Source organism: Psittacula echo, assembly GCF_963264785.1.
Source record: "Psittacula echo genome assembly, chromosome: 21".
Lineage (NCBI taxonomy): Eukaryota > Metazoa > Chordata > Aves > Psittaciformes > Psittacidae > Psittacula > Psittacula echo.
The window spans coordinates 1,417,498-1,554,434 of record NC_137757.1 but is presented as its reverse complement, the minus strand read 5'-3'; the positions used below and the strand labels follow the sequence as shown (position 1 = coordinate 1,554,434).

The 136,937-nt window shown below is 53.9% G+C and overlaps 6 protein-coding genes across 21 annotated transcripts; 5 read left to right on the top strand and 1 right to left on the bottom strand.

Moving 5' to 3' along the window:
* Nucleotides 1-5,950: 5,950 nt before the first annotated feature.
* Nucleotides 5,951-10,550, bottom strand: FGR (FGR proto-oncogene, Src family tyrosine kinase). The gene is made up of 11 exons (XM_080632347.1): nt 10,496-10,550; nt 9,903-10,339; nt 9,561-9,659; nt 9,381-9,484; nt 9,161-9,310; nt 8,603-8,767; nt 7,567-7,746; nt 7,359-7,435; nt 7,135-7,288; nt 6,309-6,440; nt 5,951-6,214 (listed from the first exon to the last, which is right to left on the bottom strand). Exons 2-11 carry the CDS (start codon nt 10,325-10,327, stop codon nt 6,006-6,008), a joined length of 1,695 nt encoding a protein of 564 aa, XP_080488473.1. The 5' UTR covers nt 10,328-10,339; nt 10,496-10,550; the 3' UTR covers nt 5,951-6,005.
* A 4,283-nt stretch (nt 10,551-14,833) lies between these two features.
* On the top strand, nt 14,834-19,678 carry LOC308228782 (digestive cysteine proteinase 2-like; the record flags this gene model as incomplete). The annotated part of the gene is made up of 11 exons (XM_080632345.1): nt 14,834-14,885; nt 15,198-15,257; nt 15,438-15,530; nt 15,640-15,812; nt 16,447-16,690; nt 17,096-17,291; nt 17,392-17,585; nt 18,309-18,400; nt 18,486-18,647; nt 19,128-19,317; nt 19,491-19,678. 11 exons carry the CDS (start codon nt 14,834-14,836, stop codon nt 19,676-19,678), a joined length of 1,644 nt encoding a protein of 547 aa, XP_080488471.1.
* Nucleotides 19,679-21,031: 1,353 nt separating this feature from the next.
* On the top strand, nt 21,032-24,625 carry LOC308228781 (digestive cysteine proteinase 1-like; the record flags this gene model as incomplete). The annotated part of the gene is made up of 11 exons (XM_080632344.1): nt 21,032-21,071; nt 21,396-21,455; nt 21,631-21,723; nt 21,849-22,021; nt 22,239-22,479; nt 23,007-23,208; nt 23,348-23,541; nt 23,647-23,738; nt 23,824-23,985; nt 24,139-24,328; nt 24,438-24,625. The coding sequence occupies 11 exons, from the start codon at nt 21,032-21,034 to the stop codon at nt 24,623-24,625; spliced, it is 1,635 nt and encodes a 544-aa protein (XP_080488470.1).
* A 1,069-nt stretch (nt 24,626-25,694) lies between these two features.
* On the top strand, nt 25,695-38,257 carry FAM76A (family with sequence similarity 76 member A). 4 transcript variants are annotated; one of them, XM_080632626.1, is made up of 10 exons: nt 25,695-25,793; nt 26,673-26,737; nt 27,454-27,508; nt 28,035-28,187; nt 28,780-28,937; nt 29,431-29,517; nt 30,134-30,265; nt 33,370-33,505; nt 33,737-33,838; nt 36,443-38,257. In XM_080632626.1, exons 1-10 carry the CDS (start codon nt 25,713-25,715, stop codon nt 36,482-36,484), a joined length of 1,011 nt encoding a protein of 336 aa, XP_080488752.1. In that variant the 5' UTR covers nt 25,695-25,712; the 3' UTR covers nt 36,485-38,257. The 4 variants fall into 4 exon arrangements, with proteins under 4 accessions (XP_080488752.1, XP_080488751.1, XP_080488753.1 ...); XM_080632625.1 differs by having other exon boundaries at nt 35,598-38,257; XM_080632627.1 differs by having other exon boundaries at nt 34,846-38,257.
* Nucleotides 38,258-40,353: 2,096 nt separating this feature from the next.
* SESN2 (sestrin 2) lies at nt 40,354-48,133 on the top strand. 2 transcript variants are annotated; one of them, XM_080632623.1, is made up of 10 exons: nt 40,354-41,042; nt 43,640-43,705; nt 44,298-44,495; nt 44,835-45,017; nt 45,239-45,448; nt 45,704-45,854; nt 46,003-46,118; nt 46,617-46,807; nt 46,972-47,116; nt 47,196-48,133. In XM_080632623.1, exons 1-10 carry the CDS (start codon nt 40,887-40,889, stop codon nt 47,280-47,282), a joined length of 1,503 nt encoding a protein of 500 aa, XP_080488749.1. In that variant the 5' UTR covers nt 40,354-40,886; the 3' UTR covers nt 47,283-48,133. The 2 variants fall into 2 exon arrangements, with proteins under 2 accessions (XP_080488749.1, XP_080488750.1); XM_080632624.1 differs by lacking the exon at nt 40,354-41,042 and adding an exon at nt 41,691-42,032.
* On the top strand, nt 47,723-107,691 carry PHACTR4 (phosphatase and actin regulator 4). Of its 12 annotated transcripts, XM_080632611.1 has the most exons (20): nt 47,741-47,856; nt 59,582-59,719; nt 65,594-65,640; nt 67,424-67,494; nt 88,172-88,348; nt 88,778-88,858; nt 90,446-90,601; nt 90,730-91,068; nt 94,007-94,592; nt 95,176-95,399; nt 95,805-95,955; nt 96,568-96,623; nt 97,477-97,538; nt 98,291-98,428; nt 99,095-99,171; nt 99,703-101,067; nt 102,005-102,047; nt 102,642-102,684; nt 103,066-103,105; nt 103,750-104,217. In XM_080632611.1, exons 5-16 carry the CDS (start codon nt 88,207-88,209, stop codon nt 99,716-99,718), a joined length of 2,028 nt encoding a protein of 675 aa, XP_080488737.1. In that variant the 5' UTR covers nt 47,741-47,856; nt 59,582-59,719; nt 65,594-65,640; nt 67,424-67,494; nt 88,172-88,206; the 3' UTR covers nt 99,719-101,067; nt 102,005-102,047; nt 102,642-102,684; nt 103,066-103,105; nt 103,750-104,217. The 12 variants fall into 12 exon arrangements, with proteins under 12 accessions (XP_080488746.1, XP_080488747.1, XP_080488736.1 ...); XM_080632620.1 differs by lacking the exons at nt 59,582-59,719; nt 67,424-67,494 and adding an exon at nt 106,538-107,691 and having other exon boundaries at nt 47,723-47,856; nt 103,750-103,812; XM_080632621.1 differs by lacking the exons at nt 59,582-59,719; nt 67,424-67,494 and having other exon boundaries at nt 47,723-47,856; nt 103,750-103,812; nt 104,037-104,217.
* Nucleotides 107,692-136,937: the final 29,246 nt, after the last annotated feature.

Sequence of the window (136,937 nt, the reverse complement as noted above, 5' to 3'; positions counted from 1 at the left end):
CCCCCCTCCCTTCGCCAGCCCGCTGCTCCCCGGGGCCAGGCTGCCGAGGGAAAGGGGGGGTTGCGGGATGCTGAGCCCCGGGGGGGTCCCCGATGTCCCCCGGGAAGCCCGTTGTTGACAGGCTCCAGCGCCGGCCCTGCCTTCTAGCGGACGAGCCGGCTCTGACAGCTGTCACTCACCGCTCGCAGCCCGGGGGGGGTGGCAAAAAGGGGGGGGTCGGCGGCTGAACTCGTGGAGACCGCAGCTCCCCCCCCCCGCCCGCCCCTCCCCGCCCCAAGTACCATTAAACTCCTGCAATTTGGCACCAACTCGTCGCGCAACTTCGGCGGAGGGGACGGCGAGGGGGGGGGAACCACACAGGGACACGCCACCTCCTCCTCCCTCTCCCCCCTCCCCAACCCCCCCCCCAGCTCTTCCCGAAGGGGGTATCCCATGCGTCCTCCCACCCCATTCCCGCCTCCCAGCCCCACACACAAAGGCGGGGGGTCCCCCGGTACTCACCCGCCGGCTGCTGCGCTCCAAGCCCCTCGGAGCCCGCCCGCCTGGGGAGGCTCCTGCCGTCCGGCGGGGCTGCCTCTTGGCCGGCCGCGGGGGTCCCGGAGCCTTCGGCACCGCTCGCCACCTTCAACGAGAGCATTTCCAGCGCCTCCTGCTCACATTCTCCCCAGGCAACTCCGCTCCTGCCAGCCCACCCCCTCCTCCGTCCCCTGCCTGCTCTTTCCTCTCCTCTCTCGTCCTTCCCTCTCTCCCCCCCCCTCCACCCCTCTATTTTATGATTTTTCCGGCTTTTCTCTCCCCTCTAACGCTCATCTGGGGATTTTTTTTTTCATGGGTTTTATTTTTTCCTCCTCTTCCCCCCCCCCCTTCGCCTCTCACACACACAAAAGGCAGCGGAGCGGGAGGCGGAGGGGAACCGACCTCCCCTCTGCGCCTCCGCCGCTCGCCGCCTGCGGAAAGCAAAGAAAGACACAGCGCAGCAGAGCCCTGGCTTGCCGCTGCCTCCCCCCTTCCTCCTCCTCCTCCTCCTCTTCCCTCCTCCTCCTCCTCCTCCTCCTCCACCTCCTCCCTCGCTCTTGCCTTCTGCCGCTCCCGGCTTTGTGGGGGCTGGGATAAAAGGGGGGGAGCGCAGCCGGCGGCGCGGCGCGCCCAGCCCCTCGCTCCTCTCCGTTGCGCGGCGGGGACCGCGGCTCCGCTTCGCTCCGCTGTCAGCGGCACGGCCAGCATCCGGCACCCCGGGGAGCCGTGCAGCACCGCCGGGGCATGCCGGGCCTTGTAGTCCTTTCTTTCCCTTCCTTCCCCCCCCCCCCTCCTTTTTTTTCCCCTCCTTCTTTTCCTCTTCCCCCCCTCCGCCTTCTTTCTCCTCCCCGCCGCTGCGAAGCGCGCAGGGAGGGGCGCAAGCGGGCGCGCAACCGTTGCGCGCTGCTTGGGGAGGGGGATACTTTAAGGGGGGGGTAACCGGAGGTGGTTTGCCGCCCCCCCCGCCCCGGGATGCCCCCCCCTCCCGTGATCCCAATGGGATGCGCGGGGCATTGCTGCCCTCTCCCGGGCACTGCGCACCCCCTCCCTAAGGATATGGGATTTGGGGACACCACAGCCTGTGCATCCCTGCTTTGGCACAAACCGGGGTGCGCATCATCACTTCAGCACCCTCTTCGTCTCAGCACCCTACAGAGCACCCCCTGGTTTATTTTTCCCTACTTTTAATGAATTTCTTCTCTAGCTCTTGGGCCTGGAAGCATCCCCACTGCTCACTAATACCCTGCTCCTCCACATCCTTTGGGATCCCCTCTTATCCAGGTCTTCCGGGAGGCCAAGTAGTGACCAAACCCCCCTGAGACAGAGCAGGGAGCTGCCCTCCGAGCACCCTGAGCACCCCATGGCTCCCCCGAGCATCTCCCCACCACCTTGCCTCCGAGCCTCCGCTGCTGTTAATGTTCCCAGAGCCGGGTAGATCCAATATAATTAAAGTAGATAATACCAGTGATGTTTGTTATGACATTGTGTTTTTGTGAGTGACGAGTGAAGGGTTAACTCCAGGGAATTGGGAATATTGCTTGGCTGCTAATAACACGTGAGTCATCGATGAAAGAACACATGGGTGCAGGGAGAGACACAGCACCTGGTTCTACAGCAGCCCCTTCGCCTGCGTGGGGCAGGTCAGGGTTTGATGCCTGTTTCTGGATCAACAGGCAGAAAGGAGTGAATCCAGACACCCCCAGTTTCACACTGGGATGAACTGGGGTCAAGCAGGGTGGTGTCTTCCAGCACAGACCTATTGAAAAGCCATGAGCTCCATCCCATCCCGTGCACCCTGCAGGGATTAGCAGGGATGGATTGGGAACCAGTTGGATCCCACACACCCCAGATAAGGATGGGGATCAGTCTGCATCACTCGGGAAGCAGAGCAGAGAGGAGGCCTGGGCTGCAGCCCGGTCAGCAGAGGAATCTGCACACGCAGACAGGATGGCTGCAATTGCTGGTGGCTGAGTGAGCAACTTTGCTCCCTTGTCCCCTTGCCCTGAATGTCAGCTTTGAATTTTCCTGCTATTTTTAGGGATGGTTCAAAACACCCGAGGAGGATCCCTCCCTTCTCGCCTTGCAGGGCTCTGCACCCAAGGGGTGTTGCAAGGCTGAGTGTAGCTGTGGGAGAGCGGGACAGAGGGACAGAGAGAGAAAGAGGTCGTGTGAAACCCTTTCCACAGCAAGCAGAATGGGTTAGAATGTAAAAGATTCATTCATTTAATCCAAAGCATTAAAAGGTCATGTATTAATCAAAGAGATGCTTAAAACTGTCAAAGTCCTTTGTCAGGTTTGAAGTGCATCTCTATAGTTATCATAAAATATATATATCAGTCTGGCATGGAGCCCTCGGCAGGGCTGGGAGCAGGGATGAGGAGCAAAGGCAGGCTCTTTGCAGTGGTGTCCTTGTGGAGGGGGACCCCTCCTCCAGCCCTGCTGGGCTCCCATGAGTGCCCAGCACCCCTAAGCTGAGCTGTGTGCATTGGGGGTCACTCCATTTATCCCCAGGACTGGGTTTGTCCCCTCGCAGGCTCAGCTGCAGGAGGTGTTTTGGTGTTGGGGGGCAGATGGGGAGATGGGGATGGGAAGGGGGTTCGGTTTCATGGGGGTGATGGGTTTGGGAATGGATTCTCCCCTCAGCCCTGGTTCTCAATGGGCACAGGGGGTTTGGGGACGTGGTAGGGAGCACTGGGATGGGTGAACCGTGCCCAATGCCACCCGACTCACAACGCGGCGGGTGCTCAGCCTCGTGGGGGTCTCTTAACGGTGGGTGACGGAGGGTGGCCCCCAGGGCCACCCGGGTCACCCGGGCAGCCCGTCCCCTCTCCCAGCCAAGTGCTGTGTCAGCAGCGCTGGCGTGGACTTACGCTACCATCTAGTGGCTGCTTTGCCGAGCCGGGGCCACCGCTGTCCCCTGCTCGCAGCACCGTGGCCCCGCACGCTGCGGGCTCCAAGCTCAATCCCCTCCATCCCAAAGCGGCAAGGACCCGCTCCTCAGCACCCTTCCCAGGATCAGACCTGCCTGGGATGCTCGGCTTGGCTTGGGTGAGCGGTGGTGGTCAGCAGCCTGCAAGCCACCAGCACCCTGGGGTGGGAGCAGGGGGTTTGGGGGCAGTGGGGTGCAGCAGGGGAGAGCTGGGGTGCACAGGGACAGTGGAGCTAGGGGGACAATGAAAGGTGAGTGATGCTCCGATGGGATGCAGGAGTTTGGGAAGAGTGCGGTCCACAGGCCCCCACTTGGGTTTGGGGTGATCCTGCCCCTCTGGGATCGGTGGAGCATTGGGACCAGATGGGGTTTGCCTTGGTAAATGTAAAGGGACTCATCCATCCCTGAATTCCTGCCCTGTGCTGCCCCGGAGCAGAGGCAAAACCATCCCAAACTTCATCCCAGTGGAATCATTTTGGAGCAGCCCCCAGCAGCACCATGCCTGCTGTGCCTCCTCCCCATCCATGTGTGTTTGCATGGTGACCCCACCATCAGCCAAGAACCTCTCATCCCCAAACCCTGCTGCTTCCTGGATGCTGCTGGGCCTGGTGCATGGCTCTTCCCAAAGATCAGCTGTTTATCCATGGAAAAAGGCATCCCCTCCCAGCGACTGGTGCTGAGCTGCTGGATGACTGTAGATAGACCCCTCTCTGCCTCAGTTTCCCCTTTGGAGACACAATCCCTGCAGGCCTGGACCAGCAATCCTAAGCCTGGTCAAGCCAAATCCCCCATTTTTGGCCACTTTCCACTGTTGTTTGGCCATTCCTGCCGCAGGGATGTGGCTCTGATCCACAACCCAGGAGCTTCATGGGCTCTACCAGGCCCTGGAGAGTGTGGGCTGAATGGGACAGGGACAGGCCCTGTTTTGGGTGGGGATGGCCCCTTTTTGGTCCCATTGAGGGACCAAATGTCCCTCAATGACTGTGTGCCAGCACCGGCCATCTGCAGTGGTCTCACACCTGCGCCCACCACGCACTTGGCACTGAGTGGGCATCCTGGCTCCAGAACCCCCCTGCTCCTCCATCCCGCATGGATGGAGGCTTGGCAGAGCAGCCAGCCGGAGTGGAACCACATGGACAGGGATTGGCACCATGGAGGGGGGGGGCCTGGGGAGGAACAGGGTGGGACTTGATGCCACATCCTTGTGCTGGATCCATCCCTGGGCTGCAGCAGGGGAGGTGATGCTGAGCTGCTTTGCCTCCTCTCCAGGAGATGCTGCAGCCAGGGCTCGGCTCTGCATCCTCTGGGATGCTGCAGGGACCACGCAGCTGGGAGGGGAAGGGGCCAGAGTCCCACTGTCTGGATGCTGAGTTTTGCCCCCTCGCCCCAGCACCACAGGGTGCTCCCTTCAAGCACCCAACCCAAGCACCTTTGAGGGGGGCCCAGACTCTTTCCCCACCTCCCCATTGCTCCTGGCTGGAGGAACCCCCTCCCCGTGGGTGCTGAGGGGTGCTGTGCCCCCCTCAGACACTGTCGCTCCATCCCAGGTCCATGCAGCCCAAGCATTAACATCAAATCAATGCCCCCCTCCCTGCAGAGCCTGTTTGCATCCCGCTGTGAAACCCTTTAACCCAAACCCACCCTGCGTGGGGCAGCCCCTCTCCCAAAGTGGGGGCAGAAGGACCCAGGCTCCCCCCCCACGTGTTAGAAAGGTTTTATTTCTCTCTATTTACAGACTGCATTTATAAAACCATCAACAATGAAGACCTCCCCCTTCCCTCATCCCCCCCCTTGGCATAGCCCTGCCCTGTGGGTCCAGGGGGGTGCTGGCCATGGGGCCAAGCCAGGGCATCCCCCTCCCCATCACATTCACATTGCACCCCAAATCCCCCCGTCAGCCCCTGATAATGCCTTGCCACAGGGGTTGGAGCCAATCTGCAGCCAGAACCCCCTGCAGAGCACCATGGGGCAGACCCCATCCCGTACCCCCCCTCCTGCCCCCACACAGGGCAATGGGAAACAGCCCCAGGGGCAGATCTGAGCCCCCAGCCTCAACCCCTGGGATCCCAAGGCTCCTTGTGTCCCGTCCCCCCCCAGTGCAAGCAGAGGTTTATGGCTTTGAGGAGAGGAGATTAAAGGAGGGGGGAGGGACACAAGGGGATCCCCCAAATCCAGGGGTCCCTGAGGTGAGGGGTCTGAAATCCTATAAATTAAAGATGATATAATGGGGGGGTTGAGGTGACTTTCTGCAGGTCAGAGACAGGATTTGGGGGGGCTGAACCCCCCCAGCTGCTGGGGAAGAAGAGATGGAGCCCCCCAACCCCAAGGCCTCTGCTGCTATAACAGGAGTGTCCAGGGGCCGGGGGGGGTTCCCTAAAGCACTCCCCAGGTTCAGAGCTGGCTGTGAAGGCAACAAGGGGTGCGGGGCCGGAATCCTTGTGCAAAGCCCCGTGTCCTCCATGGGGCACCGCGAGCACCTCCCGGTGGGTGAGCTTTGGGGGGGTCACAGGCAAAGGGAGCAATACCCCCCCCACCCCAAGGCCACCCCAAAGCCGGGGGGTCACTGGTTGTCCCCTGGCTGGTACTGGGGCTCGGTGGCGGTGAAGTAGTCCTCAAGGAAGGACTGGAGGTACTCGAAGGTGGGACGCTCCTCGGGCTCCCGCTTCCAGCACTGCACCATCACCTCGTGCAGGGATGGGGGGCAGCTCCCGGGGCACTGCATGCGGTACCCCCGCTCCACCTGCTCCAGCACCTCCCGGTTGTTCATCCCTACGGGATAGGAACACCCATTGGCACCCGCAGGGGTTTGGATAGGGAGGCACAGGGAAGCCTTGCTGGTCCTGCTGCCCCAGGGGGGCCATACCTGGGTAGGGCACCCGGCCTTTGGTCACCAGCTCTGTCAGGAGGATACCAAAGGACCAGACATCCGACTTGATGGTGAACTTCCCAAAGAGAGCAGCCTCTGGAGCAGTCCATTTGATGGGGAACTTGGCACCTGCAAGGGGAGGGAGGTGAGCTGGGGCAGCCCTCTGCACCCGGGGTACCCCACATTGGGGCAGTCAGCACTGGGGACCATCCCATACTGAGGGCGTTCTGCAGCCAAGACACCTTGCAATGGGAGGATGCTGCCTGAGACACCATGCACTGGGGCACCCAGCACCCAAGGCATCCTGCATCTGGGATACCCATCATCTGGGGCACCCATCCCCTGGGACACCCATAGAATCCCAGACTGGTTTGTATTGGAAGGGACCTTAAAGCTCCTCCAGCTCCAACCCCTGCCACGGGCAGGGACCCCTTCCACTGGAGCAGCTTGCTCCAAGCCCCTGTGTCCAACCTGGCCTTGAACACTGCCAGGGATGGGGCAGCCACAGCTTCTCTGGGCACCCTGGGCCAGCGCCTCAGCACCCTCACAGGGAAGAGCTTCTGCCTAAGAGCTCATCTCAGTCTCCCCTCTGGCAGGTTCAAGCCATTCCCCTTGGCCTGTCCCTCCATCCCTTGTCTAAAGCCCCTCTCCAGCTTTCTTGTCAGCCCTTTAAGCCTTTTTAGTCTGCTTCCCCATCACCTGTGGTACCCATCACCCAGGACACCCATCACTGGTGGTGACCAGCTCCAGCCCCATGTCGGGATGGAGCACGGGGGGCACAGGGCAGTGGTTCCAGCAGCACTGTGGCACCACAGCAGCTCACCCTGGCGCGCTGTGTACTCGTTGTCCTCAATGAGGCGAGCGAGGCCGAAGTCAGCGATCTTGCACACCAGGTTGTCTCCCACCAGGATGTTGGCAGCACGAAGATCCCGATGGATGTAGTTCATCCGCTCAATGTAAGCCATGCCCGCAGCGATCTGCGGAGGGGGACACAGTGAGGATGTACCCCATGGGGGCACCCCCACCTCCTTCCAGCACCCTCAGTACCTGGGCAGCCATATCCACCAGTTGGGGCAGCTTCAGGTAGCGGCCATCCCCATCCTTCAGGAAGTCCAGCAAGCTGCCTGCAAGCAGAGGGTCCTGTTCAAAGCATCCAAGAACCACCTGTGCCCATCCAAGGGTGCAAACCTCCCACCCTAGGCCCTGCTCCCTGCCCAGCAGTGCCCATGCAGGGTGAGGCTTGCCCCCTGCTCACCCTGGCTCATGAACTCGGTGACGATGTAGATGGGCTCCTCCGACACCACGGCATAGAGCTGCACCAGCTTGTCGTGCCGCAGGCGCTTCATGATCTGAGCCTCCTCCAGGAAGGCCTCTGGGGACATGGTGCCGGGCTTCAACGTCTTCACCGCCACCTTCGTGGTGCCATTCCATGTCCCTGCACCAGGGATCACAGCATCACCACCAGCACAGGGGCAGCCAGCCCTGGCAGGGCTGGGATGGATGGATGGATGGATGGACGGATGCATGGATGGATGGATGGATGGATGCATGGATGGGTGCATGCTGGCATGGATAAATGGGTGGAGGGAGGGATGTGTGCATGGAGGAGCAAGGAAATCAGGGCAGGGCAAGGAAGGGGCCTGACACCACCATACCCCACCCAGGCCAAGAGCCTTCCTCATTCCATTTCATGGGGACAAGAGACCCGTGAGCTCCTCATACCAACCTTACCCCATTCCCTGTCCCTCCATGGGGAGCCTATGCCTGGTACCCCGTAATGCTGCTGCCTCCCACCCCGGCCGGCTGGGCCAGCCTTACCCATCCACACGTCTCCAAAGCATCCCATGCCGAGTTTCTTGTCCAGGCTGATGGATTCCCGCACTATTTCCCAGGCGTCCTTAGCTAATCCCAGGGTCTGGGGCTTCAGAGTGGGGCACACGCAGGTGAGCAGATGGCACAACCCATCGTTACACTCTGCAGGGCGGAGGGATGCAGGGAAGGGAGGAAAGAGGGAGGGAATGTGATGGGATGAACACAGCATGCATGCCGAGCGGAGCGAGCACAGGGCACTGTGGGAAGAGGATGACAAAGAGGGGTCCCCCCGGCCTGGATTTGTGCTCCCATTTGAAATGGGGAGGCTGCTTGCCCATGATGGGGCATCCTCATTGTGACCCTAGAGCAGGACATGGGACACACTGATGCTGCTTTCCCTTGGGGTGGATGCCAGGCCTGGGGTGCCCCTTTGTCACCCCATCACCACCACTTGCCCCCGCTTGCCCACCGGGCCCTACCCATCCACACTTCCCCGAACTGCCCATTGCCCAGCTTCTTGAGGAGCTGGAGGGACTCGCGGGGGATCTCCCACACGTCCTTGGTCTTAACAGACAGGTCGGCCAGCCTGGGGGTCCCTTTGTGGCACGGCACGGCCAGGCGGCAGCACAGCCCGGCCGCCCGCTCTGTGGCACCGGGGCAAGGGGACACGCATCACCCAACAGCATCTCGCCCCCAACCCTAAGCCCGGGCATCACTTGCATGGTCCAGGCACCCCTTAACATCACACACATCAATGGGATAGGGAGATGTTAGCAGGTGCAATGATGTGCACCCTCTCATTTGAACCCCAAAACCCCCCATCCAGACCCAGGGGCTATTTACCTCGGAGCTGCCTGTTCCGAGGACGTGGAAGAGAGGGGACACTCAGGGTGTTCCCTAATGCCACCCCTTCTTCTCCAGTTCAACCCAGTTCAACCCAGCTGGCTGCCTCTTGCCGGTGGGTCTCTTGGGCTTCTCCTACCCCATGCCATCATCCCTCCATGTCTTTCCCCCCCTGGAATGCCATCCCACCGTACCTATATAGTGCTGGACCAGCTGCTGGACAGTGTCAAACTGGGCACGGGTGGTGATGTAGTAGCCCCCGTTGTCAAGTTTCCGGATCTTATAGTGCTTCACGTGGTCTCCTTTGGCCTCATCCCAGTCCCGGATGGAGAGGGAATAGGCACCTAGGTGTGGGCACGGCTCAGGGAGGGATGTGGGGTGCACTCCCCGATGTCCCCATCCCTGTCCCCATACCTTTGGTTGTCTCACTCTCCCGGATGAGGAAAGTGCCCCTGCAGTTGCCGTGACACAGGAGCTGCCGCTCCGCATCCTTGCGCCCGATCTTCCCGAAGTACCACCTGCAACGGGCCCGGGCTCAGCACCCCATGGGCACCCCGTGCCCTCCCTCCATCCCTGGCCCCCCCACCTACTCACTCTTCTGCCTGGATCGAGTCCACCGGGGCCACGTAGTTGCTGGGGATGTAGCCGGTGGCACCTGAGCTCAGCGACCTGGCCTCCCACCAGTCACCTTCCCTGTGGAAAAAGGAACAGGGGGTGATAGAAGGGACAGGGTTGGACCTGGCTGTCCTGCACACAACACCCCCAGATCCTGCTCTGCCCCACCGTGGGGCCCTTGTCTCTGCTGAGACCACACAACTCGTGACACACATGGCTCTGGCTCTCATAGGTACTCAGCGACAGAGCTGAGTCTGGGGCTGCAGGGGTGCCCATGGCATAGGGACACTGGGGGTGGCAGGAGGGTGCAGGGGGGCTCACGTGTTGTTGATGATGTGGAATTTCTCCCCTTTCTGGAAGGTCAGGTCATCCTCCGTCCTGGCCTCATAGTCATAGAGGGCAATGAAGAGCGTCACACCTCCCCCTGCAGCACACGGAGGGGACCACAGTGACCCCCACGCACCCCCCCATCCCCTCGAGGGTGCACCAGGACCCCCCCACTGACCTGAGATGCCCCCGCTCCGCATCTGCAGCGTGTTGGAGGTGAAGCCCCCCGGCCCCAGCAAGGATGGAGCTGCAGGGACCACGGCACCATGGAAGTTGTTGAAGTCAGGGATGCAGGTGAAGATGGCACCCGGCTGCGTGGGGTCGGGGTCATACTGGGACACAGGGGGCTGGGAGGCACCCAGCTCGCCCCCTGCTTGCCCTTTGCTGGTGCCCTTCTCTTTGCAGTGCACACAGCCCATCCTGGGCACGACCTGCGGGACGGAGGGGCCATGAGCCCTGCCAACACGGCACACACGCATGCACATGTATGTGCAAGCACCCCGGGCACAGCCAGCAGCAGGGACCAGGCTGGGAAGAGGCCCCCCCTGGCACCCATGGGTGCTCCTGTCTGTGGTGCCCCCACTCACTGCAACAGCTCCTCAGGTCACTTCAGCTGCTCCATTGTTACCTTGGGGATGGGAACAGGCTCCTGTGGACAGAGAGGAGGGCACGGGCTAAAGCAGCTCTCCATGGGCTGCAACACCCCTTGATGGCCTGAAACACCCCGGGGTGGGCTCTGACACCCCTTCATGGGCTAAACTGTCCCATCCACGGGCTGCAACACCTCTGTATGGTCTGCAACAGCCCTGTATGAGCTAAAGCAGCCCTGTATGGGCTGCAATAGCCCTGTATGAGCTAAAGAATCCCTGTATGGGCTGCAATAGCCCTGTATGAGCTAAAGCAGCCCTGTATGGGTTGCAATAGCCCTGTATGAGCTAAAGGAGCCCTATATGGGCTGCAATAGCCCTGTATGAGCTAAAGAATCCCTGTATGGGCTGCAATAGCCCTGTATGAGCTAAAGCAGCCCTGTATGGGCTGCAATAGCCCTGTATGAGCTAAAGGAGCCCTGTATGGGCTGCAATAGCCCTGTATGAGCTAAAGAATCCCTGTATGGGCTGCAATAGCCCTGTATGAGCTAAAGCAGCCCTGTATGGGCTGCAATAGCCCTGTATGAGCTAAAGAATCCCTGTATGGGCTGCAATAGCCCTGTATGAGCTAAAGCAGCCCTGTATGGGCTGCAATAGCCCTGTATGAGCTAAAGCAGCCCTGTATGGCCTGCAATAGCCCTGTATGAGCTAAAACAGCCTTGTATGGGCTGCAATAGCCCTGTATGAGCTAAAGCAGCCTTGTATGGGCTGCAATAGCCCTGTATGAGCTAAAGGAGCCCTATATGGGCTGCAATAGCCCTGTATGAGCTAAAGAATCCCTGTATGGGCTGCAATAGCCCTGTATGAGCTAAAGCAGCCCTGTATGGGCTGCAATAGCCCTGTATGAGCTAAAGCAGCCCTGTATGGGCTGCAATAGCCCTGTATGAGCTAAAGCAGCCCTGTATGGCCTGCAATAGCCCTGTATGAGCTAAAACAGCCTTGTATGGGCTGCAATAGCCCTGTATGAGCTAAAGCAGCCCTGTATGGCCTGCAATAGCCCTGTATGAGCTAAAGCAGCCTTGTATGGGCTGCAATAGCCCTGTGCAGGGTGAAACCACATCCTCAAGCAGGTTTTCCTCCTGCCGTGTCCTCAACAACCCCATCACCGCCCCCCAAGGGGAGATGCATCCCTTCAAGGGTGGGAAGGAGCCCTCGCAGTGTCCCTGTCCCCATTCCCTTTGCTCTGTCTCCATCAGGACACCCCAGCTCCAGCTCCAGAGCACAGGAGATGGAGCCTTTGGGCTGGATGAGCCGTTTCCCCCATCACTTGGTTTCACTTTCCTCTCTCGCAGCTCTCCCACCTTTGCTTTCAACACCCGCAGTGTGGCAACACCGCAGCCATTGCCCAACCCGAGCGGCTCGGCTGGTTCAGGTTCTAGTTTTGCTGACCATAAGTGGCTATTTCAGCTGACAAACAGGCCCAGCGCTCCCAAACCCCATCCCCTCCGGTGGGAATCACCCGCCCTGTTGCTGACATCGGGAGGAGCATCCTCCAGGCAGGCACAAGGCTGACATCCCCGAGCACCACGGGGTTTAGCTGCTGCTTTTGCCATGCTCTTGCAGGATTCCCCTTCCATGGGTACCCATAAAACTGCTTCCTGATCCTCCCAACAGGGCAGTGGCACCAAACCTGTCCCCTCGTGTCATCCTTAGGGAGGGGACGCAGCTGGACCCATACCCAATGGCCTTGGCTTTCCAGGAAGGAGCTGCTTGGAAATGGGAGCAGATGGCAACCGGCTCCACCGGCACCGGTCCCAGCCAAGCTGCCAGCTGAGCCCCAGCCAACTCATCACCCCTGCCACTGCCACCACCCCACCGGGCATGGCTGGGGCCTGTCCGTCTGTCCATCTGCTCCATGGACCCCCCCTCCATGGGATATGGGGCAGTTCAGCCCCATCCCCAGCTCCAAGCTCAGTGTCCACCCAGTGCCACCCACCCCATGGGGATCACCCCATTCCCTGCCTCCCTTCCCCTTTGGGGAATAATGGTGATGGAGGGGAACATGGAATCATCCCACACCCAGTGCTATGGGGACAAGGCAGGGTGCAGGTGGGTACCCCAGCACTCAAGGGTGCCAACAGCTCCCCAGAAAGCATTTGGGTGACAGAGGAACCCACCCAGCACCTACCCAGCAGGAGGAGGAAGCAGCAGGAGCACAGTTGGGAGAGGAGAAGGAGGAGGAGGAAGAGGATGGTGCATGGGGATAACCATAAGAGGATCCCCTGAGAGTGGGTTTCCCACCGGAGCATCCCACCCTAGCTGGGTGGAATGGATAGGAGGCACCATGGGCAGCGTGCTGGTGTTCCAGTGCTGTTCCTGGCCGCTCTCCAGCAGTGATGCCCACAGGGACACCCCTTCCCTTGCCTGCACATGAGCAGGACAGGGCTCAAAGGGGGCTTCTGGCCCCCAAAACCAGCTCTGACCTGCAAGAAGGGGCTCCCCCCCCGCCTCGCCCCGGCCTCCCAGCCCCATCGCTGGCTGGGAAAGCAGGATTTCCGCTGGAAGAAGAGCAATTCCCGGATCCAAGGGGCTGCAGGGGCGGAGGGAGGGCTCCAAATACAATGTCCCGGGAGGAGCGGGGTGGGGAGGGAATTGTGCAGGGCAGGAAGCGGCGAGTTCCTGTCCCTCCTTGGGAAGCACCAAAGGACCAGGGACAAGCAGAGCAGTGGGGAGCGGGGGGAGCACCAACTCTGGCCATGGCCTGACACCCCTGTAGCTACCCCAGCATCCCACCATGGGCACCCACTGGGCTGCCACAACACAGGCATCATGGGGGCTGGGGAGAGCAGAGGGGTGTCCCCCCATCACCCCCAGCACCCTGGGGTTCTGTGACCCCCTCCCAGGTCCAGCACAGGCAAAAGGCACCATCCGTCCCTCCACAGCTTCCCCATTGCCACCCATTAGTGCCGGCAGAGTGAGCGCCTGCCCCACGCAATGTCCCCCCTCTGACCTGCTGCACCCCAGAATGGAGGTTGGGGGTCCGCTGTTCCCCGCCCCCCCCCCCCCCCCTCCAGTCTCACTGCAGCAGCCGGTGTTGCCCAGAGGGGAGCAGTAAGAGCAGGACCCATAGCATCCCTCAAGGCACAGTGAGGCTCCGTCCCCATGGCTCAGTGCCCCATCCCACTCCAGACCCACAGCTGCCCCACACATGGCGGGGGCACACACAGCAAAGGGATTGAGAGACACCCCCCCACTGCATCGCCCCACACATCCCACGTACCGCCAGCCCTGCTGCTCCGGCTCGCATGGACCCCTGCTCCCGCGCTGCTCCGGATGGGACCTCAGGCTGGGGAACCACCGCAGCACCCCGAACCCCGGCGATGTGGGGTGCCGGGGGGGTGTCGAGGCGGTGTGGGTGCTGTGGGGAGCGCGGCGAGGTCCGTGTGCGTGCGTTTCCCCTGTCTCTTCGGCAGCTCTCGCAGCAGAGCAAAGAGCTTCCCCTCCCCTCGCCACCCCTTCCTCCCAGCGCTCCCAGCACCGGTTCTCGGTACCAGCGCCAGCCGGGATCCAGCTCTGTGGGATCCATCCCTGCTGCCAGCGATGCGCCAGGCTGGGGGCTGCCTGCACCCACCGGGAGGCAGAGCGTGGCATCACCCCCCGGCACCCCCCGAGGGTGGCAAAGGGACAGCAGGTTGCAAACAGGGGCCACGTCCCAGAGGGGTGAAGGCAGGGGATTGTGGCCACATTCCAGCCTGGAGCTGGCTGCAGCCCCCATGTCCCTGCAGCTCCAGGCTGGATTGCAGGTGCATGGATGAGGGTCCTTCCCCACCTTGCCAGAGCCTTCCTCTGCCCCCTCCTCCTCCTCCTCCTCTCCTGTGGTCAGCCCTTGCAGGCTGACCTCTTTCCTGTGTGAAGGTGAGCCTGGCCAAGGTGTTTCCTGTTCTCATGCTGGGGCCAGGATGGGGACCTGATCCACACTGCCCTTCCCATCCCCACACTGATCCTGGAATCACAGCTCCTCTTCATCCCAACCTTGGGACTTGCTGAGGTGGGGTTCAGACCCCGCTGGGTATGGAGCCAGCCTTGCCACAGTGTCCCTGTGTAGGGGCCAAGGCACAGCAGGGGCATGGGCTGCTCAGGCTTCCTGCCCCACGGGGGCATCACCCCTGGTGATGCTCAGCCCTGCCTGCACCCCGGGGTGCCCCACACCCCACACGGAGCCGGTTCATCCCCTCCTCCAGGGAGGGCCTCAGCGTCTGCATTGGCTCCTGCCTGATTTCACCATCACCAGCTCTTGCTTAAAGGGAAGAGGTGGTGCTGGGAGCCCGGGCGGCGAGGATGGGTGCTCCCCACTGGGTCATAGCCTGTGCGCTCTGCGCCATCACCCGGGGTGAGTCTGTCCCATTGGGACACCCAGAGGTGGGAGCTGGGGTGGTTGCTGCATCCATCACTGCTCCTCCTGCAGCTGGTAGTGGATGTGGGTGCCCAGACCCAGGGTGTGCTGAGCACCCATGGGAGAGGCTGGGTGACAACAGTGGGGCAGCGGGGGCTGCCTGTATCAGGTTGGATGGGGCTTGGAGCAAGCTGCTCTAGTGGAAGGTGTCGCTGCCAATGGCAGGGGGTTGGAACTGGTTCACCCCATCCCAGCTTAGCCTTGGTGGGGCTCAGCCCCACTGAGCCCTGCCCCTCTTCTGCCTTTCAGGACAGGACTCTGGGCTCTCCCGCTCACCCCCTCACTTTGGCTCCATCTACCATGTCCGAGGTAATGCAACCCTGCAGCATCCCTTTGCCGGGAGGAGCAGAGGATGCTCAGCACCCGACAGGACCAGGCTGTCCTAACCCAGGAGCCATGGGGACAGCAGCTTGGTTGTTTGTGGGGCTGCGTTCTCTGATGAAGGGTGAAGGGTGGGATGTTGGGGTGCTGAGGCCATGTCACTCACAGGTGTCATTAACCTGCCCTATGCTGAGATCGAGGAGCCCTTCGAAGCCTGGTACAATCTGACGGGGAACAAGAGCCGCATCCAGTATTATGGGGGTAATTAGGAAGCGGGAATCCGTCTGCTCCAGGCTGTGCCCACCCTGCCCCATCCCGGTCCAAAGGGGCAGGAGCACCGTGCCTCAGTTTCCCCATCCCATCGGCACAGGGCAGGTGATAACATACCAGCTGGCAGCGGTGAAGCCCTATGGGATGCGGTACAAGATCACCCCAGAGACCACCGAGAAGGAGGTGAACACCAAGAAATGCTTCCAGCTGCCCGGCTCCAAGGAGGACGTGGTCAAGGCTCAGAGCGTCTTCCCCACCATGGATGGCTTCAAGGTGAGTGATGTCGGAGCCTAGATCCGACTCATTGCCTGGAGCATCCTCATGTTCTGGGCTGGGGTTCAGGGCAGCTGGGGCTGCTCCTCTCCATCGCAGGGACAGGCCAGGACATGTGCCTGTGCCCCAGGGCGCAGGGAGGGTCACTTCCCACCTGGATTGGGGCTGGACTCCCGCCTCCTTTCCCAACACCATGTTGGGACGTGCCGCAGCCCACATGGATGCCAGCGTTTCGGGATGGTTTGGGCAAGTCCCTGCACGGCAGCGGCTCAGCTCCCACTGTGTCCCCACAGGGAAAGAGCTTGGAAACACACAGGAAAACCCTTTAGGAGAGGGCGTGCAGCCAGGGACACCCCTCTGTGTGTGCACATACAGCACCGTGCACAACGGGGTGTCCCCAAGGCACTGCTGAGCTGGATAATGATGGAATCCCAGCCTGGTTTGGGTTGGAAGGGACCCTTGTCCCTTTGTCCTGTCCCTACATCCCTTGTCCAAAGCCCCTCTCCAGGTTTCCAGCACTGGAGCTGCCTTGCCCTGCTTCCCATCCCATGCATGGCTGTTTGCTAATGGCCCTGTAGCTGCTGGATCCAAGAGCCTGGCAAGGGCACATGAACTGATGCTGTCCCCCCGCCAGTTCCTGCGGGAGGAGTACTACCGGGGCCGGTACTGCGCCGTGTGGCAGAACATCACCCATTGGGCACAGAAGAAGAACGTCTACACACTGTGGGTGACCAACTCCAGCTGTGGGGTGGCCCCTGTCCACTACGAGATGCGGGGCTACAACAGCCTGCTGGGCTCCCACTATGACAAGTACGAGATCGCCTACACCGACTTTGACAACAGCTTCCCACCATCCATCTTTGACCTCCCCATCAACGGTGAGCCAGGGATGGACCCCACCATCGTGTCCATAGGGTGTCCATCGTGTCCATAGGGTGTCCATTGTGTCCATAGGGTGTTCATCGTGTCCATAGGGTGTCCATCGTGTCCATAGGGTGTCCATCATGTCCATAGGGTGTCCATTGTGTCCATAGGGTATCCATCATGTCCATAGGGTGTCCATTGTGTCCATAGGGTGTCCACTGTGTCCACAGGGTGTTCATCGTGTCCATAAGGTGTCCATTGTGTCCATAGGGTGTCCATTGTGTCCATAGGGTGTTCATCATGTCCATAGGGTATCCATCGTGTCCATAGGGTGTTCACTGTGTCCATAGGGTGTCCATTGTGTCCATAGGGTGTCCATCATGTCCATATGCTCATGGCATCCTCTCCTTGCCTTCCAGAGACGAAGAAGTGCGGGGTCCTGCCGGGGAGCGCAGCGGAGCACCGTGTGCTGGCCAACCCCATGGAAGACCTGGTGGGACAGCACCAACCCTGGGCCCATGAGGTCTTCCACCACTACCGCAGGCAGCATGGCCGGCGGTACGGCTCCGTGCGGGAGCTGGAGCACAGGCAGAGCATCTTTGTGCACAACATGAGGTATGGGAGGATGGAGGCAGAGAAGCCCTCGGGGTCTGGGTTAGGGCTGTGCTGGGTGATGGTGCCGGTGCCAGCTGATGCCGTCCCTGCCGCGGGGCAGGTTCGTGCACTCCAGGAACCGCGCCGCGCTCTCCTACACGCTGGCCCTGAACCACTTGGCCGACCGCACGCCCCAGGAGCTGGCTGCACTGCGGGGCCGCCGCCGCAGCCGGGCCCCCAACACCGGGCAGCGCTTCCCCACCGAGCTCTACACCGGCCTCATCCTGCCCGAGAGCCTCGACTGGCGCATGTACGGTAGGTGCGGTGCTGGGGTCGTGGTGGCAGCGCCCTGAGGGCCATCGCGCTCCCCATCGCCATGCTGTGGGGTTGCGTTATCCCTTGGGATCCACGGCTCCCTGTGGCTCTGCTCAGCACCTGGAAGATGGAAGCAGGGGAGGAGCTCTTCCCTATGAGGGGCACTGGGATGGGTTGAATGGAGAAGCTGTGGCTGCCCCATCCCTGGCAGTGTTCAAGGCCAGGTTGGACACAGGGGCTTGGAGCAAGCTGCTCCAGTGGAAGGGATCCCTGCCTGTGGCAGGGGTTGGAGCTGGAGGAGCTTTAAGGTCCTTTCCCACCCACACCTGTCTGGTGTCCTATGGTTAGCTGATAAAGGCAGCTCAGTTGGCACTTAGTCCTCATCCAGCCTGGTGTCCCAGACAGATATGTCATCTGAAGCCACATCTGGCTTCACATAGAATCACAGCATTCCAGACTGGTGCTCCAAGCCCTGTTCAAACGGGCCTTGAAAAGTGCCACAGATGGGGCAGTCACAGCTTCTCCATTCAGCCCATTCCAGTGTCCCACCACCCTCACAGGGATGAACTTCCTCATATCCAACCTGCACTTCCCCTGTTCCAGTTTAGATCCATCCCATCTGGGAGTACACCAAGTCCTCACCTCCTGCCTCAGTTTCCCTTCCACTTATCCCCATTCCCTGGTGTCCCCCCAGCCTCTCACCCCCCAACCCACTGTCCCCAGGCGCTGTGACCCCCGTGAAGGACCAGGCCGTCTGCGGGTCCTGCTGGAGCTTTGCCACCACGGGTGCGATGGAGGGTGCCCTATTCCTCAAGGTGGGAGCGGGGCCGCACTCCATGGGGATGGCCGAGGCGCCGGGGGGGTGCCTGTCCCCATGCCTGCAGCGTGTCCCCTCCGCAGACCGGAGTGCTGACCCCCCTGTCCCAGCAAGTCCTCATCGACTGCTCCTGGGGCTTCGGGAACTACGCCTGTGACGGGGGTGAGGAGTGGAGAGCCTACGAGTGGATCAAGAAACACGGCGGCATCGCCAGCACCGAGTCCTACGGCACCTACAAGGGCCAGGTGAGGGGTTCCCCAGGTCTTTGGGGTGCTTTAAAGCCATGGTGGGGTTGATCAGGATGGGTCAGAGGTGCTGAATGGGCTCCGGAGGTGGGGATGTCTCCTTGTCCCCAGGCTCCCTGCAGAACCAAGCACAGTCCAAAGCCAACCCCCAGGCTCAGTTTCATCACTGCACACCTCGATTTCTCCTCTTGCAAAACAAGGGACAAGGCTCCTCCACCCATGGGTGGTGCTGTGGGTCCCTGCGTACCCCGGGGTGCAGGGATGGAGCAGGGATGGAGCAGGGCTCCCTGGAGACATGGAGGTGGCTGCAGGACACATGCAACAGCCCCCAAGCTTTGGGTGCAGAGCCAGCTCCCATCCCCATCACAGAGGGAGGGTGGCACAGAGGGGTCAGAGCCAGGATGCTGCCCCCCATCACTCCATGCACCCTGCTCCTGGGGGCTCCTGATGACACCGTATCCCCCTCCCTGGGTACCACAGAATGGTTTGTGCCACTACAACCAGTCTGAGATGCTGGGCAAGATCACGGGCTACGTCAATGTCACCTCGGGCAACATCACAGCAGTGAAAGCTGCCATCTACAAGCACGGCCCTGTGGCCGTCAGCATCGATGCCTCGCACAAGACCTTCTCCTTCTACTCCAACGGCATCTACTATGAGCCCAAGTGTGGTGAGTCAGGGGGGATCCAGGGCACAGAAGTCCCCAAGGAGATGCCAGGATACCCCAGTTCCAGCTTGGGTTAAGAGGGGACCAGCCCCACATCCCTCCCCTGTGCTGCAGCGATGCCCACAGGACAGGATGCTCTCCACATCCACCATCCCCTCCTGTGTTGTCCCCTGCAGCGAACAAGCCAGGAGAGCTGGACCACGCTGTGCTGGCCGTGGGCTACGGGGTCCTGCAGGGAGAGACCTACTGGCTCATCAAGAACTCCTGGTCCACCTACTGGGGCAACGATGGCTACATCCTCATGGCCATGAAAGACAACAACTGCGGTGTGGCCACCGAAGCCACCTACCCCATCCTGGCCTGAGCCACCCTTTGGGCTGCAGGGAGAGCCCTCGGCGATGCTCCTGGCACCCATCCCTGGATGAGCATCCCTGGATCACCCATCCCTGGATCAGCATCTCTCACTCAGCACTTGGGTGTGAGCCCATCACGCAGCAGGAAGCTGTGGAACATGGTGGGACAGGGCCATGGGGTGCTGGACAAGGGGACCCTGCTGTGGACTTGGAAATAAAGCCCCTGGAATAACAGTGGTTTGCTTCTACAGGAGAGGTTCCACTGCTGCAGACACAGCTCCGTGCCCTTTGCAGAGCCATTCCCAGACAGCCCAGGCGAGGGGAGCGGCTTTTCCAGCCCTATCTCCCGAGGTGGAGCACAAACAAGCCCAGGGATTTCTGCTGAGCTGAGACATTCCTGGCGTGGGATGTTGGGAAGGGGGGAAGGCATCAGCCTCTGCCCCACTGCCTGTTGTGGCTACGGGTGGGGATGTGGCGCCGGCAGCGTCTGATGCCACAGGAACAGGACAAAGGGAATGGCTTTAACCTGCCCGAGGGGAGATGGGGATGGGATCTTAGGAAGGAATTCTTCCCTATGAGAGCGGTGGGACACTGGGATGGGTTGAACGGAGACGCTGCGGCTGCCCCATCCCTGGCAGCACATGCAGCCAGTCTAAACTGAGCCCTTATCAGCTCTGCTTTGGGCTGCGGCTGCTGCTGTCACCTTGGGCTGGTGGCCAGCGGGATGCACACAGGCAGGAGGGGTGAAGGCCACTCTGCTCATGGCTCTCCTCCCCGGGTCTGTTCTTCCATGCAGCTCCTGTCATTTCATGTCCATCTTTCTCCTTTTCCCAGTTAAAACCCCTAACTGCAATCCTAATTCGCCCTGATGGTGTGTCCGGAAGGATGCAGGGATGCACACAGCCCCCATCTCCCCATGGCTGCCCACAGCTACACCAGGGGACATGTCCCAGAGAGCAAGGAGCACCCAGAGAGGCTCTGGGGTGCCAGGCAGGGTCTCCCTGCACCTCACTACCCCTGGGTGCTGCAGCACCCTGCATGCAGCCATGCCTGGATGCCAAGTGCCCAGAGTGGGTGGGAGAACAGGGAACCCCCAGCACCCAGCCCTCAGTCCATGGGGCACCCACCTTTACCCTGCACAGAGCCCCACAGGGGTCTGGGTGCCCCCACCCCAAGTCCCATGAGACCCTGGCATGGGTGGGAAAGGCATGGGTGCCCATGGGGGGGGCACACACCTAAAGCCACACCTCCCCCTTGGTCTAGCCCCAGCCAAGGCTTTGCCCATTGGTTTCCTGCAGCTCCCTGCCCACCCAGCAGTGGTATTTAAGGCACCCATGCATGCAGCACGGGCTGGGGGGTGCAGAATGGGGTGGCTGCTGGTGCTGGGTGCTGCCATGCTCCTGGGTGAGCACCCACCTTGGGGGGGTCAGGGTGATGCCCCTTAGCCTGGGCACCGAGGGGTCCCTGTCTCCATGCCCACAGCAGTGCAGGGGCACTGGGTACGCTTGTCCTCCTCCTGCCCCATGGTGTGCGGGGGGGCTCTGGGATGCACCGAACTGCACCATAGGGAGAGCAGGGATGGGGGGCTCTGGGTCAGCAGGGGTGGGGGGTCTGCTCTCTGCCCTGCCACCAGCACAGGGGACAGGGAGCCAGGGAGCAGACTCTGCTGTAAGAGGGGTTAATGAGCAGCATAAAGGGCTTTGGGGCATGGATTTCTTCTTCTTCCAGGAGCAGAGAGCAAAGCTCCCCTGGAGACCCCCACGTTTGGGGACATCTACCACGTCACAGGTACCGCTTGGGGAAGGGGCACCCCAATAGGAGCAGGGGGTCTGCACCTTCACCCATTGGTGATGCTCTGGGGCCATGACAGGCTCCATCCTTACCCAGTGCTCCCCTCCCAGCCGAGGGCTCAGGGCAGGGGAACAGGGGATGCCTCTGGGTCTCAGCCCCTCTATCCGCACAGGAGTCATCAGCCTGCCCTATGCGGAGATCAGGGAGCCCTTCGAAGCCTGGTACAACCTCACTGGGGGGAAGAGCCGCATCGAGTACTATGGTGGTGGGTGCAGAAAGGGGTCCATTCATCCCCTTGACCCTTCACCATCCGCCCTAGGAGCTTTGGGTGCCTCCTGGGAGCCAGGAGGTGGGGTTTTGGCTTGGCTTTGGCACTGTCCCTGTCCCCAGGCCAAGTGGTCACCTACCAGTTGGGCTCCATCGAGCCCTTTGGTGCCAGCTTCAAGGTGACTCCTGAGACCACAGAGACGGAGGTGAACGTCCGCAAGTGCTTCCGCATCAACGGCACCGATGGGGACCTCATCACCCCGCAGAGCGTCTTCCCCAGCCTGGAGAACTTCAAGGTGAGCCCTGGGCATGGCCCTCCGGGATGCGGGATGGGGCAGAGTGGGTGCAGGGTGTCTGGTGACTACCTCCCTCTGAGGGCAGGTAAATACAGGGTACCTGTAGGGTTGGATGGGCCCATGGGTGATGATGGAGGTAAAAGGGATGCAGATGGGGTGCCCCCATGGGGCACGATGCTGGTGTGGTCCTGGTCCCTAACTCGTGTGCTGTGCGCAGCGGGTGCGGGACGAGCGGTGGCAGGGGCAGCCCTGTGCTGTGTGGCAGAACATCTCCTACTGGGGCCACAAGAAGAATGTCTACACGCTGCGGGTGGGCAGCTCTGCCCATGGCCCCGTGCCCCTGCACTATGAGGTGCGGGGCTACAACAGCCTCCTGGGGTCTCACTACGACAAGTACGAGATTGACTACTCCTCCTTCAGCCACTGCTTCCCCCCCAGCGTCTTCCAGCTCCCCGAGGGTGAGTGTCCTCATCCACTGGCAAACACAGCACCTTTATCACTTGTCTTCATGCAAGAGCTTCATCATTTGGGTGAATTACAGTTTGGTCAGGATAAAGCAGAGAGAAATGGGATTAATTGGGTAGCTGGGGTGATGTGGGTGCTTTCCTAGCATGGTGCTGGGTGAGATGGATCTGGAAAAGGGTGTGGATGCAGAGCTGCATCCCTATAGAATCATAGAATCCCAGCCTGGTTTGGGTTGGAAGGGACCTTAAAGCTCATGGTCCCATGGGCAGGGACACCTTCCTCTTAGCCCAGGTTGCTCCAAGCCCCATCCAGCCTGGCCAGCTCCATGTCCTCATGCTGGAGAAACCAGAACTGCACCCAGTGTTCCAAGTGAGGCCTCATGAGAGGGCAGAGAGGCAAAAGCAGAGTAGAGCGGCATATGGGATGGGCAGCCCCACTGGATTTGGGGTGCCCATGCTGTGCCCTCTGGCTGGGGGACCCCACTCAGAGGGGGGGCTCATGAGCTGTGTCCTCATGGCAGGGGTGCAATGCAAGCAGTGGCCTGCAGCCGGCCCCGAGCACCGCATCATGGCCAACCCCATGCAGGAGTTCATGGGGCGCCCACAGGAGATGGACCACATCCACCACCGCCTCTTCCACCGCTACAAGGAGCGCTTCAGCAAGAGCTACAGCAGCGAGGAGGAGCACGAGCACCGCAAGCGCGCCTTCATCCACAACATGCGGTACGGGCTGACGGGGAGCCGGGCTCGGGGACGGGATGCTCCTTCCCTCCTGCAGCATCCCAGCGGATGGAGGGGTGGGAAGCCCTCGCGCTGGGTGATGGTGCCGGTGCCAGCTGATGCCGTCCCTGCCGCGGGGCAGGTTCGTGCACTCCAGGAACCGCGCCGCGCTCTCCTACACGCTGGCCCTGAACCACTTGGCCGACCGCACGCCCCAGGAGCTGGCTGCACTGCGGGGCCGCCGCCGCAGCCGGGCCCCCAACACCGGGCAGCGCTTCCCCACCGAGCTCTACACCGGCCTCATCCTGCCCGAGAGCCTCGACTGGCGGCTCTATGGTGAGGAGGGTGCTGGTGCCATGAGGGTGCATGGGTACAGCCCAGCTCTGCGCACCGGGGTTTGCACGGGGACAGCATCATCATCCCCTGCTCAATGTGTCCCAGGCGCTGTGACCCCCGTGAAGGACCAGGCCGTCTGCGGGTCCTGCTGGAGCTTTGCCACCACGGGTGCGATGGAGGGTGCCCTATTCCTCAAGGTGGGAGCGGGGCCGCACTCCATGGGGATGGCCGAGGCGCCGGGGGGGTGCCTGTCCCCATGCCTGCAGCGTGTCCCCTCCGCAGACCGGAGTGCTGACCCCCCTGTCCCAGCAAGTCCTCATCGACTGCTCCTGGGGCTTCGGGAACTACGCCTGTGACGGGGGTGAGGAGTGGAGAGCCTACGAGTGGATCAAGAAACACGGCGGCATCGCCAGCACCGAGTCCTATGGGCCCTACCTGGGGCAGGTGAGGGTGGCAGGGTGCAGTGCCACCCCCTTCCCAATCCTTCCCCCCCAGAGCATCCCTTTGGCAGCAGCTGGAGGCTCCACTTTGGTTTATGGGTGCTGCCCCCCTTACCTGCTGAGGAACCCCAGTGCCACCCCAGCCTCCTCCCCATAGAACGGCTACTGCCACTGCAACCAGTCGGAGCTGGTGGCCCAACTCGCCGGGTACGTCACCGTGGAGCCGGGCAGCGCCACGGCTCTGAAGGCTGCGCTGGTCAAGCATGGCCCCGTGGCTGTCAACATCGATGCCTCGCACAAGTCCTTCGCCTTCTATGCCAATGGGGTCTATGAGGAGCTCCGCTGTGGTGAGCCCCATGTCCATGTCCCACTCCAGGCAGAGGATATGGGATCAGGAATGAGCTCCAGCTCCAAGGAATGGGGAATGAGGTGGCTCCATTGTCTTCTCCTGGCCAGGCAATGAGACGATGGCGCTGGACCACGCTGTGCTGGCCGTGGGCTATGGGGTCCTTCATGGCAAGAGCTACTGGCTCATCAAGAACTCCTGGTCCACCTACTGGGGCAATGATGGCTACATCCTCATGGCCATGAAGGACAACAACTGCGGTGTGGCCACTGCTGCCTCCTTCCCCATCCTGGCTTGATGGGACACACATGTCCTGTCCCCTCCGTGTCCCTGAGGGCAGCTCCAGATGGATGGGGGCTGGCAGAGGGATGGGGGAGGCAGCTGTGGGGCAGAGGGATTAGCTCAGAGGATGCTCCCAGCCCTCTGGAAGAGGTAATTTACCATTATAGCAATAAAAGCCTATAGAAGTGATCCTGTCTGTCATGCTGGGGAGTTCTGCCAGCCCCTGCCATGACTGCCTCCTGCACCCCTCTGTGTGATGAGTTTCACCCAGTGCTCAGCCTGGGCTCACCCCTTGGGTTACATGTGGCCAAACCCCACAGGTTTCAGTGCTGGCACCCCCCTTCCCAGCAGCAGGAATAAGTCCGAATCATTCCATAGACAGTCTGGGTTGGAAGGGACCTTAAAGCTCCTCTTGTTTCCTTCCCCTTGTTGCACACCCTGCTGCAGTGCCTGCTGCACTGATGGCTTTAACCGTTCTCAGCAGGGCGGCTGACTCCAGTGCAGTGTCTGGGAGGGGAACGCTCGCCCTGCAGGAATAATGGCCTTTATTCTGGGGGACTCTTGACTGCAGCCAATGAAACGCGCTTTGACACGCAGGGAAGCGGGACTTGGAGGCTCCCTTTGGAGAAGCGATGCTGAGCACGCAGGGGGGAGCTGCAGGCTTCGCACCCGCAGGGGAGCTCGGAGGATTCAGCGCCTGCCTTCGCCATGGCCTCTCCCCCGTGCCCGGCCCCTTCCCGACGCTCGGCTCGGCCCGGTTTACCCCAAGCCAACCCCCACTTCCGGGTCCCCTCCCGCAAAGCCTTGTGGGACATCCCCCCTCCCCGACGCTCGCGTCACGCGGAGGATGTCGGGGGCGTGGCCTCTGTGCGTCACCGCGTGACGTCAGCGCCGCCTCTACCCCCACCGCCCGCGGAGGGAAGAGGGCGAGGGAGGGAGGAAGAAGGGAACGAGAAATCGCTCCGCCCACTCCTGAGCCGCAACCAATCAGAAGTGGCGTCGGCGTGAGTGACGAGGGAGTTGGCCAATAGGAGCGGTCGGGGGGCGGTGCTCGGCGGGCGGGGCGGGCTGCGCCGTGCCGCGCCTGTCAGCGGGGCGGCGGGATGGCGGCGCTGTACGCCTGCACCAAGTGCCACCAGCGCTTCCCGTTCGAGGCGCTCAGCCAGGGCCAGCAGCTCTGCAAGGTCCGGGGGGGCCGGGGCGAGGGGGCCGGGCGGGCTGAGGTGGGGCAGCGCCGTTTTGGGGCTGTTTGTGAGGGAGGGGAGGCGGGAGGGAGTTAAAGGGGTTTGGGGGGGTTATAGAGGGACGGGCTCTGCTTATGGCGGGGATCATAGGGGGCTGGGGTGGCTCTTTGGGGCCTCAGGGTACGTGGTGGGCATAGGGGAGGCGTTGAGGGGCTGGAGGCATGGGGGGAGCTGGGGGTGTGCAATAATGAGAGACCGTTTGTTTGCCAGGCGGTGCTGCGGGCACTGAGGCGTGTTTGGGGGTGCTGAGGGCATCGAGGGGTGTTTGGGGGTGCTGCAGAGGGATTTATGGGGCCACTGGGGGGGAATTGGGAGGGAGGTGGGTGATGCTCATGGGGGAAGGCGTGGGGGCAGCTGAAGGTCTGTTTGGGAGGGAGGATTGGAGCATTGACAGGGCGAGAGGCTTGGAGCATTGGGGGATCCAGGGATGTTTGGAAGGAACTGGGGATGTTTAGGGGAGATCTTGTGGTATGTTGAAGGAGAGGGGTGAGCTTAGGGACGCACTGGGTTGGGAAGAGCAGAGGTGTGGGGAAGTGTGGCAGGACTCTCTGTTCCTGCCCCGGGATGTGAGGCCAGTGGGCGCTGGGCACCGATAAGCCCTAGTTATGATCCTCCCTTTACCTGTGACACGCGTGGCTCCTGCCACCCTCCCTCTGCTCTCAGCCCTTGTCAGCAGTGTGACTGTACAGGGGTACAAGTACAAGTACACTTGTCCTGTGTGATGGATGGGTGTGCATGGGGTCAGCAGGTGACCTGGGATGTGGGGAGATGGTGTGGGAGGGAAGCGCTGCATCTCACCCAGTGCTGCTGTTCTTGCAGGAATGCCGGATTGCACATCCCATTGTCAAATGCACTTACTGCAGGACTGAATTCCAGCAGGAAAGGTAAATGCCCTCTGAAGTCAGGGAGCCCATTACTTTAGAGAGCAGGCACACCAGAATGATTCCACCCTTTCAATGACTGAGCCTTAACCTCTAGGTTGTTGCTGTGGATGACTTGGCCTTCTTCAAAGGTCTTCTAGGCAAGTCTGTGGTGTCTTTAGATGTGCACTTTTTGCTTGGTTTGGTTTTTGGTCAGTGCTTAGATGTGTCTTGCAATGAAGGGGCTGGGTGCCCCTTCCCACCAGCTTCCCTCTGACCTGACTTCTGGTACCCAAAACTCATTTCCTAATGTGTTTCCTTTAGCTTGTGCAAGTTACAGAGGAAGAATTGGTAACCCCAGTTGTGTGAGATGTTCTTTCCTCTGTGTTTTGGACAAAAACACCTCTGCCCTGCCCTGCCTTAACCTCCTCATCCTGTCACGAGTGTTGAATCACGCCTGCTGCCAATCAGCCAGTGCTCAGGCTCCTGGATTTGGGAAGACCTGGTGGCATCTGGGGATGCCTTAACTGCCAGCTACCTTTTGTAATAGCACTTTCGGGCAAATTATCCTCAACCAGATGGGGATAAGAAACACACTTTGATATCTGAGTCCCTAGTGAAGATGAATACAGTCTCGCCACTAGAGGCTGAGCATAGGGGAGACTGGGATCCTAAACCATGGAGGTTTAATGTTCTTTGGGGAAGTGTTAATAGAATGATCTGTCCTTCTTTTTTAATAGCAAAACCAACACAATATGCAAGAAGTGTGCTCAGAATGTGAAGCTCTACGGCACAGTAAGTGAGCAGCAGCCTGTGTTCCTTTCATCTTCCTCGTCTCTATCCTGCTGGCTCCCAGAGCAGTTTATAGGCTGCTCTGTTGTAATAGCACGACTGATCAATAACATGCAAGTCCCTCAAGGGTGAAGCTTTTACCTTTTCTCTCCTTTCAGCACAGAAAAGAGCAGCTCTGCATCATTTGAGGCCAGGAAATGAACTACTGGGTAGCCGATAGAAATGAGAGCGTGCTTACACAAACTGAGATTGCTGCAGGAAGCAGTGCCAAATCTTTCTTTTGTGCTTGTCTGGAATCTAAAAAAGAGATTTGGATTGTTTTGTAGATTTTCCAGTTATCTTATTGCACTTGATAAATGGTCTGGGTGCTAAATACACTTAGCTGGAGACCAGGGGTCCAACTGCGTTATGTCTTGGATTGGAACAAGGAAATACAAGCTTGGAAGTGATGGGGAGAAGTGGAAAGAGCAATGTATTGGTGTAATTAGAAGGCACTGCTATATTTGCTCTCTGTTCTTGTTTCTTAAAGCCCAAACCCTGCCAGTACTGCAACATCATAGCAGCATTTATTGGAAACAAGTGCCAGCGATGCACAAACTCAGAGAAGAAGTATGGCCCTCCACACTCCTGTGAGCAGTGCAAGCAGCAGTGTGCCTTTGACAGGAAGGATGACAGGAAAAAGGTCAGTATCTCTGTAAAAGGAGGCCAAAAAGAGTTGATCACAGTGGTTGTCTGTCCACCCCCTTCAGTATTTAGGACATAGCCTGAAAGAGCTGGAAGTGTCATGCTTCTGCCAGGAAACACATTCCATGCTTCTGCCACCCTTTGCTTCAACAACACAAGTGCTCCTTAGGAGGCTTGAAGCCTTGTTCCTGCAGGTTGTAACCATCTTTTGGTCCTTTGGGATAATGCACTGATAATCCCTGTCCTCAGGCTGAGACCCTTGCTGTTTTGGTGAGCACCCTGGCACATACTGTTCCTTGGCATTGCTTTGAAATCCCACTTGAATTAGCCTGTCCTGGTGAATGGGTGCCGTTAGATGGGCTGTAAGCAAAGCCTGGCAGAGGCTGTAGTTAGGATGGAGAAGCTTCTTTTGAGGAGCCCTGTCTGCATTGCACCAGCCATGCCAGATGCACTGCTAACCCTTTCCAGGCACTTCTTGAGTCACTGCTTGTTCATATGTGATCTGAAGCCTGAAGTTGCTTCTTGCCTTCACCCTGTTTGGTTTGTGGGCTGAAAACAAGACCCCAAATTGCCCCACTCTCACGTTGCAGGTGGATGGGAAGCTGCTGTGCTGGTTGTGCACGCTGTCCTACAAACGGGTCCTACAGAAGACCAAAGAGCAGTGCAAACACCTTAGCAGCTCCTCCCGAGCAAGCCTGCAGGAGAAGGAACAGTACAGCAGGCTCAGCAGTGGCAGCCACTACAACAGGTAACCTGCATGTACAGGGTGAGCAAACGGGGAGCCTGGCTGCTCCATGCTCCTTAGGTGCACCTCCTAAAGGAACTGGGAGAAGCACCCACCTTCAGTGATGGGTTTTGGGCTGTTGTTCAGGAGACTCTGGCTAAGTGAGGCTTGGCTAGTTTGCAAAGCCCACTGTGCTGGAGTAGACTTGTAGGCCACCAGTGCTTCAACTTCCTGAACTTGTACATAATTCCCGCTCAACTGCGTTTGTGGAATTCCATGATTTGAAATGGAGATTGGGAGCAGCAGTTCTTCACCTACCTACTGCTCTGACTGACGCACTGGTGCCTGCTTATTTTTAGTCTCCAGCTAGTCTTCAAGGAATGCATTTTTTACCATTCTTGTGCTAGAGAATACTGGTTTAATGGGCTTAAAGTGGGTGGGAATATTTATCTGCTTCTCTTTCTTCTACTGCAAGTCATTCAGGTTCTGACATCCCATTTCCTCATTTCTTTTCCAGCCAGAAAACCTTATCCACCTCTTCTATTCAGAATGAAATCCCAAAGAAGAAAGCCAAGTTTGATGCCATATCTGCCAATGGTGACAGGTGAGCCTGGAACATGGGGAAATTGGGGATGGGCTATCTTGTTTGTGGGGTTTTATATGAGACAGAGTCCTGTGTGAATAGCAGGAAGCTTTCATGCTTGAGTTTTGGGACATCGAGGGGCTGCATTAGCAGCTCTCCAGAACCTGGCAGCCCAGTGTTCCTTGCCATTTAGACATAGGTTTGAAGAGGAAATTAATACCTAGTGCCTGGACCTGCTAAAATAGAACCTGCTCCTTGGCTGAGCTCCCTGGAGCCAGATCAGCTCCAGCCTCTCCCCGCAGTTAGAGAGAGAGGGGGGCTCTTGGCTACGCCGTTGACTTGAGCTCTGCAGCCTTTGTGCTTTTGGGGCTATCAGCCTGGTCTGCAGGGAGGCTGCCTTGGAGGAGAGGATGGAGACTTCACCTCCTGTATCCCTCCTCTTCTCCCAAGCAAGAAGCTTGGCTGGAAAGCATCAGATCCCATCCTGATGTCAGTTTGTGCTGGATTGATGCTGGCTGCGTGTGCAGCTGAATGGGAGATAGCAGAAACAGGAAGATTGAGATGGATTTTGATTGATTTTTTTTTATGGTCTTGTACATGCAGATTTTCATTCCTGCCTTTCCTCTCTGCTTCTCAGCGTTCCTTCCTCTCCCGAGATGCTTTGTCCCCCTATCCAGAGTGCCCCGTCCACGCTGGCGCCGTGGGCTGCTTCCCAACAGAGTCTCGGTGCCCACCATTGTCCTGTTTCTCAAGGCACTGACATCCTGAAGTGAGAGCACGAGTTGTTTTCTCCCCTCTTGCCCTCCCTCCTTCCCTGGGAACTGCCTTATCCATGGAAACCGTCCCTCTTGATGGATCTCTGTCCCAACAGCAGTGATTTGGGAGCACAGAGCATAGGCTCATTAGTGCCAAAGGGTCTGTTAGAGCCACTGGTAATGAATGAATCACTACCTGCCTTGAATGTCTTCTCTTTGAGATCCCAGATTGCATCTGTCCTATAGATACCACTGACAAGGTGTTGTTCATGTTTGAAATGCTCCAATGAGAAGTAGAACTCATCTGAATTCAGTGCTGGTGGAGCCAGAGTAGAGACTGGAGCTAAGTCCCTGGTAGAACTCACACAGCCCATTAGTATTGCAGCAGCTGTTCCCCCTTGAGAGGCTCCTGCTTGCCTTCTGAGGCTGTAGGACAGCACCAGGTATTGCTATCTGCTCACTAAAGCCTGGGCTAACAACTCATTGTAGTAGCCCATTTGTGTAATACTCTACTGCAAATAGCCAAGGTCCCCTGCTCTGGCATCAGTTGCTCAGTCATTCATTTGCAAACCAGGAGCCTGTCTGAGAGGAATCAAACGCCTTCCTTTGCTCTTGTTGTGAGCCTGGCTCCTGCCAAGACTCTGCTCCTTGCCACACACTCTGTTTGATGACTCCCAGTAACAAACTGTGGGTAATTTTAGCAACTACTGAAGAGCTCCAGCAATGTGCTGTAGGAAAGGCAAGCTGCAGCTGCCTCAAATAGACCCAGGGCTCTGCTTCTGGAGTGCAATAAGAATGGTGGTTCATTAAGTGGCGTTTTGGAGTTGCTGGGTAGGGGGTTGTGAGTTTGAGACCCCCCAAAACTCTTCTTGCCCCATTATGTAGAAGATTGTCCTCTCCAGAGTCAGCCTGTGTGTGGAGTTAGGGTCTGCTGCAGCACAGTGTAGCCTGGAGTGGGGTGAAACACAACCAGCAGCTCTTCCCTGCTGAGATCAGCTGTACAGCACATTTTGGCTCCAGCCAAATTTCCAGTGCACGTTGGACAGGGCTTGGAGCAAGCTGCTCTGATGGAAGGTGTCGCTGCTGTGGCAGGGGGTTGGAACTGGATGAACTTTAAGGTCCCTTCCAACCCAAACCATTCCATGATGGAACAGTCATTTGATTCCTTTTCTGGTCAATAGAGAGGCAGGTGTCTTTGGAATTGCTCCAGTTTTCCCTCTGCCTCCACTGGAAGCAACAGTAGCTCATCCATGTGCTTCAGAGACATGCACTTTATCCTGCTCAGACATGGAGAGCAGTGGCCCCCTGACCTATTCCAAGGGGCTGTGCTCACATATGTGACAGGAGGGGATGCTGCCTGGGCACTCTGAGCCCACTGTCACCCACTCGTGGGTGCAGACCCTGGGGGCAGGCACCAGCTCTGCCTGCAGCTCCTGAGTGCTGGTGACCCTCCTGTCCCTTCTCCCCGCTGGGTGGCAGGGCTGGGTCTCCCCTTCCTTGCTCCACAGGGAGCTTGGCAACAGGAGCTGCCAAGGAGGGAGCTTTTCCTGCTGGAGCTGCTCAGGGAAATGTAAGCATCTCCTGGCACTCTTTGTCAGCCCAGGACACGCAGGAGGGAAGCTTGCTTGGGTGTCAGCAAGAGGGAATCAGTGAGAAAGCTTTCTCCCTGTGGAGGCTGGGGTTTTAATCTATCCTTTCTTTCTCTCCTCCTCAGCATATTTGCACTGAGTGGGAAATGAAAGCTACTGTTAGTAACAGGCTTGCACACAGGAAGGTGCTGGAGCACCCACCATCGTTGTGCACAGCCTGCACTTGGGAAACTCGGGAATAGTTTTGAAATGGAAGGATTCCCTGCACGTATGAACCTCTTGTGCACTTGAGAGCTGCCCAGGATGAGCAACACAGTGATGGACCCAGAGACCTGCCATATCTCTCAGCATCTGTGATGCTGTCCCTGCTTAGCTTCCCCCTGTAGCTCCCCAGCACAGAGGTGGAAAGAGCCTTTCCTTCTGCCCCATCCTTACTGATGAGTCCAATCAATGTGCTTCTAATCAGAGAATGCATGATTTTCAGACATGATGAGCAGCCAGTCCCCTCTGCCTTGGTGGCCACGTCTTGACGGAGGCAGTGATTGAGGTGCAAACCATGCCTTCCCCAGCCCACTGCAGCTTTAGAGCTGAATGCGGGCTTTAGGACGTGTTGACTTACCCTGGAGGCTTTAAAAAGAGCCGGCCTTCAGGTAACCCTGGCTCTTGATCTTTATAGCAGATCTTTATATTATCTACATAGGCCTGATAAGGGCCAGACTTGAAGTCATCTTCTAGGCAAAGCTTTGTTCTTTTATTGCTGTTCCAGTTTAATTCAGTAGTTTCAGGTGTGTGTGCCTGGGAGGGTGCTGCCCTTTTAACACACCAAGAGATAAAAACCAGCTTTACCATGACAGCAGTCAGGAGCAGACAGCAGGCAAAGATCAGGTGAGCTCTTTGCGCCTGTGGCTGCAGCTTATCATATCTTATGATGTGAAATAGTGCACACTGCAAGGCTCTGTGTGGCTTCCCAGGTCACTGGCTGCCTTGCAGGGGGATGTAGGGATTACCAGAGCAGGGGAGTGACTCATGTCCAGGTAACTTTTCAGCTGGTTGCTTAGGGTTAGAGTGCCTGATAGTGAGTAAGTGCAGCTATTTCTCTTCCTGGAGAGAGCCTTTCCTGCTCTGAACTCAGTGAGGTTTTGCTGTACATCCAAGAGCAAAGAGAGTTCCTCAGTGTTTGCATGAAGGTTCATTAGCTTCATTCCTGTCCTCAACTCTTTGGTTTGAATAAAGATCTGGACTGTTGGAAGGGTTGCTGCAGACACTGGTTGATGGTGACCCATAGCAGTGCTGTGTCCCTGCTGATTGTGCAACAACACAAATCGATATAGCACATGAAATCCCTGTTCCTTGTGTTCCTGTGGCATCCAGAGCAGGGATACAGATACCACCTGCGTTCAAGGAGCGGTTGGAGGACACAATGTGTCATGAAATGATTCCTTTTCTCCTTCAGTGCCACCTTGGGGGGGTTCCCTGCCTTGGTGAAGAAAAGGGGTTGTGATGGGAGTCTCTCCCTGTTCTTGCTGCAGTTTTTCCCCAGACCTCGCCCTGGACTCTCCTGGCACTGACCACTTTGTTATCATTGCCCAGCTGAAGGAGGAAGTGGCTACTCTAAAGAAGATGCTGCACCAGAAAGACCAGATGATTTTGGAGAAGGAGAAGAAGGTACAGCCCTTGGCTTGCTTCCCCCACATGTCAGATGCTGACATCTTCACACAGATCACACTCCAATGGAGTCTGGCTTTATCTTGGGAATGAACAAGAGAGTTTCTGGCTGCACTCCCCCAGCATGTTCCTGAGCTCATCCAGTCTCACACAGCTTCTGCAGGGTGCATAGGGGTTGAAGGCATTAATCTCTTCTTCCAGCTCACTTGCTCCTGACTGGTTTCTTTGCAGATCACCGAGCTGAAAGCTGATCTGCAGTACCAGGAGTCACAGATGAGGGCAAAGATGAACCAGATGGAGAAGACACACAAGGAGGTCATGGAGCAGTTACAGGTGACAGCTCTTTTGTTCTCATTTGCTGAGCTTTGCTGGACCCAGGAGTGACTGAGAACAGTCACTTGTGAGCTGCTGCACACACAGCTCTGTTAATGCTCCTCAGCCCTGTCCCCTCTGTCCTGCCAGTTCTGTAGCAGGCTGCAGTGCATTGTAACCCCTATTTATATTCACCTTGCTGCTCTCTGCTCTTACTCTATTGTAAAGTTGAGGGGAACCATCAAACTCATTTTAGCTACTGCCAAAATCAGGTTTGAACCTGTTTCTCCAGACTGTAGAACCTTTGTCTGCCCCCCTCTTAATGTGATTTATGAGACCAGTAACCAGAGAGAATAAAAGCTCAAGAAACAACTGGCAATTCCTTTAGCATTGCATCTCTGGAGTCCAAATCAAGCAGGTTTGAGGGAACAGGGAGAGCAGGATTCCTGTCATGGCCGTGGAATCAGTAGGCAGACAGCATGAATACCCTGTGAGCCACCAAAGAGATCAGGTCAAAGGGGAGCTGGTTACAGGGAAGAAATCAGACATAGAAATGAACTTTGCACCCTTTAATTGCTCTAGGGGATGGAATGATCTCAAGCCCTAGCAATGAGAAATAGGAGGGGCTAAGACCAAAGGCTTATATTGCCCCGCAGCAAACAACCCCTCCTCCAGCAGCACACACCCAACTCAATGATCAGAGTGGAAGACAGGTTCTGTCTGTGTGTGTGTAATGTGCAGAGGGCTGGATGTGCTTCGCATCTTTGTGAGAACTGGTGGGTTGTGTTTGAGGGGCTGACAGAGCCACTGATCCATGCTCTTAGTGATCCTGCACTGCCTGTGTCAGCCCTGAGCTCTCTCCCTCCTGTTTGGGTGTCCAAACACTCCAGTTTGGAATAGACACTTTGCCATTAGCACAAACCTCCACTTTTTGCTTGCCTTGGCCAGGAGGTCAAGGGCTAAGAGGGAGATGAGCCCTCCTTGCAGTGCTTTCCTGCCTGGAAAACATTCTCTCTGCTGTGTTCCAGTGTTTTCCTTCAGCTGGTGTTGACTGAGGCTCTGGAAACTTCACTGATGCCAAATAAAAGTTCACATCCTCTCGGTGTACTGAAGGTGCCTTGAAGTGTTCCTATGATTCACTGTTAGAACATGCTCTTGCTTTGTCTTTTTCTTTCCATGGGGGGAAGCAGGAGTTACTGGTATGCTTCCAGTCTGCAGGAGACAAAAGAAGATGCTTTACTGCGTGCAGCACTGGAGCAGATGGTTTAATTCCTCTTTACATAGTCATTCATTCACTGGGAACTAACACAGAGAACCTGTATCTGTCTTCACACAGGTTTTATCCCTTACCTTACAGCTGGAGCATGGTTTATCATAGGCTAGAAGGTGATTTAATTCCTAGAATAGAGGAGAGCGAGCTCCAAAGTCTGGTAAAAGGGGCTGGAGAGCCTTGTTTGCAAGTTGATCTGAGTTTTAATTAAATGCAAACCAGAGTAAGTTCCTACACAGTGGTGCTCTCATGGGTTTGGAAAGCTGGTAGGGATGCAGGGCTACCACTTCTTGCTTACAGCAGTGGGACATGAGGGGAAAAGGGTGGAAGAGCCTCTTCTAGGTGCTTAGAGATGAGATGCCAGACTTGAGCTCGTGCTGTGGTGCCACAGAGCCACATTCACCTCCTTTTTCATGTGCCTCCTTGAAGCCAGCAGCTTGTGGCCAGCCAGTTCTAGGAGCCCAAGAACTAATGATGATCCATTAAATCCCCATTTTCACTGTGTTCCAGGCCAAGAACAGAGAACTCCTGAAGCAAGCAGCTGCCCTATCGAAGGGCAAAAAGCCTGAGAAGTCGGGAGCAATAACCTCCCCTTAGAACCAAACCCCCAATGTGGGAGCTTTCCCCAGCATTAGCCAAGGACTCTGGGAGACCTGCCTGATCGCTGGAAGCCAAAACCTCAGTGTGGTCACTCTCCCCCTGCTGTGGACTCGATGGAAACGCCTGGTGTGTGTGTGTTGCCTTTTGACAGCATCCTGAGCATGGCTGGTCCCCATCCATCTCTGTTGAATACCAGCCTAGTACCACGGTGGTCCATGGGGAGAGGTCCCAGCCATCCTAAATATCTCTTTCAGTTCCTACCACTGCCAACCCTTTCTATTAGCAAAGAGGAACCTGCTGCATTAGAGACTTTGCTTGGTTCCCAACCTGCTGCTGTGAGGCAATAGCCGTGGCCAGTCGGGAGCTGCGTGTGGTGGGAGCTTGGTTTCCCTTCAACTCTTCCCTTTTCAAAAGGAAGCTGATAACTTACCAGCCCAACAGACGTTACTGGAACATTGTGCCGCTGCTGAGAATGCTTGATCCAACTTTTTTGGAAGATGCTCCCGAAATGGGGGCTTTGTATTTCTCTTGGAAGGGGGTTTTGGGTTTGTTTCTGGGATTTTTCTTCTTTTCTATGGAAAACCCAAACTGCCTGGGGTTGTGTTTTCTTGTTTTCTTCCAATAGATTTCAGGTTGGAAGCCAGAGTGTAAGGATACAGACACCCCCTTCCTCCTGGTTACTTGGTGACCTGTGGGGCTTTGACTTCTGCAGCTTGGTGTGATCAAGCATCTTTCACTTTGTTTCTTTACACCAGGCGCATCCAAGGCTTGGCTGTTCCCTCTGCTCCATGGGTTGAGCTCCCCAGAGCTCCCTTCCAGCTGCAGAAGCAGGGCTTGGATTAGGAAACTGCTTCCTCAGGGAGTGTTCCGTGGGGCTCTCCAGGGCTATTCCTCCCTGCTGAGCTAAAGCCAGCAGAATCAAAGGGCTATGAAAGCTCCCTGGAACAGGGACGTACTTCTTGGAAGCAGCCCAGAGACCACAGACCTCTCTGAGGTGAGCACTCCCCATGCTCTGCCTCTTGGGGTGCAGCTCCCAGAGGGCAGGACTGCTCCTCAGCATCCCAGCACCAGTCAGAGCATGAGGAGCCATGTGTGAGGCCGGATGCAGGGAAGAGGAGTGGGAGATGGAACCATGGTCTGGTGCTGAAAGGTGGATGGAGAGAGGAGAAACCTTTCTGATGCAGGGCTTTTCTGAAGCTCTTCACTCAAGCTTGTGATGATTGGGTTTTCCCTATTAAAGATGATTTTACTCAAGGCACTTTTTGGGTTGATGTTGGCTCCCAGCATGGAAGGAGCATGCTGGAGCATCCAATCCAATGCCATGGGCTTGGTTTTGGTTGTATGGGTTTATTTTGAGGTGAAAACAGGAAGACAAAACTGAAGCTGTTGCCCTTTGCCAGCAGGGAAATATCACCCCAGATTTTCTACTTCACACCTTCTTAGGATATGAGGTGCATTGGTGGGGCTTTTTTAACTGGGGGCTTTGCTTTTTCACCTCCCTCAGGGTAAAAGAAGAGGGAGAAAGGCCCTGTTGTATATACGATAGGGGTTTTTTAACTGTGCTGAATGGATCATGCACTCGAGTAGCTGATGATTTGTAGTCAGAACATCGTTCCTTTGTATGTTTGTACTAATGGCGATTTTCAACGGGATGCTTTGATTTGTACAAAACTCTTTGGCGACTGTAAAAGTGTTTTCAAAAAGCCTCATCTGTGTCTCAGACTTCCTCTTTACCTGCAGGAAAACCAAAGCACCTTCCCCTGCCCACAGCTGCTTTAGCTCCTGGTGGTTGGAGCACCCATAGTGTTGCTTTGGGGTCTGGTTGTGTTTGGGCCTGAGATGCTGGGTTTCTGTTGTTTGCTGCTTTCATTTCCCTCTTTAAATCCTCCTGATGAAGGCTGTTGCTAGGCTTCTTGTTACTTGGTTACATCCAGCTTCCCAGGACTCATCCAGCTGCATCCCACGGGATCTGGGCTGTATTTTCTTCCCCAAGAATGAAGGCAGAGCACAGAAACAAGAAGCCAGGAGGTGAAGAGGGGATGCGGAGGAGGCGAGTGAACACCATGTGATGTCTTCGCCTTATCCCAGCCCCAACTCTGGAGGAAAACCAGGGTTTTGGGGTTTGTTTCTTAATGCTTATCATTTCCCAACAGAAATCTGGGAGCGAAAACCTCCTGGAGAGTTCAGTTTGGGAATGTTCCTGTCCTATGGGAGCTGCAGGTCAGCACCAAGTGCTTTCCCTGCCTGTTTACACCAGGCAAGGACCTGCTGTGTCCTTGAACGTCTGCTCCCTGTGTCACAGGGTGGGGAAAGGCAAATCTTAGCTCTCCTGCTTCAAGCCCTGCAGCTTCCCATTGTTCTGCAGCACAGAGTGATGCCTTCTACAAGTACCTGTGCCAAAACCCAGGGCTTAGTGCCTTCAATCAGGGCAGAACCCCCTGGCGATACACAGGGAGAGGGTTCCAAACCACTGTGCTTCATCCAGTGTGTCCTTCACAGCATGTCACTGAGCTGAGCCTAAAATCTGCAGCCTTCAGCAGCTCCTCATCCCTCCTCTTCCTCCTCCTTATGCTTGCTTTCAGGTGCCTGGATGACAAACTGCCCCTTGAGAAGGTGAGCTGGCACCTTCCTGCTGCTGCCTGAGTGTGCCAGCGGTGCTTGGCGCTTCCAGGGTGCTTTATCTCTGCTGAGCACAGCAGTGGGAATGGGCCCAATTATCCTGCTTTACAGCAGGGCAGGAGATAGATGAGAGCTGATGTGCCAAAGGCTGAGCTCCGGCGCAGCGCGGAGAGCTGGAGCCAGGCAAAGAACCTCCTGCTCCAACCCTGATGCCTCCGAGGGGCTTCTTGGTGTCTGCTGTGCGGAGCTGCAGGGCGATTCCAGCTGTATTCAGGGAGTTGCTGCACTTTCCAGCCAGGCATTGGGTAAGAACTGATTGGCTCCTGCCTTTACCTGGTTTATTCAGTGCTTGCAGAAGGATATATAGATATATTCAGTTCATTTTGGGTTGTGATTGCTTTATTCCAAAGCTTTAGGAAAACACAGTTTTAATAGTAACTGAACACACCTAAATAGGACACACTGATCTCAGCCACTTGCTAGTAACCCAATCCAGGTAAAAACTGAGTTCCAGGTTTTTTCCCCATTCCAGTCCTTTCAGGTGAGCTGATCTTTGGCTATGCCTTGCCTGAAGCTTAGTGTCTCTGGAGTGCTGAGCTGGGGAGCTGAAGGTGCTTGGGTTTGCAAAGCACTTCCTAACCAAGAGGATTAGATTTTAACCTGGTTTGTCTTAAGTAATTACTTGCCTAAATGTCTCCTTTACCATCTTGCAGGGCTGCTGGCAAGGATCTGAAACTCTTTTGCAGCCTAATAGCATGTACCTGCAGCAGAACTAAACCTGCTCAAGCAGAAGTGAACCGACTTAACCAGCCTGGTAATTACTCAGCACCACATTCCCTTCCGTTCCTCCCTCATTGCTGGGCTTTCCTGAGAGCGCTGGGGGCAACAGGCTTTAAAATGGGCTTTAAAGAAGCCCAACACTGAGGATCTTTAAATCCTTTCAAGCTGTAGTAAGTGATGTGTTGTAGCTGAGCCAGGAGAGGAGAGCACCAGCCTTGGGCTGGAGATGAAGGGAACAAACTGGCAATGAGACCTGCTCCTTTGGGATGGAGTTTTCCCCTTTTTCACAAGATTTCCATGAAGAAAACTCAGCTGCCTTTTGCCTTCTTCCAAAGGGAATCTCCAGAGCTCCAGGAGTCCAAAGGTGTTTTGGCTGTAACCCCCATCCTTACCAGTTCCGGACCAGCTCCACTGTGTTCAGTCCCTGCCCCCAGAGCACGTGGGGATAGCAGCTCCCTCCTATTGCTATTCCCAAAGTTTCTAGAGCAGTGAGAATCACAAACCAGTAGGAGCCATTGTTTCTAAGGTATTTATGCTGCAGAAGACATGTCCGTCCTCCTTTGGTGTAGAAACACCAATGGAGCAGGATGCTCCTGTTGGCCTTGGAGGTGCTGCAGTACCAAGGACCACATTAGCAGTGACCTCTATGGCTCCAAATGGTGCAGCTGCAGAGGAATCCTCTTCTTCTCCCCACAAATGGGCTGCACTTCCTTCTTCCAGCTCCCCAAGGCTTGGTGCTGGTGGGTTTTCCCACTGGAGGCTGTTAGTGGGGAGGTGTGGGGTGACCAGCCATGGGGGTGATCCAGGTCCCACATCTTCTTACAGGAGTGGGGCATGTGAGGAAGGGAAGCCCTCAGTGATGGGTGTCTTATCTGCTCCAGGGGCTCCCTATGGACAGTCCCTGTGTGGTCTGTGCTGCTTCCGTTTGTCCTCAGAGTCCAGGCTGGCCAAAACCACCAACTTGGTGACATCCCAAACAGTTGTCCTCAGTCAACCTTGCTGTTTGCTCTAAGGTGACTTATGTTGAGCAATAGGCATTGCCTCCCTGCTCAGCTTCCTTGCAGCTCTTCAACCCAAGCGAGACTTGTCCAGTCAGCGTCTCGAGCACTGTCAGTCCCTAAGGAATTGCTGAGCTGTCGCTTGTTTCCCGTGATTGGTGGTGGTGGGAACAGGGTGGTTGGGTTCTGCTCTCGGATTCCTCTCTCAAGGAAATGTTGCATCTCCTTTGTCACCCTTTTTCCAAGGAATATTGCAGTGGGCCTCACTGGAATGCTGCTGTGTGCCTGGGCTCAACCAGCGTGGAGAAACCCTCCAGTTGTATTTCCTTGAGGAGCAAGTGGGCAACAGAGCCTGGAGCACGAGTCTGAGGAGGAATGGCTGAGTGACCTGGAGAAGGCTCAGGGGGACCTTACTGCTCTCTACAAGTACCTGACAGGAGGTTGCAGTGAGGTGGGATCAGTCTCTGCTCTCAAGGAACAAGGAATGGGACAAGAGGAAACAGCTTCAAGCTGCACCAGGGGAGGTTTAGATGGAGATTGGGAACAATTCCTTTCCCAAAGGGGGCTCAGGCATTGGAACAGGCTGCCCAGGGCAGGGCTGGAGGCACTGTCGCTTGGAAGTGGTCAGGGCCAGATTGGACAGGGCTTAGAGCAACCTGCTCTAATGGAAGATGTCCCTGCCCTGGATGTGCTTTAAGGTCCCTTCCAACCCAAACCATTCCAGGATTCTGGCACCCGCATGGCAGGGTGCAAACCCTGGTGCTCATTGGCTGGGATGGGCTGATCTGGGGCTGTGGAACAGATGGGATTAATTGTGTGCTGCTCTGCTCTTGCTCCCTGCACCAGCGTGCCAGCTCCAGGGAAAACATCCTCCTGGCACAGCCTTTGCTGTCTTCTGATGGGATATTTTTACATCGGATACTTGGCAGCATCTCCAACTGGATCCCTGCCCGGAGAGGTGAGCCCACCTCTCACCACAGCCCTGTGGACCTCGTGGCCCTGTCAACGTGTCACCCTCGTGTCCAGAGCTTTTGGAGGGGGGGCAGAAAAGGGAGAACGGAGACAGCAAAACACCCCTATAATTAGCAGCAGGGTGTTGGGTGTCTGAGCTGCGCTGGGAACGGGACAAGGACAAGGAGCAGCCGTCCAGGGGGCAGCTGACACTCTTGGCTGTGCCACCACATTGGGTTCATGCCATGCTGGGTTAATGGGCCGAAGCTTGGGCCGGAGCTGCTGGAAGCTGTTTCCAGGCAAATCCGGAGTTGTTTGTGCAGCCATTCCCATCGGCTGGACTTTGCCATGTGCAGGCTGTCAAGCAGCAGCAGGTTGTTATCAGTGCAGCCGTCGGTGGCCGCCCGCGGTGGGGGGATGAGAGGGGTTATTTTTTGACTTATTTCCTTTTTTATTGGCTTTGGGTGGTGTTATTCCAGAGGATGGGAGCTACAACTCTTGGGGCTCCTCCACGGTGGGTGAATCCCAGTGTCCTGTAGGGATGCATGGGGGGTTCGGGTGGCAGGAGGGGGATTCTAGCTGGTTCCTTTTTTCCCTTGGCCCCAGCAGTCGTTTTCCATCGCTCGCTGTATCCAGGGATGGGAATGATGCGGGTGACGGTCCGGCTCCTTCCGCTGGGACTCACCGCGAACTACAACCCCCATCACTCCCCGCGCCGCCGCTGCTCCCCATTGGCTGACGGCTGCGCCTTGGCCACGCCTCCTCTTTGCCCATTGGCAGAGCCGCAGAAGAGGGCGTGGCTTCCCAGCCGCCGCGCTATGAAAGCCGTGCGGGCGCCGGGGCCCCTGGAGCTTGCAGCGTTCTAGAGCCCGGGGGGACCCCGGGACCCCCCGCGTCCCCCCCCGGGGCCGGCCCCGCCATGCTGGTGGCCGGTTCTCCGTGCGGCCCCGCGGGGCTGCGGCAGTACCGGGGCTGCGGGGGCCGGCGGGGCTGCGAGGTAAGGGCCGGGCCGGGCTGCCCGGGGCTATCCCGATTGGCATCGCCCTCCCGGGGTGGGATGGGGTGATCCATCCGCTGTCTGTCCCCCCCTGGGCTGGTTGTAGGGAGCGGGGAACCGGGGATATGGTGGAGGAGCCGGGGCCGGCTCCAGCCTAAGGATAAGGGTGCTGCTGGGAGCCCACCCAGGGGTGCTGCGGATGGATTGGCCCCATCCTGGCATTGGGATGGTTGAAAGGGGGGATTTTGGGATGTCCTTAATGCTGTGGAGCTGAGGTTCTGCCTGGAGGTGTGGGCTGGGAGGTGAGACAAGGGGCCCCTGGGGGCTCCGTCCAATTGCTGCTATTCCCAAACTGGGAATGGAATCTCTTTCCATGTCCCCATGGAAAGCATCACCCATGGCTTTTGGACTTGGAGGCTAATGTGCAGAATGTGAGTCCCTGAGGTGCCTGTGGGGTTTTATGGGATATCCCTGTTGCCAATCTGCAACTTCGGTCCTCCAACATTCCAACTTTCCTGGGAAGCTGGGAATGGCATCTCTTGAAGACTTGAAAGTCTTTAACACTCCCGTGTTGTCCTGATGCTTTGGAGCCAGCTGGGGGAGGCCGGTGCTGGTGGGGATGCCCTAGACCTTGGTACCGTGGGCTGGAGCCGTCCCATCCACCCTGCCCTTGGTGCTGCTCTCACCCCCCAGTACAGCCATGGGGCAGCTTCCAGCCCCTTTCCAGGCAGGAGATGGTTCTGAGGGGCAGACCGGCTCTGCCGGGTGCCTGCAGGGTGTTTGCTTAACCTCCCCTTATCGGGAATGATTTTCCAACACCTGACTAAGCACTGGCACCAGCGCTGCTTGGCACACCCTGCGCCTGCTCCCGAGGGATTAACTCCTTCCCCAGTGTCTCCATAGAGCCCCAGGGCTGGCAGGAGGTTGGGAGCAGGTTGTGGAGCAGGTCAGGACCAGCGCATCGCCTCCGTGCCTCAGTTTCCCCAGCAGTGGAAGCAGGAGGTGGTACCTTACGCAGCAGTGGTGCAGTGAGGGTTAACCACTGAGCATCGCTTAATGCAACCAAACAGAACGAGCCTCTTCGGAGGGATGGTTAAAATGCACCTTCCAAGGTCACCCTGAGCTGTCATTGCCGGGCTCCAGGCTCCTTCCTGCCACCCGGGCTGGAAATCCACCGTCTGTCCCCGTGGATTTGCATTGCTGGCTCCCAAGGGAGCCTCCTGAAGCACCAGAGCTGCTCTTTTGCCCCCAAACGTGAGTCAGCACCGAGCCAGCTCAGCACCCGCTGTCACCCCAGTGTCACCGCAGGCTCTTCAGTGGTGGGTGACTCAGGGCAGGAGCATCCTGTTGGAAGCGATGGGAGCTGCTGGATGCAGGCGCTGGGGCAAGGTCCTTAACAGGGCACCACGGAGAGTGGGGTGTGCGGTCTGCGGTTGGCACCCACGGGTGCTGCGTGTCCCCTGTCTGCTGTTGACACCCATGGGTGCTGCGTGTCCCCTGTCTGCCGTTGACACCCATGGGTGCTGCGTGTCCCCTGTCTGCCGTTGACACCCATGTCCCTGGGACACTCAGTGGCCGGGCTGACACTGCTGTTCCTTCCTTCCTAGGACACAGGGATCCAGGTCCCCCAGGAGCTGCAGAAGGCGCCCAGTGCCTTCATCCCCCTGCAGGAGGTGAGAGGATGGGGATGGTCCTGGGTGGGTGCTGGCGGGGAACAGGGCAGGATTGCCACCCTCTATTGCTAGTGCTGGGGTGAGATGGGGAAGGGTCCCCACTCTGCTGTCCCCCTTGTGGCAGTGGGGGGAGCAGTTGTGTTCCACCCTGCCGTGCCTCAGTTTCGCCATTCATCCAAACGCCTTCCCCTGTGCTGCCACCCCCAAATAACACCCTACAGTCCCCATAGGGCACCCTCAGCCCTATCTCAGCACCCGGTGCCTGTGTCCCAGATGTTCCGCCTGCACTGGAGATAACAGAGCGGTTTCGTCACCCAGAGTGGCTAGGGGGGGCGGGACCTGTCTCCTCCTCCCCATTGCACACCAGGGCCCAAACAACCAAACAACCCCACTGGTGGGGCTGTGCAGGGTCTGCCATGGAGCCCCCCAGAGCTGGGAGCAGTGGGGAGCAGAGGCGATGTCCGTACCGGGCAGGGGTGAGTGCTCAGTGGGGTGGGATGGGTGCTGCTGAGTGCTGATGCTTGGGTTTAGGGGGTGTCCCTATAGGACGGGGGGGCTGCAGCACAAAGTCCTCCTCTCCCCATGCCCACAGATCCTGCAGGAGGGGATGGAGAGCAGCCTGCGCCAGCTCCTCATCGAGGCCTTTGTCTCGGCGGGCCGGGTGGACAACATCACCATGGTCATGGGGCTGCACCCCCAGTACCTCAGCAGCTTCTGGAAGACCCAGTGCCTCCTGCTGCGCATGGACGGGCCCCTGCCCTACCACAAGCGCCACTACATCGCCATCATGGTGAGCATGGGGCTGCTTTGGGCTCTGGGATCTCCTCCTGGGCTTTTGGGACCTCAGTGATGGGTCCTCCTCGGAGCTGTGGTCCCAGAGGCTTGGTTGCATGGTCCCTATCCTGGGCACCCAGCATCTTGGGGTACTGGTACTGATGCCCTGGGTACACATCAGTCCATGGGGACTGGCACTGATGGTGGTGGAGGGTGGGGCAGAGACTCCTGTCTGGACACTTATCCCTAAGGAAAATCCTCCAAGAGGGATAGAGGGAGGTGGTGGCTCCTTGCTGTGGCTTCTCCAAGGCCTCATAGCAGGGTTGGGTGCTGACTGCGCCGGCTCTCCCCACAGGCAGCAGCTCGGCACCAGTGCTCCTACCTGGTGGGCTTGCACATGGGGGAGTTCCTGCAGGTGGGGGGGAACCCTGCATGGCTGCAGGGGCTGCACTGTGCCCCCCCGAAGCTCAGGAACCTCAATGAGATCAACAAGCTGCTGGCGCACCGGCCCTGGCTCATCACCAAGGAGCACATCGAGGTGAGAGCACCCCACAACCCACAGCCAGTTGGGGGGGGGGGCACATCCTGCTTGTACAACCCCCTCCCGGGCTGAACCCGTGGGAACGGGTGGCTTGTGCCCTATGGCTGGTCTATGGGGGGCACATCTCAAACCCGCTCATGTCTCCCAGTCCCATGGCTCTGGGGTGTGATGGGGGGTGCAGCTGTGGGGGGACCTCTCCAATGCCGTATCCCTTGCAGGCTCTGCTGAAGACAGGGGAGAACAGTTGGTCCCTGGCAGAGCTGGTGCAGGCCCTGGTGCTCCTCACCCATTACCACTCCCTCGCATCCTTCGTCTTCGGCTGCGGCATCAACCCCGAGGAGGACCAGGAAGGAGGACAGGGCTGCTGGCCCCCCCCGACCCACAGCGACAGCAGCCCGGCCTTTGAGGACAGCATGGGGGGCTCTGGGGTAAAAGAGGGGGCTCTGCCTTGCAGGGGTTGGGGTGGGGAGGGAGGGCATGGTGGGGTGATGGACTGCCCTATGGGGCTTCCGCTGGGAGCAGCAGATGCTTTAGAGCCATCTTCCCAGTGCCAGGGATGAGGCATGGGAAGAGCTGGGGTCTGGGCAAGGACTGGAGGCTGCGGCTGGCTCAGAGCTGCAAGCAGCTCCCTGCTCCCCTTTGCCACCCCTCTGCAGCCTTGACCCTGGGCTCTGCTTCCCCAGGCCAGAGATGCCATGCAGGAGGTGGAGGTGCTGATGGAGAGGATGAAGCTGCTGCAGGAGAGCCAACAGGAGGAGGAGGGCGTCACGCAGGAGGAGATGGAAACACGCTTTGAGATGGAGAAGACGGAGAGCTTGCTGGTGGCTCCCTCGGGTGAGGAGGAGCAGGGGTGCTGCTGGCTGGAAGTGGGGTCTCCATGGGGCAGGGAGGGGGGAAGGAGCTGGGAACAGTGCAGGGATGAGCAGGATGAGCTCCGTGATGACCCCACATTACCCATGGCCACTGCGGTGGTGTCTCGTAGACCTTGCGGATCACTCCCTGCAGTCCAACGTGCTCTGCTTCGTGGAGGACCCTGAGTTCGGCTACAAGGACTTCACCCGGAGGGGGGAGCAGGCACCCCCCACCTTCCGTGCGCAGGTGGGTGCTCACATCCCATCCTGCACAAAGGGAGGGGATGCAGGGGGCTGGTCCCTGGCTTTGAAGGGAGCCAGACTGAGAGAGCTGGGCTGGTTCAGCCTCCAAGGGGAGACCTCAGAGCAGCTCCAGTGCCTAAAGGGGCTGCAGGAGACCTGGAGAGGGGCTTGGGACAAGGGCCTGCAGGGACAGGCCAAGGGGAACGGCTTTAACCTGCCAGAGGGGAGACTGAGATGAGCTCTTAGGAAGGAATTTTCCCACCACTGTGAGGGTGCTGGGACACTGCAATGGGTTGAATGGAGAAGCTGTGGCTGCCCCATCCCTGGCAGTGTTCAAGGCCAGGTTGGACACAGGGGCATGGAGCAAGCTGCTCTAGTGGAAGGTGTCCCTGCCCGTGGAGCTGGATGAGCTTTATGGTCCCTTCCAACTCAGACCAGGCTGGGAATCTATGGCCCCACGATTCCCCATCAAGCCCCTACCCCAGCATCCTTTCTCTGGCAGGATTACACCTGGGAGGACCACGGCTACTCGCTCATCAACCGCCTCTACCCCGACGTGGGGCAGCTCCTGGATGAGAAGTTCCAGGTCGTCTACAACCTAACGTACAACACCATCGCCATGCACTGCGGTGTGGACACGTCCATGCTGCGCAGGGCCATCTGGAACTACGTCCACTGTGTCTTTGGCATCCGGTGGGTCCATCAGCCTGGCCTCCACCTTGGGTAGAGCCCATGAGCGGCTCTAGCCGGAGGGGTCGGACTTGGTCTTGGTGCTGCTGTTTAAGATAAGGCAAAGTGATGCTGTTGGGGGGTCCCGGGGCTGTGCCCGGGGTAACGTGCTCTCCTCTTTGTCCCAGCTATGATGACTATGACTATGGGGAGGTGAATCAACTCCTGGAGCGCAACTTGAAGATCTACATCAAGACGGTGGCTTGCTACCCAGAGAAGACAACCAAGCGGGTGTACACACAGTTCTGGAGACACTTCAAGCACTCGGAGAAGGTGCTGTCCCATCCCTTCCCCTCCTCATCCTGGGGGGTGCTGAGCCCCTCCATGGCCTGACCCTGCTCTCCCTGTGTAGGTGCACATCAACCTGCTCTTGCTGGAGGCTCGGATGCAGGCGGCTCTGCTCTATGCCCTGAGAGCCGTCACCCGCTACATGACCTGACCAGCATCTGCTCCCTCCTCCTCCTTCTGGGAGGAAGCCAAGGGGGGAGCTGGTACCATAAGGACTTTGTTGGAATGTTGTCTTCCTGCTTAAGGAGCTGTGGAAGGAGAGTTGGGGCTTCCCCATCCCTCATCCCGAGAGAGGGGACCCCATAGCCATCAGTGCGAGGAAGACCCTGCAATGCTGCCCTGGGCTTGGGGGTGCTCGATGAAGCCAACCCAGGGTGCTGTGGGTGCTGCCTTCACCATACAGTGCTGGTGTTCCATATAGTCATGGTGTCCATGTTCCATGTCCCGGCACTAAGGTTGTCACCGAGGAGGAGGTGGCAGAGAGCCCCACAGGAGGGATGGCACCGGCTTTGCTCCTGCTTCTTGGGGTCATGCTGTGCTGGAAGCCATGGAGGTGCTGCCCTGGCACCCCCTTCCCACCCAAGGAGGGCACCACAGCAGCGTTGGGAAGGGTCCACCCCGGTGCTGTTCATCGCCGAGCTGAGATCACCCACGGCTGGGGCAGAAGCTGCAGCATCTCCGTGCCTTGTCCCTGCTGTGACCTGGGGCCATCCCCTCTGCCTGAGGTGGGGAATGGGCTGCTCTGAGGGCGGTGGGGTGGGCTATGGGGTGGCTGTAGCTTTATCCAGAGCACCTCCCAGGGTGCAGGTCGCTAGGGGGGTGCCTGTTGGGATGAATCCCAGTTCCTGGCTCAGCCACTCTTGGGTTGGCCCCGTAGCCCCTTACTCCAGTTAAGTTATTTCTATGTGTTTTGGGGTGGATTTACTCCTGCCTGGGCACAGTGATGCCTTTGGGCCTTGGGTACAGACCTTGTCTGAGAGAATAAAATGGTCATTTTCTTTATTCCTCTTTCCCAATGTGCTGCCATCCAGGAGGGGCGAGATGCAGCTTCCTTTTCCCCTCACATGATGGGGCTGACGGTGTCCTGGGAACAGCCTTGGGTTCTCCAAGGGGACAAATGGGAGGCCCATTTGTCCCATTTGCCTCAGGGGTTGGGCTCCCCTGCACCCCTCCTTGTACTGCCCATCCGTATCTCCTTGGTGTTGGGGTACCAGGATTTGGGGTACCCGCACTCATCCCAGTGTAGGCATCCGGTGGGATGCTCCATTCCTGCTGCTGGGATGGAGCTGGGGGGGGTGTGAAGCAGCACTTGGGGGCACCCCAGCCTTGTGACAGGGACCTCAGCACTTATCAGGGTGCAGGCAGGAGCCCCTGGCAGCTGCTGATAAGATCCTTGAGGAGGGAGCAGCCTGCGCCCCTGTTCCAGCCCCATCCCTGCAGCCCCAGGAGCTGGATCCCAGCCCTGGCGCTGTCCAGCCCCTTCAGACAGGTAGGACTTGCCGTGGGGACGTGGGGCTGGATGTGGCTCAGACCCCAGCAGCATGGGAAGGGTTTGATGTGCGTGTACAGGGCACCGTGCATGGCTGATGGCTGCAGGCAGGTTTAGCAAAGCACAGGTAAGGGTGAGCACAACGCTTATGAGCCAGCAGAGAACCCCCTGTTCTCTGTGTGTTTGTGTGTCGAAGGGAGGAAATGGCCTCGTTTGGGGAAGTGAAATCAGTGGCAATGGTTGGAAAAGCAGCAGCAAGGAGATGGGCTCCGAGGAGGGATTGCTCCTGCTGCCTTCTGGCTCTCTTGGAAGTGGTTTCGTTCAACTGGAAGCCTGAAGGTGCTGTTTCAGGTCACAAACCCAAGGTTTTCTCCCCGAGAACCCATCCGCATGGAAGGACCAAAGTGTTTCTGTGCTATTTGCTGTTGTTTCTGCCCATCCCTGATGTGCAGGGTCCATGCCCTTCATCCCCCCGATCCTTGCTGCTCTGCTGCCCCTCTGCCCTGGCGCGGCTCTAGTTCAGGCTGTGTGTGTTAAAGCAGAGACAAAGGTGCTCATGGACCCAAGGGATCAGCCCATGGGTGCCCAGGACCCAGCAGCTGGAAATGGGTGAATTCAGGCTGGAAACAAAGCAGCTCCTCGAGGGTGAGGTGGATGTGGAGGTTCTATCCCATGGGATCACGCATCCCCCCATGGGGAGCACGCTGCTGTGGTCACCCTTGGCCAAACACTGACTCCCGTGTTCCCAGTCCCATCCCAGCACTGAAGCCCCAGAGCCACCCCAGTGAGGGTTCAGCGGGGCGGAGAGGTGGGAGGGAAGGGACCTGCCCCTTGTTGCTGCCTTAGCTCATGGGAACAGAATGTGTCCTGCCCATGGAGCCCAGAATATCCCTGTGCCCGGTGCCAGCGCTGCTGCCTTGTGTGACCCGCCCCCTGCCACCAGGTCCTGCTGTGGGGCTGGCACCGTCACTGCTGCTGCAGCCAGGTTTAACCCAGCCACGCAGCTCTGCACCCGGCAGGCTCCCACTTACACCCCGTGGTGGGCACCTTTGGAGTGCCAGGAGCCTCCACGAGCCCCTTCCAACGCGGCTCCATCCCAAAGGGAAAGCTTGGCAGGGTGAGGGTGGGTCAGCACCCGGCCCTCTGCTCCTCTGCGGGGGGGAATAAGCTCTTTGCTGTGGATGGAAGTGGGACAATGCGGCTGTCACCGAAAGCTGTCCTTGATGGGGACACATCGGGCTTATCCCGGGGGAACTGCAGGCTCTGGGTGCCAGCCTGGCCCGGGCTATGGGGTGCCATCTGCACCCCCGGCTCTGCACCAGCCGGGGGACCAAACACCCCGATGGGTGCCTATCTCCTGTCCGCTCAATGGGGGGGATTGAATCGGCTCCGCAGCACCTCAGACCTCTCGTCCTTGGCCTCGCATCGCATTTCCATCCCGAGCGGCCTTCCCCAGCCCCGGACCGGGGGCATCTCTCCAGGGACCGGCTCGGGGCTGATGCAGCCGGGGCTGGCTGCTCTCTGCTGCTCCCGACCTTTCCCGGCTGCTCCTGCTTGCCTCGGCTTCCCCGAGGCGGCAGCGCCACTCGCTGGGTACCGGCAGCAGCGCTGCGAACCTGTCCTGCATCCCTGCTCTGCATCCCTGCCCTGCTGCCATCCTGCCCAGCATGCCTGCATCCCTGCTGCCATGCATCCCTGCTGCCATCCTGCCCTCCATCCCTGCCCTGCATCCAGCTGCATTCCTGCCTTGCAGCCCTGCTGCATCCCTGCCCTGCTGTCATCCTGCCCAGCATGCCTGCTGCAATCCTGCCTTGCATCCCTGCTGCATTCCTACTGCAAACCTTTCATATCTCTACTGCAAACCTGCCCCATTGCAAACCTTCCCTTCTTCAAACCACCTCACATCCCTGCTGCAGTCATTCCATATCCCTGCTCCAAACCATCCCCACATCCTTGCTGCAGTCATTCCATATCCCTGCTCCAAACCATCCCCACATCCCTGCTGCACACCAGGATGGAGCTGGGACACGACCCCTGTTCCTCACTACAGTGCCCCCACTTCCCCATGATCCCCATCCCTCACCCTCACCCCCCGTCACCCGCATCCGGCATCGCCCCGACCCCAGTTCTGCGCATAGGGGGCGTGGCCTATTGTAGGAGGCGTGGCCTACATTAAGAGGGCGTGGCCTACCACGGGGCGTTCTTCTACGAGGGGGCGTGGTCTCAGACAAGGGGGCGTGTCCTACCACCTTGGACTACAACTCCCATGGTGCCCTGCGCGCCTCTTTCCCCGCGGCTTCCGGCGGGCCCGGGCCGGGAGCGGAGCAGCAGCCGGGGCCGCGGGCGGCAGGTGAGGCCGGGGGAGCCGCCGGGGTCCGGTCCGGTCCCTGTGCCCCGCGGCGGGTGGGACAGGGCCCTGCGAGGGGCCGCGGGGTGCGTGTGGGGCTGGACAGGGACCAAGGGTCGGTTCGCGCCGTGCTCGGGACACCCGGGGCTGGGGCTGTTCCTGTTGGAGCCGGTCACTGCGCCTCCGAGAGCTCAAAGTCCCGCTCTAAACCCGCGCTGAACCCAGCGGGCTGCAGAGGCTGCCCCATCCCTGGTGCAAGCGGTCAAGGACGGGGCTTGGAGCAAACTGCTCCAATGAAGGTCCCTGCCTGTGGCCGGGGTTGGAGGTGGGTGAGCTTTAAAGTCCGTCCACCTCAAGCCACGCTGTGTCTGTGCCCTGTGGTCCGTAGGGCTTGTGTGCCTGAAACTAACCCTGTGTTTCTCTCTGTGTTGCTTTCACCTTCCTTTAAGCTCTCTGTGATGCAGCCCCATTGGTATTTCTTTGTTTGATCTGTCCTGTCTTGGTGTTGACTGAAACCGGAGCCGGCCCCGCTGTGCTTTCTGCTGTAATTGTGTTTGCAGGGTGATGAATTATTGACTGCTTCGCCTTGTGCCCGGTGTGTTTGTGCAGGTGGAGGTAGGGGAGGGCTTAAAGTCCCTCTGTGGAACCAAAGTGAGCGATGGGAGAAGGTGAAGGGAGAGGAGATGGGATCTTAGGAAGGAATTCTTCCCTGTGAGGGTGCTGGGACACTGGGATGGGTTGAACGGAGGAGCTGTGGCTGCCCCATCCCTGGCAGTGTTCAAGGCCAGGTTGGACACAGGGGCTTGGAGCAAGCTGCTCCAGTGGAAGGGGTCCCTGCCCGTGGCAGGGGTTGGAGCTGGATCAGCTTTAAGGTCCCTTCCAACCCAAACCATTCTGCAGCTCTGCGAGGTTGAAATGAAGTAAAAAGTTCCCTTCTCAACATCAGGATGTTCACGTGTTTGCTTCCACGAGGCTGGCAAGGGAGGAACAGTCGTGATTGCTCCTCTTCTGTATAAACCTTGAATTGTATGGGAGTGAGCTCAAAGCTTGGAGCTTGCCTTTAAAAAACAGGATCACCAGTGAGTCCTGAGCAGAACCGGGTTTGCTTGCACTGGAAGGGGAAGGATGAAGTTCCCTGGGGTCCGTTCTCGGTGGGTGAAGGATTGCTTCAGCTGAATTAGCTTCATGGGCTAATTGTAGAAGTTGCATGGGGGTGCAATGGAATTCCTCTGCCTGCTCTGATCTCGGTGTAAATGCCTTTGGCTCTTCAAACATAGGTTTAAATGCATCCAAATTACTTTGAAGAGTAGCCGTACAATTGTAACGTTAGATAGCTTAAATCCCTGTTCACGTGAGGATGCAATGAAGAGGGGAAAGAAGCCAAAATGAGGCCACTTAGGAGGGACTCTGTTCGGCACATTGTTATGCCAGCTGAAGTTAATACCCTGGATGGTGCTGGGAACAAACCCCTTTTCCCATTGGGAGTAACTGTGCTGATGTGTCCTAAATTTGTGTGGTTTCAAGTGTGTCAGCTTCTGCTTTCACAGGGCTTTGCTATCAGGTAATAGGTGGTTCTGGACTACCAAGGAGTAGGCTGTATTGGAAGCACAGAGCATCAAGTCCTGGAAGATGGGATGTGGGAATCCTTTTGGAAGTACAGGGCAGTGCAGAGAGGCTGCCACAAAACAAGGGGAATGTGATTGCATCCTTGTTTTCATGGCGCTGGCTCCGTAAGCTGTGATTATGGAGCCTTCTCCTTCACTCAGTCACTGGATAATTTGATTTCCAGTTTAATTTGATGACAGTTTTGAGCGCCAAATCACTTGTATTTAAACAAATGGCTTCTATTTTGACCAAATTTCATTGTGGTTGGCATGTGGTGGAGAATTAGATGGATTAAAAACCGCTGACACTGCACTTCTTGCAGGTCTGTTACTTGGTGATGAATATTCAGCTATAAGAGACACAAAACCTGTGGCTGGCAGGGAGTGTGTGTGAGGGGGAAGCTGCACTGGGGTTAGCCACTGCTTGGGGTGATGCCATGCACAAAGCAAGCTGCAGATACTCCTGGGGTCTATGGGTGACCCCCAAACAGGATGGGGTGCCAGGGATGGGGCAGCCACAGCTTCTCTGTTCAACCCATTCCAGAGTCCCACTGCCCTCATAGGGAAGAGTGGTTTAGCTGTGATTTTCTCCATACAAACGCTGTGTGTGAGGTTTGTGACTGTGAATATTGGGGTTTCTGTTGCTGGTGGGTTTGGAGCGCCCGTTAAACAGATGGATGTGTGACTGCAGCAGTCAGCCTTTGTGTCAGGGGGAAGAAAGCGCTTTCAGAGGTCTATTTTTAGCATTCAATTAGGAGCTCTTGCTGATAACTCTTTCCAGTTCTTCTCTGTGCAGGGGGGTCATGCGTTAGGGAATGCACCAGTCAGTGTCATACCCTTGGCTGGCTCTGGAGCAGGGCTTTAACTCCTTCCGGACCCTGAGCCCAAATCCAGGGATGGGCTCCAGGTGAGGAGTCGGCATGGAGATACACAGAATACTGGGAATCTTCAGCTGAGGGTCTCCAAGGGCTTTCAAGTGGTGACTGTCCAGGAGTTTTCACTGCCCCAGAGGACTTTTTGTGTCTCCTAAGGAGCTGTGGTGTGGAGGTTGGTGTGTGGGGGGGATGGCTGGGTCACAGGCTTGGGATCACAGATGAAAACTAAAGGGACAAGAAACCTGGAGAGGCGCTTTGGACAAGGGCCTGTAGGGACAGGCCAAGGGGAATGGCTTTAACCTGCCCGAGGGGAGACTGAGATGAGATCAAGGCCAGGTTGGACACAGGGGCTTGGAGCAAGCTGCTGTAGTGGAGGTGTCCCTGCCTGTGGCAGGGGTTGGGACTGGATCAGCTTTAAGGTCCCTTCCAACTCAAACCATTCCATGATTTGTTGAAATCGGGAATTTTCAGGCTGAATGTGTTAAGCAGCTTTTGGAGGTGTTTTGAACATACTGCAGTGTGTGCAGCCCAGCTCACCAGCATTAGGCATGCAGAAACCTGTGTTGGCTTGGAAAATCGAACGAAGGAATGCTGTGAGCCTGCTGCATCTCCAGAATCCATTTGACCCTAGTGATTACGTTCATCAGGGCTATTTCTCATCTGCTTTTAGCTGCAAAGTGAAGTCTTCAATCTGGCTTCTAATGACTGGGCTCTGTCTACCTGTCAACTAGACTGAGTACAGAGGACTTAAGCAAGCTTGGGTGGACAGGAGGCCTAATTTAGCCCCCAGCTGTGTTGCTGCTGTGCTGTTTGATGTCAGGCAAGTCACTTTTTCCCTGTCTCTCTTCTCTAGGATTACATGTGCTTAGTAAGGGTGTAGTCATACTCGTGTTTGTAGCTAGAGGGATGCATTAATGCAACTGAGCCTTAAGGGCCGTAATTAGCAGCCAGGTTATACTGGTCTGGGTCCCTTCCTACTACATGTTGTACGGTGTGTAGATGGGGCCTTTACTAAGTGGAATATGAATAACAGGAGGAAGCATTTGCCTGAGTAGCACATATGTGTTGGGTAGGTCAAAGCAGATGGGTATTGCTGCTGTGGTCTGGTTGAATCAGCAGTGTTCAAGTGTTAGTACCATTGCTAAGTAGTAAATTTATGGATAATCTCTTCTTTTGGAGGATTTCTTCTGATTGGAGGGTATTAGTCTCTGGGGAAATGAAACCTCCTTGAAATCCACTTTGGTCAGACCCTAAGCTGGGGAGCTGCTGCTTAAGCCCTGCCATGTTCCTCCAGCTTTTCTATGGATTGGAAACGCAGTGCAGAGAGAGGCAGCTCCTCCAGAGGTGCCTGGCCTTTGGTTTCAGGTGCTTTTTATCCACTTGTGTCACAGGGGATTAGGAAACTCTTTGCTCTGTTGCTGTAAGGAGTGTGTGCAGCTTTGAGCGCTGCCAAAGCCCCCAAACAAGCCCTGAAATCAAACAACCCCAAAGGTAAGAAAGTTGCCACCAACATTTCCTCTATCAGGTGTCTTACTGAAGCTGCTGGGTTTGCCTGATGCTGTGGGTTTGGGGTTGGGGGGGTTCTCTGGGCCATGCCCGGCTGCCTGCTGGTGCTGGCTGCTTGCGCCACGGCCCAGGCGTTCCTTTGTTTCAGGTGGCTGATTCATGGCCGTGGGGATTTAATCATGGTTTCTATAGCAGTGAACTCTTTAACAAGGGGGTGGAGTTCCCTTTTGGTTCGTGGCAGGGGTTTGGTGACTGTTAAGGCCAATTCCTGAGCGTGTTCTGCTGCTCAGAGTCATTTTGAGAGGGGGCTGATGTTGTTTGTGGTGTGTGTACGGGGGTCTGACAGCTGGTGTGAGCATCTCTTCAGGTTTGCACCATGCTCTGTGCCTGCACCCCTATAAGCGCAAAGAGGAGGATTCCTCTTTGGTGTGAGATGCTTGGTTTAGTGCCTCTTGATTGTCACTTCACACAGGAGAACTTCCTGATCGTACACGGGCAGGTGAGGGTGAGTTCTCTTGTGCTCTCCACAAAGCGCTCCCTCAGGGTTGGACGTTATCGGTTAGCTCAGAAGTTACTGGGACACTTTGCACTTTAGTCCTCTTCTAGGGAAAGCTCAAGTTCTTGGGTATTTCCAAGGTGACTTTGCTGCAGGAAGCTATTTGGGTCTTTGCTCTTAATGTCAGTAGCAAGGGGCTTGATTTACATCAAGATAATGTGGTGGATAGTGCTTCCTTCTACATTTCATGGACTCATGGAATGGTTTGGGTTGGAAGGGACCTTAAAGCTCCTCCAGCTCCAACCCCTGCCACGGGCAGGGACCCCTTCCACTGGAGCAGCTTGCTCCAAGCCCCTGTGTCCAACCTGGCCTTGAACACTGCCAGGGATGGGGCAGCCACAGCTTCTCCGTTCAACCCATCCCAGTGTCCCGGCACCCTCGCAGGGAAGGCTGGTGTGTGTCAGCAGTGTTGGTGTCTCACCCTCCATGGGGATAAGCTGCTGGGTTACTGCAGGTGTCCCTTGCAGCTGGAGGTCAGGGCAGCTTTGCCTGTGAAGCAGAGACTTTGCAGGTAAAGTGGAAGTCCTGGTTTATTTGCCTGTTCTGTTACAGCACTGGAGGCAGAAACAGTTTGGTCCTGCACCGCCATTGTTCTGCAAGGTGAGACAGTGCTGTTTTGACGGGCAGGAGCAATAATAACGTGTGATTCATGAGTGATGAGTCTTTGGGTTGGGATGAGTGAACCTTGTGTAAAGGAGGTGAGGATTTGTCCTCAAAGACATCAGAGCTGAAAGTGAACAGAAACAGCGCCTGAGTGGTGCTGGTGGGATGGGCTTTGTGGGTAGAGCTCCCACTATGCTCGAGGGGACTGGAAGAACTGGTCCTTAGGCAATGGGAGCTGGGGGGATGGAGAAGAAGGAGGGTTTTGCCTGGCTGCTGTGTCACCTTCTCGAGGGTCTGCTGGCCAATGATTAACCACAGCAGGAATCCAGCCCTGTCAGCAGCTGGTGTTTGAAATGGAGGTGTGCTGCAGGCAGCCAGATGTGCCAAACAGCACAGACAGACACAGGCAGGGCAGAAGGGAAGCAGATTTTGGCCTCTGGTGCTTGGTGTGCACTGCAGAGCACCAGGAGAGCAGCCTCTCGCAGTGGGTGTTGGCAAAGGCAGCAGCGTGTATCTGTTGGAATAGTGGGCAGGCACTCCTTTGCCTAGTGCAGCCCTGTTCCTGCTGGGAGTCCTAAATACCTGCAGACTCATAGAATCTCAGCCTGGTTTGGATTGGAAGAGGCCTTAAAGCTCATCCAGTTCCAGACCCTTCCACTGGAGCAGCTTGCTCCAAGCCCCTGTGTCCAACCTGGCCTTGAACACTGCCAGGGATGGGGCAGCCACAGCTTCTCTGGGCACCCTGGGCCAGCGCCTCAGCACCCTCACAGTAAAGAACTTCTTCCTTATATCTAACGTGAACTTCCCCTGTTTCAGTTTGAACCCATCACCCCTTCTCCTGTCACTGCAGTCCCTGATGAAGAGTCCCTCCTCAGCATCCTTGTAGCCCCCTTCAGACACTGGAAGCTGCTCTGAGGTCTCCACGCAGCTTCTCTTCTCCAGGCTGAACAGCCCCAGTGTTCTCAGCCTGGCTCCATGCGGGAGGTGCTCCAGTCCCTGCTCATCCTTGTGGCCTCCTCTGGACTTGTTCCAACAGCTCCATGTCCTTCTGATGCTGAGCACACCAGAACTGCAGCCAGTGCTCCGAGTCAGCTGGAGTAAAGGGGCAGGTCCTGCAGGTGTGAGCAAGGCAGGAGCTGATCTCCCATTTCAGCATTTTATTGCCTGCTCTCAGGACTTATCACTTTCCTCTGCAGAGGGGTTATTTCCTTCCTGGAGCATAGCACTGAATGGGAGGAGGGCATGCAAGAAAGTGGAAATCTCTGCTTGCCTGTTGTGTCCATGTGTCTGCACTGGCTGAAAGGGAGCTGCAGTTTGGAAATGCTTTTAATTCTAGAGAGGGGAGCAGGTGGCTTTTCCATTGCAGGGCTTTACAATGAATTGCTTATCCCAGTGGAGGCTGGGGTAGGGTTTTGTTCCAAGAGAGCAGGGAGGAATGAGGGGCAGAAAGGGTGGAACTGGTTGAACTGGAATTCCCAGGTCATACCTGGCCTTGGGTTATGAACAGCAAGGTCCTGCTGGTATCGAAACCTGGGGCTGGCAACTCCTGGTGCAATGGGATCTGTTGGTGTTTGCTCCTAAGTGTACCCGAGGAGTTGTAGCAGAGATCTCAAATCATCTCCTTATGAGTAGGCAATCCTGTTTTGTCATAGTATTAGCTACTTTGAGAGTATCCAGTACAGATACTCATGGCTTAGTGGTTCAACTGGCTCAAACAGCATGGGAAGAGAAGGATGGCCCCTTCCCGTTGGTGTTTGCTATGGGAATAAAGGGGTGGGCTGAGAAGGTTGTGGTCAGATTGTGGTGCGGGGAAGCCTGACTTGATGCCTTCCTAACCCAATCTAATCCCTTGTCTGTGCCAGCAAACTGTGAGCCCCTGTTTTGGCTTGCAGCTGCGTCAACACCTAAAGCTGCTGTCACTGATGAAAGGGGGTCCTGTGTGTTCAGTCCTTCCCGTAACACTCAAACAACTGTTTGTGGGCCTCGTGACAAACACGCTGAGGATCTGCATTGCATTCAAACCAGCTGCTTGCTGTACCAGGCTGGTTTGGATTGACATCAGCTGCTCTAGGAGATTCCTGATGCCAGCAGAGCATCAGGATAGTTTGTTACCAGGGGGCTTTTATGTTAATAGTTGTGGCAGCCTGTTCTTTCCTTTCCCTCACACAGATAAATGCTTTCTCCTGACAAAAAGCTGCTTTTATCCCAAATACAGTACTGTTTTTGTGAGACATCAAAGAAATTGGGCTGCTTTGGTTCTTTATGGTGTGCTCTCTTTGCACACCAGCCCTTAGGCAGAAGCTCTTCCCTGTGAGGGTGCTGAGGCGCTGGCACAGGGTGCCCAGAGAAGCTGTGGCTGCCCCATCCCTGGCAGTGTTCAAGGCCAGGTTGGACACAGGGGCTTGGAGCAAGCTGCTCCAGTGGAAGGGGTCCCTGCCCGTGGCAGGGGTTGGAGCTGGAGGAGCTTTAAGGCCCCTTCAGCCCGAACCAGGCTGTGAAATTCAGTCTGAATCAGAAGTCATTAGAAATGACTGCAGTGAGACTGAAGGCAAAGGTAAGGCTCCAACTGAATTGTGCTGCATTTAGCAAAATGGGAATCAAATGACGGGATTTAAGGCTCCTGTGGATGCAGTGACGTGATTCCAGGGTGTCCTTTCAGAGGGAGATTTGGTTTGCAATAGCTGAGCTGTGTCCAGTTAATGAGTGTTGCCTTTCAGTGGGTAAAGGCACCTGCACAGCCCAGGTCTCATGTATCCTGTATCTTTTTCCACGTGGGAACATTGCATTGCCATTCAGATGGAATTTGATTAGGAGTGCCTGCTTGATGTGCTCCAGTGTGCACTGGTGAAACGTGGGCTTTAATCAGATTGCGTGTACCCTGTGGTCTGTTTATCCCAGGAAGCATGACATTGGAGAAGGAACACTGGAGGTGCCTTGGGAAGGACCCATGTGGCACATTCAGCTCTGCCGGCTTCTGCAGGGGCCAAGGGGAGCTTTCAGTACTCATTGTAGTGCTTTAATAGTGCCCGAGTTCATTCTTCTTTAAAAGAGGCAAAAAGAAGACCCGCTTTGCAACCCCCTTTTGCAGTGCCTGGGGCAAAGTGGCCCCGTTTTGGTAAGGAAATAGTGGTTGCAACTGAAATCAAGTCGATGGAGTCAGAATTAGAGGGCATCACCGCAGCGCGTGCTCGGGTGCTGCGCTCGCACTGAAAGCGTGACGAGAATGGAAACCACAAAGTAAGGTGGAGGTGGTTTGTAATCCACCCCAGAAGCCAAAGGTAAATAAATCACCCTGTTGTTTACCCTCTTCTTGGGTGCGGGGTAGAGCAATGCAGGCGGATGATACACAGTGCAGCCCACAGGCCTCCACAGTGCTGCTTATGGTGGGTTGAGGATGGAAGATTTTGTTGCTGATCCTGGAATCCCATTGCATTTCTTGCTCTCATGAGTCTGCTTGCTGTGCTTTGCAGGGTTGGATCTTGGCTTCGCACAAGCTGTCCCGTGCACTTTCTTCACCCTGGAGCCACTCATTTCTCACTGTGCCCGTGGTTCTGGGTGGATAGAGTTGGTTAAAGGTGAGGTACAACAGCAGCCTCTTGCATGAGCAGGTACGTGCTGGGCCCAAAGGAGTTTTAGTTTCTGCAAACCCCATTGTACTGCAATCAGTGGAGCAGAAAGACACGATGGAAAGGTGCCAGTTCCAGGGTTGAACCAAGCGTGGTGCTGCTGGGGCTGGGATTTCGTTGCTTTTGGAAGAGAGACTTTCTGCAGCCCTGTGTTTTCTCCCTTAAAAAAAGCTGGGATGAGTGGTTTGGAATGAGCTGGAAAAGCAAAATATAAGCTGGAAAAGGTCTGTGTGAAAAGGAGTCCTTTTATTGATGGTCTGCAATGAGGCTGGTTTAAGGCTGACTTTTGGGTTTGAATCTGAGATGCTCAATGTTTAATGGGGTGTGTGTTAGTTTATAGCCTTTAAGCAGTGGCACAGGGTGCCCAGAGAAGCTGTGGCTGTCCCATCCCTGGCGGTGTTAAAGGCCAGGTTAGAGCAACCTGATCTAATGGTAGCTAGGGATGTTCTGGTGCCTCAAGCAGCAGTAATGGTATTCCTAATACAGGATTTACATAGTCCAGAATTCAGTTTGTCATTTCATGCTCTTTGGAAAGAGGTAGAAATAGAAAGTACAGCTTGGATTTGGAGCAAATGAGCTCTGCACTCAAGTACTCATTGTTTTTCACTTGTAGGATGTTGAGGCTGGTGAAGGTGGTCCCTTTTGTTGAGTCCCCCATGCAAAAATGAGGTGGGGACTCTGGTAACTGGGATCCTCTGTGGAAACAATGCTGCAGATCCATCAGTTCTTTTCCTTATCTCCTTTTGGTGTGCCTGGGATTACATTCTTCAGTATCAAAATATATTAAGGGTTTGTATGTGTTGATAGATTAAGGGCTGCGTTTTGGTCTTATGGACCTCTAGAACATCTTTAATACCCTGTTTTTAATTATATCAAGCTTGGTCTTCTGGCTGTTTTGGGTTACTTTTAGTTCTCATCTCTGACCCCTCTGTTGTGTTATTCTGGGTTGGAATTAAACGTACATCTTCCTCCAGTGAAGAGATTGCTGCAATAGAACTGTTCTGTGGTGGTGGTGAGGTTTGGGTGGTGTGATTCAAGTGTTGAAGTGGCGAGTTTCTTGCTAAGCCAAGCTGAAATCTTGTCTTTTATGACCTGCACTGCTGAACATTGGGCAGACAGCTCCTGGAATGGAGTTTGGAGAGGATGGGGTACTAAATCCCAGCTGCACGCAGACATGTGGTAACCTGCAGGGGATGCGTACATCGCTTAAGCCTTCTAGGGAAGAACTTCCACACCTACTCAACACTAGAGGTAAATCTAAAGCTTTACAGTCGGGCTGTCAGTCAGGAATCCAGAGGGTGAATCGTGCCTTCTTTTTGGTGACTTTGGGCTTCCAGCTTTTGGAGGTTGATCAAGGAATAGCCCGTTGAATGCTCTTATTCCTGCTTCAGCTTCCATGGTAATAAGAGCATCTGTTCTCTGCATGGATCAGCCCTTGCTTTCAGGAAGATAATTTGGGTGGAGGCAAGCAGCCCTTCAGCTGCTTCAAGGACAAGGAGCAGGGAAGCTGCTTTGCTCTATTCAGCCAGGTTTTTCCCCCTGTGGGCATCCACACCTCCAGATTGGTTGATCTGCTGCCAAAAGGGCTGGAGGGGAGCTCTAAGTGTTTGCTGTACTGATAGCTAAATAGAGCCAGCATTTGTCACTGGGAGCTGCCTTAGAAGTCGTGCTGCACTCAGCTCCATGCCATGCTTCCCTAGGGGAAGGTGTTCCTGCCCTTCAGGTGTCCAGGAGGATTTATAAGGTTTACTTTGTGCAAGGGCTGATAAACCCCACTCACCCACCACATCTTGCAGCCAGGAGGGATGCAGCTCCCTTCCCTTCCCCTTTCCTCTCTGGGAATGTTATATTACCGTGCCACCCACAGGCAGCTTCCATGCTGCTGAAGAAGATTTGCTGTTTGCAGTGGGGAGCCACTTCCCAAATGTTAAATCAGGGTCAAAAAGCTGCTGGTTTCATTTGCTGTAATTGCTGCTGTATTTAGGGTTCTCAAACCTAGTTATTCTAATAGGCTATATAAATTAGGTTTCTAGTGGTTATACTGTGTTCTGATTTTCCCAGTGATTCCCACTTCTTCCACAAAACCCTTTCCTTGTGCTGTGTTCCTGCTTCCCAGCAAGTGAAGCAATGCAGTGTGCCAGTCTGAAGCGTTGGGATCCTTCTGAAGAGAGAAGCTGTAGGGCTGACAATTATTGGTGTTCCTCATTCCTTCACGTGGTGCCAGATTAGGCTGTGAGAACAAATCTGTGTTGTTTCATTGAGGGGGAATACTCTGATTTACCTCCAGGCTGCACAGGAGCTGACCTCTCCATTGCTCTGTGATTGGTGTAGAATAAACTGGGTCAGGAAAGGAGGCTTTGAAACCACCATTTGGAGCAAATCTATGGCCAAACCATCTAACTAAAGATGATCAAACCAAGGCTTTTAGGTGGAGTTGACTTGTTATTAGATGAAGGCAGAAAAACACAAGCTTTTTAGTGTCCACTGAGCTGCAGAAGGGCTTGTGCATCCCTCTTCTTCTCTGTGCTGTTCCAACAAGAGGTTAACTTTTCCTTCACACCTTGTAATTCATAATGGTGCATTTGGCATGGTGCGACGAATTGCCTTTGTGATATTTAAACGCTAGACTGTGCCCCCATGCTATAAGCTTGGGAGAACTGTTCTGTGCTGTTGTGTTCATTTGTAGAAGAGAATTGTAGTGGTGTTTAAAGTGTGTGATAAGAGCAGGCTGCTCCGTGCCTGTGGTCTGTGTTAATGTAGGACCTTGCTCTCCAGGCTATTGGGTGTTCATTAACACTTCCCTTTCCCTCTCCAGCTGATGGATATAGCTCAGGACTGTTAGAACATCATCCTTTCCCTCCCCTACATGCTTTTTAGTTCCAAGACAGCCTCCGGTTTTGTGTCTCATTACAGTAGGAGCCCTGTGGTAGCTGCTGTCCTGTCCCTCTCTGGAATGGTGATTTAGAGCTGAGCCAGCATGGAAACTGCTTTTCATGCCTAAGGCAAATCTGTGAGCAGACACTGCAGAGCAGCAATGTGCCACTTCTGCTTGGGAGGGTTGTCAGTTTTCTAGTTTAGTTGAGGAAAAACAACCAACATTGGCTTGGTTTTTAGTTGGGCTTTTGGAGCCAGCCCTTAGTATTTTGAGGGAAGCTGTTTGGTGTTATTGGAGAAGATGAGCAGTCCTAGATCAGAAATGCCTGTGAGGACAGAATGAGCTTCACTGTGGAGGAGGCTGAAACCCTCTCTCCTGCCCTGGGGAGGCCTTCCCTGCAGTCCTGGTCCAGCTCTGGGGCAACAACACAAGAGGGACTTGGGTCTGTTTGTGTGCGCCCTCAGGAGGATGCAATGGAGCTGGCAGGGCTGGGATAGATGGAATTCCCTGCTTCAGCTGCCAGCGTGTGAGGACTGAAGAACAGGGTAGAAACCAGTGTAGGGACACAAGAGCATGGCTGCAAAGCCCTCGCTTTTATTGTGTGTGGATTAGCTGCCTAGCTGGAAGAAAGCCATCACCTTGCTGCTGAGGGTTCAGAGGCAGGGCAATGGAACCAGAATGTATTCTTAGGTGGTTACAAAGAGCTGGGGAGAGAAAAAGCCGAGTGAACTAAGGAAGCAGACAAAGGCTGGGCTCTGCTGGCTGGGATGCTGGACAGCAGTGAGGGGCAGGCAGCAGGGATGCAGAGCGGGTATCCTGGAGTGCTGAGACAGGCAGCTGAAACAGGGCAATGAGGAATTTCACCCACTTGTCAGGACCAGGGAATGTGGGAGCACTTTGGAGACATGAATATTCAGAGGAGCTAAAGGAAATGGAAGATCTGAGCTGGTCCCAATTAATCCTGGCAGCAGGATCTGCACTGTGTAATCCATTGCTTCGGTGGGAAAACGCCTGTTTCTTAGCCCAGAGACGTGCCCTCCTGCTTTGGCATCCTCGTGGCAATGCAGTGGGAGCTCTGACTTTGCTCCTTCTCCCTCTAACCTGCCATCGCTTCATTTCCTTCCACTGGGCCTTTTATGCTCATTCTATTAATAACCAGCTGCTTGTGGAGTTTGTGTTTTGCCCAGAAGGATCCCTCCTGGTACAGGCTGAGGTGCTTGCAGCCATGCTGTCAGGCGATGACAGATGTTGTTGGTGCCTACAATGGGTGTCCAGCAGCGATGGGCTCAGCCAGGATTAGTATTCAAGGCACAAACGTGCCCCTTGGAATATGCAAAGCTCAGCACAGCCTGTGCAGGAATGCCCTTGAAAGGCAAATGAAACTGAACTCCCTGGTGGCTCTGGGCGAGCAGGAGGGTTGCTGTCATCTGTGCTGAGGTTCAAGTAGGTTTTGAGGTACCTGCTTTTGATTCTTTGCTGTTTTCCCTTCCCAGAAGGGCTTCCTGAAGGGGCAGGCAGGGGGACCTTACCTGCACATGCCCAGTTCTTCCTGACTCGGGTTTGGGTTTGTGTGAAACTTGATAATCATGGAATCGTGGAATGGTCTGGGTTGGAAGGCACCTTAACGCTCATTCAGTTCCAAACCCAAACCATGCATCCAAAATGCTCAAGAAAGTAGCTGTGTTTTAATGATGTTAAAGGATGAAGCTGGAGGGACTCCAAGACATTTCCCAAGTAACCTTGTGGTAATTTCAGCCTCTGAAATGAAGATCCTCTTGTGTTCTTGGGTGACTGACTCGCTGCCCAGAAGTCTGCCGAGATTGTGCTTCTCTAAATGCGGTAATCGCCAATGATGATCTGATTTAACATGATTTTATTGGCTTTATTGAGGTGTTCTCCCCGTCTAAGAATATTACTGCGATGGTATTCTAGCTCCAGCAGCGAGAAGTGGCCCTGGAGCATGGCTGTCTGGTCAAAGTAAGTGTTTTGTCCACACAGTTCAGCAAAGCTTAAAAGCCCTGCTGTTGACAGCTCATTCAGGTGCACTTGCAGTGGTGGTGTAGTGGGGTTACCTCCTTGGAGACCTCAGCCCTGTGATGCTCTGATGCTGGGCAAGCTGAGCATGTTCTGTCAAGTCAGCCCATTATCAGATGGAGATGATGCATCTGATGGGATGGTGCATTACAGCCAGCAGACTGCATGCTGCTGCTGGGAGCGAAGGTGATGAGCTGGCCTAGGCTTAGTGGTGAAGGGTTAGGCTGAAATGGGCTGGGGATAAAAGCTGCCTTTGACTTCTCAGCACTGGAAACAAGCTGATTTCATAGCTCTTTCCCAATCACCCCATGCTGTGCCTGTTGACATTTCCTATTGTGGTTGTCTTAGTTGGAACTTCAAGCTCTTAAGGACAGAAACTCCTCCTTTCTAAAATGCTGAGCGTGTTTTGACTGTGCTGCAGCATCCGTCAGCATCCAGATAGCTCCTGATTTCCCCAAACTGAGTTCCTCTTGCATCTCTTTGAAGAAACTGGCTTTGCTGCTCAAATCCCACTTCCTCCTGTTTGCCTCCAGCACATTGAGAACTCTCTTGATGATGTGTGACATCTAAAACGCTTCCCGTGCACGTGCTCTTCTGCCTTTGCTAGATAAGCAGTAGCTGTTCCCTTTTCCAGCAGGCACGTGCCACCTTGAAGACGCAGACGTGGAATGTCTTCCCTGGGAGCAAACGTTTGATGCTTTGGAATTATTACACCTTGATCTTGCTTCTTTCCAAGCCGGCGTGTGTGTGATTAGAGGCTGGTGGTGTCTTCAAAGAGGGGTGAACCTGCCGCACTCTTAATGCCTAGTTTGCTGGGGCAGGCTCTCTGCTCCATGCTGGTTGTGTGTAGGCTGAGCAGAGCTGATAGAGAAGTGAAACTTCAAACTGAGCTTTGGTCACACTTGGAATTGTAATTTGTGTCTCTGTTTTGTTTCCTGTCATTGTAGGAATTGCTTGGAAAGCTAGTGTGCAAGAGGGATGGAAGAGAGCACTGGTGAGTACACTCTTGGCTAGCTTACCACAGGTTGTGGACCTGTTTTTCCCTCCTTGGTTAAGCATCAGAAAGAACCTTCTTATTCTCAACTTCGTGTTTTCAAATGTGGAAGGTGATTAGAAAACAAGCTGCATCAGTTGCACCTGTACTGCACCAATGGCATGGAGCAACCTGATTAAAGCTGTGTTGTAGATCTGGAAGATCTCTTTGGATATCTGTGAAACCTGGAATAGAAATCTATTGTCTAGCCCAAGCTCTTGAAAACAAACAATATCCCTTTCTTAGTAAGAGGCTAGAACCGTAAAATCAATGGTTAGGGTTGGAAAGGACCTTAAGATTATGTAGTTCCGACCCCCTTGCCACGGGCAGGGCCAAAGCACTGAGCTGGTTTGAACAAAGCACGTGGCACGCCATAAAGAAGGACCTCACTTCTTTGGTGGCTGCTCACTTCTCTTTCTGTATTGATTTCCTCAGGCCGCTCTGTCTTGCAGCAGATACAGGATTTTTTATTAAGCAAAATTTGGCTTTAAAGCTCTTGCTTCAGACACTTTGTGCTACTTGCCCTGAGGCAAACTCAGCGCTCTGAGCTTTAACTGATGTAAGGATATGGGTGCAACTAAAACTCAGAGATTTTTTGGTTTTGCTTCCAGCCGTCACCTAAAATGGCAATGGAAGACATGAGCTGAATGACTGTTTTCCCCCTCCCATTGAGATGGGATTTGCATGGAAGCTCTTGCCTCTATGCTGGGAAAGCAGCATCCATTGAGCATGTGGTCCTCGCATCTTGTGGTTCTCTCATCTTGTGGCCCATGATGTTGCAGTTGGTGACTTTGAACTTGTACTGAAGTGCAACTCTGACCAGAAGTATTATGTCTAGGTTATTCCTATGCAGCTGGGTGATGCCAGCCTTAAAACTTGGGAATTGATGTACTTATCAGCAGCATGGCGGATGTGTCAGGCCTGCCTGCTGAAGGTCAGTGCTTGACTTCATACAGAGCTGGTCTGTTGGTTGGAATAGCTAAGAGCCAAGAGGAAATGCATAAAACCATGTCATGCTTATCATCTTGGTGGCAGGAATTGCTGCTGTGCCCTCTAATTGTTAGCCTGTAAGGTGCACATTAAACGTGTGGTGATTGCTTTCCCTTATGATTTGCTCATGGCAAACTAATCCCAAATGATGGCTTTGGAAGGATAGGGTGAGTGTGGTGCTGGCAGGCAATGTTGGAGCAATGGCTTAGGAGGTGACAGCTCCCTGCTCAACCCCAGGACAAAGCATAGGGAGCATCAGGGCAAGTTTTCGCATCTCTTCAGCCTGCATTAATGGGATGGCTTTGAGCAACACTGTGAGTTCTGCTTATTCACCAGGAGCGAGGCCCTGCAGGGACTGCCAGCAGCCAGCTGGATTCATCTCCCAAAGCTTTTTGTCCCTTTTCATGTGCAGTTGAACTCTATTTGTTGGGTGGATCAGATGTTGGGTAGATGAGACATTGGGTTGGAGCCTGTTGAGGTTACTGAGAGCTTTGACTCCTCGTTTGAGTGGCGCTGGTGACCTGGGATGTGAAAGGCCTTTATGTTCTGTTTGCATTCGCCAACTTTCTTTCGGAGCACATTCAGTTTGGATGGATGGAGTACCTGCACTTGATCTTTGCATGCACAAGACACCCCCCACAACTGATTGTGAAGCTTTTACGTGTTGCCTCCTTAGTGCTGGGAGCCAAGAGCCCCATCTTACATAAGCAGATTGGTCTTTTATTATTCTTTCCTTAATCACTTTGCTTTTAAGGACGCTCACTCTCCAAGTGCTGCTAAGCTCAGGACTCCTGCCTTGTTCCCGGCACTGAGCCTGGAGATGAGGTAAGGTGGAGCTGCGTGCAGGAGCCGAGCTAGACTCAATGCCCTTTGTTCCTTCTAAGCCTGGTGCTTTTTTGATGTATTGCTGCTCCTTAACTGGTTGTATATTAACTGCATTCCCACCGCTGCATGGCTGGCTCTTGTTTGAACTGCATTGGCACGTGTTCAGAGCTGGTGTGCTTCGGCTGGCCCCTGGGGACCACACAGTGAAGCAGAAATCCTCGTTAGCTGTCAGGCTTCAGTAGCCATGGCTGGGTGGGGGAGCCCTCCTTGGCTGCCTGCCCTGGCTAATTAAACCCCAAACTTGCTGTTCTCTTCATAGCTGCATTCCTGCTTGGCCATGCAGGCGAGTGGAAGCAGGGTCTCCAGTGCGTTTCAGAGCTTGTCTATACATGGTTATTGTGGAGCAGGTATGCAGCTGCAGCTTTGCTTTTCAACCCTACCCTGGGTTGGTTTTCAAGTGTAGAGAATATAGAGAAATCTCATGTAAGCCCTGAGCTTACGTTGCCACGTAGCAGCTTTCTGCAGTAATTTGGATGTTCACATGTTGTGCAGCATCACTTAGTTCTTCACCCTAATGCTGGACATAAGCAAAACCAAACGATGACAGGCTGTGACTGGTATGGGCTTACCAAATGCACAACCTGCTCAAGCTGCAGTAACTGGGGTAGCTTTGTCAGCCTGAGCCCTCAGCTACCACCTCGTGCAGTGAGTCTGGAGATGGGAGAAGGTTGGAAGTGGTGAGAACCTGCGAGGTTCTGCGTAGGAGCTGCGAGGTGGCAGCGATGGATTGTGCCTCGGTGTGAAGGCAGACGCAGCCCTGCACAGTCTGTGCTGCCCCCACATCATCAGCTGAGGGAGGTGGGAGGACAGAGGTTAGGGAGGGGAATGAATGAAATCTAAATATACACACGTTGCCAGGCCGAGCTTCCCTGCTTGCCAAGGTCCCACCTACACAAGTGATCTGTGGAAGGGAAATGGCAGTGGAATACCTTTCCCCCTCTTCACATCCTTCCTGTGGGGGGGTGAAGGATCACACTCTATTTTTGGAGCTCACTTCTGTTGTTCCATCTACTGCCCATACAGCCTCCCAAAGACCACTCACTTATCTTAGCATGATAAGAGCTACGTTTGGACCTTTTTCTTCCTCCTGTAAGTCTCTGAGATCTTCAAAAGCAACGTATTGAAGAAGTGGGAGCTTTGTTCCTGGGAGGGCAAGTCTCACCTTGTGCCTCTGCCTCCTTGAAAGCTCTGCCATGGTGTTGGCTTACCCTAACGTGGAACCAGGCCTGCAGTTTGCTTGCCCAGTGATGTCTGAGCCCATCATTCATGAACAGCTCTGGAGGGAGCATGGCAGTGCCCTTCTTCATGGAATCCAACACTGGTTTTGGAAGGGGCCTTAAAGCTCCTCCAGCTCCAACCCCTGCTACGGGCAGGGACCCCTTCCACTGGAGCAGCTTGCTCCAAGCCCCTGTGTCCAACCTGGCCTTGAGCACTGCCAGGGATGGGGCAGCCACAGCTTCTCCGTTCAACCCATCCCAGTGTCCCAGCACCCACACAGGGAAGAACTTCTCCATGGGAAGTGTTTGATTTTTGGGTCATTTGACCTCCTGTGCTTTGCTTTCTCTCTAGCTATTGGGATATGAACCTTTCAGTAGCTTCTGTCTCAGTCTGTATGTGACAACCGTGAAGTATTTTGGGAATTCACTGAAGAAGCCTTGGCACACCCTAAATTTTCTTTTTTTTTTGAATAGCACTAGAAGTACTAAGTTTCTGGATGCTTTAAGCATCTTTCACACGTACTTCTTTATTCAAGGGTGACTTTCTTCCCTTTCCTCTCCTGCTGTGCTACTTTTTTATCCAATTCTTTTCCTCCTAAAAATAGGAAATAACTCTTCAAGTCCTTAACCTTTGTGCAAACAAAGAAGTCATTTGTTTTAGCATCTAGGCTGACTTCTGTGCCTCATAAGGAAACCAGCGTGAGATGAATCTGCGGCTTTTGGAGACTTGAGACTCCAAATATAGTCTGAGTAGAAGGGCTTAGAAATGTGAGTAGTTGCTTCTTTACCACCAGCTCCTTGGTCCTGGCAGGGTGCATGGCTGGCTACCCCATTCCCATTGTTATCCTTAAAAATAAGAGCCATACCTTCACAGGTTCAAAACCCCTATGGAAATGAGGGCACGATCATGGCATGTGCATAGGGAATGGGATTTTGGGATTGCCATGGTAAAGGTGAAGTGACCATGATCTGTCCCAGAGACACTTTAATCACTGCCTTCCATCAGCCTGATGCCTTGGGATCTGAAAACAACACTTGGAAGTGGCTGCTGGGACGTGAAATGCTTTCCTTGTAGGTTGTTAGGTTGAACCTCAGGAGAGAGATCCCGCTTTCCCATCTTGTGCATCTGGAGGAGATCAGACGCTGGTGGCTCTGCAAGGGCTGAAGCTGCTTGTATGGGATAGAGGTTTCCAGCTTCACCTCCCTCTGATCTGGTGACAGCCACGGGGTGTCAGGGTTGAGGAGGAAATAGGTGCCAGCTTCTGATTCAGAGGTTCTTCAGCTTGCTGCTGCTGCCTGGGGCTGGCTGGGTGGGAATCCCCTCCTGATGACTAGGTTTTAACTGGAAATGAGCTCCTTCAAGGCTGCTGCTGGGACATTGAACTCCCCATTCAGCAGCATTCAAATGTGCACTTTTATGATGAATAAAGGGTTTGGACGGTGTGGCTCTTACTTTAAATGAGGCTGCTGGAGATGATGTGCGTTATTGTTTCCTGGGTTTGATCTGTGGAGTCAAACACAGAGCCCTTCACTGTCCTGCGGCTCTGAGGCAGCTGGAGAAGAACAGTTACCACTAACTAGCCAGTGGAAACCTCTATAATGCCTGTTCCAGAACAAAAGAACAGGTTTTTCTTCCAGGAAGACACAGAAAGGATGGTTCCCTTCTGAGCTCCTCTCTGGTTTGTGTACAGCAACAGAACTGCCTCGTGCCAGGCAATAGAGAGAGCCAGCGAGGCCAGAGTGCTGAGATATTTAATTACAGGTGATGGATGCTGATTTGCAAGCAGGAAGAAAGGGAAACTCTTCCTGTTCCTCAGCCAGGTTTAGCAGAGGGTTGGAGTGATCTCAGTGGAGACCGTTTGACTATGAAACAAAGAGCAGCACAGAACATTTGCTTATCCAGGTGAAGGCGTTATTGTACATGAGTCAGGTGTGCTTGACAAGTTGGACATTATCCTGACAGCCTTTTGTTCTTACAGGTGTGATGGATGTTCTTGTTGTTAGGGAATTAATGTGCTGAGTGCTGGCAGGGTGCTTTGGGCAGTTCATCAGAACCACAGCCTGGTTTGGGTGGAAGGGACCTTAAAGCTCCTCCAGCTCCAACCCCTGCCACGGGCAGGGACCCCTTCCACTGGAGCAGCTTGCTCCAAGCCCCTGTGTCCAACCTGGCCTTGAACACTGCCAGGGATGGGGCAGCCACAGCTTCTCCGTTCAACCCATTCCAGTGTCCCAGCACCCTCACAGGGAAGAATTCCTTCCTGAAATCCCATCTTCTGCCTGCTGTATTTGCAAGTGATTCACATCAGCCTTCTATCTGCTAGCCTTGAACAAGCCCCTGATGATTTGGGGATGTGCCTGAATTTCTGCACTTCTCTCTTGATCTACGAGCCAAGTGTTGCACATAGATTATTTCTTCACCCACCAGAGACCTTGTAATTCTGTGGCACCCCCATTTCAAGTGACTTTTGGTGCTGTTGTAGTAAATGGCTCTGCAGTTCCTACAGGTAGCTCTGCTTGGAGGAACGAGGGGGCTGATTTTGCCAAGTTGGTGGTTTCATGGCGAAGCTGTGCATGTGCTGGGGCTGGCTGGAGCAGATTGTAGCAAAGGCTGATGTTGAGTGCGAAATGTGTACTGAAGTGCTTCGTGATTGAATTGAGTGATCTTATTCCTTGCGTGAAGAGACAAGGCCTTGTAGGACATGTAATCAGTCCCGTGGCTGATTGAGGCTGGCTCGCTGTCACGCAGGGAGCGTGGAGCTATTGTGGTTCGGTTAAGTAGGGCATGGAGCAGAAGGGTCAGAACTCCACAGCTTCTAGTTCTCATTTTCAACTTACTGGACCTTGCATTCCCCTTGCTCTCTGGAACAGCGCAGCCTGGAAATGCTGGCAAAGGAATAGCTGATTTCAGTGGGGTTGGGGGGAGATGAGGAGCCTGCATGGAACCACAGATAAGTGGCTTTAGTAGAAATGAGGTGGGTTTTGTTATTCCTGTTGTCCTTTGTTCACACAGCAGCGATGTGCTCAGGCTGAATGCATGTTCTCATTAAGGTGGGGGCCTTTGTGGGTTGTAAATACCGTTAGTTGAGCTGCTGGCTGAGCCAAGCTGGGCTGGTTGTGAACACTCGCCTCTTGTCACCACTAACGTCACCACTTCATCTTCCTTTCTCATTTCTCCTGGAAAAGGAGCCTTGCTCTGATTCCTGAAAGTGTCTTTTGTCTCCTAAAACACTGCAGTGCAACAAGAAACCAGAGATCTGGTGTGGCTTTGTGGCAGGTTGGGCTGATCCAGCCAGGATGAAGTCAACCTCCAATACCCTGTGGCTGTTAGAGCTTGTCTTGAGACCGTGGAAGATCAAGCTGTGTACGCTGGCGTACTTCAACTGCATGACTTTCCTGCAGCATCTCGGTCCTTTCCTCAGTATCTTCCATTGCAGCCTGGAAACCTGCTTTCATCTGGGGTGCGCAGGGTGTCCCCTGGAGGAATCAAAGGTGGAAACAGCAGCAGATTGGTCTGAAGCCATGGAAAGAGGCTGGGAATGGGGCTGACACCGGCCCTGAACCCCTCCCCGGGGCTGCGGGGCCGCGCTGTGGCCGCCAGAGGGCGGTGTGGACCGGGGAGCGCCGGGGTGCGGGGCTCGGGGAGGGCTCCTCTCCCTTAACCCAACGCTGCTGCCGTGGCTGCGGTTCCGGAGGGCTCCCCCCTGCAGGAGCAGGGCACTGGGGTTCCCCCCTCATTCGGGGGCGCAGGCAGTGGCTGTGGCTGTCGGGTCACTGCAGGCTGCTGGCAGCTGGAGGGTGACGGTGTTGTGCTGCAGTTGCATCAGGTTAGGGACTGATAATAAGGGTAGTTTGATGGGGGTAGTGCCTCCGCCTGTGCCCGAAAAGGTGGGATTTAATAACTTTCCATACAAGAATCCCATAGACAAACACAGCGCGGTTCCTGTGGTCCTCCCACAGGCTGTGTGCTCTTTGCTTTGCCTGTTTTCTCTTTCCTCCCCCAGCACGGCTGCAGTCAGGGACTCGTTTCCAAGGCGAGTGAATGGTGAGTCAAGGCTTGGCAAGGGAAGTACCTCAGTGGTGATCCTTGCTGCATAGGTCTGCTGGTAGCTGTGTTCTCTGTCCTCCTATAGAGACACACAGAGAGCTGGGCTGGCTCAGCCTGGACAAGAGAAGGTTCCTGAAGGGGAGACCTTAGAGCAGCTCCAGTGCCTAAAGGGGCTGCAGGAAACCTGGAGAGGGGCTTGGGACAAGGGCCTGTAGGGACAGGCCAAGGGGAATGGCTTGAACCTGCCAGAGGGGAGACTGAGATGAGCTCTTAGGCAGAAGCTCTTCCCTGTGAGGGTGCTGAGGCGCTGGCACAGGGTGCCCAGAGAAGCTGTGGCTGCCCCATCCCTGGCAGTGTTCAAGGCCAGGTTGGACACAGGGGCTTGGAGCAAGCTGCTCCAGTGGAAGGGGTCCCTGCCCGTGGCAGGGGTTGGAGCTGGATGAGCTTTAAGGTCCCTTCAACACAAACCAGGCTGGGATTCTACCATCAACAGCCTCTGCCCATCCCTGGAAAGCAGATGTCTGAGGCTGACCCTTGGTCATTGAGAGACCCAGAAGCAGCCTCTGTGATAATTTGTGTTGAAATTCAACCATTATGTTGAATTTCCCCCTCAGCTCTTTGATCTTCACATGAAATCTTGGAGACATTAGCAGTGATTCGGGAAGTAAGCACGGTCCCTTCCTGGCGGGAAGGTTTATTTGGCTCAAGCATTCCGTGCAAGGGTTAAGTTACACTTTGCTTTGGGGAGGAAAGGAAAATCTCTCCAAGTAATTAACTGAAGATGCTGACACTAATGAAGGGGCTTTCAAAGCTGGGGCTGGTGGGGGGTGCTGGGAATCCCCTGTTGAAGCAATGACATGAGGGCCTTAGGAGTGATTCTACAATTAGGAGGCTGAAATGATGTTGAACATGAAGTTAATCCTGTTATCTCGCCAGTATTGAGCAAACTGCTTGCTCAGGATAACTCTATAATGGGATTATAGTAGTCAGTCTGGCACCCTTGACACTCCCTATCTATCTGTTCAGGGCTTTTTCCTTCCTTTCCTGCTCAGGATCAAGCATTGATCGGTCTTGCAGGAGTTAATTTTGGGAGCACCACTTTTGCCGTGGTGCTGGGTTTGTGTGCAATGAGGTTGATACCGAGCACCTTGTTGCCTTATGAAGCCATTCACTCCTCCACAGCAGAGATCCCTTGAGCCCATCCCTAAATAAATGTTTAGGAAAAGAACTGGAGAACAAGGACAAGTATAAAAGGAGACTTCCCTTCGTCATGCCTTCCTGGCATCACGAATCTGCAGTTGAGTGAGTTCCTGTCCTGGAGACTGTTCCCAGGCCGTCATCTTTGCAGAGCAGAGTCCGTTCTGGTTTGAAAGGTTCATTTTGCAACCTGTAGCAATTGTTCTAAACCAAAGTAAGTGGTGGGGTTTACGAAAGGATTATCTTGAGTTGGTTTTTAAGCAGTCTCATAATTTGCAAGGTAACCCATGGCAGGAAAACACAAGAACCAAACCGCTCATGGAGGGAGGAGGGAGAAAAGCTGTAACGTGTGTTCAGTCACCCCAGTGTTCATTACAGATGGGATTGCTTTCCTGTTGAGCCCCCAGACCTCCAAGTTTTAGTGGCCTGACTTCTACACTGGGTTTGCCATGAGCTGGAACAGCAGCGTGGTCGCTGCCAAGTCAAGTCATGTCCATGGCTGCAGCAGGGCAGAATGCAGTGACTTCAGTTGTGCAGTTGTGGACAGAAAGCAGGGGCCAGCTAGCCCTGCTGGTGACAAGGTAATGGATTTAGATGGTGGGGGTGTAGTTTGTCATTGGAGGGATCTTGGGAGACGCCCTGGGATTGCCTTTTGAACCTTTTTCAGATGGGAGTCTGGCACAAGAGTGAACTCCCCAGCTCAGACCTCAAGTGCATGGAGAAGTGGTTTGATGTTCATGGTTACACACCTTACATTTGGTGCACCCCTTCACATGGTTGCTCTAACGTATCCTTACTGTAACTACTGCTTGAAGAACATGCTTACAGGAGCCATGGCTCTTTATTTGTGCACCTCTGAACATCTGATAGGATGACAGACAGCTGTGATGTTAATTCAGATCACTTCATTCCAAACAAGCTGTGGCTGCCCCATCCCTGGCAGTGTTCAAGGCCAGGTTGGACACAGGGGCTTGGAGCAAGCTGCTCCAGTGGAAAGTGTCCCTGCCTGTGGCAGGGGTTGGAGCTGGATGAGCTTTAAGGTCCCTTCCAACCCAAACCATTCCATGATTCTATGATTTCATAGAAATGGACCCCTCTTGCTTATTCTTCCTATAAGCTGTAAACCTCTTAACTTGAGTTTTGGTGCCACTTACTCTTGCATCCTGATCATCAGGTGGGAACTCTTTGGTGGATGCCAAGGTGGGGAGTTTGTACTGATACTTGCCTCTAAGATCTTTCTCCTTCATCAGCAGCATTGAGCATTGGGAAGTGTACATTGTAACCTCATGGAGCCATGGGATATATAGCATGGAGCCCCCTAATCTACATGATTCTTTGATCTAAGCCCCTATCTCCAGGTGTTTCATGTAGGTGTGAGGCTTACAAAGGCTGCTCTGGGCAGGAGTTGTGTCTAGCCCACTGGGGGTTATCTGCATTGCAAGTGGAGGTAGAAGTGCAGCTCACATAACCCTTCCTGGCTTGGCTGTAAGCTTGTTAGCTCACATACTTGAAATAGTAGCGTGCTGTAGCTCTTCCACTGTCAAATGGGTCTGAGAAGGTGAGTGAATATTTGAGTAGCTGCCCTTGCAGAGTCCATGGTCATTGCAAGCAGATGGCTGTTGGCATCTGAGCTGGTGGCTCCAAAGCTGGTCCTGATGGACTGCAGTGGTGGTGCTGGGCTGCACTCAAACCTCTTCCTGGCTTAAACCACGACAGTGAGGGTTCTGGGAATGTGTGGAGGGTCACATCTGCAAGAGGAGGAGCAGCTCAGGGAGAAGCAGCTTCTTGCAAGGTTCCAATGAGTTGTGCCTCCTGAACTGCTGGTGTTATCTCATCTCTTGACATTTCCTTTCATTATATGACATGGCCTTGACACTGTAAACAATTGCCATGGCATTGTCTCTGCAGCTTGGGTGAGTCAACTTGATGTGTAAACAGCATTTGGCTTTGGGGACCCGGTGTGTAGATCTGTCCCTGTCTTGGGATGTCTTGTACCTGTTTGTGATTGTCACGTCTGCTTTTTGTGCCTTGTTCTGTGGGATGACTCTTGGTGCTCGTGGTTCTCACAAGGGCTTTTAGTGCTGATAGAAAATGGGAGGAGCAACAGGGCAGGGGTTGGGATTTCAGGAGGAACTTGAGGGGCTTAGGGCAGCCCCTTTGGGCCTCCGTAATTCCCTGCACAGCGAGCCAGTTCACAAGGGGTAAGGAAGAGGATGATTCACAACCCAAAGCCATCACTTTAATCATGCTAGTAACAATCTTCTACTCGTTGTGTTTCAATCTTAAGCCTTGCTGCTGCTGGGAGACACCTCAATGGTTGAGTAATAGTAAATGTTTGGAGAGTTGAGGTTCACTCACTGTCTTGCTGATGGCTCTGGTCTGGGTGTGACTGTGGTCTGGATCGGCCACTTTAGGACAGTCCATGATAGAACTATGAAACATATTTGGCTTGATGAGCTTCCTAAGTGTTATCTCGTTCCTTAAATAGAGAATAAGGCTTGTATCAACATGAATCACAAAGTTGATAAACTGGAATGGTTCCTCTTGGAGTTGTCTTCGGGTATTGGGCAAATACTTATCCACATTGTTTCAAAAGGCATATTTGTGCAAGAGAAGGAGGTCAAACCTGTAATTACCTGTTTGTTAGATTCACTCGGGTAGAAATGCCTTGTAAAAACACAGCGTGGTTGAAAGGAAGCTCTGAAACCTGCTGTTTGTGTGTGTGAATCTAAAGTTGTGCTTTCAAATGCCAAATTTTAGGTGAGTTTTACAGTTGCATGGGTGCAAAAAGGGGTTTTCTGGCTGCATTTCGGTGCCTTCAGCCAAACCTATCCGCTGTTGCGTTCCATTTCTGATCTGTGGCAGGGAATTTGGGCTTCTCCTCCCAATCTATCAGCTCAGGATGAGCAGAAGCTGAGGTTGTGCCTTGCATGTTAACAAGGAGCTTCTAGGCTGGTCAAGAATGGAAGTGGAGCAGGTGCGCTGGGAAGTTGGGTGTTCCCCAAAAGCTAAACCAAGGCGCTTTTGTTACAGCTCCCTGGGCAGAGCCAAGCGAGGGCAGGCTGGTGGGGTGCCCTGGCACTGCCTGCCTTTGTGCACTAGGTTGGGGAAGAAATGCAACTTCAGCCTGAAGAGCTCGAGGTGGTGATGGATAATGGGGATTCTTTGCCCGCAACGAGTGGCAGAGGGAATACTGAACTGCTTTGCTGTGGTTCCGGCTTCAGATAGGAAGAGCCAAATGCACTCACTAGGATGTTTGTGACGTGTTAAAAAGAGGAAACAAGACTTTGACAGTGAAATCTTTGCCTTTTTTTTCAGCTTGCATGTGGGCAGAGAGGCTTCCAGCTTCCTGCTTCAGCATCTTGGAGGATTAGCGGTAGGAAGAGAAATTGGGGATGCTGAATCTCTTAATGAATCAGAGCAGGGTTATTAGCCTGCAGACCTTGGCCTACAAATCGCAGGCTAGCTCCTAGGCTTAAATAAGGTAGTACCTCTGAGGGTTAATTTCCGGTTAATCTTATTTTAGAGGTTTAATATTTTCTTATTCTTGCTGTTAATTTACAATCTCCAGTGTGGTGTTTAACAGAGTTTGTCCCATCAGTTTGATAGGTGGCATAGATGGACTTACCTCTGCCAAAGGATGCAGTTGTGCCCGTATAATGTCTGTATAAAGCTGTGAAGTCTTGTGTGGGTTAGGTGTGTCCAGGAAGGTAGTTTACATGGAGGATACATCTGTCTAGTCTGAACTGCAGCTGTTCACTTAGGAACAGCACCATATCCTTGAGCTATGCCAGTCCTAAAAGCATGTGCTGGGTAGTGATATAGAAGGAGAGGGATATACCTTTGATTTGTGCTGAAGCTTTGTTTTGTCCTTTATCTCCAGTGTTTTGCAATGGGAAGCTGAGGAGATGTCAGTTTTATGGATTCTTCTCTGAGTATCTTAGTTTTTGCTAGGGGAGAGGGTTAAACAAGAGTTAAACTCAATGCCGGGCCTGTTTCTTCCCTAAACAATGGAATCATGAATGTCATTTTCTTCTCTGTGTTTTTGCTTAATGTGCTCCTAAATAATATAGCTGGAAGTGGCAGATGGGGATTCTGCCTCCAAGTGCTTCACTGTTGGGAATATGCTGATGCTTTGCTGGAACATGTCCTGTATCTGAGCTTCCTTTGGCTTCTGACCAGTGTTGCTTTTCATGATGCTTCAAGGTGCTTCAGAAAGTAGTTTGTCAGCTTTGGAGATTCCCTGGCCTCAAGATGGCATAGCCATGAATCACTGCCGTGATCAAGGGAGCCAAGTTGGGACTGAAATCTTTAATTTTGTCAGGATTCCATTCCTTAGCATTCCCTCAGTAGTAAACAAGCAAATACTTGGCACATGTTGTCATGACAGAGGCATTGAAGATGATACCATTTCAGTACTGGCCAAACCGTGCTCTCATTGAAAGTTGCACTTCCTCTGCTGGATAGTTTGGCCTTAAGCTCCTCTTGTCCCCAAGACCTACACAAGTCTCTTTAGCCTGGTTCTTGTGACAATGGAGCAATTCCTTCTGAAATGTGAGGCTGACCGTGCTCTCAGCTCAGTGGCAGAGGCTGCTGCTCAGTCCAGAGCAATGCTCTTCCTCCAGCTGTGCTCCATCCTAGTCAACATCTGGGCTGCTACAGGACATGGGTTGCTCACCTTCTCCACTCCCAGCGTGTACATGGTGGCACCAAGACAGTCCCTGATGTGCTAGATCCACTTCCCTTTGCTTTCTGAGGCTGAGCAGCTGCTGTTGCTGTGCTCATTGGTGGGAACAAGGGGACTGGAATGCTCTGGGAAATAGGAGTTTCCCTGTTGTAAATGTCACAGGAAGCACAGAGGAAATCATGTGGCTTAGGAGTGGTTACCTCACTCCTCTGTCTCATCCCACCCAGCGCTATTCCATCAGTGTCCAGAACCTAAACAATGCGATGCCAGCTGCCTTCTAAATAAACCATCTTCCATTTCTACCCTAGCTGTTGGGCTGGCTTGGAACAGCATGTGAGGAGAAGAGAAAGGAAGAGCGTCACGCTGGGTTGGCTTGTGACCTTTCATTTTGACTGCCCGCTTTCCGACCCGCTTGCTTCCCCTTGGTCTGCTCTTGTGCTTAATAGCTCTTCCACATGCTCTGGTTGGGAGCAGAGCCCAGAAATGATCATTTTTGTAGGTAGCCAGAGCTGTTATGTGTCTATAATATCTCTCTATTTCGTATTCTACATGCTCAGCCAAAGCTGCTGAGGATTGCTAGCCAGCATTGTGGTGAAACACCTTCCTCGTGAGATGGACCCATGTTGGTGCTTCAGGTGGGCACATCTCCAGCGAGGAAAGAGCCTGGAACATCCTGGTGCTCCTGTTGACTCCTGCTGATGGGCTCTGCAGGAAAACGCCCTGAATGCTGGTTTCAAACAGTGCACAGATGGGGAAATGCAGGAGTCCTTTTTCATGTTCCTGTGGCTGAATCATGGGACATAAATGTCTGAGTCACGGTAGATGAATGTGGTGTTTCACGTCGGTGTGCACTGAAATGTGAACAACAGTGTCTTTATTAGAGGAGCTAATATCTGTGCTTATTATGGGCTTCATTAGATTTTAAAGTGAAACAATCCAGAAGAGTTCCTTTTACAATGCATATAAACAGACTATTAACATGGGAATGACAAGCTTTTAATGGGATGCTGGGCTGGATGGAGAGGAAGTGAAACTTGAAAGCGATGTACCCCACTCTTGGGCATTTACTGCCCATAACCAGTCATCTTCTTTCCTTTTAGCCATCTGACTCCTGAAATCCTGTCAGATTTTCATGGATAACTGGGATTTCTTTCTTTTTAGAAGCAAATGCTGAAGGGATTATTGCTTTCCTTTAGAAAGCTCTTTGCTGTTCCAAGCTCCTCCTCATTAAGAGCTTCACATGTCCCTAAGAAGTAAAGGCACTGCTCTGGTTGCTGTGCAGCTAAGTTAGATGGTCCTGTGGGAATTTTGGATGCTTGTTCTTTGTCCTGGCTTGAAGTGTGGATTTTCCCTTATCCTAGGTACCCATATGGACAGAAGAATGGGAATGGCTTTAACCTGCCAGAGGGGAGACTGAGATGAGCTCTTAAGCAGAAGCTCTTCCCTGTGAGGGTGCTGAGGCGCTGGCCCAGGGTGCCCAGAGAAGCTGTGGCTGCCCCATCCCTGGCAGTGTTCAAGGCCAGGTTGGACACAGGGGCTTGGAGCAAGCTGCTCCAGTGGAAGGGGTCCCTGCCCGTGGCAGGGGTTGGAGCTGGAGGAGCTTTAAGGTCCCTTCCAACCCAAACCAGGCTGGGGTTCTGTGTTTTTCTGGCCAGGAGTCCACCTTGAAAAGAGTCATCCTTGTGATGATTGTAAATTTAAGCTGATGTTTCATGTTTTACTCAGGTAGAAATAAGGAATCAAGGTGTGTGACTGTGCTGTTGTGTTTTAACAACCTACCGTGTGGCATCTCTTCTTTGAGCTTGCGCACTCTTCATTCACAGCCAATGCAGTATCAAATGCAATGGCTTTAATCTCCTTGGCAGTAAGGCAAGCCTAGATGCAGTGTTTAGCACTCTGCAGCATTCCCAGATGCAGGGATACTTTTTCCAGACCTCTTTCCAAGCTGGACAGCTGATTTACAGACCTGTAGAAGTTGCCCAGCCTCTATCTCCCAACTTTGTGTGCCTTTGCCAGATGGCAGCATGCTTCAGTGGCTTTAAAATGGCCTTCCCTTTGTTCCAAAGCAAAAGAGTCTTCAATGAGGTGGAGCACGCCTGTGTCAGGGTGTTAATTGCCCACAATGAAAGTCAGGAGTACTTAGAAGACTCACTGCTGTGGCTGACCACAGGCAGAAACAAGCTCCTCTTCCGAGCAGAGCCACGGCTGGTGGTGGGAGGCCAAGAGGAGCAGTGCGCTCAGGAATGTCCGTACGTGTTGTGCGAGGGAGGGCAGTGCTATTTGCCCCTCCACCTCCTCGTGTCTGCTCATCTCTTGTTCCTCCACCTGCTCCTGCCACTGGGCTCTTGCTTCCCGTGGGGATGAGGAAAGCGGGTGCTGGTGGAGGGGGAGAAGGTGCAGAGATGTCCTGCTTCCTCTTGGGTCTTTATTGCTTCCTCCTGTGTTTTTATGGCTGTGGTTTGGAAGAGAGGAGTGGATTTAGATGAGGTTTTTAGGATCAAGTTCTTCCCTGTGAGGGTGCTGGGACACTGGAATGGGTTGAACAGAGAAGCTGTGGCTGCCCCATCTCTGGATGTGTTTAAAACTGCTTTTTCCTGAGTGGGAGAGAGCAAACCTGGATGTGCTGGATGGGTTCAGGTTCCTGAGTAGTCACTGGTGGGATGCTGCAGCTGAAAATTGGTTTTCCTTTCCCCCCCCAAGTTAAGATGAAGCTTCTGGATGTTAAAAGGTTTTCCCATTTCTCTGTGTGTGGTGTTACAGGGGTTGGGAATGATCTGTAGGGTCAGTGAATTCCTAACATAGAACTTGATAGAAAAGAATCCAAGTGGATATATTGAAACTCTGGAGGTCTTTGTTATTGTGATGCAGATGGTGAGGGGGGTATTTGTTACCTTAACCAGCGAGAGCTCACACACACACATAAGATAAACTCTTCTGCTGTTTAAATGTAAATCAGATGAGATTTACATTTACATCCCTGCTCCTACCTTCTTCCTGGTAACTCCAGGGAAGAGAGGAATTGCTTTGAAATTGTATTTTCATTATACCTCTGGCTAGATGCATATCAGCTCAGGCACTCTTCGTAATGCCCTTTACTCAGGCTCTACAACAGTTAGAGCACCACGCGTTCTCATTCGTGACCTCCTTGCTTTGTGTATTTTGCAGGCTCAGGTACACAATTCCCCTCCTTGCCCTGGTTGGGAGGTGAAAGCCCTCCATGTATTGCCATGCTTGGTTTCTCCAGGCCCTTCCTTGAGCAAATCCCAGCGGTCTCCCTCTCTCCCCACTCCCAGCTTTTCTCTCTTCTTGCTGAACTTGATGCGAGGCAGGAGCGAGGGGTGTTGATGATTTGGATTATGCAGCTAAGTGGCTGGAGCGTGGCGGGTTGTCTCCTCCCCTTCCTGAGCTTCAGCCCTAGCCAGCTCGGCTCTGGAATGACAGGCATTCCTGCGAGAAGGGAGCTGGCACGGACGCCTATTTATGAGAATCAAGTGCCCGGCCATGGGCTATGGGGAGAACAGGACTGGCGCTCAACCACCGGACACCGTTGCCTGAGAGTTGGCAGCAGCCTCGCTCTTTCCTAGCCCAAAGTGTGGATTTATCACTTCGAAGGACTCAAGTGCTCTCTCAGGGTAGACTTTTTCCCCCTCTCTTCCTCCCGCCTCCTCCTGGGGAGCCGCTTAGGAAAGGAGCTCATGGGGCAGCCGCACTTCTCGAGACCGGTCAATCCAGCTGCCTTTGGTGAGTAATGGAGGGCAAGGGAGACGTGGAGGGAGCTGCGGGGCTGCGGCAGGATTGCAGGTGAAACGGAGGAGTTGGGAGGAGTGGAATGTGGGGCTTGTGTAACCTGCGCCCGGCTCGGGAGCTGGGAAGAGAAACCAGAGCAATAACTCCCATTTCCTTCCTTTCTCTTACTCATGTCACATGCAGTCGCTGTGCTACATGTTCTGATCTTCAGGCAGGCTCCGAGCTGCTGGGTTTAGGGATAGACTCTGTCTTGCAGTGGACATCAGCTTTGCAAAGTGCTTGGACAGTGGTAAAAGTCTCCTGAATGGGGTAGGAACCAGCCCTGGTAGCATTCCCAGACCAAAGCTGCGTGGAATTGCCTCCTTGTGTGTAATGCCACCCAGCTTTGTGGGCAGCAGTAGTAAGCTCTGGGGAGAGAAGGGGCTTGTCATCATCTTCCTGCTTGTTTTCTCTCTCTGCTCTGCGAGGTGCCCGAGTAACTGCCAGGCTGTAGCAAACACAACCTTGCTTTACATCCTTGGAGCAGCGCTACCACCGGCACACTGCGGAGGGCTGTTATTTCCAGGTCTCTGTCTCATGCTCTTCCCAACACTGGGACCGGGATGCACTGACTAGAAGAGGAACTTCACTTGTTGTTCCCTTTTATCTCGTAGCAGTGTGCTGTCTGGGCTGAGGTGCTGGCTCTCATCTGCAAAGTGGAATTGTCTGATTTGTAGAGGAGCACTCGATGTTTGCACATGGAGAGCACCAGAGATGGTGGTGACTTTCAGAGTGGGGATGCTCACCGGGTGGAATGACATTGTCATTTGCTGGAGACCATCAGAGCTGCTGTTTCTCAACTTTGCTGCCTGAGGTCTTTCCTCAAGGCACAGTTTGTAGAGTTTCTTCTGAGTAAATTGTGATCTTGAGGAGATGATTCTTGGCTTGACTTTGGCAGGATGCTCTGTGGTGATTGGAAACCTGCAAAACACAGGGAAGGTGAGGGCTGGGGCTATTGGAGGCTGTTTGGTGACTGCAGCCTTTTACTGCTTTAAGGTCAGGATTCACATCTCTCCTGGACCGCTCAGGAAATGCACATGTTAAAGCTGTTACAAGAAGCTTAGAAACATTTACCTCAAGTGCTTTATTTTGGATGTTTTAACCTTAACAGCCCTTAAAAGAGTCTTTGCTTTGTGAGTTGGAGTTTTTTGATTCTTAACTGCTCTGCCCAGCACAACAAAGCTGGAGGAGGGAGTGGAATCAGCCTGTGCATCACCACTGTTTTGGCAACGGGAGGGTTGTTGCAGACCCATGTCAGCCAGCACAGTCTCAATTGGTCCTGCTGTAGCCTTAGGTCCAGGCTGTACTGCAGAAGGTGCTTCTGAAGGTGGGGTGATGCTCTGTGAGTGATGAGCAGCCGCGTTCTCAACTTCTTACTGCACCTTCTAGGCTTGTGTGATAGCAGAACTTCATGGGAGTGTGTGTAACTTAGGATATATAAGGATATATAATAAAGGATTAAGCTGAAGTGTTGCTGCTTTGGCACTGGTGTGCCCAATTTGAGTGCTCTTTAGCCCTCAGCTAAGCATTTACATTGCCTTTACCCCATAGCATTGCTGCAGTTGTGTCTGGATACGAGCCTTGAGGCGATGAGTGTGAGACAACTGCCCAGTGAGCTCCTCACGGACAGAAACTCCTGGGATTTGTGGGAATCCTGGAGTAGCTACTACGATAAGGGATGGTTCAGGTTCTGCATGAACTATGATTTGCAGCTGGAAAGAATCTGGCTTAAGCTCTGTGCAAGTCTGGTTACGAAGCCAAATCCTGCTCCTTTCTCATTTCCTTTGTGAGGATGTCTCTTGCTGAAGATAGAAATTAAGAGGTCTCACATCTCTGAAAAGGGCTGGAGCACAGTTTGTGGGGAGATGCCTCTTCTTCTGGAGTTCAGGTCTGCTCCAGCAGCTCTTGGATGTCTGCAGAGAGATTTCAGGGAGAAAAGCAGCATGTTCCCAGTCTTCCAACAGCTTCAGTCTGCAGCCCTGGCCTGGAGCACACTGACCCTTCATCCTGAAAGGATTGTGCCATTTCCTCCAGGAACACTGGGAATCAGTAGTTTCCCTCCCAGGCATATAGCAATGTAATATGAATTGTCAGCATCTGGGATGCAACTCTTTGATGCTTTGTTTGGGTCTCTCACTTGGCTCTTGAAGTCATTGTTTAGCTTATGAAATGGTGTGCCACTTACAATAAAGCTTCTCCATAGCCATGTTGGCTTTTGATGGTGTGTGACCCAGGCTGAAATGACTTAAGAAATGTACCAGGACTAATTCTGCAGTGACCTACACTAGATGCAGCTGGTTTCATGGACTGTTGCAGGTATCTTCCCTATGAGAGAGGATCCTTGATGAAAGAAGTGCTTTTTGTCTCTTATATTGGTATCTGAAGTCTCTGCTCTGCCTTTTTCTAGGCTGGTAATATGCTGCTGTACAGAGGGGGGCTTAACTATTGCTCGTGTAATGGCTTTTCCTCCTTTGGACCATGGTGTGACCATGGATGAAGTGAACTTCTTCCACTGAAATGGTTTCTCTTCTCTGAGAAGACCTCATTTAACCTTTATCATAAGTTTGAAATGGGTTTTCCTGCCTGGCACCACAGTGAAGGTGGACATAGGCTTGCCATGCAGGTAAACAGCCCTGGTGCTGCACAGGGACCGGGTGAGGGCATCAGCTTCCTGATGCTTCTCACCTTTCCCATGAAGCCCAGTTCCTCTTTTCTTGTCCCGTTTCTTTCCCTGAGCACTGTGCTGTTGTTCCTTCCTCCTTTCCCAGTGCATGGCTTGGAAAAGGAAGAGTTTCTGCTTGCAATGCAAAGCAGCCTAAGGCCCATCCTGTACCTGTAGAGCAGGACAAGGAGATGCAGAGAACCACCTGGGTGAGGGTCCCTTTGCAGCTTGGACAAGAAATGTCCTCTCTGCACCGTGGCATGGCAGTTGGAGCTGGAAACGTACTGGGAATGGAAGGGGAGGCCCTTTTCCAGGGAGCAGGAGCACTATCCAATGTGAACAATCATGGAACAATGAGGTGGTTTAAAATCCAGATCAGTGAAGCACCTTCAGCTGCTGCTCCACCCACCGATGAGCACTAAATGTAATTCATCATTGCATCAGAACAGACTGTTTTAAATGTCTATGTCCATGTGGTATTCCAGATGGTAAGAGTGCTGTGGAAGGGCATTACAGGCTCTCTCGTGCTGCAGAGCTGGACAGAATGAATCCCATTTTGTAGCAAGGAGGGGCATGGCTTTCATGGAATGATCGAGTCCCAGAGTGGTTTGGATTGAAGGGACCTTAAAGCTCCTCCAGCTCCAACCCCTGCCACGGGCAGGGACCCCTTCCACTGGAGCAGCTTGCTCCAAGCCCCTGTGTCCAACCTGGCCTTGAACACTGCCAGGGATGGGGCAGCCACAGCTTCTCTCACTGTTGCTCAGTGGCTGTTCACACCCTTTACTAGCAGAAGGGATGGTGAAGATGATCTGCAGCGTGGGTTTATGCTACAGAGGGGTGTATGATGTGCTTGTCTCTTGTGGCTGATTTTAGACGTAGAACTGACTGTATACCAGCAAAACCGAGTGTTCTCATGTTGGACAAGCCCTGATGCACAGCACGAGCCTATGAGCTGATGGCTCCGTTCATTAACCCGGGACCTGATGCTTGAGTTTTCTTTTAATAACTAACTTTGCTTAGTGCAGCCCTTTGACACCTTGGGCAGCAGAAAGCACATTCCTGAGAGCAAGTCAGGGAAGGGAGCTTGCTCTGAGTGCTTCCAGCGCTGTCACGGCTCCATGGAAAGGTGAGGGAAGTGCCTTGGGACCCGCATTCAGTGCTTGGTGAGCGGTCCCGCCTGCCCTGTTAGCTTTGGGAATGCTTTATTGAGCAGAGGGAATACTGCTTTGGAAATGACGTGTACAGCTCCAGGGCTCATGTTCTAGGCTCTGTAGAAAGTACCTCTAAGCATCCAGAACAGAAAACCCCCATCACCCACCACCAAACCTGGAGTCCTGCAAATGAGAGGCAAGAAACCCGTCCTGAGCTGGAAGGAGGGGTTGTGCTGTTAAGGTATAGGCTGAAATTAGGTATAGGCTAATATTCCTAGTAAGTATACTATTAATGACCTATTAAGGTATAGGCTGAACAATTAGCCGCTTTTCCTGCTGGTTGGCACAGTGGTACTTCCTTGCCTCTTGGTAAAGGAGTTCTGCACTGCCTTTCCTCTTCCTCCATCATTTGGCTAAAGACTGTGCTTCTCACATGTGATCTAGATCCTCCTCCTTGTTTCCCTTGTGCTGCTGCCATGGTCTTCTCTTCCCTCTTATTCAGTGATGTTCCATTTCATTTGTGCTCAGACTGAGAAACTGGGGCCTGCAGGTAGAGCTCCATCAAACAACTCATTCTTTCCTGGCTTTCCCTGCTCTCCCCATCTTGACAGGAATCTGTGGGTCTTTTCCCCATCTGGCTTTGTATCCTCGGTGGCTATTTGTAGGCTATATAACAGATACCTCATTACCTCTTTGTCCTATGTGCAGAATGGCTTTCCCCTAAAATTCCTTTCCCAATCTTTTAGCCTCAGGAGATGGGATTCTTGGCCCAACTTCCCATGTTGCCTGTGGGGTATTGTCTGTTCTGCAAGGCGTGTCATACAGGCTTGTCTGAAGTTGACTGAGAGGTCTCCTGTGATCCCAGGAGGCCTGAAAACTCCACAACCTTTGACTTGGAGGCTCGGAACCCGAAGCTGCGCAAGTGCAGTTTGTGTCAGGGTGTTTGGCAGCCCTGCAGCGTGGGGCTGTAGGAAGCCTCCAGGCTCTGTTCTCTATAGACTCTGTTTCCATGGAGTTCTGCTACACAGCTTGGGTGCTCCTGGCTTTGGTGGTGCTGAACCCAAAGGATTCTTGCTCTGTAAACTTAAGCCCAGGGAGCAGGGCTTTGCTTAGGTCAATACACAATACATGTCTTTGCAGGCATTGCTAGGTTCTGCTGATCCTAAGTGTTCCCTCCTGTCCCATCGGGCAGAGCTGACAGCCCCCAGTGCTTTGTGCTCTGCTTCTGCTTCACGAGCTCGTTCACTCTGAGCTCTCTTCGTTGCATCAAGCTGCTTGGGTTTGGTGCGTGTCCCATCCACCTCCATGTCCTCCTTGTGTTGTTCTCCAGAGACCTGGAGTACAGTGGGTGGAGCGCAGGCCTGTATTGTGTTGCTTTCCTGTGTAGTTGTTGCTTTTGGCCAGCTTTGCTGGCCTTATTTATAGAGGGGAAAACTCAGAGGTGAAGTTGTAGCTGTGGGAATGGGGCTGGCGGTTGCAGTGTGTGGAGACAGTGCTGAGAGTCGGCTCTGCAGCCTGGGAGGCATTTGTGTTCATATAATTCCTTGTGTCTAGCACCAGTTGCTTCCAGCTGAAGATGAGAAACTGCAGCAAAGTGCTTTGTGTTCCTGGGGCGAAGCTGTGACACTGCCAACTTCAACTAATCCTGGCTTCATTAGAAAGCCTCTTAGCAGTTCCCCTTTGCACCGTTAACATTGGAAACCCCACTCCTGTCACCCCGTGCTAATGTGTAATGCTGATGGGTTACGTGAAGGCATGGAGTCCTGCTCCCTTCTTTGCATGAGCGTGTGCCCCCGTTTCCCAGTGTGCTGGTGGGAGACAGCAGCTCCTATCTGCAGCACAAAGGTAACCTCTTTCCTCTTTCCCGTGCAGCTGAAGAGGTGGAGCACACCCCAACCGATGCTGGCATGGGGGTAGATGTTTTGGAATCGGGTGACACCACACCTCCTACGAAGAGGAAAAGCAAGTTCTCAAGCTTTGGCAAGATCTTTAAGCCCTGGAAGTGGAGGAAAAAGAAAAGCAGTGACAAATTTAAGGAGACCTCGGAAGGTAGAGTCATTGGGCTGGGTGGGAGCCCCGTCCTCTGCTCGAGAAAGCCGCCATCAGCCACCTGGCTGGTGAGAAGGGCTTGCTGTCACCAGCTGAGTGCCTGACACGTGGAGGAGCCGCAGTGTGGCTTTAGTGCTGGGCTGGCACCTGCAGTCTCTGCAGAAACACCTTGCCATGGAGCGGTAGTTTCAGACAAATAAATGCCTTTCTTGCGAGGAACCTCCCCAGGCAGCTGTGGGGAGGGAGGCTTTGCTCCAGCACCACAATCGAGTGTGAAGTGCAGGCCTGGACGTGCAGTCCCTCCTCCCTCCTCTTAATCCATGCAGAAAGGAAAGGGCAATTTGAAGGCCTTTTCTTTCCTCCAGAGGATCCCTTTAGAAAAGGCTCTCCCTGACCTTCCAGCTTACCCTGTTTTCAATTTACTGTCAGTTTTAGAACGAAAGATCTCTATGCGAAAGCCAAGAGAGGAGCTGGTAAAAAGAGGGGTTCTGTTGGAAGACCCTGAGCAGGGTGAGTCTGCAAATGAACTTCTCCTCCTCCTGTCTGTGTTCGGTGTCACTGATCTTCCTTTGGCAAATCCTCACCCTTGCAATCGCTCTTTCGGGGAGACGTATTTCAGGGCTCTTTGCTAATGTGGTTCCTGTCTGTCTTGTCCTTGTCTGACTTCTACCTGGCAAGAAAGGCAGCCCCTGCTCAGTTAGGGGAAGAAAATGTGATGCCTGTGCTGGATAACATCCTGTCTGCTGCCAGCAAGGGGGGTGTTCTGGGTGTCACTTCCCCTCCTGTTCCTCTTGTACGTGTCCTGCTCCGGCTGCCTTGTCTTGTCCTGCTAAGCTCCTCTGTCACACTTGCACTTAGCATCTCCAGCTTGTTCTGCTCACACTCTTTAACTGCTATGGGAGAGGTGCTGACCTCGCAGCTCAGGTCTAGAGGCCTTAGGCTTGGAAGAAGAAACTGGTTGATGACTTTGGAGCACCTGGGTAGGGGCATTTCCTCAAGGAGTTATAGACAAGATGCTCTGTGGTATACAAGGACATGCAGGGACAGGACAAGAGGGAATGGCTTTAACCTGCCGGAGGGGAGACTGAGATGAGCTCTTAGGCAGAAGCTCTTCCCTGTGAGGGTGCTGAGGCGCTGGCACAGGGTGCCCAGAGAAGCTGTGGCTGCCCCATCCCTGGCAGTGTTCAAGGCCAGGTTGGACACAGGGGCTTGGAGCAAGCTGCTCCAGTGGAAGGGGTCCCTGCCCGTGGCACAGGTTGGAACTGGATGAGCTTTAAGGTCCCTTCCAACCCAACCAACACCAAGCTATTCTATGGTCTGTTGTTAGTCACAGCTAAGCTTGCCCTGCTCAAAAAAGTCTTATCCCCTTTTCTGTCATCTCTGATGTCTCCGAATTGGGGCCACTCTGTCAAAATAACATCTTGGCCAGGCCTGGCTGCGTGTTGGGTGATGTGGGTACAAGGCAGAAGGCAGGAAGGAAGCTGTGGGGGGATGGCAGCCCACTTCTCTGGGTGGCAGCATGGGCTTTGGCTTGGAGCAGTGTGGAATTGCCCCTCAAACTGCAGAGGCAGTTTTGACCTAATACAAACTTCAGCATTCTTCTAAGAATGATGCAAAGTGGGAAAGTGGAGGTGGAAAAAATGGTTTTCAGTGCAAACCACTGGAAGAAAAACTGAGAGGAGGGGAAACAGAGATGCTTCAACTAATTTTAAGGCTTCCTCAAAATGTGTTCCTGCACGTCCAGTAGATTACTTGCCTAGTGCTGGGATTTGTATTGCAGCAGGGGATTTGTGACTGCTCTGTAACGGTGAGAAGATGGAAAAGGCATACTGGTCTTAAATACAGTAGCAAGGTGGTAGATTAAGCGGCTGCTGAAGAAGAAGAACACCTGATGGGGTGCGGTGTTGTACTGTTTGTCTCGTGGAATGAAATCTAGGGCTCTCAGCTTCAGCTGGCTCATGTTGCTGTTGCTCCTCTGCAGAAGGGAGACTGAAGGCCTGGACTGATGGTGGTTCAGTCAGCTCAGCTGTTCTCTCCTCCATCTCCTGCTTTCTGAGTGCTTTCTGTTTGCTTCTCTCTCCTCCCATTCCCTTGCAGACGGGGAAGAACCAGACAAGCTGAACCCACCTGCACTGAAGAATGGCCACACAGTCCCGATCGGTGGTCCCGGGCTCTGTAATCAGGAGGAGGAGGCCACAAAGCCATCCAGCCTTAGGAAGCCTGTTCCAGCTGAGGAGCCAAAGAAAAGGCAGGGTAAGAAACCAGATGTGTGTGAAATCAGTTGCTTCGCATTCTCTCAACACCCATTTTAACTCCCATCTGATTCTTCCCACCCTCTCTGGGCTCTCCAGTCTCTTAAACCAATCTGTCTCACTCTGCAGGCTCCTCCAGCAGCCACTCTGGACCTGAACTGGAACCACCTCAGGAGCCTTATGTTCCCAGGCAGCCTCTGCTTCCTCCCAAAAGACCTCCCTCCACATCCCAAGAAGCAAATGAAGCACAGGCAAAGGATCCAGTGCCTACCCCCTCCACCACAGCCCCTGCTGCAGCAAAGACAGTCAATTCCAGTGCTGCCCCGTCCCCAGCCCCCAGGACTCTGCCCCCTGCTCTTGCCGGTGCCAACACTACTGCTCCCACGAGTACAACCAGCACAGCTCCTGCCAAACAGCCGCCTGTCCCCCCTCCCAAACCTGTCAACAGAAACAGCAACTCAGTAATAGGTGAGTGCATCCGTAACGTGATGTTAGTGCCCTGGGATCATTGAATCCCAGCCTGGTTTGGATGGGAAGGGACCTTAAAGCTCATCCAGTTCCAACCTGTGCCACGGGCAGGGACCCCTTCCACTGGAGCAGCTTGCTCCAAGCCCTGTCCAGCCTGGGCTTGAACACTGCCAGGGATTGGGCAGCCACAGCTTCTCTGCTTGCTCTGAGGGTCTCTTCCCTTTGTAAAGGAAGATTTTTAGGATGATGTGATTTGGTGGATGGGGTTTTTGCTTTGTGAGCCTGTGGTCAGTGAGAATTGATGCTTTCAGCTGCTCTTTGCAAAATACACTCAACAAAGCCACCAAAAACTCCACTTCATGCCAAACTATGGCTGTCACTGCTGGGCCATGTGGTTTCCACTTGGAGGCCAGGAGCTGGCAGGGGTAATTCCAACTTCCCTGCTTATACTCAGGCTCCTTTGCCAAGGTTTGTGGTTAAGGTATTGCCATGTTAGTCTTGTCCTTAAGTCTTGGCCCATGGGTAAATCAGCTCAACTGTGATTTGAGCTGGATCTTACCCCTTAAAGAGTGAAATGCCTTTAGCTTTGCAGAAAGATGGAAAGTAAATGAGAGAACTTGCATCCAGTTCATGTTTCCCAGACCACCTCCTTGTCTTTGGATCGGATTGCCAATATATGGACTGGGACAGAGGTCAATCAGGTCTGCACTGTTATCACAGAAACTGGAGGTGTTCCCAGGTGTGCTTTGGCAGGCAGTAGTAGATTGTGTGCAAGTTACTATCTGAAGTAGCCTTTCAGTATGAGCTGTGTGTCTGTTCTGTTTGGAGCTTCTCCTTGCTCTAGCAGGTTTTGCAAGTGACCTTGATCCCAAGTTGAACACTCCTGTATGCCAGACCAGCTCGGTTGGTCTGACCATGCCCGAGTCCTCCATGAAATACCCGCTTGTTTTCTTTAAGCTGCTTGCACACAGCACAGATGGCATTTGAAATGCCCCGCTGCTCATTGCAGAGGTACTTGTGGAACAGCGACTGAGGCTGGAGACAGCAGTCTGTCAGACTCAGAGCCAGCCTCTGCCTCTCCCCAGCAACACAGGGCTGGGCTCAGGGCACCTTTGGCTGCAGGGGAGGAGAGGAGGGCAGCCAGCCCCTCTTTTGTCTCCTGCAGGAGAATGCATCTGCAGAGAGGGGCAGGATGGAGCTGTAACTACAGCACACGTGCAGTCGTTGCTGTGCAAGCTTTGTTTTGCTGCTGTGGATAAACAGCAGCAGTGGAATTGGCTTCGTGAGCTCTCTGCAGGTCTTTGATGCGTGCTCTCACTTGGGCATGTGTGTACTTTAGTGCTGCTATTAAAACCTAAGGCAGGGGAGGACTGTCAATGTGCAGATCGCCCCTTTGTTCCCTAGTGATAAGATGCTCCCTTATGTTCATTCTCTGAGCAGTTCTGGTGTCTGATGCAGTAGCTGAAAATAAGGCTCAGGAAACACTTTGGGGAAGTGGAAATTTAATCAGCAACAGCTTGGAAAAGCAAGCAGAGCGAGTGGTGCTGGCTGGGGACTTGGTGGCAGCCCTGGTGCTTGGTGCCACAGAAGGGTTTCAGGAGCCACTGTTAGTGCCAGGCCCTGGATCTGGCCATGGTGGCACGTCACAAGACACGGTACCAGTTGGTGCACTGGGTTTATCACACCAAAGGGTGACAGGCTGGCTGGGAGGATGCTCTGAGCCCTTTTCTGTCTCTTCCTTCCACCAGCTACTTGGTCCCTGTGATTATGCAAAGGTGACTTGAGCCTGGTGCTGCCAGGCTTCAAGTGCTGCTGAGGAGATACTGGAGTCCCTCTGGGCTGCAGTGGATGAGAGCTGAGGGCACTCGGTGTTTTGCACAATCTTGCCCTTAATCTACAAGGGGGAGGTCTGAAAATGCCAAGCATCCCAAAAATGCACCCACCTCTCTGCAGCTCTGCAGCCTTATCTCTGTCCCACTCCCCGCTCGCTCGCAGCACCCTCTTGTGGTGTCTGAGGCTGCAGATTCTTCCCAGCTCTGTGCTGGGGCCTCACCACTGTGCAACCATCACAGGTGAAATGTGCAGGAAATCCTCTTCAAGCAGGTGGGCAAAACCTTTCCAAGCCCAAGAGGCTGTTGACAGAGAAATGTTGAAGGCTGTAACCTCCTAAAGTAAGAGCAGTCTTCACTGGAGTCACTTCCCTAGGAGCCAAGGGGTGTTTGAGATTGCCTGCTGCAGGCAGCTTCCATGATACCCCTCAGTCTCCATTTCTCCCTCTGTCCTCCATCACACACCAGATGAACTCTCTTGGGTATATGTGGAAGTTTGCAGTTGCAGAGAGATTTCTTTGGGGCTTAAGGAGAAGAGTACAGAGAGCAGAAACCTCACCCTGAAACAGGCAGCAAGGTGTCCTTGGGCTGGGGCTGGCAGATGAATGGGAATGGGAAGAGCATGTTGCTGCTGGCAGTCCTGCTGACTTTGGCCTTTGAGTAAAAAGTGTTTCATGTGCAAGGGAGCTGTTAACATGACTGGAGTCTGGGGTGTCCTGGATGTCTCGCATTCCTTTGCAAACTGATGCTGTAAATATAGCCATAAAGTGCCCTACATACCTGCATTCCTTGGCTGAGGAGCAGTGCTGGTCTGGGTGAGCTCCATCTGCTGTCACTGGAAGGCTGGTGCTTTTTCTCCTTCTCCAAAGCAACAGGATGCACAGGCCTCTCCCAGCTGGCTTGTTTCTGGCTCCTCTTCCAAGTCTTACCTTTGCTGCAGGAAGGACAAACTAGAGGCTTGCAACCTGGTTGTTTCTGGCACTGTGTTCTAGCAGAGAAGCAGTATGGTCCAAGGCTCTGAGTGCTTTGCTGTGCTTATTCCACACTGGTGAAGGATGTCTGGGAAATGGCCTGTTAAATATAGTGGCTCTTATGGTTTTTCTTTGCAGCTGAGCTTTCTCAAGCAATGAACAGTGGTACAAGCTTGCCCAAGCCTTCCCCTCCTCTCCCACCGAAAAGAGGCCTCCTGCCTGCCACCACCATGCCAGAGGCAGCTATCGCCTCCAAGCCCCTGAACGACAGGACAGTGGCAACGAACCGCCCTGCACTGACACCGATGCAGGTCACCTCTGCCTACCCACCACCATCACCTTCACCACCACTGCCCACACACATCCCCCCTGAACCTCCACGTATGCCCTTGCCTGCCTCCACCCCTGTGCTGGACCCTCCACGCTCCCTGGACCTGCCCAAAGAGACTCCTCCTCCTCCTCCTGAAGAGTTCAGGTCCTTGGAAGCAGTGAAGAGGACGGCAGAGCAAGGGTTTGGTGACCCTCACGTGCTGCCTCGCCTGCCCCCAATCCCACTGCACATCCGGATCCAGCAGGCTCTGGCCAGCCCTCTGCCTGTCACCCCCCCTGCAGAGGGCTCACACAGGGCTCACTCGCTGCTCTTTGAGAATGATGGCTTTGGAGAAGATAATGGCACCCTGGGCAGGACGAGGTCCCTGCCTGTCACCATCGAGATGCTGAAAGTGTGAGTACAGGCAGGAAACATCACCCTGCATGGGGGTCACGCTGGTGGTGACCCACATCACATCCCTGCTCTGTGGGGCTGTGATGGTGAGGAGGGATGTGGGCAGGGCTGGTTTCTTCTCTGGCTTCTTGCAACAGCCTAGAAACCATTTTGCCTGTTGGAATCTGTGTTTCGGGCTCGTGGGGGCCAGTGCATCTTCCCAATGGAATTAACCCTTGTTCTGGGAGTTTATTGCTCCCAAAGGGAAATGGGTTCCAGAGCACAAATGCAGGCTGATGCCAGGATTCCAGGGCTGGCCTCTCTTTAGTTGCATCAAGACAAAACAAGGGCCTGGATTCCATGCATTTGTGGCCTTGCTTAGCCTTTTATTTTGCAAAACAGAAGTGGGAGAAGAACTGTCTTGTGTTACAACAGAGCTGAACCTGCAAGTCCCAAAGATTGGGGGATGAGGGGACTGTCTGGTTCTCCAGAGGACCTGCCTCTGTGTTTCCTCTCCCTGCACTTTGGAGAGAGAGAATGGTGCAGGATCCTGGGGTGGCATCTCTGGGTGTGTGTTGAGATGTAATAGTGTGCTTCTCGTTAGTCCAGATGATGAGGAAGAGGAAGAAGATGACCAGGAAGAGGAGCAGAATTTGGGTTCTCATGTGTATATTGGAGAGGTGCCATCTGTCACAGTCATCCCCAAACTGGTACCCCAGGTTCTGCCAGAGGAGCAGGAAGGAGATGAAGGGATGAGCGACTCTGACTCGGAGGGGCCCATCCTGTACAAAGATGATGAGGATGAGGAAGAAGATGAAAGCCATAACAGTAAGGGTTTGACACTGCAGCTGCCTTTTTATCTCTGCTGAGCTCATGTCTGCTGGACTGAGATGTGGAATCAAAGAGCTGGTTCTCACAGTGCTTCAAAGCAGCTGCTCTGGGTTTCATGATGTACCACATGTCCCCTTCCTCACTTTTTCCAAGGCTTTAGAGCCAATCCTGTATCACCAGCTCATCTGCTGTGATGCACCCCTCCAGTTGCAGATGGCTTGTGCTGTCCCACCCCTTCAGGTGAGCATGTGGGCATCAGGCAGGAATGCTGGCAGTGACCAGCTCTGGAGCTGGAGTGCAGAGTATGGAAAGTCAGCTTCAGGGGAGAGGGCACATGGCTGCTATTGCTGTGCTCAGGCACTGCAGGCTTCAGTCCCATCCCATTGCTCTTCCTCCCCACAGGCACGCTGGCTAACAAAGTGAAGAGGAAAGACACGCTGGCTATAAAGCTGGGGAACACAACCACAGCACAGGAGGAGAAGATTGTCTTCCCTCGGAAGAGCAAGGAAGAGTGGAATGAAATCCGGCATCAGATTGGGACGACGCTGATCAGGTATGAAGGATGGAGGAGGGTGTTTGGTTTGAGCTGTTGGCATGGTGCAGGGGGGTTGGAACTTGATGATCTTAAGGTCCTTTCCAACCCTAACTATTCTATGATTCTGTGGTGTGTGGGGGGTGGGATTGGACAAAGCTGTTGCTTTATCCAAGCAGCCTGTGCTGGAATGTGATGGGTGGTTGGGCACTGCTGCTGGATCAGGGCTGGGAGGCTCTTCCTCCTCAGTTATGGAAGCTGGAAGTTCCTTCTGGAGCTGGGCAATATCCCCTGACTTTCCAGAGGTTAGATGGACTGGGAGGGGAGAATCTTGAGGACTACAGGAGCATCGCTGTCATAAAATAAGATGGTGTAGAAAGATGTGGGTAGGTGCAAGCTGAGTGCTGATGTTAGGTGGTGGATTAAGCTGGGGCTGCTGATGGTCCAGGCTGCGCTGCCTGCTCCTCTGAGCTTTCCAGAGGCACTTCCCAAACCTGTGCCTGTGGGTTTGAGTGGGAAACAGTGGTCTCCACTGGTGAATGAGGAGGCTGAAGAGGCTTTCCAGTGCACCAAAACCAAGCAGTTGTGGTCTTCATCCCCTCCTGATGATGCACTTGTCATGCTTCTCTTTAGGCGACTAAGTCAGAGACCGACAGCAGAGGAACTGGAGCAGAGGAACATACTTCAGCGTGAGTAATGCTTCTCCAGTGGTCCTGAGGAATAAAAGAGATTTGCCTTTAACATCTTAGCCCTGGTGTACCTGGAATCTGCTTGAAAGGCAGTGAGGGAGGATTGTGCTTTTATGTTGCTATAGTAAAGCAGTTCCCCAGTGCTTTGATACCATCAGAAACCAGTTCTAGCTTAAATTCAGACCTTAGCAGTGGTATTGAGCAATACAGTTCAAAGCATCACATTCTAGAAAGTCTCCATGTCCCATGCCTAACACCTCAGGGGAAAGCCTGTGAACTGGTTAAGACTCTGATGTTACCCATCAGGACTGTGAAAGGTGTTTTTGTTTGGGCTGTGCTTGAATTTGTGGTCCAGACATTACAGCATTGTATTGCAGGGTCCAAAAAGCAGCAGTTCATTGCTCAGGCAGTGGTGTTTCTCTTGGCCATACCTTGCTCTGCAAAAGCTTTAAATAAACATCTGAAGGAAAGGGAAATGTCAGTTCAGGAAGTTTCCATTTACAATATTTATCTGTGCTGTTATTCTCTTTCAACTATTAGTAGAATAGCTTTGGAGGGAGCAGTCTGCAGTGTAGCTTGGCTGTATTTTGACAGTACAGCCATTAACACAGGGCTGGAGAGAATGACTCAGTTCTGATGTGGAAGGACCCATATTGCCACTGTCAGTCAGGGGGTGTTGAGTTGGACTCTGCTCTCTACCTGTACTGAGCACAGATACACTACAGCGGGCTTTCGGGCATGGAGCTAATCCAATGTAGCTCAACGCTCTCCTTGTTTCAAGTCCAGAAAGTGCTTTTCAAAGCCTCTGATGCTTACAGGGAAGATGTATCATTTATGTTTTTCTCCTTGGCAGCGAAGAATGAAGCTGACCGTCAGGCTGAGAAGCGGGAGATCAAGCGCAGGCTCACCAGAAAGGTACTGCTGGCCCCCGTGCTGTGAGCACCATCTGGCAGAGCTGGCAGGGCTGGTGGTGGCCATGAGCATGGTGTAGGTTCCTTGCTGGGGGGAAGTCACGGGGCTCTTGTGTAAGTGTCCCCAGTGCCCTCAGGCTGCAGTGGCTTTGGAATGTGGAGCTGTCACCAATGGTGAGCCATTGACACTGCAGCCACGATTGTCAGGGATTGATCTGACAAGTGAGATGAGAACTAAACTGGGTACCTGGCACTGGAAGGGTTTGCTGGGGTCCTGGCTGTTCTAACACAGGTCTTCAGTGGCCAAGACTCACACCAGCTTCCTCAAAATCCATTTCTATAAAGTAACAGCTGAGCAGAGCAAGAGCTGCTTTTAGCATCCAAGTTACTTGGGGCTGTTCTTTGTGGGTGAGAAGAACTTTCCAAGGGCTTGTGGGTGTGAAATGTGAGTGTTGCCATTGCTGCAGTGGGGAATGGGTGGCATACAGGGCTCTCACCCTGTTCCCAAAGCCCCTGGTGTCATTTTCTCCTTAGCAATGTGGCCTCGGTTCTGCCCTTACAATCTAAGCGAGATGACACTTGCTGTAGGAGGGTTTGTTTGTTCCCTTGCAGGCTGCAAGCAGGACCTAGCACTGCTGTGCTTCAGGCCCAGGGAGGGAACTGGGCTTAGTTTTGCTGGGAATGCTGAGTCCTGAACTGCTTTGTGGACAAGGCACAAAGTCACTTTCTTTGTTCTTTGCTTTTGTTGGTGTTCAGCTTAGCCAAAGGCCTACAGTGGCAGAGCTGCAGGCCAGGAAGATCCTGAGGTTTAATGAATATGTGGAAGTAACAGATGCTCAAGACTATGACCGGCGAGCAGACAAGCCATGGACAAAGCTAACACCAGCCGACAAGGTAACAGGAGTCTCCTGTCCCTAGGTGTGAAGAGGGGAGTTAGATCCAGGTGTTCCACGCAAAAGAGCAGCGGCCGAGGAGATCTGCTCTCTTCCTTTTGCTTCCGCTCTTCATCCACACCAAGCATCACCAGTGTCCCTTCACTCATGTGTGCTGTACCCAGCCCTGCTTCATGCCCCATCCGTGGTGCTGTGGAGTCCACATGGGCATGGTCCACGTGCAGCATGGCCTCTGCCTCAGCTTCCCAGGGATACAAGAGGATGCAAGGTGCAGATCTTGGTCAGAGGAGTGATGTTCCTTGCAGGCCTAGGCATGAAGCTGGCAAGGAAATCATCTCTTCTTGTCTTCCCCAGCCACTTGTGGGGACTGCACAGCCATGGGTGTGGAGGAGGTTGGGCAGATGAAGCTCAGCCTGGTGTGAATGGACTGCAAATGCTGGGGTGGCTGCTGTAGGCTGAGCTCCTTCTTTTACCAAAGGAGGTGTAGGGCTCAGCTCTGCATTATCAAAACTGCTCCTAAGTCCGTACCACTGGAAGGTGATCAGCCCCAAGCTGGGGTGTTGGAGGTACAGCACCTTCCTGCCATGTGTGAGCTCACTTCAGATGGGAGAGAGGGTAACAGATGTATGGGTTAGCAGGAGATAAAAGGATCTCTCCCTCTTTGTAGGCTGCCATCCGGAAGGAGCTGAATGAGTTTAAGAGCTGTGAAATGGAAGTCCATGAGGACAGCAAGCAGTTCACAAGGTGAGTAAGAACACCTTCCTCACTTATCTTCTGTCTCCTTGGGGGGACTGTGATGTTAATGGCTTCAGTGAGGGCTAGGAGTTTAGACATAAATGAGTTGACTCTCTTTGGCCATCTGCAGTGCCTCGGTAACCATTTAACCTCAGTTCCAAGGATGACACTTGGATTCTTAAGGGAGACCTCATAGCAGCCTTGCAATACCTAAAGGGGCTACAAGAAACCTGGAGAGGGGCTTTGGACAAGGACCTGTAGGGACAAGAAAAGGAGAATGGCTTTAACCTGCCAGAGGGGAGATGGAGATGAGCTCTTAGGCAGAAGAGGGTGCTTGGACACAGGAATGGGTTGAACAGAGAAGCTGTGGCTGCCCCATCCCTGGCAGTGTTCAAGGCCAGGTTGGACACAGGGGCTTGGAGCAAGCTGCTCCAGTGGAAGGGGTCCCTGCCTGTGGCAGGGGTTGGAGCTGGATGAGCTTTAAGGTCCCTTCCAGCCCAAACCAGGCTGGGATTCGATGATTTTTCACTTGGCTTTCAGGTACCATCGACCATAACCTTCCAAGAAGGGAGCAAGAGACCCGAAGAGGACCTGGAAGTTCTCTGCATCCGTCTCCGAGGCAATACAGCGAGGGTGGAACCTCGGCTCTTCCACGATTTGCCTTGAAATCCTTATCCAGAAAAGGGCTTTCAGCCAGGGCAAGGGGAGTCCTGTCTGAACGTAGCATTTCACTGGAACAAACCCGTCTCACGTGCCATCAGGCTGGAACTGAACACTATACCTCGTGTTGCTCAGCAATACCCCTCTGCTCCGGGGCCAGCATCCCTGCCAGGGTGAACCAATGGGTTCATTCCCCAGCCCCACTTCTCAGCCAGACATCCTCCTTTTGGGAATGCAGTCCCTTCACTTCCCCCTCCTGACCAAGAGGAAGGGGGAAAAGGCAGCTCTAGTGGTAGAAAGCTGAGGAATGGCGAGTGGATGTGCTATAGGAAGCACATGTGTATATTAGCTGTGTACAGATTCCTGTGCAGATGCTGACCTGGCATGGGATTGGGAATGTTAATGGTTTTCCTTGTGTCTCTGTCGTGTCCTTCATGTCCACAATCACTACTGACCAACGGTTCATTGTCCTGGAAGGGAATTGTATAGAGATTAACATATGCTGCATCTTTTTGTACAAAAACCAAGACAACCCCCCCAGTTTAAATGTATAAACCATTCCCTCCCCTGCCATGATGTTAACACATTGTTTTGGGCTATCTAAGCTTGGTTAACAGATTCCGGAACCAGAAACTGATTGTTGCCTTCTAAAAACGTTTTATTGTGGGGAAACTGTAAGACGAATTGGTGCTTTTTAATGTGGTTTTAGTGTGTTTTCACCCAAATGAGGGTGAAATTTGCCTTTGCTCCTTTTTATCCCTTTGGAAACGTCATCATTTCACCATATGGATGGAAGAGAGAAGAGATTTAATAAGCATCATGTACAAAACCTAACCCATCTGTGAGGGAGGATGGAGGAGGAACTCCCCTTTGCCCCTCAGGCTGCCATTCCACCACAGGAGATACTCTCTTCCCCTCACAGCTCCCCCTGTACCGCACGCCTGTCGATCGAAATCACTGCATTGTCCATCGGCCTCCTCCTCCTCAACCGATTTTAATTATGGAATAAAAGTATTTTAGGAGTCTTTTATAAACCACTTTCCCCTTTGCGTTCGATAGGGAAGGAGCAGCAGGCACAGCGTGAGCCCCGCCATGGCGGCGCCTGCGCGCCGCGCATGCACCAACAGCCACACCTCCCCACCCTCTCCTCCCATGTGCGCATGCGCGTTTTGGCCACGCCCCTGGCGCCTTATAAATACAGCGGCGCGGCCACCCTCGGCCTCTTTCGGCGGGGAGCGGCGGTGGGTGAGTGTTTTGGGGCCGGGGCGTTGTGTCTTAATCCCTTTGCTTTAATCTCTTTGTTCCTTCTCCTTTCCGGGTGCTGTGGGGTTTCTATGACCGTAAAAGCCCCCGCTGCCTGCGGCTGCCTCCAGGAGCGCAGCGGCGCTAGGTGCCTGCTAGTGAGAGGCCTTCAGTGCGCGCCAGGCCCTGCTGATCCCTCCAAGAATCAGCTTAGAGCTCATACATTTTCATTATACTCCATGAAATGCCTACTCGGTTGTTGTTACTGCATTTGGTCATTTGGACAGAGAAAGTCGAGGCACAGGCGTTATGAGCTTTGTGAGTGATCTGGGGGAGAAATCAACCCATTCATTTAATCCCTTTATAGAGATCATTTTTTAGGCTTGATCAATAGGAGTTAATTAGTTTCATAGAATCATAGAATGGTTTGGGTTGGCAAAGACCTTAAAATCATCCAGTTCCAACCCCTTGCCATGGGCAGGGACACCTCACACTAAACCAGGTCACCCAAAGCTCTGTCTGACCTGGCCTTGAACACCGCCACGGATGGAGCACTCACAGCTTCCCTGGGCAACCCATTCCAGCACCTTCCAGGGCAGGGCGCGTGGCTGGGGCTGGAAGGTGTGTGTAAGCTTTTGACCCAACGTGGGCATCCGGAGAAGTCGCTCTCTCCAGGCTCTGCCCGTGTGGCGCATGGGAGCGTAGGCCTCCGGGCCCGTGACGTATGGTCCCGTTCCACGCCGTTGGAGAACAAGCTGGGCCTCGAGTCTGCAGCCTGCATATTCCTACTGCTTCTCTGAGCCCCTGGGCATTGACAGAGGAGATAAACCATGCAGGAAACAAGCCCCATGCTCCGCGTGGCTCGGGGGGTGCATGGCAGGGAGAGAAGGGGGAAAACATAACAGCAAACACTTAAAATACCATTTCTTTTTGTTTCCAGTTTTAAACTGAAGAAGTTTGAGAGTGAAGCACTGCTTTAGAAGGTAATTGTGATGTTGTTGGTTATGTTCCATGGTTCTCTTTAATAGCTCCAGCACATTTCAGATATCGACTGAGTGGCTTACGGAAACAATTGGCTTTGCTTCAAGTAGGTAATTTCTGATGCTTTGTAGAGTGGGTTGGAAGGTGATCTTAAACCCTGTCCAACCTGGCCTTGAACATAGCCGGGGATGGGGCGTTCACAACTTCCTTGAGCAACCCATTCCAATGCCTCAGCACCCTTACAGGGAAGAACTTCCCCTGTTTTTTAAGTTTGAACCCATTCCCCCTTGTCCTATTGCTACAGTCCCTGGTGAAGGGTCCAGTTTTGAATCCATGTTTGAAAGAAGACATCTGGTTCTGTTGCTGCAGTCTTCTTTATCTTGTAGCCTCTATAGGCAATGAAATACCAGTTTAAGAATCTTTGTAGCCCTAAGTCTCTAGACTCAGTGGGATTCAACCAATGGGTTGGAACTAGATGATCTTAAGGGCCTTTCCAACCCTAACTAGTCTGTTTTTGTGATGTAATTGAGCTTTAAGGGGACTCCGGGGGCTGCACTGCCTCAGCTGCTCCTCACCATCTTATCCTCTTCCCTAAGGTGCTGCTGATGCTGCCCCATCCTCTGCTAGGTGGCTCCTGATGTGAGTACCTGCTGTGGTGTGTGCCTGGGGAGCATGGCATGGTGGGTGGCTGGGGCTGGAAGGTGTGTGTAAGCTTTCGACCCAACGTGGGCATCCGGAGAAGTCGCTCTCTCCAGGCTCTGCCCGTGTGGCGCATGGGAGCGTAGGCCTCCGGGCCTGTGACGTATGGTCCCGTTCCACGCCGTTGGAGAACAAGCTGGGCCTCGAGTCTGCAGCCTGCATATTCCTACTGCTTCTCTGAGCCCCTGGGCATTGACAGAGGAGATAAACCATGCAGGAAACAAGCCCCATGCTCTGCATGGCCTTGGGGGTGCCTGGCAGGGGGAGAAGGGGGAACACATGAACAAACACTTAAAATGCATTTTCTTTCTTCATTTATAGTTCTAAACTGAAGTTTGAGAGTGAAGCACTGCTTTAGAAGGTAATTGTGATGTTGTTGTGCTGTTACATGGTTGTCTTTAATAGTTGATGTTTTAAATGAGCTTGAGCTAGCTGAGTGGCTTATAGAAATAATTGGGTTGGCTTAAAGTAGGTAATTTCTAATGCTGACTTTGTAGAGTGGGTTGGAAGGTGATCTTAAACCCTGTCCAACCTGGCCTTGAACACAGCCAGGGATGGGGCAGCCACAGCTTCTCTGGGCACCCTGTGCCAGCGCCTCAGCACCCTCACAGGGAAGAGCTTCTGCCTAAGAGCTCATCTCAGTCTCCCCCCTGGCAGGTTAAAGCCATTCCCCTTGGCCTGTCCCTGCAGGCCCTTGTCCAGCTTCCTTGTTGGCCTCTTGCGTTGCCCCAGAGCTGGATCAGGACTGCAGGAGGGATCTCCCCTGAGCACAACACGTGCAGGGAGCGTGTTTCTGAGCTGTCAGCACACACTGATGGGTTATGTTAAACTGTTCTCAACCAACACACCCCACAAGTCCTTCCCTTGGGGGTTTTCTGTTAATCCATTCTCTGCTGCCCAGTGCAGTGGAAGTGAATTGTATTTGTTCCTATGAGCTTGGGGCTTTGCTTTTGTGCTGCATGGAAATTGGGAAAGGAATGGAAACTCTTTTCTTCTCACTTGCAGATACTGGTGATGGATTGCACTGAGCTGCTAACAAAAAAGAATCCATGTGTCTTATGGGAGAAGGTGGGTATGTTGAGAACCAGACCAGATGATGGCTGAAGCTGAGTTCATGCAGTAGCCACAGGGAGAGTGGGATGGCAGCAGCAGAAGGGTGGCTGCCTCTGGTGGCCTCCCATAGCACATGCTTCGTGCTAGGGACTGCCCATTATATGGCTCCTGCTCTCTTGGAAGAGAAGGTGCAGGCAGGTTGTGTACCTGTAAGCGCAGGGCTCCTCTCTGTGGGCTAGGATCTGCAGACCAGCACCACCATCCACTGAGGGCTTGGGAGAGACTGCATTCAGCTCTCATGTGCGGAGGGGATGTCCAGGGAAGCTGATGCTGGACGGGTGGATTCTGTGATGTGGGCTGGGCAACAAGTTGTGCATCCACATAACGTGTAATAAAGGCCTTAAAATGGTGACTTGTAAACCTGTATCTGGCTGCAGTAAAGAACTGAATAAACATTAGTGATTGGTGTGCATTTCTGTGTGAGGGATTTCCGTGGCAAGTCCCAGCATGTGGAAGAAATCCCAGATGTTCCTGTTGGTGCTTCCCAATTGGAGTTGGTTGGGATTCCTGTGTGCTACAGACTGTCCACAGCAGTGGTGCAGAACCCCTTACAGGATGGTTGGGCTGGGTTAGGAGCAGGGGACACCTTTAATTTTGGGTCTAAGCTTTATATCCGCCATGAAGGGCAAATGAAGACTTGAAGGCCACAGCTGGGACAAACCCTGTGGTCAGCACTGCCCTAAGTGCAATACACACACCCAAATGGTTAAAAGCTTCTTGCTTTACCATTAAGGTAATTGTATATTAATTACAACAGTTGGACTCTTGAGGAGTCTGCAACACCCTAAACTCAAGTTGTGAGGGTGGATGTGATGCTGATTTTGGAACAGGTGGAATCTTTGAACCTTCCTTTGGATGTTTCATGGCTCAAACTGCTGAATACAGTAGGAATGTCAGTCCCAATTACAATTGCCATGGTAATGGCTGGTTCAGTACCAGGAATCTAGGGGCCTGGACAGTGTTTGACCCTTCTGAAGAGTCCATTTGGGTCAAATGTGGTTAACAACCTGGTTGCTCTTCAGACCCTGCCAGCTGAAGGCCAAGGGGCTCATCAGGATTGCTGTGGCGGCACTGGTCTATGGGTGCTCCCGCTCCTAACAAAGCCCTTTAGTATTGTGAGCAAGGAGCGAGAGCAATGCTGATGGCATCATTACAGAGCTCTGTGTGTGTAGAAGATGCCCAGTGCCAGCTTTCTGTGCTGTGCAGTGGTGCCAACAACATGGCAATCCACCCTTGGAGTGGCACCTAAAGCTCCATCTTTTTACTGCCCCTCCATTGACTTGGTACTCGCATGTCCCTGAGCACACGTCCCAGAGTGCCAGTGTCCAACGCCTGCTTCGACACCCAAGGTGCCAGGACACAGGAAGCTGGTGCTGGCATCAGCAGCGCATGGTGAGCTCTGCAGCAGTGCCACCACCATGGCAATGGTTCAGTAAACATCGAACAGCAGCAGCACAAAAGATCACAAGGCTTAAGAGCTACGAAAGACCAAATAAACCCCAGAGCCCTCACCCTGGTGAAGGCCCGGAGCTAAATGAAGCCCTGTGCCTCATATACCCCAGGTAAGGCCCACAGTGCCCTGGGGCAGAAGTGGGAAAAGGGATGAGAGGGGCAGGATGAGCAATAGCTGCTTTACTGTTTAATGTCTGTAGCGCACAGAGGGTCGAAGACAAAATGAGCATTTAATAAAGCTCAAACACGAGCACTTTCTCCAGGGCTACACCTGCTGCCTCAGCACTGTGATAGGAAGGTAAAGACTCTGCTCTGTATGGTCCAAGATACAACAACACGAGTGTGCTTCTACCCCATACAAGAGCCCAGCACCGGTCTCTTGTCCTGGCAGGTCAAGTGGAGCTTTAGGTGGCAGACAAGGGTGGATCTCCGCGTTGGTGGCACCGTTCCAGGGGTCTCCTTAACGTGTAGGAATTAAGCAGACATTTCCATCAGTCCTCATGAACCCCCCTGTACCGTTTTGGGTGGGCTTCAGCTCCAGAACGCGCAGCGAGCTGCGTGGGCTCTGTTACCCTCACCGGGCACCAGGAGGGTCTCTGGAGCCGTTGGTTGTTCTGAGAGGGTCGGGCTTGCAGGAGGCATGCAGGGAGCTGGGTTCACTCCATTGCATGTGCCTGAGGTGACACACAGGAGAGTGCTCGCAGGGTCACTGCTGTGAGCGGAGCCAGCCTGGGCAGGGCTGCTATTGCCAGGAGTGCCGCTGCCGCATGGCTGTTGTCATCCCTGGTTTTCACATGAATCAATGGAGACCCAGGGAGAAAACAAGCACAAGGAGCCAAAAAATAGCCTCGTATCCTGTGCTGAGCCCTGGGCTTCTGCTGGTTTCACTCAGTGCCTCTTTGAGGTGATGGCTGAGGGTACCTCCTTTCTCCTCGCCCTATGTCCAGGCCCTAATGGCCTGCAAGTGCAACCTGCACTTGAGGTTTTGTGCCTTCAGGGGACTCCTCGTGTGCTTGGCCCATCTGTGCAGTGCTAAAAGGGGAAAAAGCCTATGGAAGCAAAGCCTCCAGAATTGTTGCCCCCAACCCCTTTCCCTCTGCCCATTAATTAACAAAATGGGAATCTGTAGCATTGTGAGCGTATGGGGTGAGCACGAATGAAAAGGGGAATCAAGTGAAACCATTTTCTGCCTGGTCAGCTGGTTTTTTGGTGTTGGTTTCATTTGCAGATGTCAGAATTGGGATGGGGGCGATAACGTAGCATCTGGACAGTAAAACGGGCAAAGATGGACCAATCAGATGGAATTAATTGCAGCACCAAAGGCTGGATGTGGAAATAACACCGTGTTCAAGAGTATGCCTGATCTGCCAGGTCCACGCAACCCCGAATCAACCCCCTTGTGATAAGGGAGCCTCACATTACCCCTCACTCACCATACCCCCTATGTGAACCCATTACAGTCCCCTCGCACTGGAGCAGCTCTGGTTGGGGTGGAGCCAAGGCACGGAGCAGCCCATAGAGCAGTCTCCCTGTTAGAGATGAGCCCTGGACGTGGAGCACTCGTAGCAGATGCCATGGTTGAACTTTCTGCTTCACTTGTTAGGGAGCTGGTTCCTGGGTCACCGCAGAGTTGCTGTCCGGGGGGCCTTTACACTGATGGAGTCTTAGGTGGGTGGGTAAAGGGAGGATACCCGCGCTGGTGGCACGGGTGCGGAGGGCACCCTGTGTGGAACGTGCCCAGCTCTTTGCTTTTGCCCTAGCACCTCAGGTTGAGTGTAACGGGTGGGAACCCAGCTGAGGGGCGATTCCCTCTCATGGCAGAACCACAACGGAGGCTGCTGTTTGCCACCGCGTACTCGGCAGAGGACACCGGGGGCTGCTCGCGGGGGCTGCCGCAGGCAGCAGAGCGGCGCGGAGCAGTTCCAGACTTGGCCGCACCGGGGCGCCCGGGCAGCGCTCTCAGAGCGGACGCCACTGAGCTCATGGGAAGCTGCAGGGTCCGGCGAGCAGAGACCGGGCAAGAAGCCGGCTCCTCTGATAAGGGAATGAAATCGGGACCCTGCCGTGGGCATGGGAGAAGCCTCCCCCATGGCGGATCCACAGCGCAGGAACTTTCCCAGCATCGGCTGCAATGGGGCTTCCCAGCTGAACTGTGGCCCCGAGGCTGCTTCGGTGGGGACTGGTGATGAGTTCCTTCTTAATCTCTGTTCTCTATTGATTGATGCATTCCTAACTGTCCTCTGCACTTTACTTACACACCAGTATATCGGATTTGCTTTATTGTACTTATTCACTATATATCTATATTTACCTAATTCACATTAGTGAGCCTGCTTTAGTCTGCTTGTTGGCTTTCCCGTGCTTGGTTAATAAATTGCACGATAGAACCAATGTGTGCGGTCAATGTGTGTGGTCACTGTGTGTGGTCACTGTGTGCGGTCAATGTGTGTGGTCACTGTGTGCGGTCACTGTGTGCGGTCAATGTGTGTGGTCACTGTGTGTGCGGTCACTGTGTGTGTGGTCACTGTGTGTGATCACTGTGTGTGCTCACTGTGTGTGTGGTCACTGTGTGTGCTCACTGTGTGTGTGGTCACTGTGTGTGTGGTCACTGTGTGTGTGGTCACTGTGTGTGGTCACTGTGTGTGATCACTGTGTGTGCTCACTGTGTGTGTGGTCACTGTGTGTGCGGTCACTGTGTGTGGTCACTGTGTGTGGTCACTGTGTGTGTGGTCACTGTGTGTGGTCACTGTGTGTGGTCACTGTGTGTGTGGTCACTGTGTGTGGTCACTGTGTGTGATCACTGTGTGTGCTCACTGTGTGTGTGGTCACTGTGTGTGCTCACTGTGTGTGTGGTCACTGTGTGTGTGGTCACTGTGTGTGTGGTCACTGTGTGTGGTCACTGTGTGTGATCACTGTGTGTGCTCACTGTGTGTGTGGTCACTGTGTGTGCGGTCACTGTGTGTGGTCACTGTGTGTGGTCACTGTGTGTGTGGTCACTGTGTGTGGTCACTGTGTGTGGTCACTGTGTGTGTGGTCACTGTGTGTGTGGTCACTGTGTGTGGTCACTGTGTGTGGTCACTGTGTGTGTGGTCACTGTGTGTGGTCACTGTGTGTGTGGTCACTGTGTGTGATCACTGTGTGTGGTCACTGTGTGTGTGGTCACTGTGTGTGCGGTCACTGTGTGTGGTCACTGTGTGTGTGGTCACTGTGTGTGTGGTCACTGTGTGTGGTCACTGTGTGTGTGGTCACTGTGTGTGTGGTCACTGTGTGTGTGGTCACTGTGTGTGGTCACTGTGTGTGATCACTGTGTGTGGTCACTGTGTGTGTGGTCACTGTGTGTGCGGTCACTGTGTGTGGTCACTGTGTGTGTGGTCACTGTGTGTGTGGTCACTGTGTGCGGTCAATGTGTGCGGTCACTGTGTGTGTGGTCACTGTGTGTGTGGTCACTGTGTGTGCGGTCACTGTGTGTGGTCACTGTGTGTGCGGTCACTGTGTGTGCGGTCACTGTCTGTGTGGTCAATGTGTGTGTGGTCACTGTGTGTGGTCACTGTGTGTGTGGTCACTGTGTGTGGTCACTGTGTGTGGTCAATGTGTATGGTCACTGTGTGTGTAGTCACTGTGTGTGGTCACTGTGTGTGGTCACTGTGTGCGGTCACTGTGTGTGTGGTCACTGTGTGTGGTCACTGTGTGTGGTCACTGTGTGCGGTCACTGTGTGTGTGGTCACTGTGTGTGTGGTCACTGTGTGTGTGGTCAGTGTGTCTGGTCACTGTGTGTGTGGTTACTGTGTGCGGTCACTGTGTGTGTGGTCACTGTGTGTGCGGACACTCTGTGTGGTCACTGTGTGTGTGGTCACTGTGTGTGGTCACTGTGTGTGTGGTCAATGTGTGTGGTCACTGTGTGTGGTCACTGTGTTTGTGGTCACTGTGAGTGTGGTCACTGTGTGTGGTCACTGTGTGTGTGGCCACTGTGTGTGGTCACTGTGTGTGTGGTTACTGTGTGTGGTCACTGTGTGTGGTCACTGTGTGTGTGGTCACTGTGTGTGGTCACTGTGTGTGTGGTTACTGTGTGTGGTCACTGTGTGTGGTCACTGTGTGTGGTCACTGTGTGTGGTCACTGTGTGTGGTCACTGTGTGTGTGGTCACTGAGTGTGGTCACTGTGTGTGTGGTTACTGTGTGTGGTCACTGTGTGTGTGGTCACTGTGTGTGTGGTCACTGTGTTTGTGGTCACTGTGTGTGGTCACTGTGTGTGTGGTCACTGTGTGTGGTCAATGTGTGTGTGGTAACTGCGTGTGTGTGGTCACTGTGTGTGCGGTCACTGTGTGTGGTCACTGTGTGTGTGGTCACTGTGTGTGTGGTCAATGTTTGTGGTTACTGTGTGTGGTCACTGTGTTTGGTCACTGTGTGTGTGGTCACTGTGTGTGTGGTCACTGTGTGTGTGGTCACTGTGTGTGGTCACTGTGTGTGTGGTCACAGAGTGTGGTCACTGTGTGTGTGGTTACTGTGTGTGGTCACTGTGTATGTGGTCACTGTGTGTGGTCACTATGTGTGGTCACTGTGTGTGGTTACTGTGTGTGGTCACTGTGAGTGTGGTCACTGTGTGTGGTCACTGTGTGTGTGGTCACTATGTGTGGTCACTGTGTGTGGTCACTGTGTGTGTGGTTACTGTGTGTGGTCACTGTGTGTGTGGTCACTGTGTGTGTGGTCAATGTGTGTGTGGTCACTGTGTGTGGTCACTGTGTGTGTGGTCACCGTGTGTGTGGTCACTGTGTGTGTGGTCACTGTGTGTGGTCACTTTGTGTGTGGTCACTGAGTGTGGTCACTGTGTGTGTGGTTACTGTGTGTGGTCACTGTGTGTGTGGTCACTGTGTGTGGTTACTGTGTGTGGTCACTGTGAGTGTGGTCACTGTGTGTGGTCACTGTGTGTGGTCACTGAGTGTGGTCACTGTGTGTGTGGTTACTGTGTGTGGTCACTGTGTGTGTGGTCACTGTGTGGGGTCACTGTGTGTGTGGTCACCGTGTGTGTGGTCACTGTGTGTGGTCACTGTGTGTGTGGTTACTGTGTGTGGTCACTGTGTGTGTGGTCACTGTGTGTGGTCACTGTGTGTGTGGTCACTGTGTGTGTGGTCACTATGTGTGGTCACTGTGTGTGTGGTCACTGTGTGTGGTCACTGTGTGTGGTCACTGTGTGTGGTCACTGTGTGTGTGGTCACTGTCTGTGCGGTCTCTGTGTGTGGTCACTGTGTGTGTGGTCACTGTGTGTGGTCACTGTGTGTGTGGTCACTGTGTGTGGTCACTGTGTGTGTGGTCACCGTGTGTATGGTCACTGTGTGTGTGGTTACTGTGTGGGGTCACTGTGTGTGGTCACCGTGTGTGTGGTCACTGTGTGTGGTCACTGTGTGTGTGGTTACTGTGTGTGGTCACTGTGTGTGTGGTCACTGTGTGTGTGGTCACTGTGTTTGTGGTCACTGTGTTTGTGGTCACTGTGTGTGGTCACTGCGTGTGTGTGGTCACTGTGTGTGTGGTCACTGTGTGTGTGGTCACTGTGTGTGTGGTCAATGTTTGTGGTTACTGTGTGTGGTCACTGTGTTTGGTCACTGTGTGTGTGGTCACTGTGTGTGTGGTCACTGTGTGTGTGGTCACTGTGTGTGGTCACTGTGTGTGTGGTTACTGTGTGTGGTCACTGTGTGTGTGGTCACTGTGTGTGTGGTCACTTTGTGTGGTCACTGTGTGTGTGGTCACTGTGTGTGTGGTCACTGAGTGTGGTCACTGTGTGTGTGGTTACTGTGTGTGGTCACTGTGTGTGTGGTCACTGTGTGTGGTCACTGTGTGTGGTTACTGTGTGTGGTCACTGTGAGTGTAGTCACTGTGTGTGGTCACTGTGTGTGTGGTCACTGTGTGTGGTCACTGTGTGTGGTCACTGTGTGTGTGGTTACTGTGTGTCGTCACTGTGTGTGTGGTCACTGTGTGTGTGGTCACTGTGTGTGCGGTCACTGTGTGTGGTCACTGTGTGTGTGGTCACTGTGTGTGGTCACTGTGTGTGTGGTTACTGTGTGTGGTCACTGTGTGTGTGGTCACTGTGTGTGTGGTCACTATGTGTGTCACTGTGTGTGGTCACTGTGTGTGTGGTCACTGTGTGTGGTCACTGTGTGTGGTCACTGTGTGTGTGGTCACTGTGAGTGTGGTCACTGTGTGTGGTCACTGTGTGTGTGGTCACTGTGTGTGGTCACTGAGTGTGGTCACTGTGTGTGTGGTCACTGTGTGTGTGGTCACTGTGTGTGTGGTCACTGTGTGTGTGGTCACTGTGTGTGGTCACTGTGTGTGTGGTCACTGTGTGTGTGGTCACTATGTGTGTCACTGTGTGTGGTCACTGTGTGTGTGGTCACTGTGAGTGTGGTCACTGTGTGTGGTCACTGTGTGTGTGGTCACTGTGTTTGGTCACTGTGTGTGTGGTCACTGTGTGTGTGGTCACTGTGTGTGTGGTCACTGTGTGTGGTCACTGTGAGTGTGGTCACTGTGTGTGGTCACTGTGTGTGTGGTCACTGTGTGTGGTCACTGAGTGTGGTCACTGTGTGTGTGGTCACTGTGTGTGTGGTCACTGTGTGTGGTCACTGTGTGTGGTCACTGCGTGTGCGGTCACTGTGTGTGCGGTCACTGTGTGTGGTCACTGTGTCTGTGGTCACTGTGTGTGTGGTCACTGTGTGTGTGGTCACTGTGTTTGGTCACTGTGTGCGGTCACTGTGTGTGTGGTCACTGTGTGTGGTCACTGTGTGTGTGGTCACTGTGTGTGTGGTCACTGTGTGTGGTCACTGTGTGTGTGGTTACTCTGTGTGGTCACACTCTGTAGTCACTGTGTGTGTGGTCAATTTGTGTGTGCGGTCACAGTGTGCGGTCACTGTGTGTGGTCACTGTGTGTGTGGTCACTGTGTGTGTGGTCACTTTGTGTGGTCACTGTGTGTGTGGTCACTGTGTGTGTAGTCACTGTGTGTGTGGTCACTGTGTGTGGTCACTGTGTGTGTGGTTACTCTGTGTGGTCACACTGTGTAGTCACTGTGTGTGTGGTCAACTTGTGTGTGCGGTCACTGTGTATGGTCACTGTGTGTGTGGTCACTGTGTGTGTGGTCACTGTGTGTGTGGTCACTGTGTGTGGTCACTGTGTGTGGTCACTGTGTGTGTGGTCACTGTGTATGTGGTCACTGTGTGTGGTCACTGTGTTTGGTCACTGTGTGCGGTCACTGTGTGCGGTCACTGTGTGTGGTCACTGTGTGTGGTCACTGTGTGTGTGGTCACTGTGTGTGGTCAATGTGTGTGTGGTCACTGTGTGTGATCACTGTGTGTGTGGTCACTGTGTGTGGTCACTGTGTGTGGTCACTGTGTGTGGTCACTGTGTGTGTGGTTACTGTGTGTGTGGTTACTGTGTGTGGTCACTGTGTGTGTGGTCAGTGTGTGTGTGGTCACTGTGTGTGTGGTCACTGTGTGTGGTCACTGTGTGTGGTCACTGTGTGTGTGGTCACCGTGTGTGTGGTCACTGTGTGTGGTCACTGTGTGTGTGGTTACTGTGTGTGGTCACTGTGTGTGTGGTCACTGTGTGTGGTCACTGTGTGTGTGGTCACTGTGTGTGTGGTCACTATGTGTGGTCACTGTGTGTGTGGTCACTGTGTGTGGTCACTGTGTGTGGTCACTGTGTGTGGTCACTGTGTGTGTGGTCACTGTGCGGTCACTGTGTGTGGTCACTGTGTGTGGTCACTGTCTGTGCGGTCACTGTGTGTGGTCACTGTGTGTGTGGTCACTGTTTGTGGTCACTGTGTGTGTGGTCACTGTGTGTGGTCAATGTGTGTGTAGTTACTGTGTGTGGTCACTGTGTGTGTGGTCACTGTGTGTGGTCACTGTGTGTGTGGTCTCTGTGTGTGTGGTCACTGTGTGTATGCTCACTGTGTGTGGTCACTGTGTGTGGTCACTGTGTGTGTGGTCACTGTGTCTGTGGTCACTGTGTGTGGTCTCTGTGTGTAGTCACTGTGTGTGGTCACTGTGTGTGGTCACTGTGTGTGTGTTCACTGTGTGCGGTCACTGTGTGTGTGGTCACTGTGTGTGTGGTCACTGTGTGTGGTCACTGTGTGTGGTCACTGTCTGTGCGGTCACTGTGTGTGGTCACTGTGTGTGGTCACTGTGTGTGTTGTCACTGTTTGTGGTCACTGTGTGTGTGGTCACTGTGTGTGGTCACTGTGTGTGTTGTCACTGTTTGTGGTCACTGTGTGTGTTGTCACTGTTTGTGGTCAATGTGTGTGTGGTCACTGTGTGTGGTCACTGTGTGTGGTCACTGTGTGTGGTCACTGTGTGTGGTCTCTGTGTGTGTGGTCACTGAGTGTGGTCACTGTGTTTGTGGTCACTGTGTGTGGTCACTGTGTGTGTGGTCACTGCGTGTGTGTGGTCACTGTGTGTGCGGTCACTGTGTGTGGTCACTGTGTGTGTGGTCACTGTATGTGTGGTTACTGTGTGTGTGGTCACTGTGTGTGTGGTCACTGTGTGTGTGGTCAATGTTTGTGGTTACTGTGTGTGGTCACTGTGTGTGTGGTCACTGTGTGTGTGGTCACTGTGTTTGTGGTCACTGTGTTTGTGGTCACTGTGTGTGGTCACTGTGTGTGTGGTCACTGCGTGTGTGGTCACTGTGTGTGTGGTCACTGTGTGTGGTCACTGTGTGTGTGGTCACTGTGTGTGTGGTCACTATGTGTGGTCACTGTGTGTGTGGTCACTGTGTGTGGTCACTGTGTGTGGTCACTGTGTGTGTGGTTACTGTGTGTGGTCACTGTGTGTGTGGTCACTGTGTGTGTGGTCACTGTGTGTGGTCAATGTGTGTGTAGTTACTGTGTGTGGTCACTGTGTGTGTGGTCACTGTGTGTGGTCACTGTGTGTGTGGTCTCTGTGTGTGTGGTCACTGTGTGTGTGCTCACTGTGTGTGGTCACTGTGTGTGGTCACTGTGTGTGTGGTCACTGTGTCTGTGGTCACTGTGTGTGGTCTCTGTGTGTAGTCACTGTGTGAGGTCACTGTGTGTGGTCACTGTGTGTGTGTTCACTGTGTGTGGTCACTGTGTGTGTGGTCACTGTGTGTGGTCGCTGTGTGTGTGGTCTCTTTGTGTGGTCACTGTGTGTGTGGTCACTGTGTGTGTGGTCACTGTGTGTGGTCATTGTGTGTGATCACTGTGTGTGGTCACTGTGTGTGTGGTCAATGTGTGTGGTCACTGTGTGCGGTCACTGTGTGTGATCACTGTGTGTGTGGTCAATGTGTGCGGTCACTGCGTGTGTGGTCACTGTGTGTGGTCACTGTATGCGGTCACTGTGTGTGATCACTGTGTGTGTGGTCAATGTGTGCGGTCACTGTGTGTGGTCACTGTGTGCGGTCACTGTGTGTGCGGTCACTGTGTGTGCGGTCACTGTGTGTGGTCACTGTGTGTGTGGTCACTGTGTGTGGTCACTGTGTGTGTGGTCACTGTGTGTGTGGTTACTGTGTGTGTGGTCACTGTGTGCGGTCACTGTGTGTGTGGTTACTGTGTGTGCGGTCACTGTGTGTGGTCACTGTGTGTGCGGTCACTGTGTGTGCGGTCACTGTGTGTGGTCACTGTGTGTGTGGTCACTGTGTGTGGTCACTGTGTGTGCGGTCACTGTGTGTGCGGTCATTGTGTGTGTGGTCACTGTGTGCGGTCACTGTGTGTGTGGTCACTGTGTGTGCAGTCACTGTGTGTGTGGTCACTGTACGTGGTCACTGTGTGTGTGGTCACTGTGTGTGTGGTTACTGTGTGTGGTCACTGTGTGCGTGGTCACTGTGTGTGTGGTCACTGTGTGTGCGGTCACTGTGTGTGTGGTCACTGTGTGTGCGATTACTGTGTGGTCACTGTATGTGGTCACTGTGTGTGGTCACTGTGTGTGGTCACTGTGTGTGGTGTACTGTGTGTGTGGTCACTGTGTCTGTGGCCACTGTGTGTGTGGTCACTGTGTGTGGTCACTGTGTGTGTGGTCAATGTGTGTGGTCACTGTGTGCGGTCACTGTGTGTGATCACTGTGTGTGTGGTCAATGTGTGCGGTCACTGCGTGTGTGGTCACTGTGTGTGGTCACTGTGTGCGGTCACTGTGTGTGATCACTGTGTGTGTGGTCAATGTGTGCGGTCACTGTGTGTGGTCACTGTGTGCGGTCACTGTGTGTGTGGTCACTGTGTGTGGTCACTGCGTGTGTGGTCACTGTGTGTGTGGTCACTGTGTCTGTGGTCACTGTGTGTGTGGTCACTGCGTGTGCGGTCACTGTGTGTGCGGTCACTGTGTGTGGTCACTGTGTGTGGTCTCTGTGTGTGGTCACTGTGTGTGGTCACTGTGTGAGGTCACTGTGTGTGTGGTTACTGTGTGTGGTCACTGTGTGTGTGGTCACTGTGTGTGTGGTCACTGTGTGTGGTCGCTGTGTGCGGTCACTGTGTGCGGTCACTGTGTGTGGTCACTGTGTGTGTGGTCACTGTGTGTGGTCACTGTGTGTGGTCATTGTGTGCGGTCACTGTGTGTGCGGTCACTGTGTGTGGTCACTGTGTGTGTGGTCACTGTGTGTGGTCACTGTGTGTGTGGTCACTGTGTGTGTGGTTACTGTGTGTGTGGTCACTGTGTGCGGTCACTGTGTGTGTGGTCACTGTGTGTACGGTCACTGTGTGTGCGGTCACTGTGTGTGGTCACTGTGTGTGTGGTCACTGTGTGTGGTCACTGTGTGTGCGGTCACTGTGTGTGCGGTCACTGTGTGTGTGGTCACTGTGTGCGGTCACTGTGTGTGTGGTCACTGTGTGTGCAGTCACTGTGTGTGTGGTCACTGTACGTGGTCACTGTGTGTGTGGTCACTGTGTGTGTGGTTACTGTGTGTGGTCACTGTGTGCGTGGTCACTGTGTGTGTGGTCACTGTGTGTGCGGTCACTGTGTGTGTGGTCACTGTGTGTGCGATTACTGTGTGGTCACTGTATGTGGTCACTGTGTGTGGTCACTGTGTGTGGTCACTGTGTGTGGTGTACTGTGTGTGTGGTCACTGTGTCTGTGGCCACTGTGTGCGGTCTCTGTGTGTGGTCTCTGTGTGTGGTCACTGTGTGTGGTCACTGTGTGTGTGGTCACTGTGTGTGGTCACTGTGTGTGGTCACTGTGTGTGCGGTCACTGTGTGTGCGGTCACTGTGTGTGTGGTCACTGTGTGTGGTCACTGTGTGTGTGGTCACTGTGTGTGTGGTCACTGTGTGTGGTCACTGTGTGTGGTCACTGTGTGTGTGGTCATTGTGTGTGGTCGCTGTGTGTGGTCACTGTGTGTGTGGACACTGTGTGTGGTCACTGTGTGTGTGGTCACTGTGTGTGGTCACTGTGTGTGGTCAGTGTGTGTGTGGTCACTGTGTGTGGTCACTGTGTGTGTGGACACTGTGTGTGGTCACTGTGTGTGTGGTCACTGTGTGTGTGGTCACTGTGTGTGCGGTCACTGTGTGTGGTCACTGTGTGTGGTCACTGTGTGTGTGGTCACTGTGTGTGGTCGCTGTGTGCGGTCACTGTGTGCGGTCACTGTGTGTGGTCACTGTATGTGTGGTCACTGTGTGTGTGGTCACTGTGTGTGCGATCACTGTGTGTGGTCACTGTGTGTGGTCACTGTGTGTGTGGTCACTGTGTGTGGTCGCTGTGTGCGGTCACTGTGTGTGGTCACTGTGTGTGGTCACTGTATGTGTGGTCACTGTGTGTGTGGTCACTGTGTGTGGTCACTGTGTGTGTGGACACTGTGTGTGGTCACTGTGTGTGTGGTCACTGTGTGTAGTCACTGTGTGTGGTCACTGTGTGTGGTCAGTGTGTGTGTGGACACTGTGTGTGGTCACTGTGTGTGTGGTCACTGTGTGTGGTCACTGTGTGTGGTCACTGTGTGTGTGGTCACTGTGTGTGCGATCACTGTGTGTGGTCAATGTGTGTGGTCACTGTGTGCGGTCACTATGTGCGGTCACTGTGTGTGGTCACTGTGTGTGGTCACTGTGTGTGTGGTCACTGTGTGTGGTCACTGTGTGTGGTCACTGTGTGTGTGGTCACTGTGTGTGGTCACTGTGTGTGTGGACACTGTGTGTGGTCACTGTGTGTGTGGTCAGTGTGTGTGGTCACTGTGTGTGGTCACTGTGTGTGTGGGCACTGTGTGTGGTCACTGTGTGTGGTCACTGTGTGTGGTCACTGTGTGTGTGGTCACTGTGTGTGGTCACTGTGTGTGTGGTCACTGTGTGTGTGGTCACCGTGTGTGTGGTCACTGTGTGTGGTCACTGTGTGTGTGGTTACTGTGTGTGGTCACTGTGTGTGTGGTCACTGTGTGTGGTCACTGTGTGTGTGGTCACTGTGTGTGTGGTCACTATGTGTGGTCACTGTGTGTGTGGTCACTGTGTGTGGTCACTGTGTGTGGTCACTGTGTGTGGTCACTGTGTGTGTGGTCACTGTTTGTGGTCACTGTGTGTGTGGTCACTGTGTGTGGTCAATGTGTGTGTAGTTACTGTGTGTGGTCACTGTGTGTGTGGTCACTGTGTGTGGTCACTGTGTGTGTGGTCTCTGTGTGTGTGGTCACTGTGTGTGTGCTCACTGTGTGTGGTCACTGTGTGTGTGGTCACTGTTTGTGGTCACTGTGTCTGTGGTCACTGTGTGTGGTCTCTGTGTGTAGTCACTGTGTGTGGTCACTGTGTGTGGTCACTGTGTGTGTGTTCACTGTGTGTGGTCACTGTGTGTGTGGTCACTGTGTGTGTGGTCACTGTGTGTGTGGTCACTGTCTGTGCGGTCACTGTGTGTGGTCACTGTGTGTGGTCACTGTGTGTGTTGTCACTGTTTGTGGTCACTGTGTGTGTGGTCACTGTGTGTGGTCACTGTGTGTGTGGTCACTGTGTGTGGTCACTGTGTGTGTTGTCACTGTTTGTGGTCACTGTGTGTGTTGTCACTGTTTGTGGTCAATGTGTGTGTGGTCACTGTGTGTGGTCACTGTGTGTGGTCACTGTGTGTGGTCACTGTGTGTGGTCTCTGTGTGTGTGGTCACTGAGTGTGGTCACTGTGTGTGTGGTCACTGTGTTTGTGGTCACTGTGTGTGGTCACTGTGTGTGTGGTCACTGCGTGTGTGTGGTCACTGTGTGTGCGGTCACTGTGTGTGGTCACTGTGTCTGTGGTCACTGTATGTGTGGTTACTGTGTGTGTGGTCACTGTGTGTGGTCACTGTGTGTGTGGTCAATGTTTGTGGTTACTGTGTGTGGTCACTGTGTGTGTGGTCACTGTGTGTGTGGTCAATGTTTGTGGTTACTGTGTGTGGTCACTGTGTGTGTGGTCACTGTGTGTGTGGTCACTGTGTTTGCGGTCACTGTGTTTGTGGTCACTGTGTGTGGTCACTGTGTGTGTGGTCACTGCGTGTGTGTGGTCACTGTGTGTGCGGTCACTGTGTGTCGTCACTGTGTGTGTGGTCACTGTGTGTGTGGTCACTGTGTGTGTGGTCACTGTGTGTGGTCACTGTGTGTGTGGTTACTGTGTGTGGTCACTGTGTGTGTGGTCACTGTGTGTGTGGTCACTTTGTGTGGTCACTGTGTTTGTGGTCACTGTGTGTGTGGTCACTGAGTGTGGTCACTGTGTGTGTGGTTACTGTGTGTGGTCACTGTGTGTGTGGTCACTGTGTGTGGTCACTGTGTGTGGTCACTGTGTGTGGTCACTGTGAGTGTGGTTACTGTGTGTGGTTACTGTGTGTGTGGTTACTGTGTGTGGTCACTGTGTGTGTGGTCACTGTGTGTGGTCACTGTGTGTGGTCACTGTGTGTGGTCACTGTGTGTGTGGTCACTGTGTGTGGTCACTGTGTGTGTGGTCACTGTGTGTGTGGTTACTGTGTGTCGTCACTGTGTGTGTGGTCACTGTGTGTGGTCACTGTGTGTGTGGTTACTGTGTGTCGTCACTGTGTGTGTGGTCACTGTGTGTGTGGTCACTGTGTGTGCGGTCACTGTGTGTGGTCACTGTGTGTGTGGTCACTGTGTGTGTGGTCACTGTGTGTGGTCACTGTGTGTGTGGTCACTGAGTGTGGTCACTGTGTGTGTGGTTACTGTGTGTGGTCACTGTGTGTGTGGTCACTGTGTGTGTGGTCACTGTGTGTGTGGTTACTGTGTGTGGTCACTGTGTGTGGTCACTGTGTGTGGTCACTGTGTGTGTTGTCACTGTTTGTGGTCACTGTGTGTGTGGTCACTGTGTGTGGTCACTGTGTGTGTTGTCACTGTTTGTGGTCACTGTGTGTGTTGTCACTGTTTGTGGTCAATGTGTGTGTGGTCACTGTGTGTGGTCACTGTGTGTGGTCACTGTGTGTGGTCACTGTGTGTGGTCTCTGTGTGTGTGGTCACTGAGTGTGGTCACTGTGTTTGTGGTCACTGTGTTTGTGGTCACTGTGTGTGGTCACTGTGTGTGTGGTCACTGCGTGTGTGTGGTCACTGTGTGTGCGGTCACTGTGTGTGGTCACTGTGTGTGTGGTCACTGTGTGTGTGGTCACTGTGTGTGTGGTCAATGTTTGTGGTTTCTGTGTGTGGTCACTGTGTTTGGTCACTGTGTGTGTGGTCACTGTGTGTGTGGTCACTGTGTGTGTGGTCACTGTGTGTGGTCACTGTGTGTGTGGTTACTGTGTGTGGTCACTGTGTGTGTGGTCACTGTGTGTGTGGTCACTTTGTGTGGTCACTGTGTGTGTGGTCACTGTGTGTGTGGTCACTGAGTGTGGTCACTGTGTGTGTGGTTACTGTGTGTGGTCACTGTGTGTGTGGTCACTGTGTGTGGTCACTGTGTGTGGTTACTGTGTGTGGTCACTGTGAGTGTGGTCACTGTGTGTGGTCACTGTGTGTGTGGTCACTGTGTGTGGTCACTGTGTGTGGTCACTGTGTGTGTGGTTACTGTGTGTCGTCACTGTGTGTGTGGTCACTGTGTGTGTGGTCACTGTGTGTGCGGTCACTGTGTGTGGTCACTGTGTGTGTGGTCACTGTGTGTGTGGTCACTGTGTGTGTGGTCACTGTGTGTGGTCACTGTGTGTGTGGTCACTGAGTGTGGTCACTGTGTGTGTGGTTACTGTGTGCGGTCACTGTGTGTGTGGTCACTGAGTGTGGTCACTGTGTGTGTGGTTACTGTGTGCGGTCACTGTGTGTGTGGTCACTGTGTGTGTGGTCACTGAGTGTGGTCACTGTGTGTGGTTACTGTGTGTGTGGTCACTGTGTGTGTGGTCACTGTGTGTGTGGTCACTGTGTGTGGTCACTGTGTTTGGTCACTGTGTGTGGTCACTGTGTGTGTGGTCACTGTGTGTGGTCACTGTGTGTGGTCACTGTGTGTGTGGTCACTGTGAGTGTGGTCACTGTGTGTGGTCACTGTGTGTGTGGTCACTGTGTGTGGTCACTGAGTTTGGTCACTGTGTGTGTGGTCACTGTGTGTGTGGTCACTGTGTGTGTGGTCACTGTGTGTGGTCACTGTGTGTGGTCACTGCGTGTGCGGTCACTGTGTGTGCGGTCACTGTGTGTGGTCACTGTGTGTGTGGTCACTGTGTCTGTGGTCACTGTGTGTGTGGTCACTGTGTGTGTGGTCACTGTGTTTGGTCACTGTGTGCGGTCACTGTGTGTGTGGTCACTGTGTGTGGTCACTGTGTGTGTGGTCACTGTGTGTGGTCACTGTGTGTGTGGTTACTCTGTGTGGTCACACTGTGTAGTCACTGTGTGTGTGGTCAATTTGTGTGTGCGGTCACTGTGTGTGGTCACTGTGTGTGGTCACTGTGTGTGTGGTTACTCTGTGTGGTCACACTGTGTAGTCACTGTGTGTGTGGTCAATTTGTGTGTGCGGTCACAGTGTGCGGTCACTGTGTGTGGTCACTGTGTGTGTGGTCACTTTGTGTGGTCACTGTGTGTGTAGTCACTGTGTGTGTGGTCACTGTGTGTGGTCACTGTGTGTGTGGTTACTCTGTGTGGTCACACTGTGTAGTCACTGTGTGTGTGGTCACTGTGTGCGGTCACTGTGTGTGTGGTCACTGTGTGTGGTCACTGTGTGTGGTCACTGTGTGTGGTCACTGTGTGTGTGGTTACTGTGTGTGTGGTTACTGTGTGTGGTCACTGTGTGTGTGGTCACTGTGTGTGGTCACTGTGTGTGTGGTCACTGTGTGTGGTCACTGTGTGTGGTCACTGTGTGTGTGGTCACCGTGTGTGTGGTCACTGTGTGTGGTCACTGTGTGTGTGGTTACTGTGTGTGGTCACTGTGTGTGTGGTCACTGTGTGTGGTCACTGTGTGTGTGGTCACTGTGTGTGTGGTCACTATGTGTGGTCACTGTGTGTGTGGTCACTGTGTGTGGTCACTGTGTGTGGTCACTGTGTGTGGTCACTGTGTGTGTGGTCACTGTGTGTGGTCTCTGTGTGTGGTCACTGTGTGTGTGGTCACTGTGTGTGTGGTCACTGTTTGTGGTCACTGTGTGTGTGGTCACTGTGTGTGGTCAATGTGTGTGTAGTTACTGTGTGTGGTCACTGTGTGTGTGGTCACTGTGTGTGGTCACTGTGTGTGTGGTCACTGTGTGTGTGCTCACTGTGTGTGGTCACTGTGTGTGGTCACTGAGTGTGTGGTCACTGTGTCTGTGGTCACTGTGTGTGGTCTCTGTGTGTAGTCACTGTGTGTGGTCACTGTGTGTGGTCACTGTGTGTGTGTTCACTGTGTGTGGTCACTGTGTGTGTGGTCACTGTGTGTGGTCACTGTGTGTGTTGTCACTGTGTGTGTGGTCACTGTGTGTGTGGTCACTGTGTGTGGTCACTGTGTGTGGTCACTGTCTGTGCGGTCACTGTGTGTGGTCACTGTGTGTGGTCACTGTGTGTGTTGTCACTGTTTGTGGTCACTGTGTGTGTGGTCACTGTGTGTGGTCACTGTGTGTGGTCACTGTGTGTGGTCACTGTGTGTGGTCTCTGTGTGTGTGGTCACTGAGTGTGGTCACTGTGTGTGTGGTCACTGTGTTTGTGGTCACTGTGTGTGGTCACTGTGTGTGTTGTCACTGTTTGTGGTCAATGTGTGTGTGGTCACTGTGTGTGGTCACTGTGTGTGGTCACTGTGTGTGGTCACTGTGTGTGGTCTCTGTGTGTGTGGTCACTGAGTGTGGTCACTGTGTGTGTGGTCACTGTGTTTGTGGTCACTGTGTGTGGTCACTGTGTGTGTGGTCACTGCGTGTGTGTGGTCACTGTGTGTGCGGTCACTGTGTGTGGTCACTGTGTGTGTGGTCACTGTATGTGTGGTTACTGTGTGTGTGGTCACTGTGTGTGTGGTCACTGTGTGTGTGGTCAATGTTTGTGGTTACTGTGTGTGGTCACTGTGTGTGTGGTCACTGTGTGTGTGGTCACTGTGTTTGTGGTCACTGTGTTTGTGGTCACTGTGTGTGGTCACTGTGTGTGTGGTCACTGCGTGTGTGTGGTCACTGTGTGTGCGGTCACTGTGTGTGGTCACTGTGTGTGTGGTCACTGTGTGTGTGGTCACTGTGTGTGTGGTCACTGTGTGTGTGGTCAATGTTTGTGGTTACTGTGTGTGGTCACTGTGTTTGGTCACTGTGTGTGTGGTCACTGTGTGTGTGGTCACTGTGTGTGTGGTCACTTTGTGTGGTCACTGTGTGTGTGGTCACTGTGTGTGTGGTCACTGAGTGTGGTCACTGTGTGTGTGGTTACTGTGTGTGGTCACTGTGTGTGTGGTCACTGTGTGTGTGGTCACTGTGTGTGTGGTCACTGAGTGTGGTCACTGTGTGTGTGGTCACTGTGTGTGGTCACTGTGTGTGGTTACTGTGTGTGGTCACTGTGAGTGTGGTCACTGTGTGTGGTCACTGTGTGTGTGGTCACTGTGTGTGGTCACTGTGTGTGGTCACTGTGTGTGTGGTCACTGTGTGTGTGGTCACTGTGTGTGTGGTCACTGTGTGTGGTCACTGTGTGTGTGGTCACTGAGTGTGGTCACTGTGTGTGTGGTTACTGTGTGCGGTCACTGTGTGTGTGGTCACTGTGTGTGTGGTCACTGAGTGTGGTCACTGTGTGTCTGGTCACTGTGTTTGGTCACTGTGTGTGGTCACTGTGTGTGTGGTCACTGTGTGTGGTCACTGTGTGTGGTCACTGTGTGTGTGGTCACTGTGAGTGTGGTCACTGTGTGTGGTCACTGTGTGTGTGGTCACTGTGTGTGGTCACTGAGTGTGGTCACTGTGTGTGTGGTCACTGTGTGTGTGGTCACTGTGTGTGTGGTCACTGTGTGTGGTCACTGTGTGTGGTCACTGCGTGTGCGGTCACTGTGTGTGCGGTCACTGTGTGTGGTCACTGTGTGTGGTCACTGTGTGTGTGGTCACTGTGTGTGTGGTCACTGTGTTTGGTCACTGTGTGCGGTCACTGTGTGTGTAGTCACTGTGTGTGTGGTCAATTTGTGTGTGCGGTCACTGTGTGTGGTCACTGTGTGTGGTCACTGTGTGTGTGGTTACTCTGTGTGGTCACTGTGTGTGTAGTCACTGTGTGTGTGGTCACTGTGTGTGGTCACTGTGTGTGTTGTTACTCTGTGTGGTCACACTGTGTAGTCACTGTGTGTGTGGTCAATTTGTGTGTGCGGTCACTGTGTATGGTCACTGTGTGTGTGGTCACTGTGTGTGTGGTCACTGTGTGTGTGGTCACTGTGTGTGGTCACTGTGTGTGGTCACTGTGTGTGTGGTCACTGTGTATGTGGTCACTGTGTGTGGTCACTGTGTTTGGTCACTGTGTTTGGTCACTGTGTGCGGTCACTGTGTGTGTGGTCACTGTGTGTGTGGTCACTGTGTGTGGTCACTGTGTGTGTAGTCACTGTGTGTGTGGTCACTGTGTGTGGTCACTGTGTGTGTTGTTACTCTGTGTGGTCACACTGTGTAGTCACTGTGTGTGTGGTCAATTTGTGTGTGCGGTCACAGTGTGCGGTCACTGTGTGTGGTCACTGTGTGTGTGGTCACTGTGTGTGTGGTCACTTTGTGTGGTCACTGTGTGTGTAGTCACTGTGTGTGTGGTCACTGTGTGTGGTCACTGTGTGTGTTGTTACTCTGTGTGGTCACACTGTGTAGTCACTGTGTGTGTGGTCAATTTGTGTGTGCGGTCACTGTGTATGGTCACTGTGTGTGTGGTCACTGTGTGTGTGGTCACTGTGTGTGTGGTCACTGTGTGTGGTCACTGTGTGTGGTCACTGTGTGTGTGGTCACTGTGTATGTGGTCACTGTGTGTGGTCACTGTGTTTGGTCACTGTGTGCGGTCACTGTGTGCGGTCACTGTGTGTGTGGTCACTGTGTGTGTGGTCACTGTGTGTGGTCACTGTGTGTGTGGTCACTGTGTGTGGTCAATGTGTGTGTGGTCACTGTGTGTGATCACTGTGTGTGTGGTCACTGTGTGTGGTCACTGTGTGTGGTCACTGTGTGTGGTCACTGTGTGTGTGGTTACTGTGTGTGGTCACTGTGTGTGTTGTCAGTGTGTGTGTGGTCACTGTGTGTGGTCACTGTGTGTGTGGTCACTGTGTGAGGTCAATGTGTGTGTGGTCACTGTGTGTGGTCACTGTGTGTGGTCACTGTGTGTGGTCACTGTCTGTGTGGTCACTGTGTGTGGTCACTGTGTGTGTGGTCACTGTGTGTGGTCAATGTGTGTGTGGTCACTGTGTGTGGTCACTGTGTGTCGTCACTGTGTGTGGTCACTGTGTGTGTGGTCACTGTGTGTGGTCACTGTGTGTGGTCACTGTGTGTGTGGTCACCGTGTGTGTGGTCACTGTGTGTGGTCACTGTGTGTGTGGTTCCTGTGTGTGGTCACTGTGTGTGTGGTCACTGTGTGTGGTCACTGTGTGTGTGGTCACTGTGTGTGTGGTCACTATGTGTGGTCACTGTGTGTGTGCTCACTGTGTGTGGTCACTGTGTGTGGTCACTGTGTGTGTGGTCACTGTGTCTGTGGTCACTGTGTGTGGTCTCTGTGTGTAGTCACTGTGTGAGGTCACTGTGTGTGGTCACTGTGTGTGTGTTCACTGTGTGTGGTCACTGTGTGTGTGGTCACTGTGTGTGGTCGCTGTGTGTGTGGTCTCTTTGTGTGGTCACTGTGTGTGTGGTCACTGTGTGTGTGGTCACTGTGTGTGGTCATTGTGTGTGATCACTGTGTGTGGTCACTGTGTGTGTGGTCAATGTGTGTGGTCACTGTGTGCGGTCACTGTGTGTGATCACTGTGTGTGTGGTCAATGTGTGCGGTCACTGCGTGTGTGGTCACTGTGTGTGGTCACTGTATGCGGTCACTGTGTGTGATCACTGTGTGTGTGGTCAATGTGTGCGGTCACTGTGTGTGGTCACTGTGTGCGGTCACTGTGTGTGCGGTCACTGTGTGTGCGGTCACTGTGTGTGGTCACTGTGTGTGTGGTCACTGTGTGTGGTCACTGTGTGTGTGGTCACTGTGTGTGTGGTTACTGTGTGTGTGGTCACTGTGTGCGGTCACTGTGTGTGTGGTTACTGTGTGTGCGGTCACTGTGTGTGTGGTCACTGTGTGTGCGGTCACTGTGTGTGCGGTCACTGTGTGTGGTCACTGTGTGTGTGGTCACTGTGTGTGGTCACTGTGTGTGCGGTCACTGTGTGTGCGGTCACTGTGTGTGTGGTCACTGTGTGCGGTCACTGTGTGTGTGGTCACTGTGTGTGCAGTCACTGTGTGTGTGGTCACTGTACGTGGTCACTGTGTGTGTGGTCACTGTGTGTGTGGTTACTGTGTGTGGTCACTGTGTGCGTGGTCACTGTGTGTGTGGTCACTGTGTGTGCGGTCACTGTGTGTGTGGTCACTGTGTGTGCGATTACTGTGTGGTCACTGTATGTGGTCACTGTGTGTGGTCACTGTGTGTGGTCACTGTGTGTGGTGTACTGTGTGTGTGGTCACTGTGTCTGTGGCCACTGTGTGTGTGGTCACTGTGTGTGGTCACTGTGTGTGTGGTCAATGTGTGTGGTCACTGTGTGCGGTCACTGTGTGTGTGGTCAATGTGTGTGGTCACTGTGTGTGGTCACTGTGTGTGGTCACTGTGTGTGTGGTCACTGTGTGTGGTCACTGTGTGTGTGGTCAATGTGTGTGGTCACTGTGTGTGGTCACTGTGTGTGGTCACTGTGTGTGGTCACTGTCTGTGTGGTCACTGTGTGTGATCACTGTGTGTGTGGTCAATGTGTGCGGTCACTGCGTGTGTGGTCACTGTGTGTGGTCACTGTGTGCGGTCACTGTGTGTGATCGCTGTGTGTGTGGTCAATGTGTGCGGTCACTGTGTGTGGTCACTGTGTGCGGTCACTGTGTGTGTGGTCACTGTGTGTGGTCACTGTGTGTGTGGTCACTGTGTGTGTGGTCACTGTGTCTGTGGTCACTGTGTGTGTGGTCACTGCGTGTGCGGTCACTGTGTGTGCGGTCACTGTGTGTGGTCACTGTGTGTGGTCTCTGTGTGTGGTCACTGTGTGTGGTCACTGAGTGAGGTCACTGTGTGTGTGGTTACTGTGTGTGGTCACTGTGTGTGTGGTCACTGTGTGTGTGGTCACTGTGTGTGGTCGCTGTGTGCGGTCACTGTGTGCGGTCACTGTGTGTGGTCACTGTGTGTGTGGTCACTGTGTGTGGTCACTGTGTGTGGTCATTGTGTGCGGTCACTGTGTGTGCGGTCACTGTGTGTGGTCACTGTGTGTGTGGTCACTGTGTGTGGTCACTGTGTGTGTGGTCACTGTGTGTGTGGTTACTGTGTGTGTGGTCACTGTGTGCGGTCACTGTGTGTGTGGTCACTGTGTGTGCGGTCACTGTGTGTGCGGTCACTGTGTGTGGTCACTGTGTGTGTGGTCACTGTGTGTGGTCACTGTGTGTGCGGTCACTGTGTGTGCGGTCACTGTGTGTGTGGTCACTGTGTGCGGTCACTGTGTGTGTGGTCACTGTGTGTGCAGTCACTGTGTGTGTGGTCACTGTACGTGGTCACTGTGTGTGTGGTCACTGTGTGTGTGGTTACTGTGTGTGGTCACTGTGTGCGTGGTCACTGTGTGTGTGGTCACTGTGTGTGCGGTCACTGTGTGTGTGGTCACTGTGTGTGCGATTACTGTGTGGTCACTGTATGTGGTCACTGTGTGTGGTCACTGTGTGTGGTCACTGTGTGTGGTGTACTGTGTGTGTGGTCACTGTGTCTGTGGCCACTGTGTGCGGTCTCTGTGTGTGGTCTCTGTGTGTGGTCACTGTGTGTGGTCACTGTGTGTGTGGTCACTGTGTGTGGTCACTGTGTGTGGTCACTGTGTGTGCGGTCACTGTGTGTGCGGTCACTGTGTGTGTGGTCACTGTGTGTGGTCACTGTGTGTGTGGTCACTGTGTGTGTGGTCACTGTGTGTGGTCACTGTGTGTGGTCACTGTGTGTGTGGTCACTGTGTGTGGTCGCTGTGTGCGGTGACTGTGTGTGTGGACACTGTGTGTGGTCACTGTGTGTGTGGTCACTGTGTGTGGTCACTGTGTGTGGTCAGTGTGTGTGTGGTCACTGTGTGTGGTCACTGTGTGTGTGGACACTGTGTGTGGTCACTGTGTGTGTGGTCACTGTGTGTGTGGTCACTGTGTGTGCGGTCACTGTGTGTGGTCACTGTGTGTGGTCACTGTGTGTGTGGTCACTGTGTGTGGTCGCTGTGTGCGGTCACTGTGTGCGGTCACTGTGTGTGGTCACTGTATGTGTGGTCACTGTGTGTGTGGTCACTGTGTGTGCGATCACTGTGTGTGGTCACTGTGTGTGGTCACTGTGTGTGTGGTCACTGTGTGTGGTCGCTGTGTGCGGTCACTGTGTGCGGTCACTGTGTGTGGTCACTGTATGTGTGGTCACTGTGTGTGTGGTCACTGTGTGTGGTCACTGTGTGTGTGGACACTGTGTGTGGTCACTGTGTGTGTGGTCACTGTGTGTAGTCACTGTGTGTGGTCACTGTGTGTGGTCAGTGTGTGTGTGGACACTGTGTGTGGTCACTGTGTGTGTGGTCACTGTGTGTGGTCACTGTGTGTGGTCACTGTGTGTGTGGTCACTGTGTGTGCGATCACTGTGTGTGGTCAATGTGTGTGGTCACTGTGTGCGGTCACTATGTGCGGTCACTATGTGTGGTCACTGTGTGTGGTCACTGTGTGTGTGGTCACTGTGTGTGGTCACTGTGTGTGGTCACTGTGTGTGTGGTCACTGTGTGTGGTCACTGTGTGTGTGGACACTGTGTGTGGTCACTGTGTGTGTGGTCAGTGTGTGTGGTCACTGTGTGTGGTCACTGTGTGTGTGGGCACTGTGTGCGGTCACTGTGTGTGGTCACTGTGTGTGGTCACTGTGTGTGTGGTCACTGTGTGTGGTCACTGTGTGTGTGGTCACTGTGTGTGTGGTCACCGTGTGTGTGGTCACTGTGTGTGGTCACTGTGTGTGTGGTTACTGTGTGTGGTCACTGTGTGTGTGGTCACTGTGTGTGGTCACTGTGTGTGTGGTCACTGTGTGTGTGGTCACTATGTGTGGTCACTGTGTGTGTGGTCACTGTGTGTGGTCACTGTGTGTGGTCACTGTGTGTGGTCACTGTGTGTGTGGTCACTGTTTGTGGTCACTGTGTGTGTGGTCACTGTGTGTGGTCAATGTGTGTGTAGTTACTGTGTGTGGTCACTGTGTGTGTGGTCACTGTGTGTGGTCACTGTGTGTGTGGTCTCTGTGTGTGTGGTCACTGTGTGTGTGCTCACTGTGTGTGGTCACTGTGTGTGTGGTCACTGTTTGTGGTCACTGTGTGTGTGGTCACTGTGTGTGGTCAATGTGTGTGTAGTTACTGTGTGTGGTCACTGTGTGTGTGGTCACTGTGTGTGGTCACTGTGTGTGTGGTCTCTGTGTGTGTGGTCACTGTGTGTGTGCTCACTGTGTGTGGTCACTGTGTGTGGTCACTGTGTGTGTGGTCACTGTGTCTGTGGTCACTGTGTGTAGTCTCTGTGTGTAGTCACTGTGTGTGGTCACTGTGTGTGGTCACTGTGTGTGTGTTCACTGTGTGTGGTCACTGTGTGTGTGGTCACTGTGTGTGTGGTCACTGTGTGTGTGGTCACTGTCTGTGCGGTCACTGTGTGTGGTCACTGTGTGTGGTCACTGTGTGTGTTGTCACTGTTTGTGGTCACTGTGTGTGTGGTCACTGTGTGTGGTCACTGTGTGTGTGGTCACTGTGTGTGGTCACTGTGTGTGTTGTCACTGTTTGTGGTCACTGTGTGTGTTGTCACTGTTTGTGGTCAATGTGTGTGTGGTCACTGTGTGTGGTCACTGTGTGTGGTCACTGTGTGTGGTCACTGTGTGTGGTCTCTGTGTGTGTGGTCACTGAGTGTGGTCACTGTGTGTGTGGTCACTGTGTTTGTGGTCACTGTGTGTGGTCACTGTGTGTGTGGTCACTGCGTGTGTGTGGTCACTGTGTGTGCGGTCACTGTGTGTGGTCACTGTGTCTGTGGTCACTGTATGTGTGGTTACTGTGTGTGTGGTCACTGTGTGTGGTCACTGTGTGTGTGGTCAATGTTTGTGGTTACTGTGTGTGGTCACTGTGTGTGTGGTCACTGTGTGTGTGGTCAATGTTTGTGGTTACTGTGTGTGGTCACTGTGTGTGTGGTCACTGTGTGTGTGGTCACTGTGTTTGCGGTCACTGTGTTTGTGGTCACTGTGTGTGGTCACTGTGTGTGTGGTCACTGCGTGTGTGTGGTCACTGTGTGTGCGGTCACTGTGTGTCGTCACTGTGTGTGTGGTCACTGTGTGTGTGGTCACTGTGTGTGTGGTCACTGTGTGTGGTCACTGTGTGTGTGGTTACTGTGTGTGGTCACTGTGTGTGTGGTCACTGTGTGTGTGGTCACTTTGTGTGGTCACTGTGTTTGTGGTCACTGTGTGTGTGGTCACTGAGTGTGGTCACTGTGTGTGTGGTTACTGTGTGTGGTCACTGTGTGTGTGGTCACTGTGTGTGGTCACTGTGTGTGGTTACTGTGTGTGGTCACTGTGTGTGTTGTCACTGTTTGTGGTCAATGTGTGTGTGGTCACTGTGTGTGGTCACTGTGTGTGGTCACTGTGTGTGGTCACTGTGTGTGGTCTCTGTGTGTGTGGTCACTGAGTGTGGTCACTGTGTGTGTGGTCACTGTGTTTGTGGTCACTGTGTGTGGTCACTGTGTGTGTGGTCACTGCGTGTGTGTGGTCACTGTGTGTGCGGTCACTGTGTGTGGTCACTGTGTCTGTGGTCACTGTATGTGTGGTTACTGTGTGTGTGGTCACTGTGTGTGGTCACTGTGTGTGTGGTCAATGTTTGTGGTTACTGTGTGTGGTCACTGTGTGTGTGGTCACTGTGTGTGTGGTCAATGTTTGTGGTTACTGTGTGTGGTCACTGTGTGTGTGGTCACTGTGTGTGTGGTCACTGTGTTTGCGGTCACTGTGTTTGTGGTCACTGTGTGTGGTCACTGTGTGTGTGGTCACTGCGTGTGTGTGGTCACTGTGTGTGCGGTCACTGTGTGTCGTCACTGTGTGTGTGGTCACTGTGTGTGTGGTCACTGTGTGTGTGGTCACTGTGTGTGGTCACTGTGTGTGTGGTTACTGTGTGTGGTCACTGTGTGTGTGGTCACTGTGTGTGTGGTCACTTTGTGTGGTCACTGTGTTTGTGGTCACTGTGTGTGTGGTCACTGAGTGTGGTCACTGTGTGTGTGGTTACTGTGTGTGATCACTGTGTGTGTGGTCACTGTGTGTGGTCACTGTGTGTGGTTACTGTGTGTGGTCACTGTGAGTGTGGTTACTGTGTGTGGTCACTGTGTGTGTGGTTACTGTGTGTGGTCACTGTGTGTGTGGTCACTGTGTGTGGTCACTGTGTGTGGTCACTGTGTGTGGTCACTGTGTGTGTGGTCACTGTGTGTGGTCACTGTGTGTGTGGTCACTGTGTGTGTGGTTACTGTGTGTCGTCACTGTGTGTGTGGTCACTGTGTGTGGTCACTGTGTGTGTGGTTACTGTGTGTCGTCACTGTGTGTGTGGTCACTGTGTGTGTAGTCACTGTGTGTGCGGTCACTGTGTGTGGTCACTGTGTGTGTGGTCACTGTGTGTGTGGTCACTGTGTGTGGTCACTGTGTGTGTGGTCACTGAGTGTGGTCACTGTGTGTGTGGTTACTGTGTGTGGTCACTGTGTGTGTGGTCACTGTGTGAGGTCACTATGTGTGTCACTGTGTGTGGTCACTGTGTGTGTGGTCACTGTGTGTGGTCACTGTGTGTGGTCACTGTGTGTGTGGTCACTGTGAGTGTGGTCACTGTGTGTGGTCACTGTGTGTGTGGTCACTGTGTGTGGTCACTGAGTGTGGTCACTGTGTGTGTGGTTACTGTGTGTGGTCACTGTGTGTGTGGTCACTGTGTGTGTGGTCACTGTGTGTGTGGTCACTGCGTGTGCGGTCACTGTGTGTGCGGTCACTGTGTGTGTGGTCACTGTGTCTGTGGTCACTGTGTGTGGTCACTGTGTGTGTGGTCACTGTGTTTGGTCACTGTGTGCGGTCACTGTTTGTGTGGTCACTGTGTGTGGTCACTGTGTGTGTGGTCACTGTGTGTGTGGTCACTGTGTGTGGTCACTGTGTGTGTGGTTACTCTGTGTGGTCACACTGTGTAGTCACTGTGTGTGTGGTCAATTTGTGTGTGCGGTCACTGTGTGTGGTCACTGTGTGTGGTCACTGTGTGTGTGGTTACTCTGTGTGGTCACACTGTGTAGTCACTGTGTGTGTGGTCAATTTGTGTGTGCGGTCACAGTGTGCGGTCACTGTGTGTGGTCACTGTGTGTGTGGTCACTGTGTGTGTGGTCACTTTGTGTGGTCACTGTGTGTGTAGTCACTGTGTGTGTGGTCACTGTGTGTGGTCACTGTGTGTGTGGTTACTCTGTGTGGTCACACTGTATAGTCACTGTGTGTGTGGTCACTGTGTGTGCGGTCACTGTGTATGGTCACTGTGTGTGTGGTCACTGTGTGTGTGGTCACTGTGTGTGTGGTCACTGTGTGTGGTCACTGTGTGTGGTCACTGTGTGTGTGGTCACTGTGTATGTGGTCACTGTGTGTGGTCACTGTGTTTGGTCACTGTGTGCGGTCACTGTGTGCGGTCACTGTGTGTGTGGTCACTGTGTGTGTGGTCACTGTGTGTGTGGTCACTGTGTGTGGTCAATGTGTGTGTGGTCACTGTGTGTGATCACTGTGTGTGTGGTCACTGTGTGTGGTCACTGTGTGTGGTCACTGTGTGTGGTCACTGTGTGTGTGGTCACTGTGTTTGGTCACTGTGTGCGGTCACTGTGTGTGTGGTCACTGTGTGTGGTCACTGTGTGTGTGGTCACTGTGTGTGTGGTCACTGTGTGTGGTCACTGTGTGTGTGGTTACTCTGTGTGGTCACACTGTGTAGTCACTGTGTGTGTGGTCAATTTGTGTGTGCGGTCACTGTGTGTGGTCACTGTGTGTGGTCACTGTGTGTGTGGTCACTGTGTGTGGTCACTGTGTGTGTGGTCACTGTGTGTGTGGTCACTGTGTGTGTGGTCACTGTGTGTGTGGTCACTGTGTGTGGTCACTGTGTGTGTGGTTACTCTGTGTGGTCACACTGTGTAGTCACTGTGTGTGTGGTCAATTTGTGTGTGCGGTCACAGTGTGCGGTCACTGTGTGTGGTCACTGTGTGTGTGGTCACTGTGTGTGTGGTCACTTTGTGTGGTCACTGTGTGTGTAGTCACTGTGTGTGTGGTCACTGTGTGTGGTCACTGTGTGTGTGGTTACTCTGTGTGGTCACACTTTGTAGTCACTGTGTGTGTGGTCACTGTGTGTGCGGTCACTGTGTATGGTCACTGTGTGTGTGGTCACTGTGTGTGTGGTCACTGTGTGTGTGGTCACTGTGTGTGGTCACTGTGTGTGGTCACTGTGTGTGTGGTCACTGTGTATGTGGTCACTGTGTGTGGTCACTGTGTTTGGTCACTGTGTGCGGTCACTGTGTGGGGTCACTGTGTGTGTGGTCACTGTGTGTGTGGTCACTGTGTGTGTGGTCACTGTGTGTGGTCAATGTGTGTGTGGTCACTGTGTGTGATCACTGTGTGTGTGGTCACTGTGTGTGGTCACTGTGTGTGGTCACTGTGTGTGGTCACTGTGTGTGTGGTTACTGTGTGTGTGGTTACTGTGTGTGGTCACTGTGTGTGTGGTCAGTGTGTGTGTGGTCACTGTGTGTGGTCACTGTGTGTGTGGTCACTGTGTGTGGTCAATGTGTGTGTGGTCACTGTGTGTGGTCACTGTGTGTGGTCACTGTGTGTGGTCACTGTGTGTGTGGTCACTGTGTGTGGTCAATGTGTGTGTGGTCACTGTGTGTGGTCACTGTGTGTGGTCACTGTGTGTGGTCACTGTGTGTGTGGTCACCGTGTGTGTGGTCACTGTGTGTGGTCACTGTGTGTGTGGTTCCTGTGTGTGGTCACTGTGTGTGTGGTTACTGTGTGTGCGGTCACTGTGTGTGTGGTCACTGTGTGTGGTCACTGTGTGTGGTCACTGTGTGTGGTCACTGTGTGTGTGGTCACTGTTTGTGGTCACTGTGTGTGTGGTCACTGTGTGTGGTCAATGTGTGTGTAGTTACTGTGTGTGGTCACTGTGTGTGTGGTCACTGTGTGTGGTCACTGTGTGTGTGGTCTCTGTGTGTGTGATCACTGTGTGTGGTCACTGTCTGTGGTCACTGTGTGTGTGGTCACTGTGTCTGTGGTCACTGTGTGTGGTCTCTGTGTGTAGTCACTGTGTGTGGTCACTGTGTGTGGTCACTGTGTGTGTGTTCACTGTGTGTGGTCACTGTGTGTGTGGTCACTGTGTGTGTGGTCACTGTGTGTGGTCACTGTGTGTGGTCACTGCGTGTGCGGTCACTGTGTGTGCGGTCACTGTGTGTGGTCACTGTGTCTGTGGTCACTGTGTGTGTGGTCACTGTGTGTGTGGTCACTGTGTTTGGTCACTGTGTGCGGTCACTGTGTGTGTGGTCACTGTGTGTGTGGTCACTGTGTGTGTGGTCACTGTGTGTGGTCACTGTGTGTGTGGTTACTCTGTGTGGTCACACTGTGTAGTCACTGTGTGTGTGGTCAATTTGTGTGTGCGGTCACAGTGTGCGGTCACTGTGTGTGGTCACTGTGTGTGTGGTCACTGTGTGTGTGGTCACTTTGTGTGGTCACTGTGTGTGTGGTTACTCTGTGTGGTCACACTGTGTAGTCACTGTGTGTGTGGTCAATTTGTGTGTGCGGTCACTGTGTATGGTCACTGTGTGTGTGGTCACTGTGTGTGTGGTCACTGTGTGTGTGGTCACTGTGTGTGGTCACTGTGTGTGTGGTCACTGTGTATGTGGTCACTGTGTGTGGTCACTGTGTTTGGTCACTGTGTGCGGTCACTGTGTGCGGTCACTGTGTGTGTGGTCACTGTGTGTGTGGTCACTGTGTGTGGTCACTGTGTGTGTGGTCACTGTGTGTGGTCAATGTGTGTGTGGTCACTGTGTGTGATCACTGTGTGTGTGGTCACTGTGTGTGGTCACTGTGTGTGGTCACTGTGTGTGGTCACTGTGTGTGTGGTTACTGTGTGTGTGGTTACTGTGTGTGGTCACTGTGTGTGTGGTCAGTGTGTGTGTGGTCACTGTGTGTGGTCACTGTGTGTGTGGTCACTGTGTGTGGTCAATGTGTGTGTGGTCACTGTGTGTGGTCACTGTGTGTGGTCACTGTGTGTGGTCACTGTGTGTGTGGTCACTGTGTGTGGTCACTGTGTGTGTGGTCACTGTGTGTGGTCAATGTGTGTGTGGTCACTGTGTGTGGTCACTGTGTGTGGTCACTGTGTGTGGTCACTGTGTGTGTGGTCACCGTGTGTGTGGTCACTGTGTGTGGTCACTGTGTGTGTGGTTCCTGTGTGTGGTCACTGTGTGTGTGGTCACTGTGTGTGGTCACTGTGTGTGTGGTCACTGTGTGTGTGGTCACTATGTGTGGTCACTGTGTGTGTGGTCACTGTGTGTGTGGTTCCTGTGTGTGGTCACTGTGTGTGTGTTCACTGTGTGTGGTCACTGTGTGTGTGGTCACTGTGTGTGTGGTCACTATGTGTGGTCACTGTGTGTGTGGTCACTGTGTATGGTCACTGTGTGTGTGGTCACTGTGTGTGTGGTCACTGTCTGTGCGGTCACTGTGTGTGGTCACTGTGTGTGGTCACTGTCTGTGCGGTCACTGTGTGTGGTCACTGTGTGTGGTCACTGTGTGTGTGGTCACTGTTTGTGGTCACTGTGTGTGTGGTCACTGTGTGTGGTCAATGTGTGTGTAGTTACTGTGTGTGGTCACTGTGTGTGTGGTCACTGTGTGTGGTCACTGTGTGTGTGGTCTCTGTGTGTGTGGTCACTGTGTGTGTGCTCACTGTGTGTGGTCACTGTGTGTGGTCACTGTGTGTGTGGTCACTGTGTCTGTGGTCACTGTGTGTGGTCTCTGTGTGTAGTCACTGTGTGTGGTCACTGTGTGTGGTCACTGTGTGTGTGTTCACTGTGTGTGGTCACTGTGTGTGTGGTCACTGTGTGTGTGGTCACTGTGTCTGTGGTCACTGTGTGTGGTCTCTGTGTGTGTGGTCTCTTTGTGTGGTCACTGTGTGTGTGTTCACTGTGTGCGGTCACTGTGTGTGGTCACTGTGTGTGGTCGCTGTGTGTGTGGTCTCTTTGTGTGGTCACTGTGTGTGTGGTCACTGTGTGTGGTCACTGTGTGTGGTCACTGTGTGCGGTCACTGTGTGTGTGGTCACTGTGTGTGGTCACTGTGTGCGGTCACTGTGTGTGATCACTGTGTGTGTGGTCAATGTGTGCGGTCACTGTGTGTGGTCACTGTGTGTGGTCACTGTGTGTGTGGTCACTGTGTGTGGTCACTGTGTGTGTGGTCACTGTGTGTGTGGTCACTGTGTCTGTGGTCACTGTGTGTGTGGTCACTGCGTGTGCGGTCACTGTGTGTGCGGTTACTGTGTGTGGTCACTGTGTGTGGTCTCTGTGTGTGGTCTCTGTGTGTGGTCACTGTGTGTGGTCACTGTGTGAGGTCACTGTGTGTGTGGTCACTGTGTGTGTGGTCACTGTGTGTGGTCACTGTGTGTGGTCTCTGTGTGTGTGGTTACTGTGTGTGGTCACTGTGTGTGTGGTCACTGTGTGTGTGGTCACTGTGTGTGGTCACTGTGTGTGCGGTCACTGTGTGCGGTCACTGTGTGTGGTCACTGTGTGTGTGGTCACTGTGTGTGGTCACTGTGTGTGGTCACTGTGTGCGGTCACTGTGTGTGCGGTCACTGTGTGTGGTCACTGTGTGTGGTCACTGTGTGTGTGGTCACTGTGTGTGTGGTTACTGTGTGTGTGGTCACTGTGTGCGGTCACTGTGTGTGTGGTTACTGTGTGTGCGGTCACTGTGTGTGTGGTCACTGTGTGTGCGGTCACTGTGTGTGGTCACTGTGTGTGTGGTCACTGTGTGTGGTCACTGTGTGTGCGGTCACTGTGTGTGCGGTCACTGTGTGTGTGGTCACTGTGTGCGGTCACTGTGTGTGTGGTCACTGTGTGTGCAGTCACTGTGTGTGTGGTCACTGTACGTGGTCACTGTGTGTGTGGTCACTGTGTGTGTGGTTACTGTGTGTGTGGTCA

Excerpts from the sequence above, each read along its gene's own strand:
- FAM76A (XM_080632625.1), top strand. The coding sequence starts at position 25,713 with ATGGCGGCGCTGTACGCCTGCACCAAGTGCCACCAGCGCTTCCCGTTC. Across the intron at positions 26,738-27,453 it reads ACTGAATTCCAGCAGGAAAG|CAAAACCAACACAATATGCA; the intron begins GTAAATGCCCTC and ends CTTTTTTAATAG. Across the intron at positions 30,266-33,369 it reads CAAGGCACTGACATCCTGAA|TTTTTCCCCAGACCTCGCCC; the intron begins GTGAGAGCACGA and ends TTCTTGCTGCAG.
- PHACTR4 (XM_080632620.1), top strand. Across the intron at positions 95,400-95,804 it reads AGAAGATGAAAGCCATAACA|GCACGCTGGCTAACAAAGTG; the intron begins GTAAGGGTTTGA and ends TCCTCCCCACAG. Across the intron at positions 97,539-98,290 it reads AGCGCAGGCTCACCAGAAAG|CTTAGCCAAAGGCCTACAGT; the intron begins GTACTGCTGGCC and ends GTTGGTGTTCAG.
- SESN2 (XM_080632623.1), top strand. The coding sequence starts at position 40,887 with ATGGGATTAATTGTGTGCTGCTCTGCTCTTGCTCCCTGCACCAGCGTG. Across the intron at positions 41,043-43,639 it reads CTGGATCCCTGCCCGGAGAG|GACACAGGGATCCAGGTCCC; the intron begins GTGAGCCCACCT and ends CTTCCTTCCTAG. Across the intron at positions 46,808-46,971 it reads CACTGTGTCTTTGGCATCCG|CTATGATGACTATGACTATG; the intron begins GTGGGTCCATCA and ends TCTTTGTCCCAG.
- FGR (XM_080632347.1), bottom strand. The coding sequence starts at position 10,327 with ATGGGCTGTGTGCACTGCAAAGAGAAGGGCACCAGCAAAGGGCAAGCA. Across the intron at positions 8,768-9,160 it reads GCTGGTCCAGCACTATATAG|AGCGGGCGGCCGGGCTGTGC; the intron begins GTACGGTGGGAT and ends CCGGTGCCACAG. Across the intron at positions 7,436-7,566 it reads CACCGAGTTCATGAGCCAGG|GCAGCTTGCTGGACTTCCTG; the intron begins GTGAGCAGGGGG and ends CTCTGCTTGCAG.